The following is a 102,241-nucleotide window of genomic DNA, read 5'->3' as shown; positions in this document are numbered from 1 at the left end:
ATGGATGTTATGCCAAAACTAATATTTCGAAAAAAAAAAGTGATTTGTCTCCTCCGAGAATCGAACCGGAGTCCCCTTGCATACCGTACCGAAAAAAAATACCATCGCTTAATACAAAAATGCCAACTGGAGCGAAAGTTGCTGTAGTTAAGGGAGGCTGCTGTCTCCACAAAGCGCTTCACGCTACTAATGTGTATCAAAGAATTGAAGAGTGTCTCTGGTGCATTGGTTAGCACACGTGCCCAAGGAGACCCGGGTTCGATTCCCATAGGAGACATCACTTCTTTCCAAATATTAGTTTCGGCATAACATCCAGAAAATTCAATTTCTCAGATATAGTATTGTTTTTAAAGTTATTTGGGGGAGTGCATATGGACCATTTAGTGATTTGTTAATTTTTCATTTGCTTAGTTTGAGGGTTCAACAAGTAGAGTAGTAATTAAAAACTTCTATGTGTGTGTGTTTGGTTGAAAAAAATTAATTTTGTACTTGCTACTTCATGGTCTTGGGCAGTAACATTCATCATTCAAAATTATGGTGCACATTTTGTGTATAGGTGACAACAGTTTGCGTAACAAAGCAGTTGGGTACATAGACCTATTCTAGGTTTTGTGACTGATGTGATACCCCATAACATTCAATTGTCTTCTGTATTTTTAGGGCATGCAGAGAGGCATAAACAATGTATACAATGCTGAGCAAAAAGCTAGAAATGAAAGTGCTTCATTTGTTAAAAACGATTACACTGGAGTTGAGTGCTAAAATTTAAACAAATCCTTTTGAAAAAGTGATGGACAATGCAGTAAAACACTATCTGGTCCACCTTGACTTATTTATATCTGACCTTGTAATTCACACATTTTGCACTGTGCTCTTGGAAGTGTTCTCGAAAGAGCGTCATTCTTAAAAAAACTTGCATGTCTTCATAATTTGCTGTGTGCATTATCGAAGAGTTGACAGACTGGACTGCGGAAGAATCCAAAAAAAGAATGTAACATATATTGTGAGGAAGGAAATTGGCGAGTCATTTTGCTTTGGCTCGAGTCAATCTTACAGGATACTGAAATAGTGTGCTATGTGTGTGGAAATATATTTTTTTTAATTTAAAAAAAAGGGAATTGTTTTTTATTATTATGCTATGATTATGTTGTCTAAGGGGATACCCCTCCCTGTCTGACTTTTTCTTATTTTTTTAGTGGGAGCCCTGTAAATATGTTAATTGCGTGTGATGTCTAAAATGAGATACGAGATTACACTAATAGTAAGTACTCAATTTGATATTCAAATAATATTCCACTCTATAGAATTATCTTAAGAAATATAATTATCATTATAACCATCTACGGTACTCTTTTTCAAACATGTACCTGAAAGATTGTTTCATGATATAAATACACGTGTAATTTTTGCTATTGCTATATATATAAATCTAGAAAAATAGCCAGATACTTGAAACAATGTGGGCGCGATAGCCCAGGTCGATAAGGTACTCGCCTAAGGTACCAAAGGATGTTTAGAGGTGCCGCGAGTTCGATACCCGGTTCGACCTTGTCAGAAAACTTTCCTGACACATGGGTACAACAGAAACGGCGACGTGACCGCAGAAAAAATTGCTACCGCAGGGAGTCGCCCATCGAAGGGTTAGCGCACCAACCTCTCGATGAGTATAAAAACGACAAGTCTGCCGTTCGGAACCGGCAATAAATTGTAGGTCCCGGTCTAATTAGTCCTCGTGTGCAGGAAATGACCGTGGTGCGACAAAAATGATCAATGACTTGAAACAATGTTCTTACTGGGTATACCATTAACATACAGGGTGATTCAGAAAAGATGGGAAAAGAGGTGGTGAAATGAAATGCAAACGTGCTACAGGGCGCAACATAGTAAGACCGAGGAGAAAACACAAGAATAGCGTATACGTTAAAAACAATTTTAATAAATAATTGCTCAAAAGAACGACCGCCAATGGTGATCAGCGGTAAATGGATCGGCGAACGCTCTGGAATATTACAGGCATATCGCGAACCTCCCCACCAGCAGCCGGAAGTCTAGGTCCTCTTCACAGTCAAGAGGAGTCTCATACACCAGACTCTTCAGCTGTCCCCACAAAAAGAAATCAAGACACGACAGATCGGACGATCGTGGTGGCCAAGCTACAGGACCACCTCGCCCGATCCATCGGTTTGGAATAGTGCCGTACTTCTCGTCCAAAATGGGCGGGAGCTCCATCGTGCTGGAATCACATTCCGGCAGAAGATACGGCCCTATTAGGTAGTAGCCGATGATTCCTGGCCAAACATTGATGAGTAACGTATCGCCCTGTGGGCCCCACGTTACGTTTTACAGATGTTTTGACACCCGCGATAACCCCCTAGTTAAAACTAACGCTAGGTCAGGTCCTACGCAATGGCGGGAAACGAAGCGTTACTGATAATAGCTGTGGATTGAAATGAATTTGACGAAATAAAACGTTCAACAAGAGAAATGTGCAAGATTAACGTTCTTATTTATAGTTGTAATTATAATATAATTTATGAGTTGAAAAATAATTTCAATCTTTGACTTCAATAAAGAATAAAAATCCAAGTAGGCGCATGGGCGGAGATACGGGGGGGGGGGGGCCCAGCGTCAAAGGTGAAGTCGACTGATCTAATGTATATATGAGCAGACATCATCGTGCCCCCCCCCCAGACTTCCAAGTCAATCTCCGCCTATGAGTAGGTGTCATGTAAAAAATGGGAAATACCGTGACACTTTCGCCAAAAAGGTCGGGACGGCCAGAAATAGAAAAAAACCAGGACTGTCCTGGGAAATGCGTGACGTATGGTCAACCTATTGAAGCTGAATTCATCGAGAAGGCACCGAGCAACACCACACTAGAAATTTAGTGTGGTGTTGCACCGAGACGCTTTGGCGAATAGTTTAGTTCATAAGTAAAGTTTACTTATACTGTAGCTCAGTGCGAGAAGGTCTACAGACGGTGGCGCCACAAAACCGAGACTGTAGAAGAATTCTAAAATTTTCGTCGTGTCTATAAAAACAACGGCGAGAGTTGTTGGATGAGATGCTCAATAAGGGAACTTTGATCTGGTTATCTCTGCTTCTCTGCTTGTAAACACATGTAAAAATTGCTGTTCTGTAAATAAATTTGTAACGTTCTGCATTGGCGTACGCGGGGGGGGGGGGGGGAGTTCAGTGCCGTCTTAACGCATGGGCTCACTCGGACACATCCCGGGGGCCTCAAGAGAAGAGGGGCCGCACAAAAATGAGATCTTGTTGAAATTTTCTAGAATTTACTAGGTAGGGCCTCAGAAAAACCACTTTGCCCATGATGCTCTTAAGACGGCCCTGGGGGGGGGGGGAGGCTCTAACCTCCCCTCCCTTGAGCCAAGATTAGTGTTATTTTGCAGGAAAAAACGTAAAAGGCGACCAATTAAAATTCTATTTTTCTTAAAAGCGTGTCAGTTTTTTGTATAAATTAAAACGGGTGGGAACTTCACTTGTCCGACAGGGATATATATATATATCGCCGCTGTGGTGGTCGAGTGGTCATAGTGACAGACTCGCATCGCGAGGATCAGGATTCAAACCCCACCGTCGCTGCAGTGGTGATCGGCTGAAGTTGGTTTTCTGCGGTTCCCAACTTCGAGGAGCAAATGCGAACCGATCTCCCCGTTAAAAAGTCTTGCCGCAGAGAGCAACAGGCCTACAACGGTATAATTATTCATTGATTACACTTCACGCACTGGAGAGGGAATTGAGGAAAAACTCATAGTTTAAAACATTTATTGCAGATGGCAGCACTACACATAAGAAGCATTACACGAAAACAAACTTCACGTTAGGTATATACATACATGCACACACATTCCAACATATACCAATTCTTTAGAGATTCTGCAGAGGAATATGGACGAGATGCATGTCTGGTTTAGAAGTAGGGATATATATCTTTCTATTCCTTCTTCCTTTCGTCTTGAACCTTATTAAATATACCCCCCCCCCCTCATCGTATGCACTCCTCTGGGGACAGCAATAATGCGGTCAAGGTGAATGTCATTTCTTTATTGTTGTTTTTCAACGGTACTTTGACCATTGATGTTCCACAGTGGCCTGTGGCATGGGCATCTCCAATGACTGCCCCGGAGGGAGGCAACGTTGAGTAGCGTTCAAAGTATATGGACAGTAGTAATCTGTGAAACACGCCTCCCTGGAGAAGCCTCTGATCTTTCCCTAAAAGGAGGCGCGAGAACTTCGTAGAAAATTTCAGGCAGCACAAACACTCAGTCCTAACACTCTTTTCATATACGTAGTTCACATCATCGATGTGATTGCACGGTTATTGTCATTCCTTCAGGCAATGTCAGCACAGTGTTTATGGTGTCCAGACGCGAACCAACCATAAGAAGAAAAAAAACCGCATAGACAAGCTTTCACAGAAGTATTAGTTCATGGACCAGTCAGACAAGAGAGAAAACCTTCTCAAAAACTACTGTAGAGTGACAAAAGTTAAAATCCGACAAATGGTTGTTCACTGAGAGATATGAGAAATTTTTATTTAGAATACCGAAAAAGTGGTGTATAAAAGTGTACCGAAAAGTGGTTAAAAGAGGAGGAAAATGTCATACAAGACTGACATTTATTTCTTAACATCGTTGAGTATTACTGTACAAATGTTTTTAGTCATCTCAATTCAGCTGATTGTCTCATAATTCATCAAGACTCGACTGGAAGCAGATCATCAATGCATTGCTATCGACCACGACTTAATCGTGGTATAAGGGCTATCTCATTAATAGTTTTTTTAATTTTGGGGGTATTAGCAAGTACTCACACGTTCATATAAATATTCTTGAAGCCAAAAGTTTTCTTGTGACAAACATCAAAGGAAACAAGGACGGCTCTAACGCAATTCGAAGTATAGTAGAACTTCAATTATCCGGGAAGTGAATTAACAGGGGTACAGGAAGGGAGACGATCATGAAATTACTGTCCAGCTAACGTGAGGATGAGGGTAATAGGTATTATTTGGTAAAAGTAGAAGAAAATACAGCACATATTGTTATTGAAGATATAATTATGTAGATTATTCAAACTTGTTTTGCGTAAATACAGGTTTCTAAATCCGAATAACGAGAAGCAAAAACAGCAGAAAACAATGACTATAGACCAGGGGCGTAGCCAGAAATTTCGTTCGGGGGGGGGGGGACCAGACCCCCAAGTCCCCCCCCCCCCTCGCTACGCCCTTGCTATAGACAGTTCAACTAGGGGGAGCAGGTGAGTCTGGTGCCATGGCGCTGGACTGAGGAGGGGGCGCTGAGTTCATCCAGTAACTACATAACTGTATAAATAGGTTTTTCCTGTATATTGTCGCTTCGATTTAAATGTGATTATATGACATAAATAACACGAGGGTACAATCAGGGCCGTCTTAAGAGCATCATGGGCCCCCGGGCCAAGTGATTCCAGTGAGGCCCTACCTGTTGAATTATCGAAAACTTCAACTACTTTTAATTTTTCTGAGGACCCTCTTCTCTTGAGGCCCCCTTTGGGCCCATGCGTTAAGATGGCACTGGCTCTAGCTTGAACTTGGTTAATAGGTATTTCCACTGTTTGATTTAAGTTGTGCTGCTAGCTAGTCTCAGAATTAGAGATGACTAGAGCTCACGCGGAATTTCAGGCACTAAAAATGATCGAAATAGGCCGGCAAAAAGGCACTAAAAATGCATAAAATAGGCACTAAAAAAGGCCCTAAAATGCATAAAATAGGCACTAAAAAAGGCCCTAAAATGCATAAAATCGACACTAAAAATGCATAAAATAGGTACTAAAAAGGCATATTTTTTGGAAGGAAGAAAAAATAACTAAACACAAAAGGTATTAATTGTCCAAGCACTAGCAGAAAAATCGGTTGCACTTAACCATACACAATAGGCCAATTCCAGGGTCGTCATTATCAAACGCGGAGTCGGTAGAGAAAATGATCTGTAGGGGGAGGGGGGGGGTCTCTCGATTTGCGAATAATTCTCATTTATTTGTTGTATTATTTGGAATAATCATTATAATTTCTATAGTTGAATAGTTGAAACATGGCTATGTCGTTCTATTTTTGTAAAAAGAAAAAAATATTTTTGTTTCATATTACCACGTATGCGGGACTCCTTCGAACGCGGGGTCTTGTGTGGCCCCATCTGTCAGACATCCCTGAAAGCCACTCTTGACAATTTAATCGAATACTAAATATGCATGTTTATTTAATAAAAAGCCACGATTGTTTTCAGAGCATTTACGGTGCAAAAAATAAAATCAAAACAGTATGGGCCTCAGAACCTGTCTGCTCCTACCCCGCCTTTTGTGAGTTGTGACATCAATTCAAGACCTCTTGGGACAATTATTGGTCCGCTATAAACATACAACGCAGTCCAGTGACTGAGCGAGACATTATGTGCAGCCTGTGCGGAAACGAATTTCTAATTCTCCTCTGCTTTTCTAACACAAGCTGCGTTTATCTGAAACAAAATCACTCTCTTGTCTAACACTATCCGGTCAAAGCAAAGTTAATTCATGCCAACAACAATCTCTCAGATCACTTGGTTGCGTAAAAATGGAGCTGGAAGGGGGGGAAGGTTGATTGATAATTAATACTGAGTGTTGGAAAATTAAAAAAAAACCAATACGTTTTTGGAGTTCTCGATGCCCAAACTATCCAAGTTTTACAGATTATGGCCTTTGAAATTCATTAATAAACTTGAAACTATGTTGAAATAGGCATTTCTGGCACGAAATTTCAAAAAATCATTTTTCCAAAAAATTTTGAAAATAGGGAAAAAAAGGCATTTATATATTATTATATATTATAAATATAGGTTACATATGGACATTTTGCCTGAATTTCCGGGTTCTAGAGATGACTAATACAGAACCGGGGAAAAAGCAGGCTAGAAATAAAGTGTGTTCTAATGTACTGTTCTAATTCACTGTTTTTGCTGCCATCTACTTTGAAAAAGGAATATGAATCAAATCGTAATAATGAATTTCGGATCAAGAAGCAGCAATTTTTATTCAGTGTAGTTCCCTACGAGAAAAGCCCACAAACTGAACTGAATGGCAAGTTCAGTTCTTTCTTAGTAGCATAAGGAGCCATCAAAATCAAATAACCTAGAATGAAGCTGACGACAGCATAAGTTTCCGTTCACAACAGTTCCCTACGATCCAAGCCCACAAACAGAACTGAATGGCAAGCTCAGTTCTTTCTCAAGGGGCACAAGGAGCCATCAAAAACAAAGCACCTGGAATGAAGCAGACGACAGCAAAAGTTTCCGTTCCCAACAGCTCCCTACGATTCAAGCCCACAAACTGAACTGAATGGCAAGCTCAGTTCTTTCTCAAGGGGCACAAGGAGCCATCAAAAACAAAGCACCTGGAATGAAGCAGACGACAGCAAAAGTTTCCGTTCCCAACAGCTCCCTACGATTCAAGCCCACAAACTGAACTGAATGGCAAGCTCAGTTCTTTCTCAAGGGGCACAAGGAGCCATCAAAAACAAAGCACCTGGAATGAAGCAGACGACAGCAAAAGTTTCCGTTCCCAACAGCTCCCTACGATTCAAGCCCACAAACAGAACTGAATGGCAAGCTCAGTTCTTTCTCAAGGGGCACAAGGAGCCATCAAAAACAAAGCACCTGGAATGAAGCAGACGACAGCAAAAGTTTCCGTTCCCCACAGCTCCCTACGATTCAAGCCCACAAACTGAACTGAATGGCAAGCTCAGTTCTTCTCAAGGGGCACAAGGAGCCATCAAAAACAAAGCACCTGGAATGAAGCAGACGACAGCAAAAGTTCCCGTTCCCAACAGCTCCCTACGATTCAAGCCCACAAACTGAACTGAATGGCAAACTCAGTTCTATCTCAAGGGGCACAAGGAGCCATCAAAAACAAACCACCTGGAATGAAGCAGACGACAGCAGAAGTTTTCGTTCACAACAGCTCCCTACTAGCAAAGAAACAAACTGGACTGAATGGCAAATTGAGTTCTTTCTTCGGAGTTTAAGGAGCCGTGAAAAACAAAGAACCTAGGAATGAAGCAGAGGACAGGTGAAATGAGAATTTCCACTATTTGATTTCGTGTGATACAACCAAACATTGTCGAAACAAGAAAAAAATCACGCGTCCCCCTTTCAACTGTCGCATTTTTATATATTTTGGACTCTATGAACTCGAATCAGTAACATCGTGCCATGGTCTCCTAAATAGGGCCTCTCCTATAATGGGGCCCGGACCAAACGAATGCCACGAAAATTATTGAATTAATGAACACAAGATTTTCTTTTCAACTTATTTTAGGGGGCCCCTCAGGAAATTTGTGGGGCCTTCCTGCTCCGGTTCACCACTTGGTGTTTGCAAAGTACTGTAGCTTCATGTATGTATATATATCTATTCTATAATATAAAATCACAAACAAACTCGAAAAGGGCCTGTTGCTAAGCAACCGAGTGACGGAAGTGGGTGAAATTTTTGAGTGACGGAAATCTGTTACGGAAGTCGGTTTCGATTTTGGGTCAAATATTCATATATCGATATTCACATTCATATATCGTACATTCATATTCATATATTCATATATCGATATGATATCATATATCGATATTGGGTCGATATTCACATATCGGGACCCATTTGACCCATCGGGACCATGTTATGTGCATGTACCAAGAGGCTCCTACATCCTACAGCAGAGCCCTTTGGCTGGAATTTAGATTTCGAGCCCCCAAACCAGCTTTTCAGGGGCCCCTCTGTGATTAATTTATAGTGTGAAAAATCAAAAAGTGATAAGAATCGTTGTGGCCCCTGTCAGCCCTTCCTTTGTGGGGGGGGGGGGAGGTCCATGCCGAGAGGTATATATATGTATAATATACACACACAACAGCAGTGCTCCCAACACAGGGTCGGGGTACCCGGGGAAGATTTCACGTATAAGTAAAAAATTTTCATTTCCAGGGGCCCTTGATGGATCTCATTGTTTTCTTGCTGCTTTAACGTTGAAAAATTTCGATAGCGGAAGCAAAAGATATGTCCAGTCTGGGGCCCCACCAAAAGTATGCGAATTGGTGTCCCGGGTAATTGGTTGGGGGTCCTGGATTTTATTCGTTGGTAAAACGAATACAAATGAAAATTTTTCAATGGTACTCGCTCCGTGGGATGGCCGACAAGCTTCCAAGTCGGGGCCCATGTTTACAGGTTTCATTTTGGGTGCCCTGGATTTTATTTGTTAGTAAAACGAATACAAATGAAAATTTTTCATAGCACTCGCACCGGGGGATGACCGACAAGCTTCCAAGTCGGGGGCCCCATGTTTACAGGTTTCATTTTGGGGCCCTGGACGAATCTCATTCTTTTCTGTTGTAGAATTCGCAACAGCGGAAGCCCGAGATAAAGCCAGTCTGGGGCCCCACCAAAAGTATGCGAATTGGTGTCCCGGGTAATTGGTTGGGGGCCCTGGATTTTATTCGTTGGTAAAACGAATGCAAATGGAAATTTTTCATGGCACTCGCTCCGGGGGATGACCGACAAGCTTCCAAGTCGGGGGCCCCATGTTTACAGGTTTCATTTTGGGGGCCCTGGATTTTATTCGTTGGTAAAACGAATACAAATGAAAATTTTTCATGGCACTCGCTCCGGGGGATGACCGACAAGCTTCCAAGTCGGGGGCCCCATGTTTACAGGTTTCATTTTGGGTGCCCTGGATTTTATTTGTTGGTAAAACGAATACAAATGAAAATTTTTCATGGCACTCGCTCCGGGGGATGACCGACAAGCTTCCAAGTCGGGGGCCCTATGTTTACAGGTTTCATTTTGGGGGCCCTGGATGAATCTCATTCTTTTCTGTTGTAGAATTTGCAACAGCCGAAGCCCGAGATAAAGCCAGTCTGGGGCCCCACCAAAAGTATGCGAATTGGTGTCCCGGGTAATTGTTTGGGGGCCCTGGATTTTATTCGTTCGTAAAACGAATACAAATGAAAATTTTTCATGGCACTCGCACCAGGGGATGACCGACAAGCTTCCAAGTCGGGGGCCCCCATGTTTACAGGTTTCATTTTGGGGCCCTGGATTTTATTCGTTGGTAAAACGAATACAAATGAAAATTTTTCATGGCACTCGCACCGGGGGATGACCAACAAGCTTCCAAGTCGGGGGGCCCCATGTTTACAGGTTTGATTTTGGGGGAAAGAATTCTCATTCTTTTCTGTTGTAGAATTTGCCACAGCCGAAACCCGAGATATAGCCAGTCTGGGGCCCCACTAAAAATCTGCGTATTGTGTCCCCGCTACTGGATGTGGGGCCCTGGATTTTATTCGTTGTAAAATTGATAAAAATGAAAAATTCTCACAGGGGGGTGTCCGACAAGCTTGCAGGTCAGGGCTTCATGGAAATGTTGGCAGGTTGTAATTCGGTGCCCCTGAATGTATCTCATTGATTTTTGTGGTTTAACATTGTAAAATTTGCAACACATCGGTAGCCCAAGATATATCCAGTGTGGGGCCCCACTGAAATTCAGCGAATTGAATCTGGGGACCCCCATGGGGAAGTTTTCTGGGGATACTTGATGAATCTCATTTGTTTTTTGTTGCTTTATTATTATTTTCATTAAAATTCGCTTCTTCAGTAGGCTGGTGCTTTCACACGTCCCTTTCCCCTTTTCCATAGCACGCTGATGAAGTGGGACGAAATAAACAAGATATGTCCGGGAGAGAGGGGGGGGGGGGTTGGCCGCCAAAGGCGGCAGGGAGGCAGAGCCCCCCTAGTATACATATATATTATGAAAAGTGTGATGATATATATATATTATGAAAAGTGTGATGATATATATATATTATGAAAAGTGTGATGATATATATATATTATGAAAAGTGTGATGATATATATATATTATGAAAAGTGTGATGATATATATATATTATGAAAAGTGTGATGATATATATATATTATGAAAAGTGTGATGATATATATTATGATACTGTATATATATATATACAGGGTGATTATAAAAAAACTATCCCGACATATGGGCCCTCTAACTATCATACCATTCACAGAAACTGAATGAAATTTTGGCATAAGGTATTTTGATATATGCGGTCAAGAATGATATGGAAAACAACAGTGTCACTCTAACAGTTACGGTTACAGTGAGAAAATTTCGAAAATATCAAATGGCAACACCAAGTTTTTTGTATTGGAATGTGATCTCCATTGTGAAAAACCCTAAATAGCGTTCGAACGGCAACTGTAGCATGAAAATCACCGGCGGTAGATAGGCTAAAAGTGAGGACAACCAATAAGGACAGAGAAGCAACATAAAATAAAGCATTTTATTGTGTTTCACAAATTTTCCACATGACCTTGTAGAGGACTAATCAGGCTGGGATCTCAGCCGAAGAAACGGTGTGACGAATGAAACGAACATTAATGCTCTGGTGCACGGCAAAGCCCTTTTTACTTTTTCCTTGCCCAGCTCCAGGGATTTTCGTGCTACAGGTGCCATTCCAACGCTATTTAGTGTTTTTCAGGATGGAGATCGTATTCCAATACAAAAAACTTGGTGTTGCCATTTGATATTTTCGAAATTTTCTCACTGTAACCGTAACTGTTTGAGTGACACTTGTTTTCCATATCATTCTTGAGCGCATACCTCAAAATACCTTATGCCAAAATTTCATTCAGTTTCTGTGAATGGTATGATAGTTAGGGGCCTATATACAAATACAAATACAAATACAACGCCACAACAGGCAAATTGCCCAACGAGGTGGCTGACTTAAGAACATCATGGATCCCCGAGCCCCTACCTACTACTGCTACACCACACATGCACCCCCCCCCCCCGCGGAACCCCCCAACGAACCCCCAACGAATCGGTACATGCGGGAATGTGCGTGTACGTGTAGTGCAACCTGACGTAAAGTTTGTTTATGTGTAATGCTTGTTATGTGTAGTGCTGTCATCTGCCCCCAGTTTTACTAACTATGAGTGAAGTGTTATGGTTGGATGATTTACCGTTGTTGCTCTCTGTGGCGAGACTTTTTAACGGGGAGATCGGCTCGCATTTGCGCCTTGAAGTTGGGAACCACAGAAAACCAACCTCAGCCGACCACCACTGTGGGGTTCGAACCCGGATCCTCGCATCACGAGTCCGGCACTATAATGTCGGGATAGTTTTTTTATAATCACCCCGTATATACAGTATCTATTCTATAATATAAAATCACAAACTCGAAAAGGGCCCATTTCTATGCAACGGAAATAAGTAACGATTTTATGTAACGGTAGTCGGTGACATTTTTTGAATGACGGAAATCAGTTACGTTTTTGTGTTACGGAAGTCGGTTACGATTTTGGGTCAAGTTTCATTTAACTCCTGAACATATCGGGAACTGTTTGACCTGTAGGGATCAAGTTACACGGGGTCTGGGTACCCAAGGCGGGGCATTGGAAGGGTTTCATTTCGACTCGTGAATCTGATTGTTTTCTTGCTTTTCATTATCTGGAAAGTCAGGATATTTGGTGTATGGATTGGCCAGCCAGATCTTCTGACCTAAACCCTATAGAAGTGTTTTCCAACCGGTGTGCCCCGGCACCCTAGGATGTCACGATATCAGTTAAGGGGTGCCGCGAAATATTATGGAGATAAATAAAAAAAAATATTACAGTCCACTTAAGGCCTTAAAATAAATCAAGTCGAATAAACTACTCTCATGCATGACAGACTTATCTTTAAGTCGCCATCTATGGTTGCAGTGTCAGCAATGTGAGCTTTTGCCTGTCTGGCTATCCATGTACGGCCCCGTTCAGAGCACACGAGCTCTAAGGAAAGATGATTCGTTGGCTTTGTAGTCTAGTGCGCTCATCTGGCAAGTGAGAGGACGTAGGTTCAATTTCCCTCAAAAACAGTTGAATTTTCTTTCTTGGATTTATCTTTGCATTAGCCAGCTGTCGAAACCTTCATAATAATAGCGGAGGGTGACATCATCTTCAGATAAGCTGAAAGAGACTTCATTTTCAATACTTATTAAGATTGCAAGATGCAATAGATATGTACTTTCCATCTCTTTCCACTGAGAATCTCGACTGGGTTGTCTCACCCACACAGTGCAGAGAAAATATATTTCACTGCTTGCCGAACCATATGAATTTGTTGATCTTTATGCTGATTCCACAAAGGTAAGTTCATCAAGAGTGAGACGTCGGGGGCTGTTTTTTGGCTTGGATTGAGAGAGGAGTATCTTAATCTCATGAAGAAAGCAATTAACGCACTTTCACCGTTTTAATCATCATTCTATGCGAGCAGCCTTTTCTGATTATGGAGACAATAAAATACAAAGCAATAAATACACTGCAAGGTCTTTAGGACGATATGGGTGTTTCGTTGCCAACTATAAGGCAGTGCTCTAAGCATTGAAAAGAAATATGTTTCTCCTCATTTTTATCTCTCTCTCTCCTTATTTCTCCTCTAAGGCTTTAATCATCAATCAAAAGTTTCACATTTGTGATTAATCGAACAAAACTCTATTGATATATTTTCACTCAGTGAAAATTCCTTTTTATTGTAGTAAATTCTCTATTCAAGGAAGGGTGCCCCAAATTTTGACGTTATTCCCAAGGGTGCCGCGAACTTCAAAAGTTGGGAAACACTGCTATAGAACGTGTCTGGGACGCTCTTGGGAGGACAATCGCATCTCGCCGCCCCCCCCCCTCTCCGAGAACCATCCCGGAACTGAAAACTACGTTGCTGCAGGAGTGGGACCGATTGCCACAGGGACTCAACTGCCTCGTGTCAGTATGCCGTCGCGGTATGTGACTTGTCTGACTGTGAGGGGGGGGGGGACCATACCCCGAGACCCATTTTCGGTTCGATTTCGCAACGTGGATTTTGGACATTCCTGCAATGATGAGCTTTACTGACAATCATGCGTGCGTACTATGACTTTTGTGTGGTACATCTCTGTTAAATAACTGTGTATTCGTACCAAATTTCATTAAAATCTGTCTACTAGTTTTTCAGAAATTCGACACGAGCGTATAAGCTCGATGGAGCATCCAGCCACCGCGACGGCAGCGACATCGAGTGCAAGGAAATCACGTGACTCGGTGGAAACACAGTTCGTGCCTGGCAATTTGCCCATAGAAATGTACAGTTCAGTCTCTAAATATTGGGTTTTAAAGATAAAAAAAAAAGGATTGAGAACTCATATAAAGATGAAAAAAGATGAAATTATTTTATTTCATTAATACTGGAATAACTTCTTTCATTAAAGCTGAAAATTTTCTTTCATTAATTCTGGAATTATTTCCTTTATTATTTCTTTCATTATACTTCTGGAATAATTTCTTTCATTACTTCTGGAATAATTTCATCAATTCGGGATTTGTTTCTTTTATTAATGCTGCACAATTATTGCTTTCATTAATTTTGGAATTACTTTTCATTAATGCTGAAATTACCACTTTCACACATTGATTTTGAAATTCTCTTCAATTAATTCGAGTTTTTCTTTCATTAATTTTGGAATTATTTGTAATTCTAGAAATTTTTGGATTACAACTTTCCTTAATTCTGGAATTATCTTTCATTAATTCTGGAATTATATGTTCCATTTATTCTAAACTATTTTCTTCCATCAATGCTGAAATTCTCTTTCTTTAATTGTGGAATTATCTTCCATTAATATTATTACCTCTTTCATTAATGCTGAAATTCCCTTTTTCATTAATTTTGGAATTATCACTTTCATCGATGCTGAAATTCTCTTACATTAATTCTAGAATATTTTCTTTCATTAATTCTGGAACTCTTTCTTTCATTAATTTTGGAATTCTCACCAATGCTGAAATTATTTCTTTCATTTATTGTTTTAAACTCCTGTGGATGCCATAAGACAATAATGTGGGATTGTGTGTTTTTTCACCGAGTCACATTATGATCGTCCAGCGAATGATGTTGGGGACAGCGTTCTCAGCACTGCCAAGGTGGAGACAGCTGATGTCATACTCTCTCCAGTAATATAAGCTTGATGGTGTCAGCTGCCGTGGGGATGCCCGAGTGGCATGGTGGTAAGATGCTCATCTACCATCATGAAGGTTGTTGTCAGGGTCCCAGGTTCAAACCCAAGGGAGGATATAGATAAGATATTTTCCCTAACGAACTCGAGGCGACCACCGATGGACAGCGCCTTCACTTCCAACCCATCTCACTAATGGCAGTAAATTGCAATATGTAGCGATATGGTCAGAGTTGGTGTTTGGTGAAGTAGCTGTTGTGTGGGCATTGTTCTGGACTTGCCATGAAAAAGAAAAAGAAATTTACTCCATAACATTTGCCAAGAAATACAGATTTTCAACCATTGCCGAATTCTGAGAAAACTTTTTGTGGAAAAATTTTCAGCCAGTACAGAATTTTAGCTAAAATATGGTATTAATATATATGATATCTATAACTCGTACATTCTGCATAAAAGTGAGAAAAGTTGACAAAAAGAATGGAAAAAGACACCCCTGTACTGCCCTTTACACAATCTTTCTCATGTCTCTTTTCCATCTCTCTCTGAAAAAATCTTTTTTTTTCCTTGCCACATCAAGATCAACCCCCATTTGTGTAAATCTACCAGGTGTGTACACACAGATGCCACAGATATATCACTTCCTATCAAGATTTATGACGATTTTTTTCCCTCGTGTATGCAATGTTAAATCAATGAGAAGTAGCTAAGCACAGAAAGCATGTCCCTCATGTTACTTGTTGCATGTCTCCCACATTCTTGACCAGGCCATAACTAGACGACAGGGGCAATTGGGGCACTGCGCCATGTGAATGGACCCCCCCCCCCCCAATCACAAAAATGTGTACTTACTTCGTATTTCTTTTTTCAGGGGGTGGGGACACTTCCTGTGTGTCTGCCTATGGTTAGGGGCTAACTTTTGCAACAGGTGGGGTTGCAACTAAGGCCAGTTGGTGAATATATGTTGTTTAAATGTTAGTGGGGGCATTTGTCCAGGGTCCTTTCTCATGGAGGAATAAGGACCTGATCTATGTTCAACAAGTCGCTGCCCCCTGCAAGGGTGGGACTGGCAGGGCAATTACCATAATGTGTTTTCCATGCTATAAATTTACTACAGAAGGGACCCCCATGAAAAGTCTGGCTTGAAGGCCTGCCTAGTGTCCCTGATGATGGATTGTGATTTTGTGGGAAGTATTACATACCCCCCCTCCCAGAGAATATATATATTTTTTGTTCTTGTTGGGAGTGGTCAACACTCATCCCTTTTAATCCATCAATGTGAGGGCTGTAACAAACCCAGCTTAATTTTCTATAGAAAATTTTCAAATACAAAACCGACCAATAGAGCAGCACCATTTCTGAATTAAATTTTTTTTACGTGTCCGTAAGGTAATTTAAGATGAATAAAAATAGATCAAATGCATGTGTATGTACAGCTGGTTTTTAATATATTTTAAAATTACCGATTATGCGAGTATTGCCCTCAGCTATAAACCTAGCTATTCCATGCCCATCATGAAAGGGTAAAAGACAGTTTTCACGCAGCATTCGCATAGATGTAAGCACTGATAACCAGGGCTGGACAAATTCTGGGCGTCAGGTCACCATGTAAACTAAAAAATTGTTATTGATGCCCAAACTTTTTTGTGTAGTTTCTAAATTACAGGCTGAGAGCAGCATGAAATGTAAGGAATTTATGGCGGCATATCTACCAACATGAGAGAGGGTCATTAAGCCCTGGAAAAGCAGCATTATTTTAGACCTTTTTTTTAAGGAAAATTTTTTTTTGGCACTCAGATTTTCTTGTGATTTGTCCAGCCCTGCTGATAACAATGTAAAAATATCTGTATTATTCTTTTTCGTAAATAACTAAATGAACTTATCAGGACTAGCTAAGGAAACCAAATTTATTCTGACGATAGCAGTGCCCTGATACAATCAAAATAGTTGAAAATCCAACAAATTCTCTAAAAGATAAACAGAGGTGAGCGACAAGGTTTTTCCAGTTAAACACACAGTACACTGCATTACTAAAAAACCACTAAACACATACAGCAGAAAGTAAAACCACGGCATTCATTAGTCTATGGAAATAAAAACAAATACTTTACAAACAAGGAAATATCAATATGGAAAAAAAACCAGGCTATATATAACACATAAACATCACATCGGATCATTTTTTCGCTGATTTTTTTTTTCCACTCTTCGTTTTGGTCGAATCTGTTTTGGCATATTTGTTTTCAAGGTGGCTTATCATATCGTTAAATCTTTGCCCAGTCCTTTTTTGTATTGCCCCGATGAGGGAAGACATATCATCATCGGCAGCATCTGCACCTTCGTTCTCTGCCTCTTTGGCTTCTTTCTCATACTGCGTAAAAAAACAACGTTATTGAAAAAAAAAGTATGCGCAATATTTGGTTAAAGTAGGTTATATACAGTTTACACACTACATTAAGACCCAATCATGTTACAGACTAACTAAAAGTAATGTTCCCCCAGGCCAAGCAAATGATCCAGAGTCTGACATAACTGCTATGCTGGATCGTCAGCCCATGCACAAAAAAAATAAAACTGACCTTATTCTCCAGTCTACGCCCAGATAACAAATGTCTTTAGCCAGGTGAGGGGACCTAAAAAACAAAACACGTTGCCTGTGGGCTCATCATAGAGGCAACAGGCAACTCTTCTTTAATGATTTCAGAGCTAGCAAATATAATGCCAGATCAGTAAGAGTGAGATGGGGAGGGGTGTGTTCCTTCAGCCCAAAACATCAAAGAAAGCTATTTTCTTGACATTATGCAGAGGTTAACTCGTAACTCTTCCACAAGACGAGATGTAAGAGAAGTCTAAATTTTTTTTTTTTTTCAGAAGAGCAAGCATGGTAAGGGTGGCCCTGAGTTTGAGTATCAAACTGCCCATTCTGTACCATAATAATGAGCAAGATACACATTCTGAACCACCTGCGGACATGTTGATGACACCACAACCACTCTCAATTCGAAAGTACAAACAAATGTGGATAGTTTCAAAAATTTCATTATGAAACACATTCAAAAATACAGTCAAACTTGATTAATTCAAAGCTCAAGGAAACAGCAAAAAAGTTAGAATTATCCAATTCTTTAATATAGAATAACTATACTTTCACAAAAATCAAAAACCCTCAATTGAAAATGTATTGAATGATAGTACAGTAAAACCTCTCTTAATGGTCACTCCCCCCCCCAGATGCGGTCACCCTGTTTTACAGACGAACAAAAATATTGAAGCAAAAAGCCTATTTAAATAAGGCATTTCGAACCCCCCTGCTAACAGTCACCATCAAATACGGTCGCAATTTTTACCATTTTTATTATTCATTCTAGTGGACTAATACCTCTGTACAGACACGATAGTTGCGATTTTTGTTCCAAATACGCTGCAGATGTTAATGCATATAGGGGTAAGCAGAATTTTCTCAAGGGGGGAGGAGTTTCAATTTTTCTTCTTCTCGGGGGTTATTACATTTTTTCCTCCAAACCCTTCCCCCTTTGCATATGCCAATGTGTAAATGTAGTTTATATAAACTTTGTATAATATTTCTTTTGTAATTTTAATTGTGTATCTGCATAATAATTATGTACCTTCATGACTTTGAACGCATTTTATATAGTCAGAATTTCATTCATTTGCAAACAAAGAACCATTTCAGTTGTTGATACTGTATTTCACAGTTTCAACAGGAACCTCGTCTGATGCGGTCACCCTTTCTTTTTAATGCAACTCTTAAAAATTTAAATGGATGAATTTCTTAAAAATTATCTGTGGTGCGCATTCAAACACCTCAAATTTCCCCCAGTTCCAGCGCCTACGCGGTTTTACTCATACATAGTACCCTTATACATGTGGTCTTAATTTACTATGCAAAAAAGAAAACTACCAATGATTCTAATAAGCAAAGTACACTGTAACTTCCCCGCTTGATAAAATTCTCTCTCAACGTTAGAGTCTAATGACTGTTTCTATGAAGCATCAAAACCTGCAAATATTACTACACAATCAGGATTTAGGCCAGCGATGGATCAGAAAAATCCACTAATAGCAACATATGAATCATAAAAAGAGTAACTAATAAATACACATTCATACCCTCTTTCGCCTAGCCTTCTTCTTAGCTGCACTTTCCTCAGTGAAAATCTTGAAAGCTGGTATTTCATCCTCATCGATCATTTCGTTTATCAACTCGGAATATCGTTCTTCCTCAGTGAATTCATAACCGATCAAACATTCTGAAATCGAGTTCATATCTCCTTTGAACTTCAGGTACCATTTCTTGAGATCTTCTTTTTCATCATTTGATCCTGTAGCACACAAAAAATATATATATATGAACGCCTGTTTCGACCGCGATACTTACAGAACAGCCAAGACAGGCTTTATGAAACGCAACTGCCATGAAATAAACTAAACTGTCGAAAAATAACTTGTACATCCGTTTACAAAAAAATCAGAGTTTAACCCTGTGTTTTTGACTTTTTTAGCTCATGACATCACCCCCAGAACCATAATCACTTTTCGTGGCTCCCCTCTTATCCAATAAACCCTCCTAGGGGTGACTCAGAAAAAAATGTTTGCCTATTTTTGGCAACCTATTGTGCACGTCTTTTGGTTGACAGGTTTTTTTTTTTTGATTTTCAAGTCAGAGATTTGGTGTTTCTATTAGAATGGCATCTCATGTGGCCGCATGGCTCAAAGCTGCTCATAACTTAGCAAAAAAAAATTTTTTTTTTAAATTACAGTTGGGCCCAAAAAACAGGATATACAGACTTAATGGGATAAATAATAATCTCAGGTACACGTTATCTCGCTGGCTCAAATGTCGAGATGCCAAACTGATGCTAGCTATTGGGCAAATTTTTGTATTTACCCGATAAAATTTTTTCATTTCTTCATGATGGCAACATTTCAAATCGCGAATGTGATGTCATTCTGAAGGGGGGGGGGGGAGAAATAGGAAAACACAAACAATGAACAATTCTCCCCCCCCCCCCCGATGAATTCTTTTGGAATGTTTGCCCCGCGCTCAAATTAAAGAAGGGACTTTCCGCAATCAATGGTCAAAATTCACATGAGATATAAGAATCTTTCTTGAGTTAGAGACATGGACTGGAAATCAGACTGTGAATCTCTTGGAGATGATCCAAGGGAGGAACTTCATCTATCCATCAGCACAAACAATGAAACAAGTGTGTAATAGTGTCATAATTTGATCACCAACAGACGTTTGATTGATGGCAGAGGAATTGAAAATTTGGTGTAGGTAAGGTGACTAGATGTCTAAGTTTTAAGTCCTTGTAACCAGCCTAGTAGAAAGTAAAACACAGTTTGGTAGTACTACTGAACACAGGAAATACATGGTGAAAAATTGATGATACTTAGCTGATACTACTAAACCATACATACACCCCATCCATATTCCTCTGCGGAACCTCTAAATATTCTAAATTAGGAACTTCTAAAAGTGATACCTAGCTTCAGTTCGTCTCATTAGAAATCTAACATCCCAAGCGGTATGCAGGGGTGCATAACCTCCGGCCTGCCAAATAAATGGTTTCATCCTCCTCACCAGATCGTCTATCGCTCTGTCTCAATGAAGAGATATACAAGCAGGTTTTCAAACAAGACCTGTGCCATGCTGGTAAATGTATGTGCTGTGAACCTAACATGAAGTTTGTTACTGCGTAATGCTTGTTATAGTACTGAACCAGACATGCACCTCGTGTGTGTATATGTGTAGTGAACCTGACGTGAAGTTTGTTTCTGTGTAATGCTTATTGTGTGTAGTGCTTCCATCTGCCATCAAGTTTTCCAACAATGAGTGAAGTGTAATGATTGAATAATTGTATTGTTGTAGGCCTATTGCTCTCTGTGGCGAGACTTTAATGGGGAGATAGGCTCGCATTTGCATCTCAAAGTTGGGAACCATAAAAAACTAACTTCAGTCCACCATCACTATGGCGACGGTTATAGTACTGTCATCTGAAATTTTTGAACAGCAATTGAAGTATAATGATTGCATAATTGTACTGTTTTAGGCCTAATGCTCTCTGTGGCGAGACTTTACAACAAGGAGATCAGTCTGCATTCATGCTTCGAAGTTGGAAACCCCAGAAAATCAACTTCAGCCAACCACAACTGGGACGATTCGGGACTTGAACTCAGGCCATAAAAGGTGTCCCAGTAAAAAAAAGTATCTCCAAGATGATCAAATATGATATATCAATTGTATATTGATGAAAGCTCAATACTGATTGTTCACAGTTTGCTATTATTTTTAAAAATTAAGTTCTCAGTGGGTAGCAACATAACATTTATTTACATTTAGTGTAGCAAAATGTTTGGCACAGAACATTGACAGGCACGACACAGGCGCTGTCTTGAGTCTTCCTCACCTTGTCCATATAATTTGTCTTAATTCTGTCTTCCCTAATCCAAATACACCACAACACCATAGCTACCAACTTTGGAGAATGAGAATTAAGGAGGTTATCACACCGATACAAATTCCAAAAACAAATACGAAAAACATTTTTGAAAAACAATTTAGGGATTTTTCATTGTTTAAAGTAAAAAATCATAGGGACTTTTTCTTTCCAAAAAGATGACATCTTGCAAGCCAGCGCCATATAGCAAACCACTGCTAAGCAGGTTAAATTACCTGTTATTACTACTCTCGTATCAAATTGCGGCAACAAAAAAAAATTGCCATCAGACCCAAAACGGGCATACAGGCTTAACGGGACATATTATCAAAGTAAGTTTCGAAAGTTGAAATGCTGAATTGATATTAGCTGTTGACAAATTACATTAAATTAGTATCATTTTGGGAATTAAAAACAAAAGCAATAGTCTTTTTTTCCTGGATAAATTTGTTTGGAATATTTTTTCCCCCTCAAAAGAAGGGATTTTTTACAATCACTATATAAATTCGGGAGATATAAGAATTTGTTGCGAGATGGAGTAGAAATGTGGGAGCCTCCCAGAAAAACCAGGAGATTTGGCAGCTATGAAAACATACATAATTATCCCTAACACAACCACAAAAATATGGGAAGGATTTATAAGCAGCATCGACAGCAATTGCATAAATATTGTTAAAAGCATGACAAACAATGACAGGAAATAGAAAGCTATTGCGAGAAAATTGCAATTAAAATGTAATCTGATTTTGGACAATAAAAATTCTGGTTAGCTTCACTGAAAATATGCCACACTCTACAGAAAAGTTAAGATAGCCGAAATTATGGGAACGTCCCATAAAATACATGCCGCTGTTGTGGTCGAGTGGTTATAGTGACGGACTCGCGATGCGAGGATCAGGGTTCGAACCCCCACAGTGGTGGTCGGCTGAAGTTGGTTTTCTGTGGTTACCAACTTCAAGGCGCAAATGCGAGCCGATCTCCCCGTTAAAAAGTCTCGCCACAGAGAGCAACAGTCCTACAACGATAAATCATTCAATCATAACACTTCACTCATAGTTAGAAAAACTGGTGGCAGATGGCAGCACTACACATAACAAGCATTACAGAGAAACAAAAAACTTCACTTTAGGTTTCACTACACGTACACGCACATTCCCGCATGTACCGATTCGTTGGGGGTTCCGCAGGGGTATGGGGTTGGGGGGTTGTGGTGTAGCAGTAGTAGGTAGGGCCTCAAAAAAAAAAATGGCTCGGGGATCCATGATGTTCTTAAGTCAGCCACCTCGTTAGGCAATTTGCCTGTTGTGGCATTGTATTTGTATTTGTACAGATCATATGGTCACTATATATACATGTTTCTGGCTCGCGAGCAATAGCAAATATCACATATTTAGCCTGCAGAATGATAAAGCCCTGGCCTATCACAGGGAATCAAAACACCCACACAAACTTAGCCATTTTTTTTCTCAGTGCCTACTGACATTGTCCTGCTTTGCATTGTCCAACCTGAACTCCTGTTTATCAGAGAATCATTTGAAGTCTCTGAATATCATAATTTTTCAGAAATTTATAGCAATTTCTGTACATAGTAAAAGTGTTATAAAGAGTACAGCTTATAACGAAAACCTCGCTATTATGAGAAATTTGCAAGTGATTGCCAAAAGCTAATATTGAAGATAAAAAATATTAGCTTATAGAGCATAGTTATTTATGAATGCAAATCAGAACACATTTGCTATAACGCCATCGGAAATTCTTGTGTGTGTGTGTGAATGTTTTCTTTTCTCCTTTAAGAATTACACATAAAATGTACCAGATAGAATGATATTTTTATAGAAGTTTTTCCCCCTACTCATAGATGTTTACAAACGGAGCACGTCAGTACCTCCCAATAGATAATATAAGACGACCACATGCTGTATTTTATCTTGTTATTTATATAGGAGATGGGAAAAACAAAATCTTATCTGTAGGTGTGTATGTGTGGTAGGTGGTGCATTATAATAATTAACTAAAATAAAATGGTTATTAATGTAATTAACACTATTCCCATACTAATTAATCAATAAATATTTCTTACATTTTAACAAAAACCAACTTTTGCAATTTAATTATTTTTTGCTTAACTCAATCTGTGTGTTTGAAAATTCTTTCAATGTTATTATTAATCATATAGTATATAAAGGTTTTTCTCCAGTTACTTTCAGTATACTTAATTAGGAAGCTATTTTGCAAAAAGTAATAAAAATTAGGTGAATATAATGTATTTAATGAAGCATAAATAATGCAGATTAATTAGCAATGATTTACGATATACAGGGTGATTATAACTAAGGTTCTGATTTCAAAACACTGTAAAAAAAGAACGATTGTCAGAATGACTTGAAGATTGACATGAATATTCCTGAAAAAATTCAATTTTATTTGGTAAAGGGGAAAAAATACTTAAAAATTAATGACATCATCCAACATGTGGGAAATTTGCTCACAGTATGGAAATGATAGCCAGTCATGGCAAAATGATAACTTAATTATAGCATTGCACGATTTCATAATTCATGGAAACATCACAAAAAACGAAGTAATTCAACAAATAACTACAATTTACTTAAGAAATGTTAAATATGTTGTCCAACCTGAGGTTGAAAGCACAAAAATTGTTGTTCAACAACAGAATTGGAGTATGCCATGGTCATGATGTGGATGTGCTTGCAATTCAGCTTTATTAAACCAAACGTCTCCCCCCCCCCCAATTAATATTCCTGAGGAACTTCTAACATATAGAAAATGTGCTGGAGATTACAATTCACCGAAGTTTGCAACCTGACCACTGTTTATAACATTTTGAGTTACACCCACAGCCAGAAGTTGCAAGGGTTAAGGTGCATCCTGTCAAAATGGGTCTTCAGCAGCTGCTTTGCTGGTATTGCAATGTGCATCTTGATAGAAGTTCTATCCACACACTGATGCTGTGGAAGAGCTGAAATGATGTGGTTGCACAAAATACATTTTACTGCTGGCCAAGTACAGCATCATCTACTTGCACATTTTGCACTATTTTTCCTTTTGCAAAAGAAACTTCCATTGCTTCAGGAGTATCCATGCAAATTTTCAAGTCATTCTGATCAGTACTTATTGTATAGTTTTGGAATCAAAACTTAAATTATAATCACCCTGTATATAGCTGATTATTTTTCATAAATCTGTTACTACTATACAGTAGAACCTTGATTAATTGGGCTTAACAGTGTGAAAGTATAAAAGGAACAACTATTGAATATTAAGACTGGGAGATATACAGTAGGAGATGTGCTACTTCTTATGGGAAAGAAAATGAAAATGTATGTGAGGTAATGTAACTACTAGTACACTGGTCTTTGTCCTTTAAGGACAGCTGGTGTCTTTATTGGATTATAGGACCACCTGCCCCTAGCATGATGGTGTCAGTACTGTTGCTGCTTCTTTGTGAAGGGAAAAAGAAACCCTGTGAGATAATACACCACTACATTTCGATGTGTGAGGCAATCTTATTCATGAATTTGCTAAAGATAGAGCATCAGAATGTAGCCAAAGGTTAGAAAATGTTGTAAGAATGAGAAATTTTGGCTTTTTTATATAACTTTAAATAACTAAGATACTTCATATCAAAAATATATATATATTCTGGCCACTTTTATGAGACTTTTTGAAAAAACCACTTATAAAATCTTATGTCATTTAAAGATATACCGTCAGAATGCACCCCAAAGATATAAAATGTGGTAAAAATGAAACATTTTGGCTAATAATGAACCAATATGATATTTTTCAAGGAAAAAAATTATATTGAGGCAACTTTTATTTGATTTTTTGAAAAAAACCATGGTTTAAACCAAACAACACTGTCTATGCCTCCCCTTTCTTGGAATTTTTCAAAACTGGACACTGGGGAAACAGGTCTTTATTATTTTCTCTGTCCTAAGTTGTTTTTTGTTCCCACATCTTGTGGTGTTTTTATGCCGAAATCGCACGAGTCAAAATGGTCTCTGATTTTTTACTTTTTTTTTTAGCATGAAAGGAAAAGCTTAATAATCAAAACAACACTTTGAAAAAAATTAAACAAAAAGTGAAACTGCAAAAAAATTTGGGCTTCCATCACACATCAACTTTTTTTTTTGTAATACAATCAACATTGTGTATGCATATGCGATTAACTCTATTTCAGCAAAAGCATAGGTGTCTGAAGTGTTCCAGACTTGTGGGTGCTCAGATTGAGCGTTATGCAGGAAATTGTCATTTGTGATTTAATTCTGGGAGTGGAGGGTGCTTAAAATAAAAGTAAATTATTTACTAAAAAATTTAATTACTAATTTGTTTTTCCCCATTTATATGTTTCTACGGTCCAAAAACTAAAACTTGTTTATAACAAGAAATCAGTAATAGCGACAATCTTCTCTCTGATTGCGAATCGCTGTTATAATGGACTTATACTGTACATACAGTCGACACTTGCCATAACAATCCCATGTTACGGCGACCATTCCATTACAATTACCAGTACGATACAATTATACTATGTTTTTCTTTCGATATAACAACCATCCAATATAACATTTATTTTAGATGGAATGAAGGGAGTTATAACGATTTCTAACAATTGTGGAGTGTGTAACTATACACATATATATAAACTATTTATTTACTGCAGACCTTTGTAATCAGCTAGACATTTGTCTATGTCTTTCTTCGTTATTCTTGGGAATAGCAGCCGCCAATAGTCCAACCAATCTTTGTCGAATGTTTCGTCATCTTCATCCACTTCGCCTGAAAAATACACAAAACACGAATCTGTATATTACATTCCAATTAGTAACACAATCAAGCATTACACACTTCCATTGAAATAGTTCCAGGCCCATCATTTGGGAGGGGGGGGGGGAGCGTTGCCCTCCCTGGCTTTTGAAGATACACTAAAAATGATTATATATATATATATATATATATTACACATTACATACATTGAGTACATGTGCTTTGCCCCCCCCCCCCGGAAAAAGCTGAAATGACGGCCCTGAATAATTCATCGGTTTGCATTTTGCTACAAGTTATTTGAAATATTATTGGGGGGGGGGGGGGAACCTTCAAAACAGAATATTAACAAGCATTATGGAGATAGGGTGTTAAATATTGGGAGTGTTAACACTCATATTTGTGCATACATAGTACAGGGATGGTAAGCCATAGATAGATGATTTCTAGAGCAAGGAAGCTTTGGTAGCCAAAAAATGTGAAAACCCATGCATGGCCCCCACATGGGGGGGGGGGGCTGACAGGGCTCTAGCCCTGGGGCGGTTATCATCATTTTTTTACTTTTTCACGCTATAAATTAACTACAGAAGGGCTCCGTTAAAAGTCTGACTGAGGGACCCGCAAAAGATTCCAGACTAGGGCCCCGCTACAGGATGTGGGGACCATGAACCCATGTCTCGGGCTCCAATTTAGAAAGTTTTAGGCACCAAAATATTCGTAAAATTTAATACAAATTTCTCAGTCACCATGGCATGCCTAGATACCAAGGTCTGCTCCACAAGTATTTTATAATAATTTGTTTGGAGTTGCTGCAGATATAATTTGGGAACCCCTCTTAACACTACCATAAATCTCTCTATAACAATGATTCTTGATTGTTTTAAGCTGCATTCTCAGCAAACAAGGTTGGGTTTTTGACATCAAAAACTGGTTTAAACTGTTAAAAACTGTCGAAAACCGCCAAAAACCAAAATGAATGCTTTTAGATATTATTTTGAACACAATAGGTTGACGGCATGATGAACTTACTTTTTTGTGTATTGAATTTTATGTTTTAACACTAATTTATTACAATTAAAACTAAATATTAATTATAATTTGCAATTTTAATTTTTTGACAGCGAAAGTGTAGACCAGATATATAAGTTTATGGTCCATTTTATCTAAACGGCTAATGTTATTTAAACTACTGATTACCTGTGTTCAATTTACTAAGCAAAATAGAGCTGTTTATTCAAAATGTGTGTGGAGGGTTTACACTTAGAATAAGTTATAGGAGATTTTCTTAAGCATCATATGCAATCAGCACTGCTAAATTAAAGGAAATTTTAGTCCAATTTAGTATTTTTATTGCTAGCTATATTCTAATGTTATGCACAATAAGGATATCATTTTAAGTATTGGTGATCACTTAGAAAATTTAATGACAGAAATCAACATTACATACATGGGTGTAAAAAAACTTTTTAAATGCCTATCGGTAATGAAAAGAGTACAGAAGATGGTTTATATCAATGCACATATATAATATACGTATAAGCAGTTGAAGAAATTTTGGAAGGCCAAGAATGATCTTGAATTGAAGCACATCAAATAGTTCCATAGTTTTTCCTTCAGCTTTTATGTTATGCTCTATTAAAATTGTATATTTTACATGAAAAAATATACATATATTGTCCAAAATAATTCTGTAGAGAGCAGAAAATTATTTTACAATCATATTAAGTATTTATTCTTTGTATAATATAGTGACTTTAAACATTACATGCAATCGATGTATTTTCAACGGGAATTTTTATATTGAACAGAAATATTTGAGATTTTGGACATGACAGTTTGAACCGTGGTTTAAACTGTCATGCATCGAAAACCTGCCAACCAACTTAAATTCAAATTCTTACAAACTCAGAAAACCTTAGTTAACATTCTTGCACTCTGTATTACTCGATATACCATAAGGATACCACCTAATTCCAGGTGTCAGGTCTCCATGAAAGACTAGAGAATGGTACTGGAACCTTAAAAGTCCTAAGGACGGCACAAAATTTTCTGATTTGATAATAATGTCACTTCCAACATCAAAAGGTGTAATTAAGACTTAGAAAAGTGGAATAAACATTATTTAAGGCTGTTTTTATCTTCGGGGAAAAAAAACCCACGCTTGGCTTCAAAGAAATTTGACTGGCGCTTAAGCTCCTTTTCGATTTTTCAAGCCCTGGTTTCCAAACATACCTAAATAATACTTAGCGGTACAGTAATGGAAATGAGCAAAGCCATTAAGTAATAGGATGCAAAAGATGCAAGTTCAAGACCGGTTGTCCACTGGAAGCTATAACACGAATCAGGCTACACAACTGACAACAATCGACATTGAGTCAGACGACAAAGGGTGTTGAATGTCGTCCACTGCAAGTGACATGCTACTGCAGTCCGTGCAGATGAACGTGCTTGTTAGTAACCTGGATGAAATATTGAAAACTCGAATTTTTTAAGAGCATCTTAATTTACTAAGTCCATACTTAGTAAATGAGAGATCTGATACAAACTTGAAGATGTTTGTACTGTGAGTAAATAAATATCGTTTAATCAATAACATAATATAAATCAATCACACTACTAACCATCACAATCCATGAATGGTAGTTATCAAATTTTCAGTTTTCATGCTAATGTGAGAAAAGAATGGAGGGAAATTCGTCTGCACAGAGAGTGAGACAGAAGGAAAAAACCAGAGTGATGGTGTGAAGAAAGTAAACAATGGTACTGCAAATGTGCATATAATACAAAGTATAGAAAGCTCAATCACGATTCCTTGCTTGTCTGTTGATGTTGCTCACTCATGATAGTTTGCAATGGTTCTCGTACTTTCTGTGCAATGGAATCAGTCTTGCAAATATGCACGACTTGTTTATTGCTTCAAGTCATTGCCAGTGGATGACCGGCATAACAGTGATATAAGGGCCATTTAGGGCAAGGGTGTTCAACTTTTAGCAGAGCATGTACCACTTCATTGATTTGAAAATGTGTCACTGACCACTTAATTAAATGATCAGGAACAGTGTATCATGGATTATTTGTGATCTGTAAATATGTAGCAGGTCACTCAAGTGATCTGGAACTGTGCCCTGCGTCCCTGAAATACTCTGTAACTGTGCTGCATTAATCTTAAAAAAAGTATGGCAGGTTACTGAAGGATCTAGGAATGTGCCACAGAGCACTCGAGGGATGTGGAACTGCACAGAGGGTCACTTTAGTGACCTGGAACTGTGCTGTAAGCCACTCAAGTGATCTGTAAATATATTGCGGATCATTCAAGAATCTGGGAATGTGCCACACTTTTACAAAATTAGATTTGAGGTCACAGGGCACATCAGATGACTCCGAGGACAAGGATGTATGGTTTAAGGCAGTGATTGTGTGTCGGCCCAAGGAACACAATAATAGATAAAAAAAGTTAAAACAAAAGTTTATACCCGTCTCATCATAGATGGCTTTCTTGTCTTTATCTGACAGAATCACGTAAATTTTTCCTAGCACTTGGAACTTCCTTGTAGCTGCTTCTTTCTCGTTCTCTCCTACACGATCTGGGTGAACAAGCAAGGACATCTTTCTGTATGCTTTCTTGACTAAAATATTAATAAAGTCTTATTTTAAATCAGATTTACCAACGAAAGCTTTCAACTGCAATGCATCAAAAATAATTAAACAAAACATCCATTCAGCTATTGGAACATATTGATACAATCTGACCTGTTTACAATGGAGAACCCCCCCCCCCCCAGTAAATTTGTTCATTACATGCAAACTTTGTTATTATCCGACCAACTCTAGGTCACTTTTTTGATTGCTCAATGACAATTTCTAGACAGAGGTGGTTTTACTGCCTGAGTTATATAAATTTTTCCACCCTTCTCTTATTCTATTCTAATTTTGACCACTCATTTCGCCCACTGAACTATACAAATATGCCTCTGTCTACAACAAATAAAAAATCTAGGATTTACCTTCGAGGAAATGGGGGACATGTTGTGGATTACAAGGAATCTCTATTAGCAACATCCTGTTACTAACGTTAAAGAAGTAGAAATTTCAATGGTAAATATTTATTGAACTGGCATTTGAAGGTATTTTCTTCCAATATTCATATATTTCTTGATCACCTTAGAGCAGAGGTCTTACACACCTTTTCCCAGTTGCGAGCACTGCCTGTACTCATCATCAAAAGAGCACCCCCCCCCCGTGCAAATCTAACATACGAGCGCAATTCCTCCAAGGTGTTTAATTGGAACGTTGAGTGCTAACGAGCAGGCCCATATATAAATAGGCTTTTCATGTCTATCTCTGCCACTGTCTTAAAAAAGTAATATTAAACATAACATTCCCTCAAGCATCAATGAGGATGCATATATATAAATAGCCATCATCATGACCCCACCCCGGCCTTTCATGTCTATCTCCGCCAATGTCTAAAGCTGGGTTTTCCTAGGAGCAGGTTTTCCCGTGCAGTACGCAACATGATTCACCCAGCGCGACACGCTGTCCACTCACCAATAAGAAAATACAAATGCAACGCCACAACAGGCAAATGCCCAACGAGGTGGCTGAGAAAAAGATGCCCATAAAAATATGGATTTCATATATTTCAAAAATACAGCAACCCAATTAAAAATGCGAATAACAAAAATTTTAATCAATATATCACATTATAAAATACTATACAATGCCCATAAAGAATACTTATGGTTGTCTTATTCTAAGTATGGATAGCTTCTTGATTTACCCCAACATGTTTATCGTATTTCTTTTTAAACGTGTCAATTGTGTTACAATTTACTACTTCCGGGGGTAAGCTATTCCATTTATTAACAACCCTATTAGAGAAAAATTCCCCGCGACACCATAACCTTGCATTGTTCCTCACCAATCGATACTGATGTCCCCTTGTAAAAGCAGTCGATTGGCGGTGTACTAAAAGTTCATGGTCCATCCCATTGAAAATTTCGAACACTTCGATCACATCTCCTCGACACCTGCGTTCATTCAATGTAAACATATTCAAATGTAGGAAAGCAGCACGACTGTTTTCCTACAGAGCGCAATACGCCTCACGACAGCGCTTTACGTCGGGCGTGATTGGCCGACTGCTTCTGCAGGAGTCAAATGCGTTGTGCGCCGCGCGTTTGGACGATGTTCTCTTCACTTCTTGTGTGTTTGCTTTCCCTTCAAACCGGAGCATGCAGACGACAGAGTAGCTGATGCCAATGCCATATACTATAATATAGCCGTCCTGATCTGATGCGCCCCGCTAGGAAAACACAAACGCGTAGCGTGATTATGTAGCACATTTCTGCCGACGCGAAGTGGTCTAATTCGGTTCACGCTGCGCAAAAAACTTATTCCTAGGAAAACTTGGCTTTAGCGGCGGTGTGTAGCCCTCTTTCCCCCAGGCACACCTCTGTTGAGGAGGGGGAACTGTTACATATTAATAAGTAAATGTGGGAGAAAAAACTCGCCTTCTTTGTCATTGCTTTTCTTTTCGATACGCAGTATGTGATACAAGTCCCGACTTCCATAATGTGTTTCACAGTCGTCCAAAAAACCCATATCTTTTTTTATACGCAACAACAGAAAGCGCACAAATCAATTTCCGCCTTCAAAACTTTCATCCACCAGACAGCTGCTTCCCGCGCGACTTTCCGGCACCTGCAGCAACGTGGGAAAGTTTTTACAAAAAACTTCCTCCAACAAATTAATGATAATTTAATATCAATAAATACATAATTGGGATATCATATATATAAATTAGGAATTTCTTTTCAAAAATTTGCATACAGAACATTTTATTACGATTAAGTTTTATTTTGAAATCGAATTGATTGAAACCACATGAGCAATCTCTACTGTGACCATACATCCAATTTTTACGGGACAGTTTTCCATAGTATTCGGCTCTCATCGTTTCAATGAAAATCTTTATTTGGTAAAAAAACCTTCTGTTTGAAAATTTTCAGTCTTGAACTCACTATTTATACACTGATGAAAATGACCTGTTCTTTTGATATATGATCACGTATTTTCTCTCCCCTTGAGATCAGATGGCAGTACCATCAACTGTCGTCTGCTTCTCCCATCTCATTGTTCTTGACAGGGTCGCAACTAGGGAGGAGCAGACGGGTCTCGTGCCGCGGGCGCTGGACCAGAGGGGGGGGGGGCGCAAATTTTATTCTCAAACCTCTCCTTCAACATTACAAGGGGGCGCACTTGCCCCGGGTAACTAAACATCTAGTTGCGGCCCTGGTTCTTGATGAACTCGGGGGGGGGGGGGGGAGGAACTGAACTTTTCATCATTCGGTTCATATTGTGGGCTTTGCTTTTGGAGGAACTGAATCGAATGAAAAAAAAACTGCTCTCTTCATCCTGAACTTTATCATCCCTGCAAAAGTCGCCTTTAATTTTGAGAATAGATGGCAGCAAGAACTGTATTAGCTAACACACCCGAATCTTCTGTTTCGCATAGGGTTACCACATCCAAAAGCGAGAAAAAAGGACGTCTGCGCACACACTTTTGGTAACGTCACTTATCCCAATAGATAGCGCTATAGCCCCTAGAATAAGAGCTATATAATCCTTATCCAGTCGCCTTGGATAGCGCTACTGTTTCAATCAATAAAACCAGCCAAAACAACAATTTACCAAACTAAGCAGAACAGCTAAAAAAAGGCAGAAACAGAAAAATTCTGGAAATTTCGACGTCTATTTCACAAAAACACTCATATCAATGAAGAAATATATGTTTGAAAGAAAATAAAAATAATTCCGGAAACCTGAAAAGGGGGACAAAAGGGTGAATTTTCTGAAACGTAGGAGGACGCTTTGGCATTGAAGGATACGTAAGTCGAAGAATAGCATAATCTTCGTTTATTAACAATATTAATTAACACATAATTATAATACTACTATCATTCACAATTCTAGATTATTGTCGTATTCATAGCTGACGCTTAACAACTTTTAGACGGAGACCGACGCCATTCCGATGCTCGTGTAGACTGTCCGTGTAACAGTCTTCTTCCCTCGTCTCTCCTCCCTTTTTCTTTTCCTCCACGCCCATGCGCATTTTGCACCCGGCGCGTCTTTAGTCATTAATCAGTGGGCCGCTGCAGTACCCCGCCCCTAGAAAGAATTTTCTTGAAAGCGAACCGGCAACCGAATGCGGCGGCCAGACCTGGTAGTTTTTTCCTGGGCCTCCATTGGTTGCTCAGCAGGAACCATAGACTTAAGATATAAATAGACCGCGCACGCTATTCATAAAACTTGCCGAACGTGAAGAAAAGATGAGCAGTATTGTCGGGGAAAGAACAGGTTCTGCGCTATTACATTTGGCGCGTTTTCGCAGAAGCTAGGATGTTGCTGTAACGAAATTTGACTCAATTCGATCAAGTTGATGAAAACTTTCCTTCATTTTTTCAATGAATTTCACTCATTTTTGAGATGCGTACACTACACATATTTCGCCATAAAAATTAAATTAATAATAAATGCGAAGATAGAGAGAGATCTTTTTTCATCGGCTTAGTTCATGTTGGCTTTTGCTGTATTTATCAGCATATGCAAACATAACCGTTACGAAGAGGGGTAAAAATACTATTATTTTTAGAGGTTGTTATGCATTTTTATGCAAAACTGCAATTGTCTAGACGGGGGGGGGGGGGGTAAGTTTTCCTCACATTCTATTTAACTAGAATATTTTTCATAAATTTCTCCTTCTGAAAAGCATATTTCCTTCCAAGTTGAGCAAAACTCGAATGAACTCACTAGCTCGCCAAATCTTGCGGAGTTTTATTTCAGTTAAAACTTCATAAAACTCACAATTTCAATCATTTATTGCCAAAAATTCTATTAAAACACGTAATAATGATTCATGACATTTGAATTTTACCAAAACTTGGAACTTTAATTGAATTAAATCCAAAATGGAGTCGTTAAAAACTGAGACTACGTCAGAAATACATTGCATCGTTAATTTAATATTCCAATTTTTAATTTATAAGAAGAAGAATAAGTAAAAAAGTACTCACTTGTGAAAGGATAATGTTCCTCCTTTCCTAAACCGTTCAGAACATCCGAAAGCTGCACACGTGGTGACCATTCTAATGAAAAATAAGACAGCACGTGTAGATCGTAATACGAGTAGCCATAAGGAAAGCATTGCCAGCGAGATTCCCTGACCAGCCTTTCGACCGGAGTCACGTGACTCCGGATCTTTGCTTCACATTGTAACCCCTCGCGCGCACTCTATAGTATTATTACTCTGTGGCAGGAACCGGTGAAGGCTGCGGTGTCGTTATGTTGCCTCTTGCTTCTGCAGGTTCGTCGTTTAGAAGAAAGGCAGGTTTGACCCGATCGATGGAGACGATAATGTCTTTACCATTTTTATGGATTTTGAAAGTCTTATCACTTCTGTCCACAACTGGAAACGGCCCATCGTATGGTGGTCGTAGTGGGGCTCGGACTGCGTCATGCCGGAGGAAAACGTGACTGCATGAACTGAGTTCTTGGTAAACGCAAACCTTCGGCTTTCCGTGACATCCTGTTTGAGTTGGCGATAAGCTTTTCATAGTATGTCGAAGTTCCTTCACGAACTCTGGAGTAGTTATGTCACCAGGTGTTTCATCAAAGAATTCTCCTGGGAGACGAATTGTTTGTCCATACACCAGTTCACTTGGTCAGGGCCTGTAGTAATTTAGGGCCTGTAGTACTTACCTTGTAAGTACATCGCAAACCCAGTAAGACGGTTGGAAGCGTTTCGGTCCACCGCTCCGTCAAGTAAGCTTTTAGCGCGGACTTGACTGTACGGTGCCAGTTCTCTATGAGACTATTGGCTTGCGGATGGAAAGCGGTGCTGTGTATATGTTTAATGCCCAATAGCATGGCTAGGGATCGGAAAAGGCGTGATTCAAATTATCGTCCCTGATCGGTGGTGATGGCAGCTGGGATGCCGAAACGAGATATCCATGAGCGGTATAGTGCTTTGGCCACTGTAAGTGCCTCTATATTTGGTAAAGGTTCTGCCTCTACCCACCTAGTGAATCTATCGGTCATTGTCAAACAGTACGTGCTATTGTTTGAAGTAGGCAGAGGTCCTATTAAATCAATGTGAATGTGATGAAAACGTGAATTGCTGACCGTGATATTTGTAACTGGGCTTTTCGTATGTTTGACTATTTTTGACCTTTGACAAGGTATGCATGATCTTGCCCACTTATTACAATCGGAGTTTATTTTTGGCCAAATAAACCTGTCTGTGATGAGTTTAATTGAAGCTTTGGTGCCTGGGTGTGCCAAATTGTGCAAGTAAGTGAAAATGTTGTATCTCCAGGACTTTGGTACGAATGGGCGAATTTTGCCTGTAGAAATGTCGCAATATAATTCGACAGGGCCATCAGGAAGTTTTAACTTTTTTAAGTTTAATGATGAATGTGTGTCAGCTAATAGTGATGACAGTTCCTTGTCAGCAATTTGTGACTCCGCCATACCTTTGTAATCCATTGGATTTGGACATGTTATGGTATCGACTCTAGAGAGAGTATCGGCAGGGATATTCCCTATTCCTTTGACATGTCTGATGTCGGTTGTAAACTGACCTATTGACCTATATAGTCTAGCTGACGCAAAATTATGCATTTCGACCATGAAACGAAAATGTTTGATCGCCGCATAGGCAGCTAGCAACTCTCGGTCATAAGCTGAGTATTTTTTTTCTGTGTCTGAGAGTTTGCGGGAAAAGAAACCTAAAGGTTCTAGGCCTGTTGAAATGACTTGATGCAAGGCACCGCCTATGGCAAAATCAGATGCATCAACATACAATGCCAACTCCGCATCTGGAGAAGGATGGTGGAGTAGAGTCGCCTCGGCTAATTGGTGTTTGGATTCTTCAAAAGCTTTCGAGGACTCAGGTGTCCAAATTATTTCCGTTTTATCAGATTTTTTGTGCCTTGTATATGTGTACATAATAATGCTTGAGAAAATGCTGCGTGTGGAATGTTGCGACGGTAATAATTAAATAAGCTTAAATATCGTCTTAAGACGGCTATTGTTTTGGGATGCTCAAATTTGAGAATGGCCTCAACTCTGTCTGGGAGAGGTTTGATACCTTTGTCACTCACCAGATACCCCAAGAAAGGAAGTTCTTTTGCTCCTAGAATACATTTGTCTACATTAATTCTGATACCATACTCCGAGAGTCGTTTGCACACCATGTCAAGATGTTTGACATGCTCATCTTTTGAACAGCTGCTGATCAGAATATCGTCGAGGTAAGCAAAAGCAAAATCGAAGCCATACAAAATTTCGTGTATAAAGCGTTGGAATCGAATGTCTGAGCAGCGCTCGATAGTCCAAAGGGCATATATAAAAACTCAGAAAGACCAAATGGTGTTGTAATGGCCGTCTTCGGCACGTCATCTGGATGAACAGGTATTTGATGATATGCCCTGGTCATGGCCCCCACAAGAGGTGGGCTGACAAGGCTCCAGCCCTGGGGCCCGGGAGGATTTTAATAATTTTTTTGTTCTTTCACGCTATAAATTCATCATAAAGGGGGCCCCGTGAAAGTCTGGTCGGGGGGGGGGGCAGTAAAAGATCCCAGCCTAGGGGCCCTGCTTCAGGATGTGGGGGCCATGGCCCTGGTCAAATCAATTTTTGAGAAGATGTTTTTGCCAAATAATGTCTGGGAAAAATCTTGTATGTGAGGTAGTGGATAGCGGTCCTTTTGTGTTTGTTTATTTAAAGCCCGATAGTCACCCGTAGGACGAAAATCTCCATTAGGTTTTGGAACCATATGAAGAGGATTAGACCAATTAGATTTACTGGGTCTACAAATTCCTTGTTCAAGCATAATCCGAAATTCTATTTTTGCGACTTCCAGCTGCTTGGGATTTAAACGCCGGGGGCGTGAAAAAACAGGTTGTCCCGTTGTAATGATTCTGTGTACTGTGTTGTGTTTCGCATCAGGTAAGGATGGATATGGACAGAGAATTTCTTTGTATCTGTAGAAAATGTGTTTGAACTTTTCATCAGTGGCTATGAGTGTAACGCTCATCTCTGGACTGTTGATAGTAGAGCATTTGCTAGATAATCTAGTTAAAGGGTCCCTGAGGCAAGAATTTTTCAAATCAATCAACAGTCCATAATGTTTCAGAAAATCAGCACCTATGATAGGTTTGCTAACGTTAGCTATGATAAATGGCTACCGGAATTCACGACGTAAATTGAGGCTGATCTTGGTGCCAAATGTTTTGATGGGGCTGTTGTTAGCAGAATATAATGTTAAGGATGATGGTGCTACAAATGACATACCCGACTTGTAGGGCAAAACGCAAACATCACTACCACTGTCAATTAAATAATGACGACGTGAAGTTGGATCATGAATGAATAGGCGGCTAGAGGAATTGAATTTGAAATCACACTCCGCCACATGTGATTTCTGGTTTAGTTTCCCTGACTGTTGTAGTTGCATGGTTGCTGGCATTTATAGGCTTTATCAGCGAAATTGAAATGGTACCAGCATATACCTTCTGGCAGCGCTCGCCTCGGACTCTGTGATCGCCGTCTGTTGTATGAATGGTCACGGCTATAGCTTCTTGGCCCTCTCTGTCTATCTCGTGAGAGACGTTTTACTTGCTCAGTTAGTGCCGCAATTTGAGTTCGCAAGTCTGTTAGTTCTGTGTTTTCAGTTGATTTACCTAAGCGACACTGTGTTTCAGCTACGTAGTGTGGGTTTAGTACCAAGATCTTGTCAGCCATTTGAGCTAACTTGTCAAGATTTCCATCGGAAATTGACAGAATTGCTTGGGTCTCTTTGGGTAACCTTTGTATCCACAATGTTTTGAGGAATTCTGCATCAACTTTGTCATTGGCCAATTGACGCATTTTTCTCAACAAATGAGAGGGTTTGTCATCGCCTAGGACCGCATTTGATAGCAAATCTTTCACTCGTTTTTGTTCCGAGTCGGAAAATTCAGCCACGAGTCTCTCCTTGAGCGTAAGATATAAATTTTCAGCCGGGGGATTCCTCACAATGTCACTGACATACGACAATACTTCAGAGTTTAGGGCAGAAACTACAGCATAATACTTCGTCTGATCCCGGGTAATATTAGTGAGAGCGAATGGCGCTTCAATATTTATAAACCATAAGTCAGCATCTTTGTCCCAAAATTGTGGTAGTTTAAGTGCGACCCTGTCTATCTCCGTGGACCTGTCCTGGGTGTTGGTCATGTTGATGACAATGAAGAAATACAAAATCGAGAATGAAATTGAATCGCCTACGCCAGGGAAATAACACGGAAAAAAAAATGTTGTACATGCTGAGCTTACTTAGTTATCTGGCGGAGCGGAGACAGGAAACCACACGGCTTATCGTTCGCTGAGGATGGACACCTGTAGAAGAAGAAGCACGATGTTGACGGCCATATTGTTATCCCTCGTTGTTTCTGCTGCTTGAAGGTTGCGCGATCTTCCCATGAAGTCACCACTGAAGGATACGTAAGTCGAAGAATAGCATAATCTTCGTTTATTAACAATATTAATTAACACGTAATTATAATACTACTATCATTCACAATTCTAGATTATTGTCGTATTCATAGTTGACGCTTAACAACTTTTAGACGGAGACCGACGCCATTCCGATGCTCGTGTAGACCAAAGCGGTCACCTGTCGTGTTTCTTATCAGGTTCATTGTTTCTGATGTTCCCCTCATGTGCTCGAAACAGTGCCGTCTTAACGCATGGGCCCCTCAAGAAAAGAGGGGGGGGGGGCCCACTCAAAATTAACTGGTTCAAATTTTCGAGAATTCGCCAGCTAGGGCCTCAGAAAAATCACTTGGCCCATAACGCTTTTAAGATGGCCTTTAAATTCAGTACAAATTGTTGGTTTTGCTCAGGGATCTGATCTGAAATTCATCATCACTGCACAAATCTTTGATTTCAAGAATGGATAACAGTACAGATCACACAACAGAATCTTCTGCATCAACTGTCCGCTGTTTTTCATGTCTTCTCCCATAAAGATCTAGATGAACCTAAAATCTTAGCTCAGTTTGTGGGCTTCGCTTGTGAGGAGCTGAATTAAAGCGGCTCGAGATTTCTACAGCGATTTTTACGATCTTTATACAGCTTTGATCTGTATTGAATAAAAAAATTTTCTCCCTTAACCAGAACTTTCTGCTGATAATCTGAAACGCATCACCAAATAAGTCGTCTGTCATTTAAACAATAGATAGCAGCACATAAAATAAACAAAATTAGACTTAAAGAATTTTTGCTCTCGAATTCCGATGACGATCTGAATCTTTATAATGCTTCTTGAACAATATCCCACAGATCAGTGTTTTTACATACTTTTTGTCCACTCTGTGTAACTGGATGACGTCATCAGAAATATCGGTTGCTGCCCTCTAGTGATGACATGCACTTTCCTACTCACCTTGGGCGGCGTGGAACTGTACTGCAGTGCAGCAGCTGTCCTATGACGAAGGTGCTGATCCTTCCCGTTAACGTTGTTTACGGAAATTGAGTCGATCTCGTTATTTTAATTTGGAAAATCTTGCATTGCTTGTACATCAGCTTATCCAGCAAGCACAGACATGGCTGTCTTGGTAAAGCTCTATTTATTCATTCATTCAACCCCCTACTGTATTATCATATTAATCGATTATTAAAGGCGCATTGATTATCCTCGTTGATCTCGGATTTAATTTGCGTTACTTATCAACGCTTCATAAATTCGACTATCGCGCTTATTATATGTGCGCAATCCCAACCTTTTTCTTTAAAATTTTTATTTGAAATTAAATATCCTCTGATTTCACTAAGTTGGACAGTTTCTTTTGTAAAATCTTGCCCATCACTGTAGGCAGAGACAGATGTATAGTTTACTGCGTGTAAGCTATACTGGTTTTGTGGCTTTTACCCATTCCATTAATTTTCTTGACCACTCCTTTTCAAATACAGCGCTTCCCCCTCCGAACTTGCCACCTTGACCCACCAAAAGCTTTTTAACAGGCATGCATATTCAGTCTTTTTATACAAGCATATGTATGTTAAATCATTTTGTATGCCCCAAAGCAGAATATGCCGAAGTCTGCGACGTACGTCACAGAACAATCAGTGCTATTACAGAACAATCGGGAAGAATTTTAAAAATGTAGAAAGCACTATTATGGGAACTGCAGAACATTTCCAGTCAGTCGAGGGCTCATTGCAGAACAATGCAAAACATTCTTTTTTGGGGCAAGTATGCTTGCACAAGGACTAGTTTGTATCTGGTACATGTTGATTTTCTGAGCAATGATGTGCCTGCACGCTTTGGCTACCTTTGTCCTTGTGTGGAGAAGAAAAACGACAACAAGAATACCAACACCAAGCAGGTGCTGCTCTCTGAAGCAGTAAGACAAATATTGGTACTTACATCATGGGTACCTAACTTCACTTTTTAGTTTATGTAAGCGCAGCTTGTACAAGCATGCATAATTTGTGTAACAGAACAGAGGTTTACAGCACTTTACATACTGCACCTCCCAACTCCTGTGGGAGTGGGTCCCCCCAGTGGATCGAAGGAGGCAGAGCAGCACTTTGGGGGTGTGTAACTGGTGCAGTCATTCTTTTAACTACTTAGAGTGAGTTGAACACTCATATCTTGTTTTCCAGGTCAACAACCTACAACCTTGGTATTTACTACATTTTGACGTAGAAAAATAATTTTTTTGTTAGTTACTGCATTTAGCATATCTGATTTCTAGTCCGAATATATTGAAATGTAATGCACAGAAAAAAATATATTAAAAAATGTCAGGATGGCAGAAACAAGGGGAAACCACGGAGATGTCCTTCCGTAAAACAAGGATTAGATAGTGATAGGACTGGAAATTATGCTTGCAAGGGGTGTCATCAGCTAATACAGAGCGAATATTGTACATTTTTGGCCTATCCACAGGATTTAGAACGGCGTCTATTAACCAGTAATATCTGCATTAATTCCAAACTGAACACAACTCAGGTCTATTGCCATGGGCAATTTACTACCTAGTGAGTTGTGAGAGAAGTGTAAGTGTGTGTGTACCTAGCAGTCTGAGTGCATATCTAGTGTTTTGTCTGATTTTTCAGTGCTGCCATCTATATTTCAGAAGTGAAGTGAGTGAGAGGTGTAATGATTTAATATCTGTACTGTTTGTAGGCCTGTTGCTCCCTGTGGCGAGACATTTTAACTATGAGATCGGCTCGTATTTGCAAAGTAGTGTCTGACGTGAGGGAAGTTTCGCTGCATAAGGGACTAGACATTTGTAATAACCTCTAGTGAATCACATTGGCATTGCAATTATTTTCACATGTCCCCACTTCCCATAAGGGCAGCCCCGAAAGAAGGGAATACAAATAACCTCTTTCAGAAGTCTCTGGAAAGATGAAAAAAACGATTATTTAGTATTTAGGGCCATTTAAAAAAATACAGTCGGAACGTTTATATAACAATACTCAATTTAACAATATTATTTTTGATATGTCAAACCCTGAGGTAATCGGTTTTTTCAAATTTTGCCTTGATTTACATTTCATTGAAGTCTGAATTAAACATGAATTCGTTTTATCGACAGCTCTTGTCTATGACAAAATGTCCCACGGAGAGCCTGTCATTCACTAATTGCGCTATTGTGAGCGAGCTGGATTTCCCGCCGGATAAAATACGCCATGTGGAGATCACTACAGTTTCAAACAGCAAATTTGTGTTCACACTCAAGACTTACCCTGGTTTTCAACAAGGAACTATTGGATTCAGTCTACCAATGGTAGGTATAAATTTTATTTCTAAACCTTCTATTGTTTTTAGTTATACATCTTTTTTCACTTCACAACTAACATGTTTATGTGCTCATATAAGTCACATAACGACATAAAGTATTTCCTTGTTTGAAATATTTGATTTTTTTTAAAGCGAAAATGGGCAGACTTATCATTGAGACAGAAATTGGAAGTGAGGCCATTTAGCTTCGATCCGAATACTCAGTATGTGGCGAAGATGACTGTGGAAGTAGATTTTTTGGAGAAAAAGACGTGAGTGGCAGTGTTTTTTTTATAAATTGAAAATCCATAATTATATAATCTATAATATGTTCCATAATTTGTGCAGGGAGGGGACCCTCCCCAAGGTGATCAGAAATGAAAGGTATTTTTGTAAAAACATTAAAGTATCGAACAAACCTTTATATGGTTCTTAATCCATTTCTATTAGTTTAATATACTCTATGAAGGTTTTTCAGAAACTCAGAATTTATCTGGAAGGGATTCTTTGTGCTTCCCTTAAACCTGGTGTGCTCCAGTGCTGTCTAAACGCATGGGCCTAAAAAAATTGATGTTCTTAAAACGGCCCTCCTGTCAATCCTATGTATGTCCATGGACTATGCATTAAAAAAAGAAAGAAAAATTTCAATTAATTATCGTTTTTCCAGAGCTGTCTTTATGGACTATTAGTAATAATTTTTTTTTGTATTATATCATTGGATAATGCTGATGAAATTTCAGCAAAAGGTAAAATTTTTATATACACTGCTCAAAACAATTAGGGGAGCAAGTAAAAAAGTGAAGAAAACCGTGCGAGACAGCCACGTATTGGCATACAATGCATAGTACACGCGTATCAATGCGCAATACAGAAACAAGACGTAAAAAAATTTGGAATTAAGCTTTAATTCTTTGAAAATATGGAAAAAACATGAAAAGATGATTTAGGGCAACAATTTGGTTACATGTAAATGATAAAAAAAAGTACTGTTTAGACATGATGCATGAGTTTTAATAGGGCGTGTGGTCTCCTCGAACAGCTAAGACTGCTGCACACCTGTTTGCCATGGATGCGATGAGGTTATCGATCAGACTTTGGGAAATACTGTTCCACTCCTCAAGAAGTGCAATCTGTAAGTCTCGGACAGTAACAGGCAGCCTTGGTCGCGCAGCAATGCGTCGTCCGAGCATGTTTGGGACATGCTCGGATTCAGGTCAGGAGAGCACGCTGGCCATTCCATATGCTGTATTGTTTCAGCTTCAAGCATGTTCTCCACCAGACGAGCTCTATGCGGTCGGGCATTATCATCCTGGAAAACAAAGGAATCTCCAATGGCTCCAGCGTAAGGGATGGCATGAGGTCGCAGTATCTCGTCTGCATACCTTCGGGCCGTCAAAGTGCCATTCCGAATGATATGCAGGTCCGTACGTCCGCCTATGCTGATTCCACCCCATACCATCCAACCAGCTCGTCTGTATTGTGACCTTTCACGAACGAATGCGGGGTTATTTCGAGTGCCCCTGTCCCTCCATACCAGAACACGTCGGGTGTCACACTCCAGACTGAATCGGGACTCGTCTGTAAACAGCACTTGGCTCCAATCATGTTGCTCCCAATCTCTATGTTCAGCAGCCCATCTTCTTCAGGCCGCACAGTGACGTGGGGTCAACGGAATGCAGACCATTGGCCTACGTGCATAGAGCCCTCCCTCATGAAGCCGATTACGTACTGTTTGGCTGGACACCCTTCGTCCTGTTGCCAAGAGTTTTTTGTCTATTTTTGTCTATTGTTTTTTGTCTGTTTTTAACCGTCTTTGCAGCTGCGTAGCATTCTCTGTTCTGTTTCGACGGGCTGTTAACCATATATACTGGTCATCAGTTGCTGTAGTGGCGCGTGGCCGACCTTGCCCTGGTCGATGACTAACATTTCCTGTTTCTTGGAATTGATTCCACAGCCTTGCAACAACACTTCTGGCGACTCCAACAGCGTCCGCTACACTACGTTGTGTTTGCCCGGATTCCAGTCTGCCTATAACACGCCATGCCATGGATTCCGGTAAATCACATGTTGAGACATCCTCAAGACACCTTGTCTCAAAAAAAAATACTGCGCAATCGAATTTCACAGTTACGGCAGTAAAACAGACGTTTCTGCAACATCCCGATTTCTGCCCTTATCTCCTTTTTCTGGTTTTTGACGTCATGAACTTTGATTTGCATATGAAGTTTTCTTCTTCCGTTTCCTGCTAGGCTTTAAATTATAGATGATTCATTTTATGTTACTTATCGGTATACATCTTTGCGTAATTTTGTTAAAACCATGTGCTCCCCTAATTGTTTTGAGCAGTGTAGAAACAACCCAGTTTTCTTGCAGTGGAGGATGATTTCTTCCACTGCAATAAGTTCAAAAAACAACTTAATATTGTTTTCTATACAATTGATATGAATCAGGTTTTAACAAAATTGGGATGTGAGAATGGGTGGGTAAGAGTGTGCACACCTAGTGGATTTTTGATTACAAAAAAGAAACAAGGTGTGTGTGTGAATGAAGTTACAAAAATTTCATAAAACATGGTTTATTTAAATTAAGAATAATAGTATGAAAAATGAAAGTGGTAACTTTATAAACAAATGAGTAATTCTTGCGTTTTATACAGACGCAAGGTGTAGCAGAGTAAATAACGGAGTTTGCAAAGTAATATGGAGTGCTTCATACTCAATTATTACTTTAATTTATAGTAAAGTGAAACAAAAAATATTACATGATGCTTAGCACATACACAACCCAGTCTCCGTGAGTACAGATCTCGACTGATGACGAATGAACTGACTTGGCGGTATATGTTTCGGTTGCCAAGTCACTGCCAAGGTTGGCGAGATATCGTAATTCAACACTCCCTCCTGATATGAAGCCCAATATTTTTGCGAATACAATTAAAAATTACTCTTGACAATGGCTTCGTCATGATATCAGCCCTTTGATCTCGGGACGGTACATACATCACAGACATTACATTATTTTTACATTTTTCACGCACTGAATGAAATCGAACGTCAATATGCTTTGATCTACGATGAAATTGTGGATTTTGCACCAGCTTTATAGCACTTTGGTTGTCCACATAGAGAACTGGAATGTCACAGAATCCGATAAGTTCTTTGAATAACAGCTTCAACCACACCAGCTCATTAGCAGCTTCACTTGCGGCAACATACTCAGCTTCCGTCGAGGAGATGGCTACACTGTGTTTAAGTCTTGACCACCAGGTGATAGCGGCACCTGAATTCAAAGAGACCATTCCAGAAGTTGACCAAGTTTTCTGATCATCAGCATGATCTGCATCACTGTAAACACAGAAGCTTGATCTCAGAGATGAACGATACATCAGGCCCAAATCAGTGGTACCACGAAGGTATGTAAATCCTTTTCACACGAATCCAGTCATCTTTTGTTGGTTTGCACAAAGCTCATGACACAAAAGCTATATCCGGGCGAGTAGCCACAGCTAGATACTGTAAGCACCCAACTGCTTTTCTATAGGGAACATCAACAGGATCAGCTCCCTCCTGAAGTTTAGTGGTTTCACATGGAGTAGCTACTGGCTTAGCTTGCTCCATACCAAAACGATGCAAAATTTTCTCAGCATACAGGTCTTGAGGTATGAAAATGTATCCATTTTCTTTCTGTTGAACTTGGACACCCAAGAACGAGTCTAGTGGACCATCAGTTATCTTGAACTCTTGCTTCAGATCAGCGATCAGCTTGTCTATCTCTAACTTGCTTGATCCAGCTACCAGTCTGTCATCAACATAGAGAGCGATGATGAGCATCTCTTCCTCAGTCTTTCTAGTAAATAGACATGGATCAGCTTGAGATTGTTGAAAATTCAACTTGGTGATGAATTGCACGAATCGTCGATTCTAGCATCGAGGAGCTTGCTTTAGTCCATAAAGCGAACGTATAAGACGACACACTCGACCAGAGCCATCATCATATCCCTCTGGTTGTTGCATATAAATTTCCTCATTAAGAAATCCATACAGGAAAGCTGTTTTCACATCAAATTGATGAAGATATAATTTATGTGAAGCCGCAACACTGAGAACAGTACGCAGGGTATCAAAACGAGCAACGGGTGAAAACAAGTCATCATAATCGAATGCCTCGTCTGGTAAGGGTAAGCATCCAAAAATTTAACAGTAGCCACAAACGGATGCACCTTGTAATTAGTGCTTTCCTCATGTCCCCCCCCCCCCCCCACTTATATATCCCGCACACAGAGTCCAATCTTCATGTAGGATTGTTTACAGAGTGGGTACACTGACATATCATTGCATGATCAAACTTATTGAGAAAATTGGTTTTTCGATGGAGGCTTTGAATGTGTTTTCGTTATACTTTCAGGGCTTTTTCAATATAATCACTATTTTCTGGTCATTTATGATTATGACCAGCCATTGCTTTCTTCACATCCAGACTTCATTTTAACAGAGAAGACTTGCATCACAGTTATGTTCATACTCTTACCTGCCTATGTATTGCTTTTCCGAATTGCTCATAGATATTAATACCCTGTGTGATGCAGCTGAATTCTAACATCACCATATTGTTTGGCAGAGAATGTTGTTCATAATAACTTGAAAGCTTCCACCTTTTTTCAGAAAAATTACACCCTAACATGACAAAATCATATTTTACATAAATGGAAGACACAAAGGATATTATCAATAATATCAGTTTCTAGTAGCAATTCTAAACATGTGCATTAACTTGGTCATATTTGTTTTTACTTGCTTTGCTTCCAGCAGCGAAAAAATCATGTGTACTCTTACCCACCTTTTTTTTCAACAATGACAAATTGATGCAAAGAATATTCTGATAAATTTTAACATTTTTGGCAACTTTTTATTTTTTTTAATATGTGTTATAATCTACTGCACCAACGTTTTTCAACTGTTGGTCTGTAAGAATTTTCGACTGGTTCATAACAAATTTCGCCAAATTTATGCAGCTGCTACATAATTTAAAAAGATTTTAAAAATACAATACTCTCTCTAAATTTGTTTTTGTTGCTGTTTTTGTTGTCCCCCACTCCACAAATTGTTTTTCCCATTTATTTATTTTTGCCAGTCTAAATTATTCTTCCGATTTATTCATCTTTTGCAGGTCCACAGATTATTTTTTCCTACTCATTTATTTTGCTAGTCTGCAAATTATTTGTTGTTTTTGCCAGTTCACAGAATTATTTTTTACTGTTTTCATCAGTCTGCACATGTGAAAAGATTAAAAACTGCACTGAACCAGTGTTTCTCTACCTTTTTCAGCCCATGGCCCCCTTTTTAGACCATATTTTCGTTTTGTGATCCCTGTACCTTATCTGAGAGGTACAAGACCTCTACCTTCATCCAAGAGCAAGACCCTTTCTATTTATCAAATTTATAAGGAACTAAAATTTTATAAATAAGATCTCTGGAGTCTGGAGCCCATTCACAGACTGAGAAGTTGGGTGATCACCCCTCCCAAGAGCCTATTCAAATGTGAAATGGAATGAAATTTTAAAATTGGGTCTATGTAAACTATGAGACAATCCAATGAAACTACACAATAAATTTATCCTCCTGACCATAAACGTAGACTAAAATTAAGATTTATTCTATGTTCCTGACACATCTCCCTAGGCCCAAAGTGATGTTCTGGGGCCATCCCCATACTTAGCTGGAAGTAACAGCTTACATATACCATAGTACCATATCTCATCATGTAGGCCAGACTCCCTATGAATACTATGTATATGAGGCCCCGGGCATGCCACACACTGTTATTGAAAATATAATTTTGAAGAGTAATTTCACTCCTCTCCAAAATTTTAAGGGGTATTTTTGTCAAAAGGGGGTTATTCCTTTTTTATAAATGAGAAATAAATATATTGAAAAAATTACCAAAATTTTGCAGAGTATTTTCACTTCTCAATAAAATTTGGAGGAGTAAAATTGAATTTTGATGCATGAATCATGCTGGCTTATAGATGCATATTGGCAAACACTGTGCCCATGGGTTAAGGTAGCTCTGGCCCTGTTGACAGCTCTGCTGGATTGTGAAAGTAGTCATATTTTTCTCACCATATTTCACTTGAAAGCTTTATTTCTTTACAGTTCTTTGTGGTCCCCTTCACCACTGGTCATGGCCCTCCTTTCATCTGATTTTCACTTGTGGTGCCTTTAGAATATCTCAGGACTGCAAGGGAGCCATATGGCCCCAGTTGAGAATAATTGCACTATACCATTAAAACACATACTTTGTTTAATACTTAAATTGGTATCCCTTGGATATACCAATAACTAGAGTCCACTGGACATTTTTATTATAACCTAGTAGATATTTTATAAAATTTTGTTTTGAGTGTCAGTTTCCAACAAATATGCACCTTCTAGAAGTTGCTTGCAAAGAGAATTGTTGTGAGACTGATTCGCTAAACTGCAGCTTCTATATGTTTATTACTTTTAGGACCATTGAACCTTATGACACTGATAAAATGGCTGTTGATTTTGTCAAACAGTTCAGCAAGCAGGCTTTTACTGTTGGACAGTGGGTAAGGTCATTTGTTCTGTATGATTTTGGTTATTATGCATAATTACCAATCATCTCAGTAAGTTTGATAAATTTTCCTACATTTATTATTTTTACCAGTGATGATGCATGATTCCTGAATGAAGTTGGTAAGTATGGAAGAAGTTGGACGAAAATATCACTTAAATCCAACCAATTTATCAGTTTGTCCCATACATGATGGGTGTACTGTACTTAATTTGCCATGAAAATTTAATTTACTTTGAATAAGTTTAAAGATGATAGAAACATAAAAAAATAAGATAAAAATTATCCAGTCTTGTAATCATAATCATGTTAAACCCTTATCATGTTTATCAACACTTTTAAATGCAGTCAACATCACCAGTCCATTATCATAGAAGAGTTTGAGCAAAATGGCAGGTGAATTTAGTTAATTTATTGACAATTTGTCCTTTTTCTCCAATATGACGTGAGGGTAAAACAAACGAGCAAATGTGATAAATTCACAAAATTTTCAAACAATTGTCGGTGATTGTGCATAATAATCAGCAATTATGCATAATGACCAGATTTATTACATTTACTGCAACATTATATATTTTGATATGTAGTGAAAACATTTAAGTTTCTACAATAAATACAGTCAAACCTCGTTAATGAGTCACTCTTGGGAAAGCAAAAAAATATGACTTAGTAAGCGGAGTGACTCGTTAAACGGAGTGAGCCATAGCTGTGCCAATTCCTGCTTGAGGACAATTGGGGCTCCCAAAACGTGACCCGTTAAGCGGAGTGACGTGTTAACTGGGTGACGCACTAACGAGGTTTGACTGTATTTCTTCACTTGGTAATTGTGGTACATTATCATTTTCAAATACAAAAAAAACCCTGCTATAATAATGACGAAAGTAAGTTTCTTATTGTTTGTTGTATCTGTTTCTGCTAAAAATTATTTGAAAGTGCAAATGACGAGTTTTCAATAACCAAAGCCAGTTTTTGATGCTTGTGATGTCAGCAATCCAACTCTGTTTAGATAATGTTGAATTTCAGAATTTCTTTCTCATTGTTGTTTAATTATTTATTCTTTTACATTGGCAGCTGCCTTATAATATTGATGACATGAAACTGTTGAAAATTACTGTAAAGGAGATGGAAGTGGCGAATATCGAACAATTTAAACAGGAGGGAAAGAGCTCCGGAAAGCGCACTGTATGTACTCTCCCACTTTTCTGGTATTTGTTGTTGAGCAGCAGTTTTGGCAATTAAATAAAAAACATTTTTTATAAAACTTCTTTTCCGTTATTCCTTTCAGGCTAGAGTTGGCCTACTTTTGCCTGATGCAGCTGTGGTATTTCAGAAGGGTGAAGGGTCTGCAGTAAATTTAACAGGAAGTGCTAAAGGGTAAGTTTAAATCTGCTGCAGTCTACTAATTCTAAGTCGTTATCACAACACATTTCATTATGATTTGTGCTGAATGAATGAAAGCCAGGGCTCTATATTTATCTTTCAAAATCATTCCCAATATGTTTGAACATCCTCTGTACAGGTAGACCCTCACTTTACACGATTAATTGGTTCAGCAAAATAATCGCAGGGATGCAAGAGCTGTACCAATTGTGCCAAACAGTTCTCTTGCTACATGGTGTGCCAAGGCATCAATCCCTGCGCATTTGTGCCAATTCTTGTTTGTGGTTCACGGAGGTTCGTAACACATTTTGAGGTACCCCCAGCCAAAAGTTGCAAGGGTTATCTCCATCTGCTCTTTCAATATTTTTGAAAAATCAGATTAAATTGGTATTTTAATTCAAACAGTAGCTATCCCAGAGAAAAAAGACTAGACTTTCAAATATTCAAGATGTGGATGTAGTTGTCTTTACAGGACATTTGTTCAAGACATTTCCCAGAAACAAACATGGCTTCTTGTCATTCATTCTTGAAATGTGCCAGATACCAGCCCACTCATATGTAAAAAGACTGGAATTTGCATGTGCTTTTGGATGTGAAATCTTTCAAGTATTTGTTGTGAGCATTACATACTTATACGTTAGAGGAATTTGTTCTTTGAGGAATTTGCTTTCACAATTCTTGTAAGTAAAAAAATTACAGATTATTTGCCTCAAATATGTCAAGAATGTAAAACTTATCTAAAAAAAAAAAAAAATTCAATGCCTAGTTGATTTGAGTTAATTTTGAAATTTAACTTCATTCTTTTTATGATCTGGAACGGAAATAAATAATTTTTCCATAGAATAAAATTCTGATATAATGAACTTTTTTAACACAAAAAAATTCATAAAATTGAAAATTCCTTTGTAACAAAATTTTGTTATAGTGAAGTGTTTTCTTCAGTCCCTTGGAGTTTTTATAACAGGATTTGACTGTCATCTCTTTTTGTAAGCTCATTTTCAGATTTTACATCATTAGAATTAAATTTTGGACTGATTTTCACAGGCTTATGAGTTTTACTTTTGAAAATCGTATTGTGGCGAAAACTCATGAAGTTAGGGAAACCTGTATTTTATTATGCAAGCACATTGTGCTTTGCCCTTCATTTTTGTTGAGGGCGGCTCATTAATTATTATCATTCAATGTGACATAGGCATTGAAATTTTGTTACCAATTTTATTTTTCTTTTGAGCGATGAATATTGTACATTACGTGGTCTATTAACACCCATTTTCCCATCTCCGCTATTTGTAGAAAATGTGCACGAGTATCAATTATCAATCCTGACTGGGATTTTCAGAAGTTGGGTATTGGTGGCTTAGACACAGAGTTCAATGCCATTTTCAGACGAGCTTTTGCCTCCAGAGTTTTCCCGCCCGAAGTTATCGAACAACTTGGTAATAATTTGTTTGCTTATGAAAAGTAAAGTTTTCAAATGAGTTAAAGTTTATTTAGTTTTTTTTTGTAATTATTGTATTTGGGGTTTCGTGTATTGAAATTATATTTTAATATTTTAATTAAAATTCAATGAAATTATGTGTGAAAGTTGTGTACTATTTATTAGTATGATTTTTGTAGTTAAAATTTATTCTTTGAAAAACAATTTTTCAAATATAAAATAGATCCCCACATATAGTTGTATCAGCTTTTGATGGTTTTTGTTTTTAGTTAGCATGAGGCATTGAGTGCCTCATAAACATTTTTTAGATAATTCAAAGTTGGAGGGAAAAAATCATGATTTTTGTTATGAGGGAATTTAGATTAGAAAAATTATACATAGCATAACAATTTATTTGTCCCCAGTCAATTACGATAAAATTCTACAAATTCGAGTTTACAATTAAATTACATATTTTACAATATTTGAAAGAAAATACAAAGAGAAAAAATAAAATTTGGATGGACATGGTAGAACAGTTAATTCATACAAGATGCCAGACTAATTTTCTTGATCAAGTTGTTAAAACAAATTTTTAAAGATTAACAAAAGTTTAGAAGTTCTGTTTTTCTCCACTTATTATTTTTTTTATAATTTAATGCCCATTTTAATATTTTTCAGCTGGAGTGCATCACTGTGTATCACTTAATACTGATTTGATTATGCTTTTCAACCTATATATTAAGGTGTAACATTCAAAATCGGAATCTATTTGTCGTCACTGGGAAACAGTTTCATAATGGAATGGTCATGAACTGTTTCTGTAAATCAGGCTGAATTAATGAATGCCGGTACTCTGCCATCAGACTTATCCTGTTACAGAGATCTCTTCCTCCCAACTTTTTTGCAGTGTCTACTTTACCACACTCCAATCATATTGCCATATAGCAATTTCCAACTAGTAGAGTTGGGTGGTAAATGAAGGTTCTATCTATTAGTGGGGGCCTCAGGTAGGTGAAGAACTCGTTTTCGATGCTTTTCTCCCGGATTTAAACCCATGGATCCTGACGGTAACCTTCATGGTAGAAGACAATCATCTTACCACTGTACCACTCGGGCATTTGTGCTAGAGTCTGGAACTAACTGTAAATCTGGCTTTGAACATGGTCAAAAAATTCTAGTGATCCTGATTCTATAACTGTCGAATAATGTAGCAGCTAAGATCAATTATGATTGTAAATTATTTATTATATACAGTTTAATAAAGTAGCCATTAATAAAATTTTAATAATTGATATTTTTTTATTCTATGTGAAAGCTGATGATTAAGTTGCAATTTGTAGTAATTTTACAGATCCCAGATAGATTAATTGGATAATTCAAACTTTTTCCTTTGACTTGGGACTTCAAATTAACCAAGTTCGACTGTATATTGCGTAATACATAAATACATATTCAATTATTGAAGTTGCGATGTTACATAAATTATTGTGATGCTACATGTCAACTATCTAATTAATTTTGTTCCAATTATAATATTTTTTCAAGAGAAAATAAACTCTGCATTACTTATTCCATGATTTATTTTTTGAAGCATTTATTCTATTTTTCTCTTCCTTAGGCCTTAAACACGTCAGAGGAATTTTGTTGTTTGGGCCACCAGGTACAGGAAAGACATTAATGGCTAGACAGATCGGACAGATGCTGAATGCCAGGGAACCAAAAATCGTTAATGGCCCACAGATCTTGGACAAGTATGTAGGTGAATCTGAAGCCAATATAAGACGTTTGTTTGCTGATGCAGAGGAGGAACAAAAACGGGTTAGTAAAACTTCTATATGATGAATATGATGACAAGTTAATGTGGATTTTTTTTAGGGGGAATTGTTTCAAACTTCTGTTTGGGGAAATTAAAGTAATTTTTTACAATCTATCTCCTTTGTGACCAACCTTTTCTTAGCCTGTGTCATTATCAAAACCTACCTTCAGAGGCATAGCTTTCAAATAATAATACCAATGGCCAGAAGAGATTACTGTTTCCAAAAGTACAGATGCCGCGTGGAGAGAATATGGAACAGTCTGCCATCAGAACTTGTATGCTTCTCCTATGTAAGATTTGCTTTTGCGGATTTATACCTGCCCCCATATGCAAAGTGCTTTCCTTTCTGTCTATTTTTTATTCGTTATTATTTTATTATTAATTTTCCAGTGTAAATGCATTTCATGTCTTTTAAGTTATTGTGAATAAATAAATAAAAATAAATCAATACCACAAATCTTACATTTGCCACTCTCCAACATAAAAGGTTTTACTCATTTTCTATCGTTGCTCTTACTTAGGGTCGTAAGATATCTCTTCTATCTATTTATATACAGTATATTGCTTGTAGAAAAATTTTTAATGGCCTAAATTTTTAATTTGAGCTAATTTTTTTTTTTTTAAATTCTGAAATCTTCAGGTATTTCGCGAAATTTGGAAATATATTTTTAGGGGAAACCTACATGTCCCAGATTGTGTGTGGCCATCTCTAATATATTTTTATCTTGCATGATGATGTTTTTTTTCATTATTAGATTTTTTTCATGTTTGTGAAATTTGTGTTGTACATTCCTTTATTTTAAATATTTTCAAATTTTAATTATTCATTGTGTATAAGAGTAAAAAAAAATGTTTTATAAATTATATTTTAATGTTCATGTTTCATTCTCATAATTGTACTAATTAGTGCAATCACTTTTTTTTCTAGCTTGGTCCTAATAGTGGATTGCATATCATAATATTTGATGAGATAGATGCTATATGCAAGGCTAGAGGCAGTGTAGTAAGTATTTTGATCTTGTATGGTTTACCTTTTAATCCCAATAATTTATCTTTGCTTATCTATCAGACATATTTATCTTTTAATCGGTGAAATAGGTAAGCAATTTTATTTCTGAAAGTTTCATCTATTGCTAAAATGCATTCTTAATATAAAAAATGTTCTTTGTGCATTTTGTCCTTGCAAAATATCCTGAGAGTTTCACTATTATGGAAATAATATTTTAAAAACTGTTCTTAATCATTCAAAAGTTATCACACAACATGGATCTTTAGAATGATTATTAATTATGAATTGCCTTCTTTCTTATCAAATTTAAACTGAGAAACTTCTTACTGATCACAAAATAAAGAGTGTGACCAACTTTCTTGGGAGCGTTAGGAGAATTTGAAAGAAGTTTTATGTATTTTAAAAACAATTTTTAAGATTTGTTGAGAATTGAAAATTCTGCAAAGGTGCACCTTCTGATTTGAAGCTTTTTCTCTTAGGCAGGCAACACTGGTGTCCATGATACTGTAGTGAACCAGTTGCTTGCAAAGATCGATGGGGTAGAGTCTCTGAACAACATTTTGGTTATTGGCATGACGAATAGGCGTGACATGATTGATGAAGCATTGTTGCGACCTGGCAGACTTGAAGTACAGATGGAGATAAGTAAGCACAGTCCGATTATTTCGGTCAGCTCCTCAATATTAGTGCTTTATTATCTTCTATTTAAATTTAGATTGATGTTAATTTTTAGCAATTTATAATCTGAACTAAGCAGATTTTTTATGTTGGAAAAGGAATAGCATATTTCAGAGATTATATATGACCTTAATTTTAAATCGCTTAGCTTCATGCACAAAATCTTGAAATCCCCACTTGTCCTCAGAAAAAAATTAAATTTTGGATGCTAAAAAATTTAGTTGTCATCAGTGCTTGGCAAATTCCAGGTCACCAAGGCAATTAGAAAATTGGTATCGGTGAGTAAAATTTTTGTGCATGTGATTTGCGAAATTGGGAGTTTGAATGACATAGTTTTTTGATTTAATGACAGTGTGTCTTGTAACATTGAAAAAGTCAAACATTATTTGGGATAGTTTTTGTGTTTAAAACAAAATCATACTCTCTCTTGGCTTTTGAGAAATTTGGTTGGCGTGTAAATTTTTTTTCTTCTGATTTTTCAAGCCCAAATCAACCTAATGATATGGATTTGAATATTTGCAGTGTTAGTTGTGCAAGATGCCAGTTTTAAGCTATTCACATAATAAACATATTCATTTCAAGGCATTTAAATTTCAATCACATTGCTTTACAAGGCTTTTTGCATCAGCTTCTAATATAAGGAGAAGTAAGTAGAAACTATACCATGTATTTCAACGTGGATAAGGAACCCTGTAATTGTTTGGACTTGGAATAAGTTGGAATCATATCTAATAATATCTTTGCATAAGAAACTCCCTATATTTTTGGGATCAAATTTTTCGCAAAAAGAGGTTATTGTTTTACATTCTTGTAAGCTTCTAACCTAAGGAGAAGCATGTACAAACTGAAACATAGAAAAATATTGAAAATCATAATTCTGGTTCCGGCATGGATGTTTACTAACACTAACAAATTCCCTGGACAGATCATGCTGATCCCTTGGGAATACATGAGAATCACATTATTATTATTATAAAATGTGCTGCAATTTATTTATCTGAATCTCTTCATTTAATTTCTGTATGTTTTAGTTTGTTTTTTCTTCTAGGTCTTCCTGATGAACATGGAAGGACTCAGATATTGAATATACATACTACCAAAATGAAACAGAGTAAAAAAATTTCTGATGATGTTGATATCAGAGAGTTGGCAACCTTAACTAAAAATTTCTCAGGTGCTGAAATTGAAGGTCTAGTCCGTGCTGCTCAGTCAACTGCCATGAATAGATTGATCAAGGTGATTTTCTAATGCACCAAGTTCTTACCTTGTGTATTGATTTAGTTTGTTGTAGATTATTTAATTACAATTATTAACTATTTTTTTTACTATAGCAAATATATTTAGAAAGATATTAATCTGTACTTACAATTTTGAATAGGTAGTACTTCTGTGTGACTCTTCGCATTTGATAATTTTGGAAGTTTAAAAAAACGACACATATTTCTTATATAATATATAAAGTTCATGTGTATTTTGTAATTAAATTTATTTTCTATGTAATTTTTTTCCATGTTATAATCAATTTCAGGCTACAAGTAAAGTTGAACTAGATCCTGATGCATGGGAAAGACTCAAAATCACTCGTGCCGATTTTGTGCACGCATTGGAAAATGATATAAAGCCTGTGAGTCTTATTGATTATTTATTTACGCAATTTACATATATTCTACATCACTGGTGAAATTTTACAACACAGTGTATTATATTTATTGATAATAATTATTTCATTATGAGTTGATTTGTTGTACTATGTATATGACTATATTGTAAGAGTTTGTTGCATTTAAAACAACAAATTTTGACATTTCTATGATAAAAATTTGGGTTACATAAAAAGGTGGAATTTTCAATTCATTTTTAAGTTAAATTCCTCACAACATAAGTTTCATTCTGGATAATTCTGATTTAAAAAATTCTGCAATGGAATTCTCAGACATGTTTTTATGATCATTTCAGGCATTTGGTACTAATGCGGAAGACTTGGAAAGGCTGGTTGTGCAAGGTGTCATCAACTGGGGCCCACCTATGGCAAGCATCATGGAAGATGGGGAGTTATTCATTCAGCAGGCCAGATCAGCAGAATCTAGAGGTCTAGTCAGTGTGTTGTTGGAAGGTATGTTGTACCATTGAGCATTTTTTCCTGTTACAGAGTTGATGTTGTACTATAGCAAAACTATCCAATTGGTCTTTGTGATTCTTCCTGCAATTAACAATATGTGACATGATTTTGGTTCCCTGGGCAACCAGCCTCATTTCCAATGACTGAATAGGGCAGAAAATAACAATTTTATGTTCTAAACTTTGCTTTTGAATTCGAAAGAGTGAATTTTTGTTAATGCAGAGATCAAATACCTGAAAAGCAAAATTATGTTTTCCCTAGAGTTGCCAGTTGATATCACAAATCTCGGATGCCTTAGGGTGACCATATTACATAGAAACTGAAGCGAGGCATCCAACTGTCACCAATCAATCATCAAATAGGTCAGATTGCCTCTTATTGCCAAGGCCAAAGGAGCCAGACAAAAAATAGCTAATTTGAAACCAAAAACCGTAGATATATATATCTAGTGATATAATTACAGACACAGCTCCTTATTCAGTATGATGTAATATGGTGTTATAATTGAAAGAAAAAAAAAACAAAACTAACATTTTGTTTGTTTCATATGACTGATCTCCGAAAAGTAGGAATGCCATCATCCCCAAAGCAGAATATGCCAAAACCTGAGACATACATCACAGAACAATCAGTGCTGCAGCAGAACAACCTGAAAGAATTTTAAGAAAAGTGTAGGGGAAACACTATTATGGGGATTTTTACCATAGAACATTTCCCCAGTCAGCAGAGGGTTCGTTGCAGAACAATGCGAAACATTCTGCTTTCGGGTAGGGGGCTTTATTGGATTATACGGTGAAGACTTTGGAATACAATAAACTCCCCAAAAAACTCAGAATGAAGAAGCAGTTTGGGATATCTTTGTTTTCACGCTTAGCAGCTTTCTGGGTAATGGCAAAACCAAAAACAATCTTGAGCTTGGGGAAGAAAAATCTCTAAAAAATTTAATGCCCAATGTCTCTCCAAAGTGACACATCTCATCCTTATTGCCCATCTCAACAAATTTAAAGAAATCATTAGTGCTTACTTGAAAAAGCACCTTCACTAAAAAATTCTCTACTAGGAGTATCTATAGCGGGGAGAACTAAATAAAAATATCATAGAGATTGTTTAGGGAAGCTAAAAATATGAAAAGGAAGTGTATGAGAATGAAAAAGTCCCATTATTTTTAAACTTAAAATTTTATTTTTACTCTAATAAACGTTTAGATATGCTACTCGTTTTCTGAAAGTTATTTGCTGTTTTAAAATGATAATGCAAAAAGTTTTTTTTTCTGTCAATTTCAGTGTTCTAGTCACTTAATCCGCCAATGGTAATGACCAATTTATGAATATCGATTCCTTCTTATCACAAAAGCAAAGTTTGAGGGGAATAATCGGCATGTCCGTAATTAATTCAGGCTAAGCAAACACAAATAAAAATTTCTGTCTAGGAACAAAAAAAAGTAGTTTTCTTTTTTTTGTAACAGTGTAATCTGACATAAATGCTAAACATGATAGTGGTTTGTATATCTCTGATTAGATAGTTTTCCTCTTCCCATTACATTCTTTTTTTCATTGATCCAAAGCTTTACAGACTTATACAGGAATTGTAAAAAAATAATTTTGTGCTTTCTCACTACACACATCTAATTCTCAGTTCATATTTCTTTTCAGGACCACCAAACAGTGGTAAAACAGCATTAGCTGCAAAACTCGCTCTGAAATCAGACTTCCCCTTTATTAAACTTTGCAGTCCAGAAGATATGGTGGGTTATACAGAAACTGCAAAATGTCAAATCATCAGGAAGGTAATTTAACTTTTTTACTTTTTATTGTGCCATATTAATGATGTAAATGAATAGATGTCAACCCCCCCCCCCCCCCAAGCTTCCAAATAGTCTGAGATTACCTTGGTATGCACATTTGTTCTTTTTTTGCTTGTATCTCAAATTATCAAAAAAAAAGAAAAAGTCAGCAACCTAAGTTCATTATTTATCCATGATGGGAGCAGTTTGAGGATTAAAGAGTAAGAACTTGCGAGATGTTTTCAATTGTCTATAATGGGCTGCAAATGTAGGACGGCCCAAGGGTGATGTTCAGTCCGTATCTGTGTTTTCTTGCTAATATATTTTGTTAATAAATATGTTTGAGCTATTGAATAATTGAAATCTTAGTTTCTGCTATTCCTATTATAATTTATTTTATGAACTTGCTGTATATCTTTTAACCACCCATTGGACTACGACAGCCTGTAACGTCATGTTGATTTTTGGTCTATATCACATGGATATGACAGAATAATTTGTCATCCAGTTGCTGCTGCTTCCTAAGGCATCATTCTACATTATTTGCTTGCCATGAAAAGGGGGCACTGCGGGTAGCCCAGATAGAAATTAACTGGCCAGATGACTGGTTTAGAAAACTAATTATTAATTACTTCATTTACAAAATTTGTTTTCGTTGATGATTTTAAAAAAACTGCTAAGAACATGATGTGAACTCAATTTTAATATATTCATTAAAAAAATTTCAATAAAAAAGTATATTTTATTAGCTTCCAAAAAGGGAAAAGTGGAAATGGTCAGATGGGCTGGTCAAACTGATATGAGGACAGTGTTATAATACATGCATGTCATATGTTAATTTTGAATTGCATTTCTTGCATTAGATATTTGATGATGCATACAAGTCACAGCTGAGCTGCATTGTAGTTGACAACGTAGAAAGGTTACTGGGTAAGTCTTGGCAGATAATTAAATTTTTCTTGTGGAATGAATGAATGGTATTTACCATTAATTTTCTCATGCACTTGAAAATTACCTGATTTAAATGGTACATTTCACAAGTAAGGGATGATTTGATTATGCAGAAAAGTAGAAATAATTAGCAAAAAAAAAAAGTTTCACTGGTTCCAAACTTATTGACTCTCATTTTTGGACATAATTACTTTTTAACATAATTTTTTACATAATTTTTTTAACAAATTTATATAAACATTGGGGATAAGCTTTTTTTTTAAACCATCTGCATAATCATTCAATTCGGTATTGCAGTTCAGAAACACCAGATGGTATCACTTCTCGAACACAGAACCACACATAACTACAAAATCATAAATGTTTGGACAAGCACATGCAACACATTCAAGCAATTAGCACAGAGGAACATCAATATCTCGACACACGGATAACCCAATGACTCTGGTAACACAACATCCATTATTCCCATGGCTGGCACAATACCAAATTCAATGGGAAATCCCTTTAACTTGACACATGATGAGCAAATCCTGTTGATGATACAAACCTTAGTCAACTTCATTTAGTACTACATTATCACAACTCATTTTCAGAAATTGCCTATTTGTTGATCAGTTCAAAAAAATTTATGACATCGCTCACTTGTATTTCACTGATTCTGTTCTTTTTTTTAAAGTTTATTTGTCGATTGATATTTGTAGATTCTTCCTCACATCTTTGGGTTTGGTGTTACTTCCCTTATTTCTTGCTGTTTGGAATTAGAAAAAAAGACCACAGACAGATGTGAATGATGTCTGATATTTTTGAGCGAGAGATGGTTAAAGCCTAGTTTTCCTAGAAGCAGGTTCTTCTGCAGCGTGTAAACTGAATAGGACCATTTCGGGTCAGCAGAAATGGACAACTTTATCACTTTATGCGTTTGTGTTTTCCTAGCATGGCGCATCATCTGTTCTGTCGGCTGTATGTCCATGTATTTTTGCTATTCTGCACAATAAAAAAAAGGGACTGAAAGGAAGGGGAAAGAAAACGCAACAAAAGTAAACAGAAGATCTGCAAAACGTGTGGTGCATGACTCATTTGACTCCTCCAGAAGCTGTTGGTGAATCATGGCTGAAGTTGTAAAGTGCTGTTGTGAGGCATGTTACACTCTGTAGGAAAACAGTCGTGCCACTTTTCCTATTGGTGAGGGGACTGTGTGTCATGCTGGTTGATCCACGTTGCACACAGCAAAAACTCTGCTTCTAGGAAAACCCGGCTTTAGAAAGCTAGATCAAAATGTTTTGAATGAAAGTTTTGCTTATTTTGAACAATTGCACTGCTCATTCACAAATAAAAGTAAGATCTTTCAATCGAAACAGGATATTTCTGCCTAATTCCAGATTATTCCCAATATGAAAAATTTTCATAGAAAATAACAGACCAAAATTAAATCCCCTAAAAATATTGTTATAGTGGGATTTATCATTCTAGAGGATATGGTTTTATCAAGAGGATAGACTGTATAATAGATTCATTAGACTGCAGGCAATTCCAAACAAGATTTGAAAAAATATATTTGTAGAGGAATTTATCGTTATATTGAACATTATTTTAGCAAGGTTTCACTGTATCTTATAAATATATGAGTCGTATAAACAAGACTCCTGTATTCAAAATTTTCTGTTTTCTACAGAATTATTTCAAGAATATAGTCAGCGCTCATTATAACGACCCCCATCTTTCCATTAAAAACGGATGTTATATTGGAAGGGAAACATAGGATAGTTATGTGAAAGCAGTTAGGAATTTTTCATAGCAATCATTGCAACAGAATTGGTTGCTATAATGCTGGGTCCTTAGAATGAGTTTTGACTGTATTATTGTCTGTGTACAAACTATTAATATTTACTGTGCTCTCTTTCTAACAAATAAGTATTTAAAAAAGTTTTTGTGCTTTAAAGTTTTTGGCATGTTTTGATGGTTTAAACCAGTTTCTAACATTAAGCTTATGCTAGTGACTCAGACTAATGTGGCATGTACAAAGTGATATGTAAATGCTGAAACTTTTATGTAACTGCAATTTTATTTCTTTGCTTCAGATTATGGTGCTATTGGCCCGCGATATTCAAATCTAGTCCTTCAAGCTCTATTGGTACTAATGAAAAAACATCCGCCCAAAGTGAGTTTTATTAGTAACATGCATATAGTTATCCTGCTTTCATAAAATCATGGTTTATGTAATTTAATGACTGGTGCACATGAAAAAAAAGTCACTTTTTTAAATAAACAAAGTTACTGATTATTCTCAATTAGGGCCGCAAGCTTTTGATCCTCTGCACCACTAGTTGCCAGAAGGTCTTGCAGGAGATGGAAATGCTCTCTGCTTTCACATCTGTGGTGCATGTTCCAAACTTGAGCACATCGGAGCATCTTTTGTCTGTACTGGAAGACGTTGAATGCTTCAACCGCGAAGAGTTGACTAGGATCTCAAGGAAAACTCAAGGACGAAGGTGAGAGTATTCACTTGGTGTATGTGTGCTTAAGCCTCTCTTGAAATATTGAAACATTTGTGGGAAAATTTCAGATTATCAACAACAAATCCAATTTACCCATTCTGTTTCTGTATAAACTTTGCTTTCTTGTGACATAAGGTTATCTCTTTCAGGTGTTGGATAGGCATAAAGAAGTTGTTGGCGTTCATTGATCTAGTACGCCAGGTGAGGGCAGTGTTTTCATCCAAACTTTATTGTAATTTGGAAATGTTAAGCTTGTAAAATAAGTGATTCCCAAGATGTGCTCATTATAATGATCCCCATGGTTAGATAGAAAACATAGGATAGTTATTGTATGAAACTATTTGGACTCACCGTGTCCATGAATTTAATGGAACGGTTAATAATATACAGTTATAAATGGTTTATTAATATAATGAGCATCGATCATACAAATAAATTGAGAATAAGAGCTTATTTGTTAATGCGACTAATCAAAATTATTTGTTTCTATTCGAATAACAGATGAACACAATGACTATATCAATTTTGACATTTCATAGAAGCTTGTTGGTTGGTAGCAATTCAAACTCATAGCATTATACAAGTGTGACTCAGGCACAGTGTGAATGAAGACTAATCAAAAAGGAACCAGACTTTTTTTTTCCTTTCAAGAAATATTTTCTATCACTATTCCTGTGGGTTCTGATAGCATTGCTAATTTTTTTTTGTATCAAAAACATTTGTCTTAAAAGCAAGGACAGTCTTATGACCTCAATGGCAAAAGGTCTCATTACAGGGTTCGCACATCCTTACAAACTCCTTAAATACTCCTAACTTTTCATTTCCTTCTGGAAGGGCCCTTATAACTCCTTACTTTTTGCAGCCACGCCTGAAAAAGTCTTTTTCTTCTCTGAAGGGATGATCTTTCTTACAGTAGGCATTCCCTATGGTGATGAATAGCAAGCATTGCCTAGAAAAATAAGAGGAAGCTTCCCCCGAATATAAAGAGGAAGAAAAGAGAAAAAAAAACGCTCTCTCCCTTTGTAATAGGAAATGTGAAAGCAGGGGATGGGATTGGAACATCCAATGGTTGTGCATACCTACCAACCGTTACGATTTTGTCGTATTTAGTAAATTAATACGATTATACGCTTTTGCTTCTGAAAATATGATTTTTTACCGAATCGCTAGTTTTGACGTGTTTTCCTGAATATGTCGCAAATTGGTCAGCGTTGGAAATCGATGGTCCGTAGAACGACATCACTCCGCTGAACCAGTAGCCGAAAATTCCCCCATGCCCAGTGGTGAGAAAGTTTTTACTAAATGCGGCGAAACGATGTCTCGAACCTCCTATATTACGCAGTATACTGAGTGCAGACCTCGCAGCTTTCCTATTTTTCCTACTATTTTCCTACTTTCGCCGCAATCGTCTTTTTTTTTACTGCAATTCTGTCCTACTATTCCTATTTTATCCCTCCTTCCCATTTGCTTACAGCCAATATCTCACTACGAAAATTCCGAGAAACCGCGAAATGTCATTGCTTTCCGCAGTTTTTTTTGACGTGTTTTATTCACATTAAACTCGCTGCTGAAAAGAAATGAGTTACATAATGACGTTACGCATTTGCGTTTTCCAAGCGTGGCGCATCGGCTCAGGACGGCTATATAGTATATGACCCTGGCGTCATATACTCTATCGGCTGCATGCTCCGGTTTAAAGGGAAGAGACACAAAACGAAAATGAAGGGTAGATCGCTGAAACGCGCGCCACACGACGCTTAACTCCTCCAGAAGCAGTCTGCCAATCACGCCCGACGTAAAGCGCTGTCGTGAGCCGTATTGCGCTCTGTAGGAAAAAAATCGTACTGCTTTTCATATTGATGAATAGACAGCGTGTCGCGCTGGGTGATTCACGTTGCGCGCGGCATAGAAAACCTGCTAGTAAAACCCGGCTTTTAAAAGTGACAGCCCGAGCCACGTCTGGTTTTGCAGGGGGGGGGGGGAGGACGAGCCGATCAGCCGCTATAGCTGAACCCACTTTTTTTAACTTTCAGAAAATAACTTTCGGGTATCTTTATGTTAGGGGTCATTCAAGTATTACGTCAGCATGGATGGGGGATTTTCGATTTGCTGACTTGATGACGTGGAGGGGGGGGGGGTGGATGATTCTTACGTCATCAACTACCCTTTATAAAAAATATGAAATATTCTTAATGGTGTCTTACTCGGTGCGCGAAAAACGAGTAAAACTTTTCGCTAGTTTGTGGGCACCTGAACTGACATTCTCCCTATTGAGTCCCCTACAGAGCCACTCTAGTGATCTTCAAATACTTAGCGGATCCAAATGCTCTGGAGCTGTGCCGCGCGTCATATAAGTGATCCGTGATTATGCTGCAGATCACTTAAGTAATCTGGGAATGTGCCGCGGATAACTTGAGTGATGTAGAACCGCACTGGTGGCAGGACCAATGCTCTAAAACTTTGTCACATGTCACTCAAGGGATCACTTAATGTGCCACAGATCGCTTAAATGATCTGGAATTGTGCCACGAGTCACTTAAGCGATCTGTAAATGTGTCACTTGGTTCATTGTTACAAAAATAGATTTAGGGACAGGCCACATTTGGTCCACACAGGCCGAATGTTTACCACGGGTCAAGGGCTTAGAGAGGTAGGGTCACAATGAATTTTTTGAGCAATTTTGGGTTCTTAGCCTTCAAATACAAAAATATTTTGTGGATTAAAAAAATAAATTTTTGATCATCTGGGGGGGAAGCCCCCAATTCAGATTCCACCAATAAGCGTTAGGAGGAAGGGGGCAGAGTGCTGACAGGGGGAGGGTGAGAGTTTTGCTGACTTTTTCTGACAAGAGGGGAGAGTCAAAAATTGCTGGAAATTTGCTGTCGTAATACTTGAACAGCCCCTTATTTTAAAGCATACATGTGCTCAACACATGGCCTAAATGTGGCCTGCCTCAAGTGGCTCGTGGCAAATTCTTACTTCAATTGAGCGGCCCGCGGCACATTCCCAGATTGTTTGAGAGTGATTTCCGGGGGGGGGGGGGGGCTTTCTTTCTTTCAAACCAAGCACAACTCAGGTCTATTACCATCTATGGGCAATTTACTATCTAGGAAGTTGTGCTGGAAGTGTGTGTGTGTGCCTAGAGTTGCTGCAAATATAAATAATTTTGTAAGTAAAATCTTTGTCGGCTGTGGTTTTTATTTTGAATAATTGGAGGGGGAATGAATATCACTTTTAGAATTTTTATAATTTATGGGATGCTGTTATGAGTTATATCTTTGACTAATACTTGAAGGTTTTAGAACACTTTGGTGACGACAGAAAGCATGTATGTAGATTGATTATTTTATGAATTCTTATGATGCTGGGTAACAAATCAAAACTTGTAATTTTTGAACCACTTCTACATCTATATTTTTGAGAAGAGGGAAAGTTTGTTTGCAAATTAAAAATAAATTTGCATATGTGCCCCGCCCCTTTTTTGCCGTAAAACTTGTAAGTTATGAAGTTTGCCATGACTCCTTAAAAACCGCTTGAAACTCCTTAAAAAGTCCTTAAAAACTCCTTACTTTTCATTTTGAAAATTTTGTATGAACCCTGCATTATCAATAGGGTTTCCAAGTGCATATCGTCTGCCATATGCAATAACAATGAGATTTGAGCAGTTTCATCAACATTTGTCTGATTTCCATTGACAAATCCTACGAATGTTATTTAATTGTGTCGTTTTTGATTGCAAGGTCATTTTCAGGATTAATATCATTTGGTTCAAACTTGTGGGTAAATTTTACAGGTTATGATTATTTTAAATTAAAAATATATAAATAATGTTTAAGTGGGGATACCGAAAGCCAGAAAGCACAAAGCAAGGGATATCTGTTTATTAACAGTTCGATGTATATAGAGATGTAAAATTCTCTCGAGAATAATCTTTAGGAGGATATTCTTGAGAATGTTCTCTCGAAAGACTGTGATTATAAATAATATTCTTGAAATTATTCTCTGGAAGGACTACTTTTACAAATTACTGGGAAATATTCTTATCGAAAACAATAAGAATTGTTCTTAATAATTGTATTAATTTATAATAGTCCTTCCAGAGAATATTCTTGATTATTCTTCAATTTTTACATCCAAGAGAATATTCTCGGAATATTCTTGTTCTCGGAGAATATTCTCACCTAACATCTCTAAATGTATAGTATTTAATTCGAGCTTTGTCAAAGAATCTGAAATATGTTTGCATATTTCAATTTGATCGATAAATCTTTTATTTTTAATCTCCATTTCTTTCCGTGTAGACGGAGTCTGAGTTCAGGGTTAGCAAATTCCTGTCAAAACTGGAAGAAGAAGATGCTCTCGAATGTGAGTTTTTTTTTATTTCCTCATTATTGCTTTCTAAAAGTTCTGAATGATAAAAAAAAATAATTCTTTCAAATAATCTCCACGCCTAACAAGATCATGACCAGCTGCTCTGTCTCAATGAAGAGATTTTAGCAGCTTGTTGAAGATCTGGGGCCATGCTGCGTTTATGTGTTGTCAACCTAATTTAAAGCTCTTTTCTATGTAATGCTTGTTATAGTGCTGCCATCAATTTTTCAAACTATGAATGAAGTGCAATGATTAAATAATTGGACTCTGACGTCTCAAAGTTATTTGGGAAAGGTGGGTCATGTGTAGGGATGATCAGATGAGGTGCCTACAAAACAGGGACAAATTCCAGAAATCATTGTTAAAAGCCAGAACATCTATTAATAACCCGGATGAAACTGGAACACTTTCAAAATACTTATTTGGTGGGCATTACGGTGTAAAATTGCAAACTAACAATGTATTATAAAAATATTAAAATATTATCACACTGCTTCTACACAGAGGCGAAAAACGAGTAAAACATCAGGATATGGGAGTGATGGTTGCGAGATGTCCCGTCCCATATATATATATATATGTGGTTCAAGAGCATATGCCATGAATGGTGAGATGTGTTAAATTATATACTCAGAAACTGGGGGCTACGGCCCTTCCATCACAATATCAGTACTTGTGTAAAAACCAATCAGCATGGTATAGTATAATGTATGCTATGACAAATGGAAATTTTTTCTCACATAACAGCATCATAATAACTGGTTAGCTTCCATCACAGATGTAAACTTGTATCCAACCCGTGGGGCTTCCCCTCCCCCTACATTTGCCACCATCTCCATAATACCCTATGTAAATATTAGATTTGAGCACTCCCTCCAGATATTTACTATAAGTTCACACCGATAGCTCCCATAGTTAAAAAAAAAAAGTCAAGTTTTCATGTCTCGAATGAACAAGCGTATGAATTAGACATTTACGCAAGTTGCAGCGTGTTTAGCAAGTGCTTTTTGTTTTTAACTTGGTTACTCACGTCAAGACATAACTTGTATTAGACTACTCGTAAATCAAGACATTCACATAACTTAAATTGGATTACATGCAAGTTGAGACACAACTTAAACTGGATTGATTGCAAGTCAAGACAGCTGTAACTCAAATTGGATTACTTAAATGAAGCCTGTTGAGGCATTCGCAACTGAAACTGGGGGGGGGGGGGTAACTTAAGTACTCTTAGTCTTATATTATAACGTTTATGCTTTTACAAACAGTCAACCCTCTGTTTATATGAACTTACTGATTCGTTTCAGAAGACTGTTTGTAAATGAAATCGTTCAGGAACTTAAGTAGTTTTTTCTCCCCACACATATATATATAAATCAATGTAATTGATTGATTCGTTCCAAGAACTCCGAATATTTTCAGTGTGAACTTTAACAGTAGTGCTTTATGCTCAAGTGTGTAGCGTAAAACCAATTGAACTTTTTACACTAATATTGTAAACACATTTCTCTCAAAGAGATAATCTCAACCTAATGAGATAACAGGCTTATATCCCATATTGGAGCAAAGGCCAGGCTTTTGCTGCGGTTTCTTTTGTATCATCTACAATCTCTCAATGTCAAACCCCTCAAAATTTCTGCTGGCAATCTGGCCACAATTCCTTCAAAACTCAATTCATTTTTAATTTTATTCATTTCTAAATGGGCTACAATAAGGGGAAGAAAATACAAGCAGGTTTATGTTCGCTAAACCATCCCCATTCCAACCACAATATTGCATATGAAAACAGGCCTACAATGGTTGAAAATGGGTTCGCCGTCCTTTGGTTACATAAAATATTAACATGGCAAAAATGTAACAGTGAAATGATAAATTCCTAGCGTAATATCTAACGTAGCCGCTGTGGTGGTCGAGTGGTTATAGTGGGTTATAGTGACGGACTCGCAATGCGAGGATCCGGGTTCGAACCCCACAGTGGTGGTCGGCTGAAGTTGGTTTTCTGTGGTTCCCAACTTCAAGGCGCAAATGCAAGCCGATGTCCCCGTTAAAAAGTCTCGTCACAGAGAGCAACAGTCCTACAACGATAAATCATTCAATCATGACACTTCACTCATAGTTAGAAAAACTGGTGGCAGATGGCAGCACTACACATAACAAGCATTACAGAGAAACAAAAAAACTTCACGTCAGGTTTCACTATACGTACACGCACATTCCCGCATGTACCGATTCGTTTGGGGTTCCGCGGGGGGGGGGGGGGGGGTGTAGCAGTAGTAGGTAGGGCCTCCAAAAAATAGCTCGGGGATCCATGATGTTCTTAAGTCAGCCACCTCGTTGGGCAATTTGCCTGTTGTGGCATTGTATTTGTATATTTGTAGCTACAAGTTAAAATGGAAAAAATATTGAAAATAATTCTATTTCATTGCACAAGCAAAAACCGGGACAAACAGGTGTCCAAAAGTCTTTTTCAGGACAGGGTGAAAAACAGAAAAACTGGGACATCCGGCCACACTAGTCATGTGGCATGAGTCCCTAGGTTCCAGTATCTATAGCATGTTGTAGTTTTAAATTAACTTTCAATTTGAAAATTTAAAAAAAAAAAAAAAATAGTTTTCAAAATTTTTTTAATGAGATTATGTTGGGGAGGGAGGTTCAATATTCTTTGCTACTTAGAGGCTTCATGTTAATGTTGACATGTCTGGACATAGTGCTTGCCATCGCTAATCACCGCCTAGTGGAGATTAAATTAGCTGTCATTATTACATTCTAATCACTGAAAAACAAATTACCAATGACAATGTCATTACGTCCTGAAAAGGGGACACGTATTCATCCCATATGAAAGTCATCTTGTCAATTGGACTATTGAGAGGCAGAACTGGCATTTCACCTTTTGGCAAATTTTGTATTTTCCGTGTCAAAATGAGACATTTGAGACACAATTGCGACAATCGATATCATGCATGACACATAGTTGCTTGAGTCCTCCCCACCCAAAAAAAAGGAAAAAAAACTGACGTTTTGTGTAAATTCTTAGGGCATAGTTCCCCCACCTAGAAAATTGGATTTTTATAGTCATAGTCATTCTGGCGATATAAGAATTTTTTTGAGTCTGGGAGATGAACTACAAATCTTAGATTTAATAGCTTAACTGGTATGCAGGAGTTAAGGGGAGAGTTTTGTATTTTTTTTTTAACCGTAAAAATACCCTTTTCTATAAAAAATCTGGTGTATGTTTATGCTTAGCAGCTATATTATGAAGTAGCGAAATATAAGTGGTGAAAAAGTTCTTTTGAATGCACAAGTAAAATTTTATTACATATCCCTTCAGTGTAATCGCCAGAAAAGTCTTGTGCTTTTTCCTAAATGTTTGAGAGGCATTGCATGGCATCATCAAAGTGGTTTTGATGAACATGGTTAGGTCCACACTAGTATAGATATGTTTGTTGCTTCATGCAATCAACTTGACGAAACATTTCTCATAAAACTTAAGCCTGACCAGGGTATCTGTCATCATGGGAAGAGCTACAAAAAAAAGGTTACAGAAGTCAAGAAAAGTAACGAAATAAGAAAGAAAGTCACAGATTTTTTTATGAATTGGTTTTTGTATGTTTTCAGCAAGTTCCTGTTCTTGATTTTGTCCTATAAAAATTATGGGTTCTTATTGGGCTTCCCATTGTGAAAGCCTGGCAGATACCTGGGATCATATTGGTTGGTCAATTGAAGATGGTTTTATTTTTTTGGGGGGGGGGGGGTTATACTTTGAGCATGAATGATGGTGGGTTTCAGTGTAAAAAAAAAGAAAAAAATCTGCACAGCGAGTAGCAGATATAACCGGGGGTTTCTATTGATTGTCATTGCACCAAATCTTGACAAAAATGCTTCATTTTTCATGCAAAAGAATGAGTGTTAATTTGCCAATGTCATTAAATAGCAAGTGTCAAATCGCCAAATGTTAAATTCCCAATCCTTATTGCTAAATAACCCTAAAATAAAGTTAAAGTAACTTAATGAGAGTAACTCTAAAACAGAGGTTTTCAACCGGGGCTCCGTGTGCTACTCCCAGGGGCTCCGCGATGACTCGAGGAAAATAAAAGGAATCAGTAAATTTGATAGATAAGTAAATAAGAGAAGCCTACAAGGTTCTGCCGTAAAAATTATGTACAGAAAAGGACTCCTCGAGTCACACAGGGCTCAACCATAGAAATTATATACTGAAAAGGGCTCCGCGAGTCAAAAAAGGTTGAGAACCACTGCTCTAAAATAACAAACATTAAATTGCCAATGTCGTTGAATAAGTCAAGGGAATGTCACCAAATTTTCTTTTTGTATGTGATAGACTCTGTGATGACAAATTATTGGTACCATGTTGGACCTTTTCTTCAATTCTGAAGCGATTTCCAGACCATTGACGCCCAGCTGTTTGACAGGACATTTATGTCGCAGCTGTTCATGAAGTGACAGTCACTCACTTTCCATGTTCCCATTCATAGCACACTTTTAATTTTTTGACAAATTCCAGGACACGTCTCACTGCCTCATGGCTTGCAATAGGTTTAAGCATTGTCGTGCCTGTCCGCTGCTCACTTCTCTTTCCCAGTACTCTGCACACAAGCTCTGTAACCTCTACTCTCAAGCTACATGTTTAAGACTGTACAAAAATGTCTGACTTTCATTTTTATGGTCGTTCTATTTTCAGCTGTCTCTATGCAAAAACTTTCAAAACATCTCTCTTATTGCACCTACAACATGATTTCTATGATTGAACTGCTTATAGATTGATGATATATTTTCATAACAGGGTTTATAAATTCCTATAAAAATGTAATTTTTTCTGTAACTTTTTATCTTGTTGTACTATTTCTGCAGGCGATGCATGAGGAATCAATGGGGATGTGCATATCAGTGAATGAAAAATTTGAAACTGTCTAAAAAGATCAGCAGCAGTTGAGAGAGAAACTATCAAAGTATTAGATTGTTTGTGTCGTTTGTGTGAAGATAAATCAGTCTCTTTAAGTGCTTTTAGAAAATAAATAATATAGAGAGTGTCTGTGTGTTGATAGTGTACATGTAAATTTCGAAACTTGACTTTCCTCTTCCCTCTTCGATATACCATAAATGCACAAATTTATCTCTTCTGGAGAGTTCTGGCAATAATATTATGTATACGTGAATATCAAATATTAATGATGCATTCTGATTTGCATGCCATAGGGCATACTGCTTATATAGGATACATTTGGTGGACTTTTGTTGCAATTGTCTACAATCCTACCAAGCATGCATTTCAGTTTGTGTGAACAAAGTTCTCCCTTGCACTTTATACTTGTAACATACTCTCGCTGCTACTTTAGAAGATTAACTGATTTGTTTGTGACTGGTCATACAAGAGAGTTTATCGTTGATGTTATTAATTAGTTGCACATTGATATATTTGCTTACGTATCGGGATGAGTCAAAAGTTTTGCTATATTTTAACTTTTTCTTGTAGTGTGTTGTGAATGCCATGACTATGCGATGCAGAGATCCAGTTATTAGATTAGCCTTTATGGCCAGGCTTTAGGCACCAGAATCCATGTGTTTGACTTGATTATTCTTCGTTACTGAATTTCTTGTAAATTGAGCACAATTCTTTTCAACCTCGGTTGCTGTGCTGTTAATGTTTGTACCATCTTTTGCAAAAGGTTTATTGTTTTTTTGCTGCATTATGGCCCAATCAAAACTCTCAAATGAAACATTCTTGAATTTGTTAGTGTTGTGAGCGTTAATCTTGACTCTTTAAATTTCATGTGGAACTAAGTGATGCACAATATGTTAGCCCAATGTCTACCATAGCAGGGTTTAAGCTAGATAAATTCCTTTAGCAAAAAAAGCGAAAATGGGGGTAAAAGCTTTAGCAAAATGCTACAATGCTAATGATTGATAGTTGGATGTCTACTCGTTTCGTATCTCCTGCACGCATTTTTGTGCAAGTGACTACTACTTCTTTTGCATTCTAAGATTTTCTTTTGCATTTTGCAAAAAATGTGACCATAGTTTATACCCTGTACCTCTTTTTCTTTGCTTTTGTCACATGCTACATATGGCGCAAATTATGTTTATGTAGAAATATAGCTAAACTTATGACTCGCCTCAATCTTTTTATTGAATATGAATATTTATATCTAGAGTGTATATATATATGTTTCACTCATTTTCAGATGTGAGGCTATCTGGCATAGCTCTCCATCAAATATTTTGGTCCTATCATATGATGTAGAAGAATATATATATATATATATATATGTGTGTGTGGTAATCTGTTTTTTAATCTTTGTTTCTTTTACCAAAGTTATTTTGTACAATTTTTATGTTAATTTTGGTGCTGATGATTTTTTCAACCTTCACAAGTAGTCAAGAACATACCTTCCGGCATGCACATGAGCAGAAAAGAAACTGTTTATGTGTCCTGAATCATTGATAAATCATCAATCGATGATTCAGCAGCCTACTAAGCAATGCAAAGCTGCTTAATGGTTAAAGAGATCCCAGAAGTAATGTGTAATTATAAAATTTAAATGAGTCTTACCAATATTTTCGAATTGACTATTATTACTAGGTCAATAGTATCTTGAGGTCCCAGTCTCTTGAAGCAAACTTCTCTTAACATAATGGAAAATTCATTCATTTTACCTCCACAAAAGGTGGTGGCAAAATTATATTTGCTGCTTCTCCACTTACAAAAATGGCTTACTCTTAGCTACGGCCCTTCCATCACAGTATCAGTACTTGTGTAAAAACCAATCAGCATGGTATAGTATAATGTATGCTATGACAAATGGGAAATTTTTTCTCACATAACAGCATCATAATAACTGGTTAGCTTCCATCACAGATGTAAACTTGTATCCAACCCGTGGGGCTTCCCCTCCCCCTACATTTGCCACCATCTCCATAATACCCTATGTAAATATTAGATTTGAGCACTCCCTCCACATATTTACTATAAGTTCACACCGATAGCTCCCATAGTTAAAAAAAAAAGTCAAGTTTTCATGTCTCGAATGAACAAGCATATGAATTAGACATTTACGCAAGTTGCAGCGTGTTTAGCAAGTGCTTTTTGTTTTTAACTTGGTTACTCACGTCAAGACATAACTCGTATTAGACTACTCGTAAATCAAGACATTCACATAACTTAAATTGGATTACATGCAAGTTGAGACACAACTTAAACTGGATTGATTGCAAGTCAAGACAGCCGTAACTCAAATTGGATTACTTAAATGAAGCCTGTTGAGGCATTCGCAACTGAAATCAGATTACTCGCATGTCCAGACACTCGTAATTCATTTTGGATTACTTACAAATCCAAACACTTGTAACTAAATCTACCACTGTATTATTGAAAATACAAATACAAGGCCACAACAGGCAAAATGCCCAACAAGGTGGCCGAGAAATAAAATATCCACGATATCGATATATTAAGGACAGACATTGTGCCGTCTTTTTTGTTTGAAAGGGAGTTAAACAATTCAGCTTGGTATGGCCGGTACGATACAACTTTTAGTATGAAGTAACTTGTAATAATAAATTGAGATTATGTATTTTATCGTATCTGTGTGTGCAAGTCAAGTCTTAGCAGATAAAGCTTTGGTTCTGCGATTTGATTGTTTAGCTTTCTTGTACTATGTATATACATGTGTGTGTATTGAATATAAATGCAAATGTTTTGTCATTATTTTTTATTTGTATTTATAAGTTTTTGTATCATTAGACATGAAAATCTCTGAAGCAACAGTTAATAAGTACAATAAATAAATAAATATACAGGGTGATTCAGAAAAGAGGGAAAAACTTTAAAAAGTGATAGTTCACACCAATAGAAACTGCCATCAAAGAATGCGTGGTCTAACATTAAGCGCTAGCACATTTCAATTGCCACTTCACAAACGTTAAAATTGCATTCCTGTTGAAATTTATCAGGTGAAAAGAACACCATGCATGCAAATGTAACGTGAGGAGGAGGAAGAAACCGTATGCAAATCTGTGTCACAGTGAATAAAGGGTGCGGACACCAGTCCTGTGAAGTTATTCTAGCGTGCAACTGTGTTCTAACAGTTGTAATGTACGGGACAATTGCGGGCTGGCAACAAGTTTTAATATTTGCGAAGCTGCTGTTTTGAATGTTAGCGTTTTGAATGAGCTGCGTTTCATGTTAGACCATGTATTCTTTGATGACGATTGTTTGTATTGGTGTGTACTATCACCTTCTTAAAGCTTTTCCCATCTTTTCTGAATTACCCTATATAGATGAAATAAACATTTGAGTACTTCCGCCAAGTCTACGAATGTAATCTACCGATTTCTGTGGATTACAGTAGTTACTTGAGGTGCAATGAACATCATCCTTACCCACTGAAAGTAAAATTTATATAAGACGTTTTAGACTGTAAATGAAACAGCAAATGATGTTTGTGGTATTGTCACTAATCATGGCTGCTGTATTAATAAAGCGTATAGGCTTTGTGAGTTAACAACTGCATCAAAACTTATCAATTTATCATTTGTATTGATTATTGCACGCTACTGAATGATTGACAGACCGTGTTGCAATGTTAATTTGCATCTTGTTAATTTTTGTGTTTCCTTTGGTGGGAACCGCATTTGTCAGAAATCCCATTGGAATAAGGATGAAGTTCTCATTCTGTTTCACCGTTAATTATAAACAGTTTATCCATTAGTGATCAGACTAGCTTTATAGTGGGTCTTTCTAAGACACTTAAAAATTGATCATACACTGTATAAGGTTTCATAATGTAGAGAACATCGAGCTACTGTGATAGTGTTGCTTGTTTGAATGTTTCTTCTCGTTTATTTTGTGATCTTTGTATTGAACATTCCTTCTCGGTGTTTATGAGTGAAGTGTGTGAATTTCACAATTTATATTGTTGAAAAATTTGAGTATGATATTATAATGTGTATGAAGTTGATGCTCATATCTGTGTTACTTTTATCTGAAGGAGAAATAAATTATTGATGCTTGTTATATATTTCTTGTTTGAAAGTTTTTTTAAGAACTCCCTTTATATATATTCGTGTTAATCTCGACCCCCGATAAAACCATCTTTCAAGTAAAAATGTTTATTTTATCTGATTGTTTAAATCTGGTCTCTTCCCAGAGGTACCAGCAATCTCTTAAAGCTTTTCATGTTCAAAGTAGGTGGTGACGAGCATGCAGGACCGGATGTCCCCGTGGGCAAGCGGATCATTGTCTGGAGCTCTTCGGGTTATCAAGCATGAATTCACCCTTTATTATGTTGTCATTAATGAAGCCACACAAAAATAAAATGAATGTCCCAAGGCGAATGAGTAAATTTTTATTTCTTGCGGTAGCTGTTTGTATGGTAAGTATGGCCCTGGTGAAGCCATACACTTGAAACATCCATTTTTCTTCAGGACTGATAGGGGGGGGGGGCAGCAGGCACAGCATTCCTGCTTAAAATTGAAAAAAAAAACCCCAACTTCAGCCGAAAACTGCTGTAAATGTAGAACCAGTTTCCTTGAAGCACATAACTGCATAAGCATTCCACTCTTACTTAACTGTGCATGCATCTCATACTCATTCAACTGCAGAATTTCAACAAATTGGTACACATCGGAATGTGTGTGACCCCTAACATATTTATGTTGTCGTAGTAGGGTTACCAGATGTCTTCCTTTTTTATGTCATTTCAAGCATCCTCTAAGTTTTAGAAAATTCACCCTTTTGTCCTTCTCTTTAGATTTTTCTTTTCCCTCTAAAACACATCTGTTCATTGACATGAGTGTTTGTGCGTGCGCTTCTTTCCCCACGACTTATTTACACGCTTTGACCAATCACTGTCAAAATTCCCAAAATACAAGAACCCAAGTTGCAAGCAGAGCTACAAATACTATTTTAACCACAGCCCCAAGATTGGTGAAAAAAACGTTTCTTTTTAAAAAAAACCAAAAACATGGTTTTTTGGTTTAAACCAGTTTTTGGTTTAAATAGCATTAACATTAAAAACAATAAAATTTCTGAAAAATCATTCAAACTTCTAATAATTAATTGAAATAAAATGTTTATTCATGTAATTAACACTATTCCCATATTAATTAATATACAAATATTTCTTACATTTTAACAAAAATCCACTTTTGCAATTTATTATTTTTTGCTTAATTCAATGAATTACTGTGCTGTTATGTTGTTGTTAACCATATAATATAAAGGCTTTTTCTCCAGTTACTTTCAGTATGCTTAATTAGAAAGCTATTTTGCAAAAACTGCTATAAAAATTAGGTGAATATAATGTATTTAATAAAGCATAAATAATGCAGATTAATTAGCGATTTATGATATTTTACGATATGCAGGGTGATTATAACTAAAGTTCTGATTTCAAAACACTTTAAAAAAAGAACCATCATCACAATGACTTCAAAATTTACATGAATATTCCTGAAGCAATGGAATTCTAAATGGCAAAGGGGGAAAATATTTATAAAATGTAAAATTAACGACACTGTACTCATTTAACACGTGGGAAATTTGCTTGCAGAATGGAAATGATAGCCAGTCGGCAAAATAACTTAATTAGTATTGCACGATTTCATAATTCATGGAAACATTACAAAAACGAAGTAATTGAACAAATAAAACTACAACTTATATATATTTAAGAAATGTTAAATATGTTGTCCACTGTGTTCTGGCTATCGGGTGAAAGCACAAAAATGCTTGTTCAACAACATATTGGGTATATGTCTTATCTGGCTAGAAAAAAAATACCTGCCTACCAATTTGCGAGTTTATTCTCAAATTTTTCTATCAGATCGTATATTCATGAGCCCCGTCCATAAAATTTGCCCGTAAAATTCTTATCGTAAGTCCGGTAGTACACTATAAAGATATACAAAAGTTCTTGTATAGAACTTGCAAAGGGCAACCATTAAACGTATCGGTTTCACTTGGTTTTTACAATTTCAACCAGATCTAATTTCGCGGCACCTGTGCTGTGCGCGGGTGGGCCAATGCGTTAAGACGGCACTGGCCTTGGTCCCCGGAAGGGGGGGGGGCGAACTTGGGGATCTGCCCCCTCCCCCCCCCCGAAATGTGAGAAAATGACTGAAAAAAGAGGGAAAAGATGGCCAAATCTATTCTATCACTTTGGTTCCCCCGAAATGAAAGTAGTCCCCCTCCAAACAAAATTTCTGGCTACGGGCCTGCACCCAGGAACGATTTTATTACATTTTTGTTTTTTACTAACCTAGGGATCCTGCTGCAAGATGTTGGGGAAGGGGGGGGGGAAAGGGCACAGATTTTTCCACAATACAAGTGGGCTATTTCTCGGGGTCTCATAATTTTTCGGGCCTCCAAATTAAAAGCAAAACTATTTGACCTCAATGGAAGCCATTAATTTATTTTGGAAGGGGCAGTGCTGTGTTAATGCATGGGCTCACCAGGGGCCCCTCCCCCCTCAAGTACAAAAGGAGCTTCGTGATAAATGAGGGCTGGTTACAATTTTCAGTAATTTGAAGGCGGGTATTTCTAGCTTGGTGAGAGAGGGCAGCAGAAAAATCACTTTGCCAGTGCGGGCCTATATATATGGTGCACTTAAGACGGCCCTGCGGGAGGAAGGGGGTGTAACCAAAGGATAGAACAACAAGCTCTTGATCATGTTATCCCATCTCCACCGGCTATTTTCCTCGCATTTTGTGTAGGGAGAAATCCCCCTCTCTTCACTGTGGTCATAGTAGTTGACTTTGATTCTTGCTTTGGCATTGGCCCGTTTATATCAAAGTTTATATCAAATCTTAAAAACCACCGCGTACTTTCACAGAAAAACATGTCAACCAATACTTTCTAAAAACGACAACGACGTTATCATCAGGGCTATTGCCCGAAATGCCCAGGGGATGTAAAAATTTTTTTACGAGGCATGCATTTTTTTCACACAACTACTACATGACCTATTTTTTGCATATAAAATATTTATTCGTGAATGTAAATTTTTGTGGATTTGTCCAGCCCTTTTTATTATCTATCCACATATTCAGGAAAAGAAACTATAATCGGTGCTCTTAACCAGGGACGGTTCTTTGGCCGTCACAGCTGCGTGGGGCACCGCCAGGTCAGTACCTTCTAAAGTAGAAGCTCTTGCTCTAGAAGGTGTTGGCCAGGTGCGGATCCAGGTCGATGTGTAGGGAGAAAAGAATTGTGTAAGTTCGTTGGATCGTCCTGACGGGACGGAAAAAGTTTCCAATATTATTCGGTTCTTACCTTTCACCCCCCCCCCCCGGATCCAGTGGCGTCGGAGCTGTGGGTGCTCGAGCACCCACGAAAATTTGTAAAACAGGTCCGAGCACCCACAGAATTGATTCAGAAATCGAAATTTCCTATATGGAACTCAAGACGAGCACCCACAGGTTCGAAACACTTCCGACGCCCCTGCCTGGATCCGTTCCTGAGCAAAGGCAGACATCTTCAGCTGCTGTGAATGGAGCAGAGGTGAATATCTTCAGAAGCTGAGACAGACATCGTAAACTGCGAAATGAGTGGAGGAAGAAATATTCAGCTTCGAATGGAATGAAGGCAGATGGATCCAGGCAACACATCCAGGGCGATGTGTCGGCATGGGCGGAGATACACGGGGGGGGGGGGGGCGTGGGGCCGCAGCATCAAAGGTGAAGTCGACAGATATAATGCATATATGTATAGATGAATAAACATTATCATCATCTTGCCCCCCCCCCAGACTTCCAAGTCTATCTCTGCCTATGTGTGTCGGAGAAGCGACTTCCTGTGTAAGTGCATTGGATCATCAGTATTTCACGGGACAGACAAATTTCTCCCATACTATTCGGGCCTTGGGAGGGGCGATCGCCCCCCGTCTGGATCCGCACTTGGGCACTGCTCTAAGAGTGCGAAATTCGAGTTGAAAAAAGAGAAGCACCCTTGCAGGGGGCACAAAAAATAGGTTCCGCGCAAGTAGATATCTTCTCGAGTCACCCCTGTTCTTAACGCATATTGGTGCATCAGGCCCCCTCCACCCTTCAGAAGCAGGGCCACTGTGTCAGATTTTTTTTTTACCGGATATTCATTACTCTGTAATGAATTTATAAAAAACCATGGATCCCATATCCTACAGCATGGCTCCTAGGCTGGGATCTCTGGTACGCCTCCAGGCAAAACTTTTCATGCCCCCCCCCCCCCCCCCTCTAGAGTAAGTTTATAATGTGGGAAAACACACACACACAAAAAGAAGACAATTATCGTCCCATGTCTGCTCCCCTCTAGTTGCGGCCTTCGGGAGCAGGCGGATCTTGTGACCCGGGCGTCGGATCAGAGGGGGGGGAGGCACCAAAATGCGTGCTTGCCCCGGCTGACTAAGCATGCAGTTGCAGTCCCGCCTGCTCTTGTGGGAAGGGCCGCAACTAGTGCGGGGAGGGGGGTGCGAGCGGGTCCATATTGCGCCTGGAGCCGGACCAGAGAGGGTACCACTTTTAACCCTCCTTCAACATTACAAAGGGCGCCAAAATGTGATTTTGTCCGGCTGACCAAGCATCGACCCTGTTTGCGGGAAGGAGCCTATGGGGGCCCACCCAGAGACGTAGCGTGCTTTCTCGGGGATACAGGGCAGACTTTCTTGGGGGCCTCTTGAAAATATTTATTATCATGCAAAATAAGCCCTCCTATTTGCTTGAGGCAGTACTCTGGTTGCCCCAGCACTTTTACGGGACAGGGTCCATCCGGGGGGGGGGGGGAAAGCTCTGAATAATAGGATTTGGTGAACTATTTTTCACAGCATTTTTCATTCAAATTATTAGGTGAGCATTTCCAGCCAGAAGGGGGTGGGGGCTTAGATGTATCACTTTGTTCGGATGGGTGCCAGGACCGTCTTAAGAGCACCATGGGCCCCCGGGACAAGTGATTTTTCTGAGGCCGTATCAGGCAAATTTACATGCATACTCCTCCGAAATTTCAACTATATCTCATTTTTGCGAGGCTCCTTTTCCTCTTGAGGCTCCACGCGTTAAGACGGCACTGCTGACAGGGCATAATTTTTTTTCATAAAATAAATTCATTACAGAAGGGCTGGTGAAAATTCTGGCTTGGGGCCCGCTGAAGATCTGTCTAGGGGCCCTGTTCCAAGATGCGAGGGGGGAAATGTAGAATTCACAAACATAAAGAAAAACATTCTGAAACACGTTAGAACTACATTTTAAAATGTAGATTAATTTAAAATTACTTACAGCATATTCCTCTTAACACACACGTTCCCACTTAAAAAGTTTTCTCACTTAGTAAAAGTTAGGATCACGAAAATAAGTTGTACTAACACTTATTCAAAAAAATTTACCGTTTAAAACATTTTTCCGCCAACAACGCTTTTCATGAATTTTTGGTAAACGCTATAAGTGGGATTCACTGTATATGAGCTCTTCAATGTTAATTATACTTTATGTTATAATGTTATATTCCTTTCAGTTTCCGAATCTGGTTACTTTGGCCCACCCTGTACGCACCGCCCATGTATAAGCTCTTAAATATAAAAATCTTAAGATGAGAAAAGAAAATAGCCGATTCTGCCTGTTCCAAATGGAAATGAAAAACTGCACAAAAATGTATTTCAAATAAATATTTTACTTCATATATTAAATCCATAGGCGATACAAACACTGGAACAAATAGCGCAGAAAAATAGTTAATTGTTTATACACATACACACGCACACATGGAAAAAAATAACATTTACGACAAACAATATTTGATATTTATGCTGTTACAAAATAAAATGAATTGTGAGCGTACAAAACGCAAGAGAAAGCGAAGAGTTTTAATGAGATCAAATAATACTAACGCATACAAAAATACATACACAAAATCATCAAATGATAGCGGACATGGTTAAATATGGCAGAACTCAAAACAAAAAGTTCAATATTTCTTATTTCAGAGAATCACTATTAATAGCATTAACAAGAGGCTCAATAAGCATAAAATTCATTAAAAAAAATGGCTGTTTTCAATTGGAAGATTATCGACTAGACAAAAAATTCAAAATACATAGAACGTTTTTCAAATGCCTTACTCTGTGTTTCCATACAAAATTCTACAAAGGAAAAGATGCTACCCCCGCTTTACATGTAAACATGAATACAAAATGTCTTTTCGGTGTTACTTAAACAGTTATCAAACGTCATAGTAGTCACTAATGAGCCATAATACATTTGAGGAAAATAGAAATTAATGAGTCATTTTCTTATAAAACATGAAGATGTACCCCGTTATTGCTGTTTTAATATTACCGTATTTCTTTGGGTCTAGCCTTCGTGGTACATAGTATTTTTAACACAGTATTTTTAGGCTTCCTGCGGTTTACGCAGAAAAACTTAAGATCTACATTAATTGTGACTGCGAAAAACACAATCATTAAGAAACTTAGGGAAGACGAGACGCGAGCATCCAAAAATAATATAAAAATGTAAGCACACTTAATGAAAATTATGAATCAATAAATCAATGGAGGACTTAATTTCAGAATTTATGAATCATTTCGGATCACGATCATTATGAAGAATCATTTTCGGAATTGAAGAGTTGTTTTGAGTATCAATGCTCAAAATAATTTCAGAATTTATAAAAGAACATAGGTGCCAATGCTTCCAATTTTCCAACCTTATTCGAATCTTCCAACCTTATTCGATCAGAAATCAGATTCTTCCGATTTTTCGTATATTCATAGACAAATCCTTAAAAGTCCTTACATTGTGCTTTGTTTGAATAGAAAAATCCTGAAAGAAAATATTCTTCTAGTGCTTACAATTTCAGGCTGACCCCGTTTTCTTAGGGAAAATATGGGGAATGAGGATGACAAGTACGAAAAATTAGTAATTGTCGCCAAATATGATGCCAAAAGCATGCAAAGTGGCCAATTATTGCTAAAAAAAATCAGGACAGCTAAAATTCATGTCAGAAAAACAGGATTTATATATGGCCACCCATTGAAATTTAAAAAAAAATCCCATGGTTTTCCTTTTTATTTGTGTGACGTGCTTTCTTTGATGAGGAATGCGCCACATCATATGATAAACTACAGATTTTTCAAGTATTTGAATTGGCACCTGTGAAAGAATCATTTACAGAGTTGACGAGTTACATTGAGTATTGATGCTCAAAAAAATTTCAGAATTTATAAAAGAATCATTTAGAGAGTCGATGAATTACTTTGAGACTCGATGCACGATCAGAGAATTAGTGTCTCCATTAATAAGGGGAGAGCACATTCACCCACTGATAGTTGAGATAAGCCAAGTTTTATCCCTGAAAAAGAGTGACAGACACATCGATACAAGACTTAAGGCCGTTTACAGACATTATGTAATATAGTAGTTAATTAAATTTTAAGTCGTCAAAAAGTATGCTTCCACGTATGCAGATGTCAAGGGCCATTTACGCAGTTTCAGTTGTCTAGTAGGATAGAATCCAGTTCATTTTTTTCTGTTAGGTAGGTCCTATGTACATGCACTAGTGGATGGCTTTGTATTGAGCATTTCAATGAGAATTCATTACTTGATTACTTACGTTGGAACAGATCTTAGTACTTGGCGACTTATCAACTCAACGACTAAGTCACTTGATGCACATAAACAGGCCTTTATGAGAAGCTCAAAAATACATTTTCATATCCCCCCCCTCCCACACTGTGGCTAATGCACCTCCATATGCTTGTTCTAAGAAATACGGTAAGTTTGGCATGCTTACAATCCTAATTTACCGTTAACAGGGACACTATTTAAAAAAAAAAAAAAAAAGGTATCAGTCGCAGACAGTTTTTCATGCGACCGCATATACATACATAATTTACTTTCATTCGAAACAAAGCTTATAAAGACAGTAGTATGCAAATCTGTATAAAAAATAATTTCCATTCTTTTATGGTAAATACATCTTACAATGATATAAATATAGGTGTATACGAAAATACCTTTAGCACTGGTATAATATAGCGAGGTTTTTTTTTAATGATAGACCTTCATTTATTACTCTTAGAAATAATTTTATCACAATTTGCCTGTTGAAAGATCGGTACGATTCCCCCTCAAAGAGAACAGAATGTAACATACATTGTTGGCTGAAGAAAAAGTAGCGTGTGGTATATATATTCTATTTCTAACGCTCTTTATTAGACCGCCTTGAGCATGAATTATGCTTGCATTCGTTGTGACTAATCTTCATTTGCAAATGGTGATTTTTTTTTTACAACAACAACGAATAATGCCCGAAACATGAGTTGATGTATCAATTATGGAAAGTATCTCCGTTGAATACAGGCCATTCAAAAAGCTTTTATAAGCGAATTCATTTGAATAGTTACAGGGCTGAAACTTACATTAGAACCTGTAAACACAAGTGCAGTCTCTCAGTCATCTCTAGACAGCCAAGGAGATCAAAGTGACTTTGGTACCGCCACCCTTAATTTTTATATCTACTGCGTGGGACCCTAAACATCCAAATCATTTTTAAGACGAGAGTGGGCTTTCGAACCAATGTTCGCTCTTATTTTACATGCGTAGACCCGTTTCTTCAGTGTGTGTGAATGGCAATATGCTATTCATAGATGGTATATTTTGTGATTTTCAGAGTGGCGAAGCATGTCCACTGTGTGCAGCAGCACATGCACACAGCAATGATACCTAAAAACCAATGAAATACAGATATTCCAATTGAAATAGAGATTCTTTTCCGCATGTGTTGATGCACTGACAATCTCTGCCGCAGACAGAACATCTAGGAAGTTGAATTCCATTGAATCATGGCTCCTCAGAACTAGATTTTTCTAGATAAATTAGTCAGTAACTGTATAATCATGCTCTTTCTCAGTCTCTCGACATGCGGGATATAACAAGGGAGTTACCATTTAGCAAGAATGCACCTTTGCCATATTCCAAATCTCTCGCTTAACAAATTCAGGAATTTCTTTTCTCAACTGATGGAACTTAGACGAAAGTGTTTAGATCAACACAAAACATAGCAACCAAATATTTTTGTCCCTTTCTTCACCATTTAATGGAGGGATCTCAAAAATTTTGGAGAGACAGTCGTAAATTGATTTGATCAAGAGTACATGACCTTCTCAACCTGCGGGACAAAGATACAAGATAGATACCATACAAGCCATAAACTTGTTTACTTATCGTCGCATATGAATTGATGCTTTTATGAACACCTCTAATCAGGATGAAACTCTCATTCGGCCCGCAGGATGGGGGTTGTGCAATTCTGGATTAGATGATAAATGAAAAAAAATTATATATATTACTAAGGCTCAATTGCTCAAAAGCTAATTTTTAGAGTAAGGGTAATTGTGTTATTGTGTAAAGCAAGTGGTTTAATATTGACATACAAATTTCATAAGCTGATTCATATCAGACAAAAGCACAGTAATGTTGGTTGCGATATAATGAAATCAGACAATGTTGTATCTTGTACAAACAACACTCGTTGATATCACTCTCGCATGATAGAAAAGGCAGGAACGAGTTTAGAGTCGTCTAACCCCCTTCAGAAATTTAGACTCTGTGAAAGGAAGAGAAAGTAACTGTACGTACACACATGCAACTCTGAGAGAATCACAATAACACTAGCTTTGGTGGCGTAGAGTCCGGACTAGAGAGGTCACTGCTTGAGCTCCGCTGTTGGCTACTGCAAGATGATATCACTAATGGTAATCCGCTCTGGGAACTGTCGTTGGTCTCCACGAGCGACTCGAAGTTATACATGGTAGACGACGGAGTGTTGAGCACAGAGTCTCCGCCGGCCGTAGACTTTGAATTACTGGAACTGCCGTAAGATGAGCTGATAGCCAATGAGTTAGGACGCGAATATGACTTGGATTTGCTGACAACCACAGAGTGCTTTTCTGCCCTTCCTTTTGAATGAGCCGGTTGTCCGCTTAGTTTACAGGTCACCCTGTGGGCCTCAAGAATGAATTCTAATTCCTCTTTTTGACAGTTCAACATGTGGATCTCGTTCTGCAAATTTTGGCGCTTTTCTTCCAATCCTTCTGTTTCCTATAAGATATAAAAAAAAAAGTGAGATTCACTGCACCTAAGGTTTAATTTTTGATTCACGTTCATAGCACTTTCAGCTTATGATTTAACTTGAGAGAAAAATTACAACAACAAAGAAACCAATGATTGAAGGCAAATAATGAGAGAAAAATAAAAATTTCTTAATGAATTTCAATGCACTACGGGTATCGCTCTCAGAAGATTTACATTTAAGGCGATTCAGAACTAGCAGGCAAAACTTGAAAAGGAGTGACGGAACAAGAGGCGGATTTAGTTTTGCCAGCTGCAGGCTTCTGTAACTTTACTGATCTTCTCCCACTCTAGTCTAATTTTCTTGACCGCTCAATCCCCAATTTGCACCCTGTGCTACAACCCGATTACTCCTAGCCTGCATCTGTAAATATGCATGTGTCTCTAAGTCACTTTTAGTCATTTATATAAATGCTCATGCTCTAGAGACTGCTCTTTTAGTCATTCACAGGCTTGCACACTCTTTTGTTCTCTCACATACTTGCAAACTGTCTAGGTCACTCATTTGGTCATTCACTGACCCGGTCTCTCACTCTCTAAGCAGGGGTAACTAAGCGGCACATTCCCAGACCATTCATGTGATCCCAGACACATTTACAGATAACGTAAAAAGACCCAAAGTACTGTTCCAGATCCCTTAAGTGACCCGTAGCACATTCCAACTTCAATTAAGTGGCCTGCGGCACATTCCCACTTGAGTGGTCTGTAGCACATTCTCACTTAAGGGGTCCGTGCACAGTTCCAGATCACCTAAGCAGCCCAAGATGAATTTACAGATCACTTCAGTGACCTGTAGCAGATTTAGAGACAACTTAATTGATCCACGTCACATTTACAGTTAACTTAAGCAGTCCGCAGCACATTTGCAGATCACTTAAGTGGTCCACAACACGTTTTCAAACCAATGAAGTGGTCCACATTCTCTAAAAGGTTGAGCACCCTTCCTCTAAGTACACAGAGCACTAGCCGATTCACATATCTGGCTCGCACACTGAAGGGGTTGTGTACACCTCTCCCCTGCTCTAAATGTACCCATATATCATGGTTTTTTTTTAGCATTAAAGAGTTTAAAATGACATAAATCAGAAGATATTTATTAAAAAAAAAGAGCCATACTTGAAGTAAACTATTCGTGTGGTCCATTCTCCTCTTTCGACATCTCGCTGCAGCAAGTTTGTTTCGTTCCCGCCGGACTCGTCTCCTTTCTTCTTCCTCTGGACTTAACTATGGGGTAAGAAGGGAAGAAAAAAAATATATAAATATTTAGGACCATGTTCGAACAATGTGATGTTACATATGTATTAGGACGATTTTATACTGTCCCACTTGTGGCCGAAAAAAAAAAGTGACAATATGAGTGGAGTGATGGCAGAATAAGTGACATAAAAAAGAAATCAGAAAAGAGATGTTGCGATTTTTTGGGGAAAATTTGGGAGATTTTAAATATCTAAATTCCCAAGATGGCTTCAAAAATCTGTAGGTTACATTTTGAGCCCTACCTTTCAGCCAAATAAGTAGCGCTTTGACAACTTGCTCATAATTTGAGACCCATTTCAGTACCCGTTGTTGGCTGTTGTATGCAGGTCTTGCCAAATTGGGGGAAAAAATTTAGGCAAGTCAGAATCCCCCCCCCCCCCCCCCACAAGCCAAGCATCTTTCCCCAGCAAGAAAAAGAAAAATAGCTACCATTAGGGCTACAGGTTCCATTCTGGAGAGAGGACATAGATAAGTTCTTTTCCTACCGAACCTGAAGCAACCACGATAGATGGTGCCTTCTTAATGTGTCCTCGCTGAAGTCCCCTCCATGCTCAACACAAATGACTATGGAAATATATTATGACTTTCTCCAGAGAGATTTACAACCAGACTTGATTAATAGCAAATTGGCACGATATGATTTGAGTTCATGTACGGTAAAGTAGTAGTAGCAAAAAAAGGGAATATCTTTTTATGATAGAACACATGCTGACATTAATTCAGAAAGTTTTGTGTTGTCCTTGAACACCAATTCAATTATCACACATTGGCACATTTTTAGGTGCCAATAACAATTTTCTATGCACAGAAAGATGCTGTCTCCTATTATTATACGAGACATATGGGAAAACTGGCTGTATGAAGAAATATTGATGCTTAGGAAAGGAAAACTCATCTCTGCTCTCTCGAGCCCTCAAACCCCTGTCTCAAGGCAGAGCCCCAGTGAAGGCAGAGATTATTTTTTCTTCCTAAACATCCATATTTTTAGTGGAATGTTGACTTGGTCCACTGCATGGAGCCATTCAAAATATATATTTGCTTCAAGGAAGAAATATTCTATCTGCTTCCACATCTTAGTGATAGAGCACTTATATCCAGGGTTTGAGACCCAGTGAGCGCAGAGATGAATTTTTTCCTTCCCTAAACATTAATATCTCTTCTTCAATACAGCTAGTTTTCCCAGTTTTCCTTATTTATTGTGCTAATTTTTTAGTTGCCATGGAACCTGGGATTTGTCAATCCCTGCATTTTAGATCTCATCTCGAGACGCTAAAGCATCATTTGGGGATCGCTCTCTTGAATCAGCAATGAAAAACCCAAGCAAACAATGGCTACAAAAAACCTAATCAGCTATAACGAGTGAAATGTGTTTCAATATTTAAGAAAACCCCAGTCACTTTTGTACAAGATGATTAAACCTTCAAAAAACCCTCAATTACAGCAAAGAATGTGTTGAATTAATTAACAGTTTGAGTTTCTACGTCATGGTGTAATTGATATTAAAAAAAATGGTACTTCATTGTTATATAACAGCTCTTTACAATTACAGGAACACATCAATGTAAATTCAGCTTCTCAGAAAAACTCATAACCTATCAAAAAAAGCCAGCATCCCAGGGCCTTCTTGTAATCGTGATTGTGTGAGAGGTTTTTTTTTATAAAGTATGAACTTTTAGGCACCAACTAAGTACCGAAAAAAAACCTCTCGACTGCAAAGGGTTAAAGAAAGTTTTATTATTAAAATTTTTTCTAAGCAACAAAAGTGAATCTAAAAAAAATAACCTTTTCATCTTTGTTTGGTCTCCTACCCCCGCTCCTCCCGCTCTTGTTAGACGAATTTGCACCTGCGGAACGAGGAATGTGATTAGTAGGACCAGGAGATTCCATGGATCTATCTGAAGACTGCATGCAGTCGTCCATCCACTGAGGATCCTCTTGCTTCAGTGGCAAGCCGCTGAACGCAACCACTGGAGGCACGAAACCCGCTTGGTGTTGATGCTCCAGAGGTGCGGGTGGAATAGACTGGAGCTCCATGAATGATTCCTCTATGTTCTTTAGTGTGGTAGGAGTGAGTGTTGGTGTGGTACGTGTCGGGATACCACATGTCATACCGTCGATTCCTGTCAGCTGTAAACATCAAAATGAAAATGAATAAGCTTATTGAAAACATGTTAAACACAGAAAAAGAGTGGTAGAGCTTAAAAAGTCTTTTGAACATATAAATGTGTACTCAAATGTTTTAATGAAATCTACCCTATGAAACATAAAGACTGAGTCTCTTATTAGAAACTATTATGAACACAAAATTGCGTATCTAAAACTTCTTAAATTCGAAAAAAAAATTTACTTTTATGTTGGCTCAAAAAATTTAATCAGCTCTACCTCCAAACGCATATTGGGATCAGAGACTTCTTCGGGGGGGGGGGGGGGGGGAGAGAAGAAGAGGAGCCCCAATACTCCCCCAAACGATCAAAAGTTTATTTTCATGCAAATAAAAAATTAAATTATTGGAAGAAAATACTTTCATGTGTTATTTTAATCAATTTCTGTTAATTTTGATGCTATTTTGAAGGGTAAGAACATAGAATTTATATTTAGGGAATTCATTGCTACCTACTCCCAAGCCTTTTGTGCCCCCATTCAAAGGTCGATCTTGCATACGCCTCTGATTGGATTGCCCTTCGATAATATACATAGGGAGTTTGACCACCACCGTCTGACACTGCTGCAGGGAAATTTACTAGCTGTGAAAAGGGACTATTTTTCACATGATTATATAGGTTGAACACAGGTAAATTTTTAGCTTGTGCTCTAAGTGTATTAATTAATGGTTTACGTTGAACATTGATTAAAGGAGTGATATAGATTGTTGCTTGTTAGTACAAAGAACGGAGCATAGAGCTTTCGTCTTCTTCATCATGGTTTCTCTTCATTCCAGGAATGCTGATTGGTCTATGTCAAAATGGTTGCCTAAAAATACCATTTGAGAAACGTGAAATAATTCCTTTCTATTTAGCTATTGATGTGATTAATGTAATTATTATGGATATGTCTGGTCTTGGCGAGTCAATGATTACCAATTTTCTTCCCAGAGTACAAGGTGGGCACACACTACGTGTGAACAAGTATTTCAGTGGAATAGTAAATAAATATGTATTATTTATGTTTGCTTATTTTTGAATACCTCATCTACGCACAAACCAGTTGTGATTGTTGACTCATCCACATCATACAGGAGTATGGACAGTATGGAGGTAGGGCAGGTGGCAATCTGCCGTTCCCGAAAAATTGTATCATTAGCATAGGCGGCAGGACAAAAGTAGACAATTTTCCCCGATCACCATGCACACAATCGGCAAACCACATTTCCCCCCCCCCCACATGTATCTGCTCTTGTATGGGATTCCAGCAAATCACTTAAAGACAACACATATTACCCACTGAGTGGACATAAAACGGTTTAGCTCACACCCCTCCAAAGTGAGACATGATGTTGGGGGGAGGTGGTTTGTAGAGGTCTGAGGGGTCTACTAGAGAAGGAAGTCTGTAGAGGACTTATCAACAGGGAGGAGAATGCTAGTTCAGGTGTTTCCAAACTAGGAAAGGGTTTTGTTGTTTTTTTGCATAACTGGTAAAGATGCCATTATACTGTATTTCATATTTTCATAACGGCTGGTTGATGATGCACACAAGCATCATTCAAACCCCTTCCCCTGTCATCAAAAGTCAGCAAATTGGAACTCCCCTCCACCATCGATGCTGACGTAATACTCGAACAGCCCTTTTGACACAAACAAACAAGAAAGCAAACACCTACTAAATAATCAAATCAGTCATGCAATGAACATCATAGCAAAGTAGGAAAAGTCAATAATTTGTTCGAAGCAGTTTAGATTGTAAAATTACTTGCCATGTCTTTGGTAATTATGGGCTCAGTGAGTTTGTCCCCCACAGTCAGTGGGTATTTTTCCTCATTTTATTTTTGCACAATTGAAAAAAACCATTAAATTTAAATAATTTCTGGCTCTGACTCATTTATCAAACTCAATCTATAAATGTTTGATGTAATTGAAGTTATGGATCTGACTTCACCACCCATAAAACCCTTTTTGTTTTGCCTTTCAAGTAATTTCTAACAACTTTTGAACTAGATTTATGGTCATTGTTGTGCTGGAATATCGGCAAGAACGGAATGTTATAACGTCCGTAAAGCAGTGCTGAGGAAATCGAAAAAAAAAAAAAAAAAAAAATCTAGGTGCCAAAAAATCTTTACCAGAAGAAAAAATGTCCAAAATAATGCTACTTTTGACTTTTTCAGAGCATAGTAACCCTCTTGTTAGCAGATATGCAATTATAAATTCCAAACATTTTGCGTGTGCTGCTCTTCTCATCCTGCAATTCAGTAACTACACAAAGAAAATTTTAGGTGCCAATACCAATTGTTTAGCTGGAAAATTGGAGCCAGGGATTTATCCAGCCCTGTAATAAAGGATGACATATGGTTGTGAAATATATTTTTATAACAAAACCCACCTCCATCTTTTTTCTTTTTTTTTTGCAGAAGGTGAAGAGTACCAACACCCTCTTAAAGCAGAATATGCTGAAATCTATGACGTACATCACAGAGCAATCAGTGCTACTGTAAAAAAATCTGGAAAAGCTTTAAAAAAGTGTAGAAAACACACTACTATGAGAATTTTTACTGCAAATTATTTCTAGTCAGCTGACAGCTCATTGTAGAACAATGTGAAAGATTCTGCTTTGGGGCCAACATCTTTGCCAGACCCACAGAAGCATATCCAAACTTTCGCCTTCATGTTTAACAGTAAGAACCTACAATAACTTATAATTACCTATAGGAGTCTGCATTACCTCAAAAACGTGTATTATATTATTTTACCTATTTCAGGTCTGTAGTTAGAAATTTTGTTCAGAGGAGGAGACCACTTGCATTTTTTTTGGGGGGGGGGGGACCAAAGTGATAGAAGAATAGATTTGGCCATCTTTCCCCCCTCTTTTTATGCAATTTCTCACATTTCGGGGAGAGGAGGAAGGGTAGACCCCTAAGGCCCCCCCCCCCTGCTATGTCCTTGGCTATTTATACCTTGGATTGTTTCTCGTTAACTGGAAGACTCATTATTTCCATCCTCTCTCTTGCCCTTCTGTAATTAAGTAATAGTAGAGATGTGAGGTGAGAATATTCTCCGGTCCTGGATGTAAAAATTGGAGAATAATTGAGAACATTCATTTTTCTTTTAAATAATTTAATATTTTTTACTAACTTTGTTTATACTGTGAAATATAACTCAGTTTTCATTGCCTGAAACATTTACAACAAAACAGTTTTTGGTATAATCACCCCCAATGGCAACTTTTTTAGATAAATTTTCAGAAATAAATTATACTAATTTTAAAATAATTTCTTAAGGTTTCATTATAAAGGTTTTTAAAATCTTTATATCGAAACCTTAAAAAATTATTTTAAAATTAGATAAATTTTCAGAAATAAGTTCAGAGCAAAAGCACAAAAGTCAAAATTGATTGACAAAGGAAGCTATTCTTATACAATCACCTTCATTCTAATAAGATACAGGACTTTTTTCTTCAATGCACATACACGTAAATTCTGTATCACTCACATTTCTTTAAAAGTTGTGCAAATCAGCCATGTTGGTTTAATTTTCTTGCTTTCAAACTTTAATATTGTGGTGTCTGCAAACTTCAATATTCCCATCTTCTTGATGGGAAGAGAGACGGGGACAGAGAATATTCTCTCAAAGGACTACTATTACAAATTACTAGAGAATATTCTTATCGAAAACAATTATTCTCAAGTTATTATCGAGATTATTTATTATAATACATGTTATTACATATATTCTTGATAATACTCTCTGGAAAGATTTTGGTAACAGAAGAATATTCTAATCGAGGAGAATATTCTCTGGAAGGACTATTATTAATAACCTCCGAATAATTCTTATTTTCTATAAGAATATTCCCTAGTAATTAATAAAAGAAGTCCTTCCAGAGAATATTCTCAAGGATATTTATGTAACTATATTCTAAATAACAGGAGAATATTCTCATTAAGAACTTATAAGAATATTCTCAAGTTATTTATAAAAGTAGTCCTACCAGAGAATATTTTCGAATATTCTCTTTGATGGGAATTCTCACTCCGAAAGATTATTCTCGAGAATTTTACATCTCTAAGTAATAGCAATTTTTTTCTCTGACTTGGAAGCAGGGTTAGGTTTTTTCCGGGACAATGGAAGAAACTGGAAGAAAATAAGAATGTGCACTAATTATTTTTAAATTAAAGTTCATATAATTAATGCTTGTTATTTTGCCTCATTGATTGTGAAACAATAACAAATAAGTTTTAAAAACAATATTTTTTTAATATTTAATAATGAATATCTTACCAGGATGTGCAGAATATAATTTTCCAATAAAGTGCACATATTAAAACATTTTAAAGTATAATTGATACGTTTTTCTACAAAATAATTGTAGTGCATAATAATTTTATAGTAAAAATGTGTTAAGAACTTGAAAACGCTGACCATCAGCTTTCTACATGATAATACAATAAGACCAAAGCTGATGGGAGACATCACATATAACAGCCAATTAAAATGCTTAGAAACGCTTTTAATTGAACTGTTTTTTAACCATTGGGAGTGAATATCTCTATGAGGTGGATAGAAGTATATTTGACATAATTAGAAATTTTAAGTTGCAAGCAGAGTTCAAAGATTTAACGAAGCAACTCTAATCCATTTCTGTAGCACTTGATGGCAGAGAGATTGTGCAAATAGTGCTGGTTCTTGTCACGAATGGATGGGGATTCTTAGAAATAAGGCATCAAGTCAGCATTTTGTAAGGCATCATAATTAAGATATGAAGAGGTCATTTTCTTTCCTTCATTTGTTTGCATATCTTATCAATCCTGAATATTATTTATTAACCCTGAAGGGTGAAAGATTAAATTCTAAACAGCAACAGGTGGCAAGGAACAATGGCAAAATATAGCAATTTGTGATTTTTTTTTAAACTGCACGTGCAAAAACTTATTTCAATGATACTGTTCAAAGTGCTTTTAATCGAGTAATTTGGCGAGAAAGAATTTTAGAAACAGAAAGAATTGGGAAGTTTTCTTCCGACTTGGAGGAAACTTCCTAACCCTGGCAGCATATACTTGATGAATTTCAAAGACATGTCGAAATGCTTTTAAACACTCTTTCAAGTTCTGCCTTAGGAATCGAAAGAATTTTCTCTCCTTTTGGATTCATTATAAGCTAAGAAAAATCGATTACAGCATACAACTGCTAAAAAACTTTTGTTTTTCAGTGTTGCACTGCAGTGAGGAAAATGGACTTTGATATTTTCCGATCTTATAAATTGTAATTATTTTTTGTAATAATCTGTTTTCTTTTAAAATTTTTGCAATAGTACGAAAGAGACCAGTGCTATTTAATAAAGGAATAATGTCTAATTTTTATGTGACTGTGAAAGAAGTCATAAATAATTTTGGCAATTAGATCGAAGAAATTGGATAAATGGATTTTAAAACTTTCAATGAAATTTCTCCAGGTCTAATGAAAAGCTTCAGTTAGATATGTGACCCCCCTTGACCAAAAGACTGACATGATTTTTACATTATAAGTGCAAATGATGAATATAAAAGGAAGACTAGTTTCTTTTGCTGGGAAGAAGCAGAGTTGGTTTATTACATCACAGTTTTTTCCAAGTGGAAGAAACTGCTTAACTCTGCAAAAAACTGATGTAGTTATTAATTTCAAAAAAGTCAAATTAGTGAAATTAAATTTACTTAATTTTATAAAAAGCACATTTGCTGTATTAGCATTAAAGCATATATAAATTCTAACTTATATAATAAATTATTGGAGAAAAACTAATTTCTTCCACTTTGGAAGAAATTTTCCAACCCTGATCGGAAGACAACATAAACATGCTCATATTTAGCCAATGTTTTACAAGTGATACACTAACATTTGTTTTTTGCCTAGTGGACAGTTTGAAGATCACTCTTTGCTTGCATTTTGATTCTTCTATCTATCCTATCTGTTGTCTTCTGTAGTCGCATTGAAAGAAAATATCTTTTCACATGTTCCCAAGATTGTTAAACATTGTTCTAAAAATTGTGAACAGTCTTGAGATAAAACAAAATTACTTGTCACTTGAGATTGACTTCGCCCCTCACTTTTATTTTAAAGCCGTAATTACGCTTTCCCAAAAAGAACATTTCTTAAGTTTTAGAGTTTTCATTATGAGTGTTCTGCATAAAGTATTTCAGTTTTTGTCAATCAAAAAATTTGGCCTACACATTTTTCCCTTTCTTATGTAAAAACTCTTTATCTCGATTTTTATTCTTGCTTCCATCAGTTTCAAGGTAAAGAGGTTTGACTGTATTTTTCATTATTTTGCATAGGCAATACCTAATGCAAACTGAATAGCTAATGGAGAAATAAAGGAAAGAAAACATATTCCAAAAAATTTAAAATTTGAATAAGATTCCCGATTTCAGAACACAAATTTTGAAGCACATAAATTGCTTTTACTTTAATTTCTGAAATGAAAATTTAATGGATATTTAATGAAACTGAATGGTTCAACACTAAAAAAAAAGAAGAATAAGGACTACCAAGCTATTTTACTGTTATCAAACAAGATCGAGATGCATCAATTTTCATGCACCATTTGCTACAAACAAGAAAAAAAAACCATTTTCAAAAGTTCTGTAAATAAGTCATTTACTTTGATTTCCTCAAACAGCACCAAGATAACCCGAGGACTGATTGTACATGGTTCACCGAAGTTCACCAATCAAAAATATTCATTCCTTCATCTATAATATCAGCTATGAATAATGTCCTCCCGAAGCAATTACAGCACGAGACAGGGTTCATTGTAAAGTTTAAAATATTAAAAATTGGATTTGGGGGTTGGGGAAACAAAGAGAAAAGCTTGCTATAGATTTTCAGATAAGTGCTTGGTTTCCTTGACGTGGTTTTTTTTCTATGCTATTCTGTGGAGCTGTGGATAAACAATGACAAAGGAAAGGGAGCTACAGGGGACAAAAGTTTTGAGGAAGAAAATACTACTCTATCAGTAAATTTATAGTGCATAAAGTAAATGGAATTAATTCCAGGCCCCCATGGGAAAAACTGTTGGCACCTACTCCTCTAATGAGTGTGGGGGAGTGGGAGGGCAAGAACTTCCAAGAGCCTTTGCTTATATTGATTTTGTAGCAAATATATATGGGTCATTCTAAAGAAAAAGAACACAAAACATGCGCAGAACTTTATAATTTTTTCCTGGAGTGAAGATCATTCCAATATACGACGTGTATTTTATGAGACAATTACCATTTTCTTTTTCTTATTTTTTGCTTCCAGGCTCCACCTCCCCTGATCCACTTTTGATAATCTAATACAGGATTCATAAATGTGTGAGGTATAAAACCATTATCAAATTACTGTTCAAAATAACAAAAAAAATTAGAAGAAAAATCCTCCCAATAACATAATATACACTTCAGCAAGTCCAGTGAATGATTGTAACTAAAAGCAGCTAGTATTCTCGGAATTTTTTGGCATGACAGCCAATGAAGGGGGTAATATACCAAATGAAAGCATGTGAGTGACCAAGAGGGTGTGAAAGCACGTGATCAAAAGAAAGATCAGATCAGTGAGTAGACAAAACAGTGACCAAGAGAGTGTGTTGCATGTGAGGGACCAAGAGTGTGTGTTGCATGTGAGATACTAAGTGCGAAAGCATGTGTGACCAAAAGATGGACCAGATCAATGAGTGGCTGAAAGAGTGACCACGATGATGTATTGCATATGAGTGAGCAAGAAAGTATGACAGCGACAGCATGTGAGTGACCAATAGAGCGTGAAAGCATGTGAGAAACCAAGAGAGAATGAAAGCATACAATTGACCAAGAATACATGTGACAAACCAAGAGAGTATGAAAGTATGTGAATGATGTAGACCAGCAGTTCTCAACAGGTGCTCCGTGTGCAACTCCCAGGGGCTCCGCGGCGACTCGAGGAAAATAAAATGAATCAGTAAATTTGATAGATAAGTAAATAAGAGAGGCCTACAAGGTTCTGCCATAAAAATTATGTACAAAAAAGGGCTCCTCAAGTCAAACAGGGCTCCGCCATAAAAATTATATACTGAAAAGGGCTCCATGAGTCAAAAAAGGTTGAGAACCGCTGATGTAGACCATAGTTTTCCAACCTTTTTTGTCTTATTGTCCCCTTCTTCAGAAATTTTTTTCTCCCATCGCACCCCCCCCCCCCAGCACAATCTAACCCATAGGAACCTATGTTATACATGTAGCTTCCACCACCCCGTGGAACATTCAATCGCCCCCAAGGGGGGGGGGCATTAATGCCCACATTGGGAATCACTGATCTAGACCGTAGTTTCCCAAACTTTGTTCCACATTGCCCCCCTTCATCAGAAATTTTTCTCTCACCGCCTCCAACTCAAGTGAACCCATAGAATCCTATGTTAAATCCGTAGCTTCTATCGCCTCCCCCCCGGACCATCCCATTGCCCACCAGGGGTGGGGCGATATTGACTACTTTGGGAAACACTGATCTAGAGGGAGTGAAAGCATGTAGGTCCAAAAGATGGAACAGATCAGTGAGTGGCCAAAAGAGTGACCAAGAGAGTTACATTTGAGTGACCAAGACAGCACTGTATGTAGGTGACTAAAAAACAGACTAAGAGAGTATGAAAGCATGTGAGTGGTCAAGAGGTTTCCTGTGGTTCCCAACTTCGAGGTGCAAAGGCGAGTCAATCTCCCCATTAAAAAGTCTCGCAACAGGCCTGCAATGGTACACATATTCACATTCATTGATGGCAGCACTGAAAATGCAAAAATACCACACTAGATATGCACTCAGACTCTTAGGCACTTATACACACACATACTTCAGACACAACTCAATCGTTAATAAATTGGCCATGGCGATAGACCAGAGTTATGCTCAGTGTAAATGAATGAATGAAATGAGTGAGTAAAAGCACTTGAGTGACCAGTTCAGTGGACAATTAAAAGTGACCAAGAGAATGGGGTTATGTCAGTGAGCAACAAAAAGAGTTACTTAGAAGCATATCTGCAGAGGAAGGGGCTCAGTGGGCTATAATCCAGAATGGTAAGTTTTAGAAGGGCAGAAAATTTGGGGAACTACTGAGGAAATTAAATTAAAAACCGGAGAATGGAGGCTAAATTTGTATACCCCATAGGCCAGTGATTCCTAACGTGGGCGATTGAATGTTCTGGGGGGGGGGGGCTGTAGAAGCTGCGGGTATAACATATGATTCTTGGGGGTTACATTGCGTTGGGGGGCAATGGGACAAAAATGTTGGGAAACTATACCATAGGCTATAAAATAAATCTGCATCTGAGCATTGTACAATGCTTATTTAACCTTCCAGCGAGAGCGCAATGGGCCTGTCAGGCACATCACAAACTCATTTCACAGAGTATTAATTGTACATCTTCTTGGTCAGGCACATCAAGGGTTAAAAATAACCAAAGTTGGTTGCACGCAGCATAAACAATGCATGGATCATGATCATATCAACACATCCCTGAGAAATTTTACAGCCCATTGTTGAAACATTGCCAGTCTTTGATTATCAACTGACAATTACTGACATGTGACAATATTTGTAAACATGTGACAATTAATACACACACAAACATTTTGTCTTGAACATGCAGTGTTGTATAGTGCTACAAATCATGTTGGCGATGTTGACAACTAAACAATGTGATATCGGCAAATAATAATGATACTTACAGTTGTATTGTGTTGTGGTTCATCAGCACCATTGGCCATGGACGATAGGATATCAGCCACTGATAAACGATCCGCCGAGCTGTTGTCATGCGCCTGTGAATACATATATACAGCCGTAACCGTTAATAACAACGAACACGCATATTCGGATTTTTATATTACATTAAATTCGCGCAAAAGTTATCGGAAATGTATCGATGAACTAATTTTCAAAAATGAAAACAAACCGATTTGTGGGAGGCCATCATTTTCGACCATCATCACCATCATCATCACGAGCGTGAGTCATCATTGATTGGCGAAAAGTATGACATCATTCAACAAAAATACAAAATGACGTCACCGGATGTTTGGGAAAGCAGAAAGAAACCAGCGGCAAAAACACCGACAACGTCGACACTAACCAACTACGAAAAACAAAACAAAAAAAATTAAATTAAATTAAGAAAAAAAAATAATGACAGTATTTGTGATAGATAGTCGACCCGAATTTCATGTTGGGAATTATCATCATGACCAGGACATGATCCATCATGTGTGCGATTTAATTCGAAATTCAACGGTCATAAATCACATTTTATTCATTCGTTTCTTTTCCCGTTTTGTCGCTCGATTCCAGTCCGTCGAGCCCGTGGTATAAATTCATGTTAAATAAATTAACTTGGGATTTTATGAAATACTGAGTTGCTTTGGAGGGTTAGTGAGTAACTGATTTTACGGCAGTCACGTCGATATGGTCAATCGATCAGACTTTAATGCAATGACTAAAATTTCGAATCAAAAAACGTAATGATCAAAAAAGTATCAGATTTTCTTATCTCTCTACGGACATTCGTTCCGCTCTGAATAATTCTAATCTCGTTGCTTCAAATTCACATATTAGTATGGTGTGTTTATGTATGACAAGTTTTCTGCCGAGACTAGGGTTGCCAAACGTGCTTTTTTCTGAGAAATCTTCAATACCTTTCGTACATACTGCAGTGAAACCTGTCCGCAACGGCACTCGATATTGCAATAAATCTCTCTGCGCGCAACAGTGTTTCCTAACCTTTTTTCCACCCTATCCCCAATACAACGTAACGTATCCTCCCACACCTCCCTTGGATAATGAGTTTTCCTTTTTGCGTAAGTTAGAAAATTTAGTTTTTTGTAACCAATTACAGTGAAACCTCGATATATAACGATAGTCTGGGAATCAATGGAAAATATCGTTGTTGAGGGATTATCGTTATATCGAGACGTGTCATCAAATTTATGCTGCTGCTGTCATCAGGGCCATCTTAGGAGTATATTGGTTCCCGGGCAAAGTAGATTTTCTTAGGCCCTTGGGGGACTCAGAGAATCTGAGAGGTTCCCCTAAGGCTACCCAGTGAGACATTTATTTTCAAAAAAATGTAATCGGATCTTATTTTTACAAGGCCCCCTGCACTTGAGACTCCCGGGCCGTGCACGGGTGGGCTCATGCGTTGAAACGGCGCTGGCGTTGTTAGTCACCAAAAAAATGCTCTTTGGAGTATTTATTCGCAGCAGAAAATTTTAATTGGTTAGTTGATAAACAAAATTCTGTTAGATGTTTTGCCCCTGCAAAGAGGTTTATCGCAATACACTTTGGTGTATCGCACAAAAAGTAGCGACACCGAAAAAACTTCTTCAAGACTTTCTATGATCCAGGAGGTATAAAATATCAGAGGCGCCGGAAGGGTTTCCAGGCCTGTGGGTGCTCAACTTGATCTTCATACAGGAGATTTTGATTTCTGGGGGTACTCAGACCAGTGCTACAAAATACTGTGGTTGCTCGAGCCTCGAGCACTTACTGCACCTCCGGATCCGCACCACTGTCAAATACTGATATTAGAGAGAGAGACGTCCTTGGAAGAACTAAAATATATGACGAGTTTAAAAATATATTAAAAGCATTTTCGAGCAATTTTTGAAAAATATTGTTGCAGTATTTTCAAAATATCCTCAAAAAATATCGTTATAGAGAAGTTTATCGCAGTAAAAGATATCGATAACAACAATATACATATGTATATAAATACATATGTGTTCGGCCAGGGCCGTAACTAGAATGGGGGGGGGGGAGCAACTGCCCCAGGTGGAAAAAATTAGAAGGCGGTGGTTTTAGATGGGAACAAAGAACACTGTTATATAATTATCGAATTTTAAAGTTGAGGGGGCGGCTTCATCATGTTTGCCCCGGGCGGCAAAAATCCTAGTTACGGCCCTGTGTTCGGCACTTGGATCAGATTTCCTGACGTTTTTCTTGAGGTATGCTCACAGAAGCATGCACTGGGGGCACATAGGGCCTCCTCCTCTTAGCCAGAACATAATTCGCCGCTCTGTCTCAACGAAGAGATGCAAGCATGTGGAACACACATCGGGGCCCGCGCGAGCCAAAACTTTCAAAAGAATACTTCTCTTCTTTAGGAGGTGTTGCCCGTGCCTCTCCCAAGCCAGCCGACACAAAATAAAGAAAAAGTTCAAGGTCGATGCTGCGTACGCCCCTACACACGCTCACGACAGAATTAAATCTAAGCGTAGAATGTTAATGATACAAGGTACGAATGTGCAAACAATGTACGAATGTTTTGGGTATTAATTATATACTTTTCCTCGAACGAAATGAATACGATCGCTAACCGAAAAAGAAACTTTCATGTTTTTTAAAGAATTAAAAAATTCAATTTTTCACTTTTTTTAATTTTGCTCAGAACATTCATTTAACACATTATAATTTTTTTTTGTCATCTCGCACACTCTAAAATGTTTTTTCTGGTTAAGAACAACTGCTCTACGAATAATTTTTTTGTGACGCCTGTATCCCAACGGCAGGGTCCATGGGCGGAGATACGGGAGGGGGGCTGGGGGGGCATTGGCATTGCTCCCCCCCAGCATTAAAGGTGGAGTCGACTGATCTAATGTATATATGTATGTATGAATTGACATCATCATCATCGTGCCCCCCCCAGCAATAATGACCGTGCCCCCCCAGACTTCCAAGTCTATCTCCGCCTATGGCAGGGCCGCAACTGGGGGGGGGGGGAAGGAAAGGTGGGTCTCGTGCCCCAAGCGCTGGACCCAAGGGGACGCAAATTTCATTCTGAAACCTCTCCTTCCACATTACAAGGGGGGCGTCAAAATTTGCGTTTGCTCCGGTTGACCAAGCATCTAGTTGCGGCTCTGCCCAACGGTCGCCCCTACTCAAAGAAGAATGGACTTCGGTTTGTATTCGTAAAAATGTGGGAATGTAT

At 37.7% G+C, this 102,241-nt stretch overlaps 4 protein-coding genes across 6 annotated transcripts; 1 reads left to right on the top strand and 3 right to left on the bottom strand.

Moving 5' to 3' along the window:
• Positions 1 to 16,942: 16,942 nt before the first annotated feature.
• Positions 16,943 to 32,013, bottom strand: LOC149081417 (dnaJ homolog subfamily C member 9-like). The gene is made up of 5 exons (XM_089238242.1): positions 31,819 to 32,013; positions 29,779 to 29,931; positions 26,207 to 26,320; positions 19,185 to 19,396; positions 16,943 to 17,424 (listed from the first exon to the last, which is right to left on the bottom strand). Exons 1-5 carry the CDS (start codon positions 31,907 to 31,909, stop codon positions 17,230 to 17,232), a joined length of 765 nt encoding a protein of 254 aa, XP_089094368.1. The 5' UTR covers positions 31,910 to 32,013; the 3' UTR covers positions 16,943 to 17,229.
• A 5,785-nt stretch (positions 32,014 to 37,798) lies between these two features.
• LOC149081416 (uncharacterized) lies at positions 37,799 to 38,587 on the bottom strand. The gene has a single exon (XM_089238332.1). The coding sequence runs from the start codon at positions 38,585 to 38,587 to the stop codon at positions 37,799 to 37,801; it is 789 nt and encodes a 262-aa protein (XP_089094458.1).
• Positions 38,588 to 39,815: 1,228 nt separating this feature from the next.
• Positions 39,816 to 71,813, top strand: LOC149081415 (vesicle-fusing ATPase 1-like). 2 transcript variants are annotated; one of them, XM_089238241.1, is made up of 20 exons: positions 39,816 to 39,969; positions 41,962 to 42,153; positions 42,300 to 42,418; positions 48,651 to 48,735; positions 49,812 to 49,922; positions 50,026 to 50,114; positions 51,414 to 51,556; positions 53,159 to 53,358; positions 54,285 to 54,359; positions 54,845 to 55,010; positions 56,092 to 56,279; positions 56,572 to 56,667; positions 57,000 to 57,156; positions 58,815 to 58,948; positions 59,809 to 59,875; positions 61,978 to 62,057; positions 62,192 to 62,388; positions 62,544 to 62,595; positions 66,696 to 66,759; positions 71,635 to 71,813. In XM_089238241.1, the coding sequence occupies exons 1-20, from the start codon at positions 39,958 to 39,960 to the stop codon at positions 71,643 to 71,645; spliced, it is 2,238 nt and encodes a 745-aa protein (XP_089094367.1). In that variant the 5' UTR covers positions 39,816 to 39,957; the 3' UTR covers positions 71,646 to 71,813. The 2 variants fall into 2 exon arrangements, with proteins under 2 accessions (XP_089094367.1, XP_089094366.1); XM_089238240.1 differs by lacking the exon at positions 39,816 to 39,969 and having other exon boundaries at positions 41,941 to 42,153; positions 71,635 to 71,773.
• Positions 71,814 to 81,398: 9,585 nt separating this feature from the next.
• kay (transcription factor kayak) lies at positions 81,399 to 99,388 on the bottom strand. Of its 2 annotated transcripts, XM_089238238.1 has the most exons (5): positions 99,215 to 99,388; positions 98,988 to 99,080; positions 88,918 to 89,262; positions 86,995 to 87,102; positions 81,399 to 85,848 (listed from the first exon to the last, which is right to left on the bottom strand). In XM_089238238.1, exons 1-5 carry the CDS (start codon positions 99,233 to 99,235, stop codon positions 85,408 to 85,410), a joined length of 1,008 nt encoding a protein of 335 aa, XP_089094364.1. In that variant the 5' UTR covers positions 99,236 to 99,388; the 3' UTR covers positions 81,399 to 85,407. The 2 variants fall into 2 exon arrangements, with proteins under 2 accessions (XP_089094364.1, XP_089094365.1); XM_089238239.1 differs by lacking the exon at positions 99,215 to 99,388 and having other exon boundaries at positions 98,988 to 99,208.
• Positions 99,389 to 102,241: the final 2,853 nt, after the last annotated feature.

The sequence above is a fragment of the Pholcus phalangioides genome, unplaced genomic scaffold (assembly GCF_987345545.1).
Source record: "Pholcus phalangioides strain wild (caught in Gottingen) unplaced genomic scaffold, Ppha-v1.0 ptg000010l_1, whole genome shotgun sequence".
In the NCBI taxonomy this organism is placed as follows: domain Eukaryota; kingdom Metazoa; phylum Arthropoda; class Arachnida; order Araneae; family Pholcidae; genus Pholcus; species Pholcus phalangioides.
Note: the sequence above shows the minus strand (reverse complement) of the source record. Positions and strands in the feature narration are given on the sequence as shown.

Coding starts and splice junctions, on each gene's coding strand:
- LOC149081417 (XM_089238242.1), bottom strand. CDS start 31,909: ATGGGTTTTTTGGACGACTGTGAAACACATTATGGAAGTCGGGACTTG. Junction 29,932..31,818: donor GAAAAGCAATGACAAAGAAG/GCGAGTTTTTTC, acceptor TTAATATTTTAG/TCAAGAAAGCATACAGAAAG. Junction 19,397..26,206: donor ATGTCTAGCTGATTACAAAG/GTCTGCAGTAAA, acceptor TGTGTGCTACAG/GATCAAATGATGAAAAAGAA.
- LOC149081416 (XM_089238332.1), bottom strand. CDS start 38,587: ATGACCAACACCCAGGACAGGTCCACGGAGATAGACAGGGTCGCACTT.
- LOC149081415 (XM_089238240.1), top strand. CDS start 41,941: ATGAATTCGTTTTATCGACAGCTCTTGTCTATGACAAAATGTCCCACG. Junction 48,736..49,811: donor CTTTTACTGTTGGACAGTGG/GTAAGGTCATTT, acceptor TTACATTGGCAG/CTGCCTTATAATATTGATGA. Junction 59,876..61,977: donor CAACGTAGAAAGGTTACTGG/GTAAGTCTTGGC, acceptor TCTTTGCTTCAG/ATTATGGTGCTATTGGCCCG.
- kay (XM_089238238.1), bottom strand. CDS start 99,235: ATGATGGCCTCCCACAAATCG. Junction 99,081..99,214: donor TGATGGCCTCCCACAAATCG/GTTTGTTTTCAT, acceptor ATGTATTCACAG/GCGCATGACAACAGCTCGGC. Junction 85,849..86,994: donor ACACGAATAGTTTACTTCAA/GTATGGCTCTTT, acceptor TATATCTTATAG/GAAACAGAAGGATTGGAAGA.